Source organism: Dryobates pubescens, chromosome 15 (genome assembly GCF_014839835.1).
Source record: "Dryobates pubescens isolate bDryPub1 chromosome 15, bDryPub1.pri, whole genome shotgun sequence".
NCBI classification, from domain to species: Eukaryota; Metazoa; Chordata; class Aves; order Piciformes; family Picidae; genus Dryobates; species Dryobates pubescens.
The window spans coordinates 16,118,950-16,263,128 of NC_071626.1; the positions used below are offsets into that span (position 1 = coordinate 16,118,950).

Below are 144,179 nucleotides of genomic sequence, written 5' to 3' on the forward strand. Positions count from 1 at the left end.
CAGGGCCAGCGTTGGCAACAAGGCTACACACAGCTGCAGCCTTCATACTCAGGACAGCCGTGAAGACTGTTGCTTTTGCTTGTGTAGGAGAAAGACAAACTCAAGCAGCAACAGGTTCTTTGCAGCAGAGTGCAGCAGGGCTTTGGCAGAGCAGACAGAAGGGAAAACAAGCACAGATTTGCCATCTGGATCTGATATTGAGAAAAAAGTATCAAAGAATCAGCACCATGTTTAGTACACTTTTTTTTTGCATAAAAAATTGATTATGCAAACCTATGCTGATCACATCACACCATTGATGAACTTCCTTGGGGAAGGCTTCAGCTTCTAGTTTTATTATTTGGAGCTTCCATTGATGACAGAAGCAACTCCAGTGAAGGAAAAAGGACCAGGCCAGTAGCAAGTCCTTAATCCCATTCATGAATGGCTTCTTTGTCAATTCAGCACAGGTGTTTGACTGCATCCTAGTTTTTGGGGGTTTATTTTTTAGGCACAGCTTAACTGCTGTCATTAAATAATTGCAATAACATTCTTGCATGTTTGCTCTGAATTACTCCCAGCTGATGTTGACCTTTCTAAAAAATATGAGCTTAGATTTTTAATTCCAGTAGCTCTTGACTATAACAGGACATTGTGATCATTCACTGAACTTAGGGAGCCCATGACAAGTTCTAGCAGTGCTGGGGAGCAGACAGAAAGCTCTTTGGTGGAAAAAGGATCGGAATTCATCCTTCCTTCCATTAACATAAAATGTCATGAGTTAGTAGGTGATGTGCACTGACAACACTGTGCACCTCTCCTTTTTTGTTTCTCCTGGCAATAGACATTCTCCTGGCTCCTTTCCCAGTCCAAGCTGTTCAGCTTGAGACAGTTCCAAACCACAAAATTGGATCCAATTCAAATTTCCTAAAGACTGGGATAGGGTTTTAGTCTCATGTCTTGTTAGAATGTTGCTTCTCATAAAAAATAATTTATTTCAGATATCTAGAGTATACAAAATGTTGCTGGCAAATCCACATACGACATTATTTCAATGACTTTTCTTTCTTGTATTTGTTGGTTCTGTTTTATTTTGTTTTTAAGTCTAGCCCAGACTCCCAAGAAGAACTGATATGTAACTCCACTCTTACTTGCCCTCTCTGACTTTCAGCTTCATTTATGGCTTTCTTTCCTTCAGAGCCTTGGAAACTCCCAGCCACATGATTTTTAACAGGATTGCTTCTAAGACAGATCTTCTCTCCTTACCATCCCATCTCTCTAGGAAATCTTCCCTCTACTCTTCCTAATGGCAAGTTCTGCCTGGATACTAGGTTACTTTAAAAATCCAAACCGCACAGAAACCAGCTGCAGCTGTATTTTCCTCCTTGCACTTATACAGTGATGTGGAGGAGGGACAATATGAGATCCATGCTTACAGTGCAAGGGAGCCAATTAAGGTTCCCAGAGAATGGATAAAGGTGTGTTACTAATCGCCTTGGGCAGGTATGCCTAGAGCAAGCACCAGCAGATGAAAGGAAGAAGTTATGGTATGATTTAAAGCTAGTCCCTGGAGGTTTTAGATCACAAGTCCAAAACCCTGACTGACAAGTTTTTATTGTTTTTATTATTTTCCAGAAAGAAAAAGTAGGTGACCTTATTTCAGCTCCCAAAACTTTTCACAAGCCACACCAGATTGTGTAAGAAAGTTTTACCCTGTTCCACACTGGTGGCGTCATCTGTTTTCTGCACCTGGATCTAGTTGGTACTAGGCTGCGTTGTGGATGAATTGCACAGGCTGGGGTTTTTTGTCTCTGTCCTTTAAACCACATCGTTTTAAGAAGTAGCCCACAGTATTTTTTTTGGCTGGAGTTTGCCAGACTGTCTTGAGATTTCAGTCTTGCCAGATATTGTCATCATGATCAGTGAAACTTTTCACTGACTTCCCTGAGTAAAGAAAGCAAGCTCAGAGTTCATGCGTTTCTAAAGACTGCATGTCACATAGGATTTGTGCTGAAAAAAATCTATGCTGGATTTACGTGTTACATGGACAATTTTATAAGCTTTGTGCTGTTTAGTGCTGTTCTATACCATTCTCCAGACTTTCTCAGACATCATAGATGATAATATTTTCTTTATGTTCTCTTATCAAGGCAAGCACTCCCTGCCAAATTTCTTGCCTCTTCATTAGACCTTTTTCCACTGGATCTATGTTTCTTCCACATGTTGCTTCTTTGAGCCATGTCTAGCTACAGATTAGAGGACAGAAAAAGGCTGTAAATCAATGTTACAATTGTTCTCCTATGCAGCCCTAAGATGATGAAAGTGTGCTCCCTCTTTGTCTTATCACACTGGTGAAAGTGAGTGCTCTGACGTTTCCCTTTCCATTTCCATAGCTTTTGTTAGAGGCTGAGGTTTAACCAGGAGCCGGCATCTCACACATGACTGAGATCTGAACACCTTTGAGGGAACCATTGAAGAAAGATGTTGGTGGAGCAACTGACAAAAAGCTACAAGAGGTATTGCTCTGAAACACATGTTGTAAAACTCTGAGAAATAAAGACTTCAACAGGGAAACTCTGTGACCAGACCCTTAGGAAAGTCAGTGACACCAACCATCCTTTAAAACCAGGTCAATCCCATTATAGTTCCTCATTCATTCCTTTTCCATGCTTCCTGAATGCTCAGATCAGCTTAACTTAAATAAAAATAAATGCATTCTGCTGTGCCTTTGATACCACATACTCTGGAAGGAGAGAAGTGTCATAAAAGTCTTCTTGTTGATGACAAGAATCAGGATGCCTGAACCCCAATAGCCAGTCCAGAACAGAAGCAAGACAGCTTGGTCAATTTCTCAACTTCAGATTTAATCCAATTTCATCAAAAAGCCTTTTTCAGCCTACTGAAAGGCCTGTTACTGGGAAATGGAAGGGCAAAAAACCCACTTTGGGGGTGTCCTCTCATCAAAACGATCAGTGATTTGGATTCTGGTTAGCAAATCTCTAACACATAATAGAAGCAATATTCACAGAATCACAGAATCACCAAGGTTGGAAGAGACCTCAAAGATCATCAAGTCCAACCTGTCACCCAAGACCTCATGCGTACTAGACCATGGCACCAAGTGCCACATCCAATCCCCTCTTGAACACCTCCAGGGACGGTGACTCCACCACCTCCCTGGGCAGCACATTCCTATGGCTAACAGCTCTCTCAGTGAAGAACTTTCTCCTCACCTCAAGCCTAAACTTCCCCTGGTGCAGCTTGAGACTGTGTCCTCTTGTTCTTGTTCTGGTTGCCTGGGAGATGAGACCAACCCCCTCCTGGCTACAACCACCCTTCAGGTAGTTGTAGACAGCAATAGGGTTTCCCCTGAGCCTCCTCTTGCCCAGGCAAAACAATCCCAGCTCCCTCAGCCTCTCCTCGTAGGGCTTGTGCTCAAGGCCTCTCAGCAGCCTCATTGCAAGAAGCTGAGCCATCTTCTCTTGTAGCTGGCAGTGTTTTGAGGATTTTCAACTAGGTGATATCCAAGCATCTGTAGTCTTAATTTTCCTACTGTTACAAGAAGGCTCTAGCACACTAGAATTTACTGAATTTTAAAAGGTGATGATTACACCATCTCAGAGGCTGTTCTAGGCTTCAGTTCTTGTGTGAGTTCAGCAATTTCTGAGGAATCAAGAGTGAAATGATGCCTACGTGATGTATCTGCTCAAACCTCCCTGAGATGAAAGAATAGGCCAAGTGTATAAGATACTCAATACCATTTTAACACTTTTTTCTTTAACTAATGCGACCATACATAAAGCATGTTGTTTAAAGAATATGGTCACATTTAAAGGCCTTTCTGAGGCTTTCTTGGCTTCAGCTCTTATGTGCACTTTTTTTAGATTTAAGAAACAGATGATAATGATAACAACAACCATATCAATTATTATTATTAATATTATTATTACTATTATTTCCCTGGTATTTATTAACTTAACTTGCTGTTCCTCTCACCAAAAATGAGACAAGCAGTGCTTAAAAAATATTTTGTTCACACAGAGATGATACTGTGTCTTCTTCTTACCCTAACACATCCCTGAGCAAGTGTCCTGACCTTCTAAATGTTCCTTCATGTTTTCACATGCATAGTTCCCCGATTCCAGTTGCAAGGCCAATGTGCTGTATGTTCAGTCTGCAGGATCAAAGTCTTGAAACCGTCACGAGTTCTGTGACAAATGCAAAAGTGTCAAAACTGTTTACATGACTTCAGGCTGAACTTTCCAAGTTATTTGGATATATAAACATGTAGAGGAGAACATTCTATTGGTTTGAAACAAGAATCCATTTTTTTTTAAAGGTCCAAATTTGCAAAAGGATGCTGGCATGTAAAAGGAAACATGTGTGCCTAAGTCCAAATCTTATGGCCTGATCATCTGCTACTTGTTTGAAGAAGCTCCAACAGAGTTTCCTGAGAAGTAGATGTTAATTTGCACAGTGCACAGTAGATTTAGTCAGTTCTTCCTTTTGAAAAGGAACTATTGCTATTTGCTAGCAATAACTGAACTTGCCCAGGACTAGAGAAAGACAGCAAACATTATTTCCCCACTGAGTTAAAGGAGGAAAAGTGAATTCACCAAGAAAAAAAATTATTTCCTTCCTAAAAGAGTGGGTAAAGTAACCCTTTGGATTACTTTATAGAGGAATAACGACTTCATCAAGTTTTTCTTAGGATCAGTATGAAGGTATAAGCACACAGCTAGAAGAGTTGAGGCTCCAGCTCCTTTTCTTTCTGCCACTTTTAACAGGTTAAAATAATGATGCTCAGCCCCCTGCTTTTGGCTGTGTGACCTACTCTGGGTGATCCTGCTCTGGCAGGGGGATTGGAGTGGATGATCTTTCAAAGACCCTTCCAAACTTCTAACGTTCTGTGATTCTGCAATATATCCATTCTTCGTTGTCCTGATCTCAGTAGGCAGAGAGTGAGAAACACCTGTCTTGGAGAGCCCATGTCTTTCACACTATTTACAGACCTACACAGATTCAGTAATGAGCAGCTGTAACATTGAGGGAAAGCTGGGCATTTTTTGGGTAATTGTTGGTGAGGTGTTGTAAAGAAAGGAGCAGGTGTTCATTATCACTCTGTGTTCACAAGGCAGGCTGCTGAGAAATGTGTGTGGGTTGGGTTGGTTTGTTTTTAAGAGGAAGCAGATGTAAGTCCAAATATAAATTTCCAGCCTAATCCATGTCTGACAGAGAGGTTTCAGGCTCCTGGCCTGGCTGATTGCCTGGCTAGATGAAACCTCGGGGCTACTCCTGTTCCCAAGAGAAGCAGGGGGAGCCACCCTATGTGCTGCCCTGGCAGGGTGGAGCTGCTGTCCTGCATGGATGACAGCACAGTAATTGGCACCAAGAATTGCAGCTTTGGAATGGGAATTTCTTGGGATGGGATCCTTGGGGGCAGCACATTGAATCTTGTTAAGGCTGCTTCTTGAGGAGCAGAGCAAGCAAAGCTTTGCTGTCCTGCTGCAGTTTAAACCAGTCATTGCATGCTTCGGGTGGGACAGATGCTTTTGTAATCACGTGAAAAAACAAGCAGCAGGAAGGGAAAATGTGACAGAGCATAATCCTCTGTTAAGAAGCTTGCAATTGAAATACAAGCACATTGTTTCAGGATTTAAAGAGATTAGCACAGTGCAACACGGACCTTGGACTGGCTAACTTGCCTTCCCAGCTCACCCTTCCTAGCCATTATCTCACTCAACTGACTACGTGTGGAGGGCAGGCAGGAGGCACCACAATTTTCTCTTGCTCTCTGTCAAGTCTGTGCATTGCAGTCCTTGTATTTGCAGCTGCAGTTATCTCAGCAGGTCCAGCATGGGCTGAGCAATCCATTTCTCTTCCCTCCAACAGCACAGAGAGATTTTCAGCAGGCAAATGGCTTCCCCAGACCAAAATGTTCTGAAGGAATCCCTTAAAACTAGTCAGTTTATATGCTTAGCTGATGACCAAGGACTTGCAATTTCCTGCTTTTTGGAGACTTCAGCTCCTTCAGGCTACCTCTGGTTCACAACAGATCATTGCATATCCTGTGCCCTCCCCACTTTCTCAACAAAACTCTTCATCCCCATGGCCTTTCAGTACTGATTTCAGTAATGGCAGAGCAAATTCTCACAGTGGTTTAATGCCTGAAAATAGGCTGTCATCCTGCAATTATCCACACACATACCTTCTGTCAAGTTGCTGAGAGAGAACTTTTCCACAGCGTCATATTTTTCCAATCTATGCCTTTTTCATCCTCTATTAAGGCAGAACAGCGTATTCACACTGAAGGACTTCAGTCTCTTATAACTTTATCAACCAAAGCTGATGCACAGTATTAAAAATTGTCACACTTGAGTTACTCCATAGTGACTCCACATCTACCATGGTAAAAGTACACATATTTGCTTTCATAGATCAGAGAATGGTAGGGGTTGGAAGGGACCTCTGGAGATTATCAAGTCCAAGCCCCCTGTCAAGGCAGGATCACCTAGGGCGGGTCACACAGGAACACATTCAGACAGGTCATGAAAGTTTCTAGAGATGGAGACTCCTCAGCCTCTCTGGGCAGCCTGTTCCAGTGAAGGCTGTGTTGGATGGAGATTTGAGCAAGCTGATCTAGAGTAGAATAGAATAGAATAGAATAGAATAGAATAGAATAGAATAGAATAGAATAGAATAGAATAGAATAAACCAGGTTGGAAGAAACCTTCAAGATCATCGTGTCCAACCTATCATCCAACACCACCTAATCAACTAAACCATGCAACCAAGCATCCTGTCAAGCCTTGTCCTGAACACCCCCAGCAACGGCAACCCCACCACCTCCTTGGGCAGCCCATTCCAATGGGCAATCACTCTCTCTGTGTAAAACTTCCTCCTAACCTAGCAGGTGTCCGTGCCCTTGACAGTGGGGTTGGAACTAAATGATATTTAAGATCCCTTCTAGCCCAAATCATTCTATGATTCTATGTATAAGGAAAAATAAATCTTTTATTTATGGTCTTCATATATGTTTGTTTTTTTTTTTTTTTTCCTGTTATATTTTGACTTAACAAAAGGCTTTTAAAATTACCAGTAAACCATGCCCATGAGATGTACCTGCTGGGAGCAGAAACAGACCTGGAAGGCAAATGAATCTTAAAAGACGGAAAAGAAGGGTAGTATTTTACACAACTAGCCAGTGAATCAAAACAGATTTTTTCATTCTACCACATCAAGTATGAAAACTGTGTCCAGTTCTGGGCCCCTCAGTTTAGGAAAGATGTTGACTTGCTGGAATGTGTCCAGAGAAGGGCAACAAAGTTGGTCAGGGGTTTGGAACACAAGCCCTACAAGGAGAGGCTGAGGGAGCTGGGGTTGCTTAGCCTGGAGAAGAGGAAGCTCAGGGGAGACCTTATTGCTCTCTACAACTACCTGAAGGGAGGTTGTAGACAGGCTGGGGCTGGTCTCTTCTCCCAGGCAACCAGCACCAGAACAAGAGGACACAATCTCAAGCTGCACCAGGGGAGGTGCAGGCTGAATGTTAGGAAGAAATTCTGCACAGATAAAGTGATTGGCCATTGGAATGGGCTGCCTGGGGAGGTGGTGGAGTCACCATCACTGGAGGTGTTTAGGAGGAGACTTGCTAGGGTGCTTGGTTGCATGGTTTAGTTGATTAGGTGGTGTTGGATGATAGGTTGGACGCAATGATCTCGAAGGTCTCTTCCAACCTGGCTTATTCTATTCTATTCTAAAACAGCAGGCCTGTGGCTGGGTAGCTGGTTTCTATGAACTAACAGAAAAGAGGGAGACACAGATAAGGTGTTGTTAGTGAAAGACAAATAGTGGCTTCTCTCTCACAGGAATGACATTTTCAGATTATTTGCCATACTGTATCTGTGTTTTGCTCTAAATTTGTTTTTGAGTTTTTGTCATCAACATTTCCCACTAAGGTGCCTCTTTGAGACAGCATTGTCTAGGGACTTGAATCACTTACCAAAAAAGCAATTAGAGGCTTACAGGCTAAAATCACAGAATTGTCAGGGTTGGAAGGGATATTTCAACCCCTCTGTCATGGGCAGGGACTAGATCAGGTTGCCCAGAGCCACATCCAGCCTGGCCTTAAAAACTTCCAGGGATGGGGCTTCCACCACCTTCCTGGGCAACCTGTTCTAGTGTCTCAACACCCTCATGGGGAAGAACTTCTTCCTAATGTCTAATCTAAATCTCCTCTCCTCTAGCCTGGATCCATTCCCCCCAGTCCTACCACTATCCAACACCCTAAAAAGTCCCTCTCCAGATTTCTTGTAGGCCCCCTTCAGATATTGGAAGGCCACAATAAGGTCTCCTCTCAGCCTTCTCTGAACAACTGCATATCTCTCAGTCTGTCCTCATAGGAGAGGTGCTCCAACATTATCATCACTGTGGCCCTACTCTGGACACGTTCCATCATGTCCATATCTTTCTTGTAATAGGGGTTCCAGAACTGGACACAGTAGTCCAGGTGGATAAAATAAGAGTGGATATGAAGATAAAGTTACACTCAAGGCTTAAACTGATTGAATGACTTCTTACCACTGAAATGGGAAGCTCTCCTTTCACTTCCCCTGCCTCCTAAGGTGCAATCCCATCTCAGCTGCATACTCCCAAGCCCATGCCACATCAGGGAACGCCACCTGGTGACACAGAGGACCAAAGATCTCATCTGGCTTAGGAAAGGGTCCAGCAGATGCCAGAAGTGGCAATAAGAAAAGAAGCAAGGCCATTTACTTGGAAGCAGAAGTGGTAGGAATTGATCCTTCCCCCACCACCATTTCAGCCTCAAGTGAACTATTGAACTGACAAAGCTATTCATACTACAGAACTTATATTCAGGGCTGTGATGCAAGAAACACTTAATCCTGCTGCGATTCAATATTCAAATGAAAACAAGCAAGCAAGCCCTCTGATTTAAAAAGAAATAAATCACTTTAATTCCAGGTTATGAACCGTGGCAGTGATGGAAACATTCTCTTTGTTTCCGTATTTATGATGCTTCTTTTACATCACTGTAAAAGAAACATTAAGCTATCAACATGACAGCCATGTGGCAGGCAACAAAAATAATCTTGGAACACAGAAAGACTACAGGGAAAAAAATGGCCTCACATGAAAATGACTACTACATCCCAGATTTCTCTCCAATTCTGTGGCACCTGATACACCCCTTAAGAGGGTCCACTCTTCATGCTTTATCATAACTGTGGTGGGTTGGAAGGCAGATCCTCCCTTGCCTCCCACCAGGGCAAAAAACCAACGAGACTCAGACAAACAGATTGCTTGCTGTCAGCCCATGTTTCAGAAGCTACATTTCCCATGTTTCAAAAGGTTTCCTCTCAGGCATATAATATGAATTATTAACTCTTCAGGTTGTATATTGATAAAAGGGACATTCCACACACAGGAAATATTTATCTAGGAGATGCAATCATTTGTTCTTCTTTGTGTCCATCTGATTCCCCTATAATATGAAAGTATGTGCAATCTAAATGTTTACCAACCATCAAAGCCAGAAAAATGGATGTGTAACCTGGCAGTCTAAGTTTGGTCTATTCTCACCCTTCACCTAAAATATTAAGTTGTAGAAGCATGGAAAAAAAATCAAAGAGACCTTGAGAGATCGTCTAGTCCAATCTCTTGACAAAAATAAGGATACACTCCAAAGCCTTGTCTAGTTAATTGTTAAATATCACCACAGGTGTAGATTCCCCAGCTTTTCTGGGTACCTCTTCCAGGACTGAATATTCCTTGATGTAATTCATATTCATGGCTGCTTTGGGGGAACACTCATTTCAGTTTCTGTAGATCATCGTTTAGGTTCCTTTTCTGCAAGCTAAATAAGCCCAGTTCCCTCAGCCTTTCCTCATCTCCTGTCCTTGGGCCCTTTGAATTTCCTCTGGATACTCTCCAGTTTGCTGCTTTCTTCTGTATTTACATGCCCTGAAATTTGGCACACATTAGATGTGTCCCCACAGGTACTGAGAAAGAAATTACCACTTCCATCTACTTGCTGGATACTCTTCTGCTAATGCAGGCCAATAAACAGTTCAGTGTTTTCTGTTTCATGTCTTTCTTTCACATCATCTACATTGAAGATTTCCCATTTGTGTTGAAAGCTGGTACTTCAGGCTTTTCTTATACTGCCTTGAAGACTACAGAAATGGTGTGAATTAGTTTTGCTTTATTTTCACCTTGAGAGAAGCTGAATTCTCAGGAGAACATTAGGGGGAGGCATTAAACATGCTGTTGTAGATGTTGTAAAAGGGAAAAACAAAAAGCACCTTGGAAGAGAAGTGAGGTCATATGTGGTTTGAGAGGTGTCATTTGATCCAAACCAATATTTTCCTTTAGGATGCTGGCCAATCATGCTGTTCCATGCAGGGGCCAGTGTGCCTCTGGATCCTGACACAAGCCCCCTTGCTGAGAGATCAAAGAACATAACAAGACCCTATGTTAAAATTTCTCTTAACCCATTCTTTGGCCTGTAAGTGTTCTTTTCTCTACTAAGAACATCATCAAAATGCCAGTACTCACCAGGAAGAATGAACTAACAAATGGAAAGTTTAATATGAGGCTCGATTTTCAGCCAGCATAACAAAAGCTCTTACCAGAACAATGTCTCCTTTTCCTGGCTCAGATCTCATTTATTACACAGGCAGGTTTACTGCTTCTTACAAAGTTTTTCGTAGTCTCAAAGGAGTAATAATGCAATTTCACGATGACCCTTACAATGTAGTTCAATACTGGAGCATCTGCTCAACTGACACATAAAAGAATTAATCCTTGTCATCCTCTTACCTACCAGTATGCCACCTTTTCCATGCTCTAGCATATCTGCAAATCTTCATGCTGAGACAGGTTTCCATAGTGGTCATAACTCCACTATGTGACTGTATTTATGCTGTCGTGCTTGATCTTGATCACAAGATGACCATTCCACCACCTTGGCAGGTAACCTCAATACAGTTTATCTATATTAAATGCATCTTAGTCACTGAGATTAGATTGCTATTAAGTCTTCTTAGCAAATTTTTAGCTTTCAGTTAAACTTTTAACTTTTTATTTACTGGATTGCCTCTCCTATGAGGACAGACTGAGGTAGCTGGAGCTGTTCAAGTCTAGAGAAGAGAAGGCTCCGAGGAGACCTAACTGCAGCTTTCCAGGATCTGAAGGGGGCCTACAAGAAAGCTATTGAGGGACTTTTTAGGGTGTCAGGTAATGATAGGACTAGGGGGAATGGAAAGAAAATAGAAATGGGTAGATTTGGATTGGATGTTAGGAAGAAGTTCTTCACCATGAGGGTGGTGAGACACTGGAACAGGTTGCCCAGGGAGGTGGTGGAAGCCCCATGCCTGAAGGTTTTTAAGGCCAGGCAGGATGTGACCTGATCTAGTTTGAATGGTCCCTGTTCATGGCAGGGGGGTTGGAACCAGATGATCCTTAAGGTCCCTTCCAACCCTAACAATTCTATGATTCTATGAAAGCACAAATTACATTACCACAGAAATTACCAGAAATGATCTCTTTGCTTAAGTGGTGTTGGCAATTGCAATGCAATGAACAAAAGGAAAATGTAGGCTTTTTGTGTGTATGATGCCCAGTTATAAGAGCAGTTAATCAACTGATGAGATTAAACATAAGGCATTACAAGTTAACAGTGCATGTGGAAGGGAGAAAAGCACCAAGTACAGTTTCTGTGGTATTGAGTTTATTCTTTCACTCTGCTGGTGTCAAGGGTATCTCGCCTGTGCCCGTTTGTTCATATGACTGTGCTTAGCATTGTGGTGTTCTCTTTACCCTTTCCTTTCAAATTAATGCCCATAGAGCTATGTAAGTTCCAGGTAAGCAGTGATTTTCCTCATTTTCAGAAAGGCTGAATTTTTTTTTGGTGGTAACATCTATTTGGCACATATATCCCAGTACATGTATACCCCAGGTGGCTTGTATACCCCAGCTGCATCAGCTGAAATGGGCCATGGTTTGACTCCTGGGTGTGCAATTCTGTGTAAGCCTACTACAGGTGTCAGCATCGTTCATCAGCACCTGTGGTCTTAACTCCATATCTCTTACAGAGGGGTGATCTAGAGTGCTTTCCCAGCTGTTTGAAGGAAGAGTAGTCTGGCCTTTGTGGGAATTGGAGCAGAATGTGAACTTCTGGGAAAAGGCTTGAGGGGTTGCAGAGGTCCTTCTCATCTAACTTGGCCTGTCCCCTCAGAGTAAAAAGTGGGGATGCCAGCCCAAGCCCAGGCAGATCCTAACGTGTGGCCTCCAGGCATAGAAATCCACTAATCCAGGTCAGAGGCTGCTCCATATAGGAGCCTGCTTTGACTGTGGAGAGAAGATTCAGGCTACAAGCTAAATAAATCACATTTTTCCTTTCCCTGTCACAGTGATGAAAACTAATTTTAAATGTGCTCATTATGAGTCTGACAAAGAGCCCATTGGGCGTCTTCTTAATTACCTCAATAGCCCTGGGTGGGGTTTTGGACACTTTGGTTACCTTTTGCTGCCAACGGGGTCAGCCATTTCCTTTGTGGTGATGTGTGTCTCCACAGCACAGTGAGGCAGCACTGGAAAGGCATTGGCACGTACATCTTCTCTGCCTCTCCTGGAATTCAGTAACGCCTCAGCAGACTGTTTAGCAAGCCACAGGGAACCACAGAGAGTAGGCACTTGTGGATATTATAATTAGGAGTAAACTAATGAGACCATTAGGACAAAGAGGGAGGCAAATGAAACTACCACAGGTAAAGTGTTCAAAGCCACAAACTTGGCATACAGTGCTTGATTCTCAGCTCTCTGCTCCTGCCATTCCTCTTACCCTGGAAGCTGAAACCAGGAGGAAACAAAATTCTGGATCACTATAGGAGAAGACTATGGAGCAAGGCGATAGAAAAAACTAAAAACAGGAGGAAGAGCAACCTTAGCTGCTAGAGTGAATGTAAATCCTTCCCACTTTGTGGCTGCTAGCATGTCGCCACACTGGGGGAAGCAGTCTCTACTTCACCATCCAAGTGCCCTACCACAAAGTTCCTCTCCATTCAGCTATCCATAAAGACCTACCAGTTCTCCTGCAAATATTCATCTGTGGTTGAAAGTGAACTGAAATATGTACAGGCCCCTTGCCTGAGAAGATGTTTTAAGACCAAGCCAAGCTTATTAGGAGAAAATTAGAATAACAGAGCTATTATCTCCCTGAGATACATGCTTGAACCCATTAATCTGCTATGGTTCTCTCTGCTTTCTAACTGAAGACAGCAGGACACACAGATCCTCAGAGGGAGGGGGTGGGGAAAATAAAAGAGGTTATTGTCACAGAGGCAGTAACCTGCAAAAACTGCAAAGCAGCCTTCATCTTTTTCCATTTTTATCCAATGTTTCAGAAACTTACCTCAGCTGTTGATGTTTTCCATTAGGATTACTGTCAAAATAAAAATTAGAAAAGGAAGATAGTGGCTGAAAGGGAGAGAGAGGGAGAAGGGATCAACCATCTTTATATTATCATTTCCAAAAGGATTATGTTAAATTCCTTTTTAATTTTTTTTTTTTCATCTACCATTAACATTTAATCTCACTTTGATATTTACCAGCATCTGCTTCAGCATAATCTGGCTCCTTCCCTTATTTTCCTATTTTGACTAAAATGTGGCATAGCCGTTAGATCCAGTTCTGAAAGGTACAGGGTTTGATGTTCTTTTAGCTTTTCCCTCAGTTAAGCTAGCAATGGCCAGCATTATGTGAGGAGACAGAGAGACCTTACAGAAGGGGAATGTGTGTAATTATGGAACCTGCCACTTACCTGTTTCTGTTGTTTCAGTTTTATGGTCAAGAAGTTATACAAGTTACATAATTGCTTTAATAACTATATAGACTTTACATTCAGTAGCATCTCAGTCTGTCACTGGAGCATAGAGATTGCCTCAAGAGGACTGACTGTGCATGGACATTTTTCCCTACTCTTTTTTCAAGTGTTGTATGCCCCTAAATAACCTGCTAGCACATACAGCACAGTGCCATTGTTATCACTGTGGTTGTGCCAAGCTGTTTTCAGATAAAATTTGCAGCTTCTGCTTTCCCTATCCATCCACCCCTTGGCTAGCACAAGGTGTAACACCTGTCCTGAAGGGCAACCACCTTCAGGCCTGTGAGGTCAAGCAGTTTCCACCTGTACCATCATTTCCAGCAAAATGGCCAGGAAGGGAGACCACTTACAGGCCCAGATTTGACTGGAGGCTGCAGGAGTAAATGAGGACATTGGCCAGAGCAGAGGAAACTGTTCTCATCCCCCAACAGTGTCTTCCCTGAGTGTCTAGGAGAGATGGGAACATCCACAGCCCAATAAGCTTCTCTGTAAATCAGTCCCTGTAATAATTAGTGGAAACATCATGCTGGGAATGTCCAATATCTTGAGGCTGTACAGCTCCTGAGTCATGCTGTCATTGAATCTTCAGATCACTGTGCTAAGATAGATTTCCTGTATTTGTTGTGGTTTTGGGTTTTTGGTTTGTTTTGGTTTTGTTTGGAGTTGGTTTGTGTTTGTTTGTTTCTTTTCTCATCTCATGCTCTGCAGTTGGACTGAAACTTTTGCTTCCATACTATAACTGCACATGTATTTGTTAAGATGTTACCTCTTCTACATTTCTTCTCCTGTGTTCTTTTCTCTCTTACTCTCTGTCTCACAGCACTGCTCCTGAGGGGTTATTCATTTTTCTCCTGCTGTACCTCTGAATGCTCTCCTGACCACTTATTACTACATGAGAGCACTATAAGAGCTTTCCAGCCTCTGCTACATCAGTTAATCTCACCATACTGGTAGTGTTGCATAGATGTCCTACTGTGAGTTGCTACAAGTGGGGACCTAGTATGGGTCTGATGTGGTATTGCTGAACTCCCATGATAGCTTTCTCTGATGGCACCTAGATTCTGTAGCCTGTATCCCAGATGTATTTTTCTTCCCTGCACTCTGAATAACAATAGCAATGCACTGTCTTGATGCTGCAGTCTTCCAGGCAGATCCACATTGTTAGAGACATAAATTCTGCCTGATGAAACCTAATATCTGAAATGTCACACAGTTGTCTGAACACAGATGTGTGACAGAGAGACAGACAGATAGGCATTTTGTTTTGCATTAGGCATTTGCCTGCTTCTCCAAAGAGGATATTCATAAAACCTGTATCTGTAGATAAAAACACTTTCTGTGGAACCTAACATAATGATTTGGCTCCAAGAGAAGCCAAATGGAAACATTTCTTCTTCTATTTGCATAATCCTTTTGAGCTTTGTAAGCTTACCTAAAAGAAGTACTAAATCCAAGCCATTCTTGGTTTGGATTTCAGTACCCAAACCCCACTAAATGAGGTTTATTAAGTCTAGTTCTGGTATTATATATCCTGTTACAGGGGCACAATTAATGCTGAGTGGAAACCAATTTTCCTGCTCTGCAAAATTTTTTCCATTGTAAAAAATGTTCTGTCTATGTTAAGACAAATCCAACACCATTCAGAGATAAGTTGATATTCACTCCTCTTCTTTTGCTGAAGTGCTTTTGCTTTGTATAAGTAAACATCCATTAAGAAGAGTGAGGAAGGTGTTAACTGCAGCTATGACGTGCTCATGGGATGTGGAGGAGCCAAGCTGGGATCCCTGCCTCAGTTAATATTGATTTACTTGAAGGAAATTAAGTGCTTACAAAAGAGGATCCTGAAGAACTTTCCCCTCACATAGACAATACACAGATAAGATTCCTGTCTCAGATGTGGGAGTTACTTGAATCCAAGTTTTCTATAGCTTGCAACAATGCACAGTAAGATTTCCTTCATCCACTGGGGACTGGGTACTCTCTCAAGCTTGACGAGCAGTACCCTCTGCAGTTTATTTTCTTCCAAAAGGAAGGAAAAGTTTCTTTCCAGAATTGGCATACAGACCTTCCCTTTCCTCAGAAAATTTCAGTTTCATTTCACTGATATTTTCCAGGAAGAAACATCTCATACAGTTCCCTACCACCTTTAGATTACCTGATTCTCATTGATTTTAATCCTTAGAAAAAGGAGTCAGTACTTCCTTCCTCTCCTCTTCAGTACAGCCATCATTATTTGTAAACACTTCTATCATTTTAGCCACTGGTTATGTACAAGAAATTAGGTCAGCCTGGCCTCCATTACAGTTTTTAATGTTATGTACAACAGAAGCAGTTGGGAACAGCAGCAATGGTTCAGCTGCACTGGACTAAAGAAACCTAGCAACAGGGAATTGTTCAGTGTACAGGTACTAGCTAGGTCTCTCTCAGAGTGGCCCACTGCTAGAGACTTGGCGTAAGTTGAGCTAATCAGACTGTTCTTTTGGTCTCTTGGTGCTTGATAGCACAGCCCAGGGTGCAAGGAACAGTTGAAACAGCTTCTGACAAATGACAAGTGCAAACAGAGGTAAGATCACTGCAGTGCAAGACTACCTTGCTGTACAGCCATAAAAGACATCTCTCCCTCTCATTGGTGGAGATGCTCTAAGCAGTCCACTCTCTCTCTCTCCATAATCATAGACACACACATGCATATGCACTTATATGTATAGCTTTTCAAGGAACAGAAGTTGGTGAGAATTTGCTGTTTTTTCCATTACGTATGCTTGTAAGCTTTCGTGCCAAGGTAAAGAAGGCAGAAAGTAAGAGCAAACCACCACAACTTCAGAGAGAAACCAGTCCATACCCTTCACAGCAATGAGAAAGATAACTTGGTTGTGTTGTCACCTGTGCACAGTACCACACACAATCAGGAAGTCTTGACAGATAATGAGAGCACTACACTAGTAATTTTGGTGGTTTATGGGTGCTGGGCATGGGAGAGGCAGGCTGTTCTGGAACGTATCAGAAAAAAAGTAGCAGGAGGCAGCACCACAAGCTAGAGTTTCCCCCGAGGCAGCATGTCTGACACAATTGGCAGCTCATTTTGCCTGCCTTTGGATGTGAGCTGCTTCTGAATGCTTCCCTTGTGCTAGGGCTGGTACTGAGTTAAATGTAGGCCTGCTGCCAATGATTACAATTCCCATTAGCTGGAATATACATTAACTGCGGTGCTTGTGCACCTTTCCAGCAAGGGAATAGCCTGCTGTATTCATCCTTTTTTTTTCCTCTGGAGGAGAAGGAACTCTTGTTCTGCGTCTATTGTTCACTCACACGATCTGTTTGTTTGGGTTTCTTTTGTTTTGTAGGAAATTGACGCTACTGAAAACAGTTTTATAAAGGCCCTTGGGCCAGTTTCATCACCACACTCTAGCATTTGAAATTGTCAAGCAATGTGGCCCTGGGCAGCCACAGCTTGCTGAGGATGAGGACACACCCCAGCAACAGGCAGCTCATAAAGCCCAGCAGGCTTCTGAATACAGAATACAGAATTAACCAGGTTGGAAAAGACCTTTGAGATCATCGAGTCCAACCTATCACACAACACCATCTAATCAACTAAACCATGGCACTAAGAGCCTCATCCAGTCTCTTCTTGAACACTTCCAGTGATGGTGACTCCACCACCTCCCTGGGCAGCCCATTCCAATAACTCTTTCTGTGAAGAATTTCTTCCTAACATCCAGCCTAAACCTCCCCTGGCACAGCTTGAGCCTGTGTCCTCTTGTTCTGTTGATGGTTGCCTGGGAGAAGAGACCAACCCCCATCTGGCTACAACCTCCCTTCAGGTAGTTGTAGACAGCAATTAGGTCTCCCCTGAGCCTCCTCTTCTCCAGGCTAAGCAGCCCCAGCTCCCTCAGCCTCTCCTCACAGGGCTTGTGCTCCAAAACCCTCACCAACTTTGTTGCCCTTCTCTGGATACATTCCAGCAAGTCAACATCTTTCCTAAACTGAGGGGCTCAGAACTGGACACAGGACCCAAGGTGTGGCCTAACCAGTGCTGAGTACAGGGGCACAATGACTTCCCTGCTCCTGCTGGCCGCACTATTCCTGATCCAGGCCAGGATGCCATTAGCCTTCTTGGCCACCTGGGCACACTGCTGGCTCATGTTCAGGCTACTATCAACCAGTACCCTCAGGTCCCTTTCTGCCTGGCCACTCTCCAGCCACTCTGACCCCAGCCTGTAGTTGTAGATCCCTGTCTGCCTCTGCCCCACCATGCCTATACACACAAAGTGAGAAAACATGCTGTAAGTATTAGCAGAGAGAGAGGAATCACAGATGGGAAGAAAGTCTCTTGAAAGCTGCAGTGGTTTTAAGCAGCTTGTGAATCCAAGTCATTACCCATGGTTTGCACTCACCTTTGTTCCTTTATCCTTGAATGAATCTGCCATCCTGGATAGATTTTAGCTATAGGCATAGATTGTTAAATCAATGAGCTGAAGATACAGTCTAGGACTTTAAGATGCTATTCATTTTACAATTCTGTATCAAGAAAAATCCTGATTCACAAATGAGAAAAGTGTGTCTTGCAAAATCATCTAACACTTCATGTGTTCAGGGTACTGATTGCTGCTGTAGTCAGTGCTGCAAGATTTAATTGCTTCTGACTTTCTTTTCCTTTCCAACCTGTGTGTTATGTTCTGTGGCTTCAGTAAAACCATGTGTCTCACCTCTTATCGTTACGATCAAGATTCTGCTTCACAAAAAGAAGCCAAGAAAAGGCCTAAAGAGAGGAGCTCGTATCTACTATTGCTCTTGGTTTTCCTCACTCCCTTTGACTACTCAAACAGGTGTCTTGATTTTTGGAAGAACTGGTCTTTTCACCCCCCCCCCCCCCCCCCCCAAGGCTGCTAAACAAATCAATGTGCTAAATGTATCTGTTGCTTATGTCATTTGTGAATGAATCAATACATGACTTGTTTGAATAACACAGTGAATAGTCATTGTGGCTTACTATAATCAGAGGCACAGTATGGAGGGGTGATTAGGCATATGAAGTACCCCAGGGCTTTGTCAGAGGTGAAGGCTCATGTGTGCTTACTATGACTGGCCAAAAGGCTTTACAGTCTGAAGAGATCAAAGGATGAGGAACAAGGGCAGCATTGTCTTCCCTTTTCCACCATAGGAATCTAAAAAAGGTTTACTCAAAGTTTGCCTTTTACATGAGGTCTGCATCATGCAAGAGAAATAAATGGATGAGTCCATGAATTTCTTTTGAAGACCTTTGCTACAGAGGTGTTCTCTTATTTGAAAACATTGCTGCTTCAGAAAATGATTCTGTCTCTGGAGGTCTAACAGCCAAGAATACTGGTAGCGTGTAAAAGTAAATCTTGCACCTGTGAAGGTCTGTGCATTCCCAGTACATCTGAGGTGTCAGGCGCTCATCAGGCATCCCATTTTTTGGGAAGATGTTTTGACTTTCTCTATTCTCCCTACCCAAAGACTGGTTTAAGGCTCCTATTTAGGCAGCTAGAAACTAGCAAGGTCTTATTTTGCAGCAGAAAGACAACTACTTTGTTATTTTCCAGCATAAAAAAGCTTGATAGGGTGGGGAATGCCCATTTTGCAGAAGGGAATGTTCAGTCTACACACTCGTATGTCTTAAGGTTCAGACCTCACTTTGCTGGACAATTTCCTTCCATGATTTCAAAAAAACTGATAAATCTAGGGTTATACTGTAAACTAAAGCATAAAATCTCTAGAAAGCTCTGATCTGGCTGTTCTGGGTAATGACTTGTGGTAATAAGCTTATGATTAGAATTTAGCATTGCTCTCTGCTCCAGAGATGGCATCAGTTATTCCTGCATTTATACTGTCAAGCTCTGTTTTGGTCTTGTTTTGGATTTAACACTTCATGGCTATATTTACTGCAGAGATTTTTTTTTCTGCTGTTACAAGGATTTATTCATAAAACTCCCCTTCTGAATATTCACTGCTCTCATTATTGACTTTCTAGTCTGAAAGGCAGGAAATTCTTTGTATAGCTGACCCTCCTTTACGATATTAGCAGTGATTTGTCACAGAAAATTCCTGTCTGCTTCATTTGAGACCTCATCCTACAGTAGCACTGTTAACAGCATTTTCTGTTGCTTAACTGCAAGTCATGGCCTTGGTGTTTGTATTGGCTTCATTCCACTAGAGCTTACACTTGTGGCCAATAGGTTTTTAAAAAGAGCAGAACTGATGAAATCCTTGAAAACTGAAATTTTCCAGAAGGGGTGTGTTGCATTACCCAACAAGGGCTACATGCTTATAAGCCTGTATAAATCAGCACACATTCTTTAAGGTAGGTGTAGATCCAATGGTTTATATCAGCCATTGCCCTAACAACCACAAAGAAAACTAAGGCTTTATTTTCTAAGCAAGAGAAAAAAGTCAGACTCCCATCAGGGTCTTTCCCATGCTCAATTCTACTGACTACTGTATTTCCATGCTCCTTCCTCTGTGGCTTGGTGTGAGTAGCACCACCCTGACTGATGCTTAAGGAACTGAACAATCGACCCCATCCTCCTCCCCCCTTGATATTGCCTTGAAAATATTAGGGAAAAAGAAAAAAGGTAGCATCCTTAATTTTTATGTAGTGCAACACATGTTTGACCAGAGCAATGTTACTTGTAGGAGAGAGCCTGGCTCTGTATTGCTGGGCTTTACTGTGAGCATGCTTAGCTTCGCTCTGAACTGTATTCACAGCCCCAGTTTTGGTATCCAGGCTATCAGTGCAGTTGCCTGGGGAAAAAGCCTAATGTCTGAGACTGATTCACATAATCCAGGCTGAAACACAGAGACTATCTGAACTAGTCCAGAGGAAATACCAAGGAGAAAGGAGCATATTAAATTTTGTGCCTCTTTGGAGCTTAAACCTAGTGAGAGTTATTTGTTTCTTCTCAGATTTTTGTTGTAAACATGAATCTTCTCCTGACTAAACATACCTAAAACAGAAGCAGGGTCTCTTCTTAGCTAATTAGTTAGGGTACTCATCTAGGATCCAAGAATCTGGATTCAAATATCTCTTCTTCCTGAGGCAACTTGAACTTTTTATATGAGCCTGGTTTAATAATAAAATATCAATGGAATGTATCCTGCTTCCAAATAAAAAAGACAGCTAGGTAGTAAGATCATCTGCATCTCATATGTGAGGTCTGTGACCGTGACAAAAGAGTCAACCTTGCATTCCTTCTCTCTGCCACAACAAATATTTACTTGCATCCCATAGATAGTAACAGATTCAGCAACAGAGCTGAAGAGCACCATCCAAGAAGATTCTGTAATTCAGGTCTTAGAGTCATGTCTTATGGTATGTATTCATATCTTCTTAGGCAGAGGAAGGTACTGAGCCAGGACACCTTATAAAACAGGCAACTTTTCAAACCATCAAGTCACAAAGGAAAATATGTGCTCCATCTGCTTCCTGGTTATGTGGAGGAAAAAAAAGAAATGTGAAATATGGAACTTGAGAAGGGACATTTTCTGTCATGTATTTTTGTAAATATTAAGGCAATCCTCAATATTTTGTTTGAAATATAAATTAGGATGTGAGCATCTCAGTGTGTTCAAGGTAGATGCAGAGATACAAGCATTTCAGGAGCCTCACAGAGGAATCTTAGGCATATAAGGAACTGAGATAACTGCAAAGCTGCATGGGCAGAATTTAAATTTTGATTACTTAAATGTAGATCTGTCAAGCATTAGCTCAGCCTCCAAGTTCTGTTGTGAATGTGAGCACAGGCAGCTAGATCAAGGTAGAATGGATGTTCTGAGACGGAAGAATGACAAAAAGATTCTCCATACCCACTTCAACTTACCATTGCACTGTATAACTGCGCAAAGTTCATCCTGGCTGCTGATGCTTTGAGTCTCAGTGAAATTCTGCCATTCAAATTGTTGCTGCAGGAAGCTGCAGCCCCAGCTGAGGGGCCAGCAATGGATAATGAGGTCCAAATGCCAGTGGCCCAGGAGCTTGTGTACAGCTGGCTGGTTGTTCTTTTCTCTGTGCTCCTAGTCATGAGGGTACTTCTTGACCTCTTGTGGAAACTACCTTCTCTTTTTGGTTGATGGCACTGGTGCTGTATGAGCAGTTGCACTGCTGGATGGGGGCCTTATACTTTGGATAAAACCATGGATAAGCCCTTGGCTTATAGCCCTGTCTCTACCATTGATACTTTTAATGTGTAACTACTTTGTGTGTATGTCTTCATGCATCCATCTCTGTGATGGGAAGGAGACCAGTGTCTGTGTCATGCATCTGTAGTGTTCCATTGTGTTCACATCCTAGCAGTGGATGCTGTACAGATCTATGGAGTAGGGCAGATATATGCTTGCAGAACAGAATTTCTGGTTCAGAGGAACTTCATCCTCACATACATTCTATTTTCAAACTAAGCCAGAGCCAAAAAAAAATAAATCACTCTGTTTGACAGAAGATTTGCAAGAGACTCTTACAGACAGGCTGGAAACCTGCGCTAAGTTTGGAGAAACTCCTCAAAGAAAATTCTGAGTTGACATCATGAGCTGATATTCCCCAGTAAAAAGAGATTGTTTTTCTCTTGGAAGACTCACAGACTACTGATCTTGGATCATCCATTGTCATGTTTCCTCTTCTATTCTCTTTTAGATCATAATTTATTTCATACAAAGAACTACTGAAGAGAACAGAGGCATCTCACCTGAAATACTGGTCACTTTGGAGCATCCCCTGGGAAATAAAGGTTTTCTACACTCCCAGCCTGATTAAGCTGTCCTTTCACCATGACAACATCTATGGTGAGAAGGTAGAACATCTTTGGAATACCACTAGTAGCTCTCTGCTCTCACTGTGCACGGGCTGCAAAAAAAAAAAAAGGCAGCTGGCAACTTCCCTGCCCTATTTCCAGGTTCCTTTGAAAGTCTGTGTGGGAGTAGCAGGGTCTACACACACTCTGACAGCATCAGAATGGAAAAACTGCTCCCTTGGTTACTAGTCATATTGCTGAGACTTCCATAAATGTCCATTTTATTCCCCCAGACAGCCTGACAGAGGCAGCAGTCAGTCACACCTTTCCTGTGCCTGAAAAGTCTCACCAGTACGTGGAGTACTGGAGGACATGCAGCTCTAATGCCTATATGAGAACTGGTAAAACATATTTACCATATCATAACTGTGGCAGTGTCTAGCACTACACTATTTTAAGACCTGAAAATTGACCAGCTGGCAGACCAGAGCAGCTCTTCTGTTTCTTGGTTTAGGTAGCATGGTACCTTCTACTGGACACATTGTCAAAATGATTTCTTCACCATAAAGCTCCTCTGCTTGGTACTTCCAAAACAATCTATGAGGTTTAACATTTAAAAGTAGTAAGCATTTCTACCCTGCCTCACTACTCATTATACTTGCAGTGATTCAAACCCCCATTACAGGCAAAAATTGCCTTGAGCTGAAACTGATCAACTATCTAATAAAATATAGTCATGAGATGAATTGAGGTTGTATAGCAGAAATGCCTTGAGCATGCTTAAAAGATTTACTTCCTAGCTTCATCTGGGGGGTGTTTTAATAGGGAGGATATGAGTGTCTGTGTATGCACATGGGAGAGAAGATCCCCAGTTATAAGGGGGAAAAGGGGCATTTACACTTCTTGAGAAGATGCTACAGGGAAAGTATGCTTTATTTTACATAGAACTGTTATATTTACAGCTGTATTTCCTGTAAGAAAACAGATGTGAGTGCATCATTCATGGTTGCAACTTTGAATCTGCACCACTGTTGTGGTACACAGAGAGAAGCAGTCAAAGTTGGAATGTCTGGATACTGCCCAGTGGGAACCACAGGCAGGGAATGGTGGTATTTAAGCTTGGGTAAGGAAAAAGATGCTGGATAGGGCTCTGTAGGCAGACATAGATTAAGGAGAAATAAATAATAACTTTAAAAAATAACATACACTATAGCTTCAGAGCAACCTCTCCAGGATCTGAAATAGAAGAAATCAGGAATCATTTCATGCCCTCATATCCCTTTGACCTATACACCAGTCTTATCTTTTCTGTCTCTAGCTGATGCTCCTCTGTTGTACCTAGTGTGCTTGCTCCAGAGGCTGGAGATGGAGGGCAACATTTAGTGAAGCACATTCTGCTCTGCTTTTCTAGGTTGGATATGTAAACCAGTCACAACAAACAAGCAGGGAAAATGTCCTGTTGCTTGCAGGCAGGATGTAGATCTATCCTTCAGGGATCTTTCTGTAAAATAGTTCTGACACTGGTTTAGAGGGAAATGGAACCTGTCTGGCCCCCTTAACCCTCTCTTATCAGTTCCCATTTCTTTAATGCAAACAATGAAGAACCTCAGAAGAACCTCCACTACTGAAAACTGTTCTTTTGCTACCTACCCCACCAGATTTTAAATTTTCTTGTAAATTTCTTTCATTTCTTAAACCTGCAATGTGAATCCTAAGTGCAGCTTCTCCCTTGTCTGCCTGTCTTTGAAACATCTTGTTCACAGACTGCTAACATTAAGACAGTCATGCCAGAGCAGATAGACTGATGCAGTTCAGTTAATGAAGCCATCTATACTTTGTTCACTTGCTAGAGGGCTTTCACTAAGATAACTTACAAAATGAAACTGTACTTCCTCTAGCCCTCCCTACTGGTTGAAGTCTTTCCACTAGGAATTATATCTCAATGTTTTATCCTCAGCAGATGCAAGTTGCACCTTCTTGATGCGAATCATCTTGATACACATCATCTCAAAACTGGCCATGCGAATGACTGGATCCACCACTTTCACAATGAGAACAACTCATTCTCTCCTAAATAACTTGCCTGAGAGAGGTATGAATAGTCAACCTTTTGTGGCATCTCCTTCTCTCTCCCTCTCTCTAGGGAGTGTAATACTAGTTGACTCTAGCTCTATAATTTCCAAACAAGACCCATGAGTGACTCCACTCATAGCGTTAACCTTGCATTCAGACTCATCCCTAATATGCTATGGTAACAGGAAGAGTAAATAGTGAGAGAGCTGGTTAGCCACCCTTTGCTTGAATTACACCTTTTGTCACATTCTTGGCATGCAAAACACTGTCTTACATTCATGTGCTGTTCATGTGGGAGTAACCTGAGGCAGTCTGAGCATGGGAAAATCTGTACATGTAGGAAAAGAAGTGGAGTCGCCTTAAGCAAGACAACCTTATTTGACCCTCCTCTTTCCTTCACAGTTGGTGTTACTTGAAGCTGGAACAGAGAAGAATGGGGGAAGTGAGGTTAAGGACAGATGTTGGCATGAAGCATACAGGAGCTGAACAGGTTTTCTCCATGCCTTCCTGCCAGTGCTCATTAATTCTGAGCCACAGTGTCCTTTGTCATTCCAGCTCATGGTCCTTTCCCTTAATTCTTCTATTTATATCTTCTGAGATGAAGCCTCCTTTCTTATGTGCCAGTTTTGCAACAGAGTACATGCATGAATGTCTGCAGATTTGATACTGGCTTACACTCCACAATAAAAGAATTAGACTCACCACTTCAAGGCATCAGAGTACTCCCTATCCCTCGATTTTCCTAAATACTCCTTGTGTTCCTACTTCTTGTCAGTCTGTTCCAACACAGCAAATGCTGATTTCAGTGTTATATTCCCATAGTGCTACAGACTTGGGGGAAACTGGCTGGAAAACTGTCCCTCAGAAAAGGACCTGGGTATGCTCATTGACTGCAGTCTGAGCATAAGCCAGCAATGTACCCAGATGGCCAAGACCAACAGGACCAACTGGCTTGTATCAGGAGTAATGTAGCCAGTAGGAGCAGGGAAGTGATCGTGCCCCTGTATGCAGCACTGCTGAGGCTACACCTTGAATACTGTGTTCAGTTTTGGGCCACTCACTACAGGAGAGATATTGAGTTGCCAGAGAATGTCCAGAGAAGGGCAATGAAGCTGGTAAAGGGTCTGGAGAATAGGCCTTATGAGGAGTAATTAAGGGAGCTGGGATTGTTTAGTCTGGAGAAGTTGAGGTGAGATCTTATTGCTGTCTACAACTATCTGAAAAGAGGTCATAGTAAGGTAGATGTTAGTCTTCACTCCCTAGCAGCAAGTAATAGAACAAGAGTGTCATTGAGTTGAATCTGTTGACGATATTCAATACTATGCTACCATCATGACAGCTGCAGGATGAACAAGCTGGTTGAAGCTTTTAACATGAGAGGCTTCCTGTTCCAGATGCTGTTTCTGGTTTCCAGGTTTTGGGTGTTGGTCTTTTCCTCTGGGCTGGCTTTGGTATAGGGAACCATTTCATTGTTGTTTTCTGTGCTTTTCTGCAACTAGACTAAGGTAATTGTACATTGTACTATCTCATTATATTCCTTATCTCAACCCAGAGGTGGTTTTGTGTTACTTTTTACTCCCATGTGTGGGGGCTTGTGAGAATGGGCTGTGCTAACCCAGGACAAAGAGGAAATGGCCCAAAGTTGCACTAGGGGAGGTTTAGGTTGGATATTAGGAAAAAGTTCTATATTGAAAGAGTGGTCAGGCATTGGAACAAGCTGCCTAGAGAGGTTGGTGGAGTCACCATCCCTGGAGGTGTTCAAAAACCATGTAGACTTTGGGACATGGTTTAATGGCCATGGTTCTGTCAGGTTGCTGGTTGGATTCAATGATCTTAGAGGGCTTTTCCAACTGAAACAATTCTATGATTCTAGTGGTCCCCAGCCCTGTCCTGCTGCTGCCGCTGAAGCTATATTGAGGACAGTACATACCTACACCTTCCTCTATTCTGGGTCACTCTGCAATAAATGCTTCTAGTGTTGTCTTTCCTGGAGCCAGTGACAGCAAGAAAATGTCTAGCAGTAATCTTTTTGTTCAGCGTCATCACCTCTGTACATTCAGCCTGGCTAGTGCTGACTGTCCTCAGAATGGCTTGGTGTCTCCCATAGCATTGCTGAACATAGATAGTTAAGGATTTGGACCTTCCTGCTCTTTGGGCAGCCAAGCAGAGAAAAAAGTCCAGGACCTGTCATGCAGAACTGAAGTGCAGTATTATATGCTCTTAATAAAGGAGTGATTGTATGAATCACAGTAGCAAAACTTTCTTACAGAGCACATGCCCCACTCCCTGACTTAAGTGTCCAAGGGCAGCTGTACATCATTCCAGAGGAGCTTTTACCTTATACAGGGGTTAGCATAAAGCCCACTGATTTACAGAGGAGTAGCTACAGGGCTAGGATTCAGGAGTGCCCTTTAATGAAGTTACTTGTGTGTCCTCATTGGACAAAAATAAATTCCAACTGGCCCATTTTACAAATGAAACTCAGCTACAAAAATGTAACGATATTTATTCACACAGCTGCCAGCAAACTCACATGCACCATGAGTCATTCCAGATGTGGATAAAAACAAAGTCTGTCTTGAAAGTAAGTTTCCTGATCCCGAGGAGACTTGGTTTGGGAGAGGAGCTGCACACTGACTTCAGCTGTGTTCAGAAGAACAGACAGGTTCTCCTTGCAAAGGGGGAGGGGGAGAGGAAGAGCCATTCATTTATTCCTGAAAAGAAAAGAGATAGGAAATTGAAAAGCTAATATACAGATAGACATATTTTAAAGAGAAGGATGCTTTGGAAGATTTTGCTGCTGCTGATGTTCTATTACAGTACTTATGCCACTGCGACCCACAGATGGAGCAGAGGTAAGATTTAAACATGAGAAGCTATTTAAAAGAAAACTTTTGAGTATGTATATTTGGCCTGAAATTCTGTTCCATTATACATATATGTATACAATTTGTCCCTCCTAACTCTGGAATTCTTTTTCTCCATTAAGTAGGAAGTCAGCTGAGTAATTATAGAGACTAATAGAAAAATATACATACATAAGTGCATAAAAGTAAAATTCTATATATTCCACAAAATACATTTCTTTTAAATATATCTATAAAAATAAATATACCAAGAAACAGAACTACCTTCTTTTCTTTTTTTTTTTTTCACCTTTTTGTTTTGTTTTGTCCTTTTCTCCTGCATTAACAAAACTGCACATCATGAAATCTTAATGCAAAATCCTTTGCAGTCACAGGTGGCATAACCTTCTGCTCCACCAGGCAGATACCTGCTAACAGCAAACATGACTGCTTGGATTGTGCAAGGTGCCTAGGAATGCCTGTGACCTTACTCTGACAGACTAGCACATACAACATGTGCAAGTAATAAGCTTGATAACACCTCTGGTGTTACCAGGCTTCTGCCAATATGACAGTATATAGTTGTGACACTTATTGAAGTGAGAGTAACATATGAAATCGTTGAGGACTGATGAATTGCATAGGGTGTGCTTGCTTAAAAGTTAGTGATGTGAGGTCTTTTCCCTTTTTTTGTTTTATCTTCTCCTCCGGTACTTGGCATGGGTTTGGTAGCTGCTGAAAGTGGAAAAAGGAAACACCTCCCAAAAGATTTCTTTGGTTCTGATATTGAAATTCACAAATATTTAAAGGAACCAGAGCCTGTTAAAAACATCAAGCTTTCTTATGCTCCCTCCCCACCTCAATCACCTGTGTCTTTTTCATTAGAGCCAGTTCCTTTCTATCTGCTGTTTGGGTTTGGGTTTGATATTTTAAGGGAGGTAATGGCTGAACAAACTAACAGAGCTATGCAATTCTGCTAAGGTTGTATGAATGCTAAGTTGTTCCATGCAGTTAGTGGGAACTCACTGACAGGACATTGACCTAGGACTCAGAATGGCAGGTTCTTTCCCCAGCTTTTCCATCAGCCTCTTGGATGATATAGGATGAGTCATTATACCTAGATCTGCTTTTATTGTGAATTAGAGGTCATGACAACTACGGTCATAAAACCACTTAATTCTCTAGATAAGAATTTGTCTTTCCAGGGATGACACACAAAAACGTGAGGAAAGCAGAACTAAATCTGTATATATGATAAAAACCCACTCTGCCTTTTGAAGGAATGAGGTCAGCTTGAGTACGAAACAGAGAAATAGCAAAAAGAAAGAGGTTCATCAACATGGAATAATCACTATGCAATTTAAGGGCATTCTTTGCTTTTGCTAACATGTTTATTTTAACTAGACAAGACCTTTAAAGGAATCCATGCAACTATTAAAGTCCAATTTTAATCACCTTGAATATTTAAAGGAAAATATCGTAACTCTTTTGTGTCTTTTGGGAAAGCAGATTGCTTTCAATCTGGAAGCTCTAGAGCTTGTTTTCAGAGGGAAGATAAGACTCATTCCCTCTTGTGATAAGGAGTTCAGTTCTCACAATTATTGCATACAGACAACTGCTGGGGAGGAAACCAGATTTCTTGCCCATGGATGCTGGGACTATTCAGCTCCAAATGTTTTAGAGGCATAAGACCTTCACCAACAGCTATTTCAGACGACCTCCTTAGACTATCTATTTGTTAGCCCAACCAATCCCATCACAATCTGCACTATCTAGAGGGCCAAAGCACTCTCTTCATTTTTGAACTGCTTAGAAACCTAAGAGAAGATTTAAGTACCAAGGCATGACACACCCTTCTGCACACTCTCTTCTATCCTCCCTCTAGAAATGACAACTGACTCTTCTCTGGGTTAAAACTCTCTCATTTAAGTATTATCCAACTCCTGATTTGAGTTTTGCAATAGAAAAACAATAGCAGATCAGCATCTGGTCTGATGGAAATGAAAGACAGATCTGCATATCATCTCCATGTTGAGCAGTAGTCCAGATTGTTTACAAAACAGTAGGCCAAAGGGCCCTGCTTTAATTACCAGCAGTTGTTTGCAAGAGAAATGAGCAGTCAATGTTGGATAAAACCAGGTTTAGGTTTTACCATTTTTTCACTAGGGAACACTGGGGCAGTCTTGGATGCCAGGCTCTTGTAACCAAGTATTTTAAGCTTTGGCTCAAAAAAAAAAATCAGACATGTGGAAATATGAACACACTTGTGCTGACTAGGGAGTGGGAACTCCAGACTGACACCTCCCTTTTCTTTTGCTTTTACAAGCATCCTTTAATGGGGGAGGGGGAAGGGGGAAATAATAATTAAAACAAAACAAAAAAAAAAAAGGCATTTCTGACAGGAAAACTGAGCACCTGAGCACCTTTTAATTTGCCTTAAAGATGTCTCACAGTCCTCAACCTGTCTAGATCCAGCTGTGGGCATTTGTCCAGAAGTCACAGGCAAAATCTTGGTCCCTAGGGTGGAAATGTTCAGAATAATAAAGAAAGATCCTCAGTAGTGACAAAATAATTTGCTTGCCATCATCTCAGGTCTCTGTGAGCCTCTTGTAGACTTAGCTGTATGGTAATATTCTCTCAGATTTCATGAATAGAATAGAATAGGCCAGACCATGTTGGAAGAGACCTCCAAGATCATCATGTCCAACCTATCATCCAACACCACCCAACCAACTAAACCATGTAATCAAGCACCCTGTCAAGTCTCCTCCTGAACACCTCCAGTGATGGTGACTCCACCACCTCCCTGGGCAGCCCATTCCAATGGGCAATCACTCTGTGTAAAACTTCCTTCTAACCTCCAGCCTAAACCTCCCCTGGCGCAGCCTGAGACTGTGTCCTCTTGTTCTTGTACTGGTTGCCTGGGAGAAGAGACCAACCTCTGCCTGTCTACAACCCCCCCTTCAGGTAGTTGTAGACAGCAACAAGGTCACCCCTGAGTCTCCTCCAGGCTAAGCAACCCCAGCTCCCTCAGTCTCTCCTCATAGGGCTTTTGTTCAAAGCCCCTCACCAACTTTGTTGCCCTTCTCTGGACACACTCCAGCAAGTCAACATCCTTCCTAAACTGTGGAGCCCAGAACTGGACACAGTACTCGAAGTGCAGCCTAACCAGTGCAGTGTACGAGGGCAGCATCTGTTTAGGGGGGAAAGGTAATATTAAGTCTCTACTAAGTGATGTTTCTTATTTGATGGTAGAGGTGAAGTCATGCTCATTTCTGAAGGTCTCAAATATGAATTCCAGATATTTCTGCTGGATAAACCAAGGAATAAATCTTGTTATTTGACCAAAAAGAAAACAACAACAAAACAAAAGCAAAACCAAAAGCAAGCAAACACACACACACAAAACCACTAAATCCCCATGCAGATGTGGAAACTGGAGAGCGTCACTGCTTGCCACCCTGGTTGCTTTCATCAAAGTCCTCTGATGAGCAGCAAGACAGTGGAAAGCAGAAGTTAGCTTCAGATCTACATTACAAGACTTGTCTGTGCCCTGAGCAGAAACCCCAAGGCAATCCTTATTAGTATGTTTCATCTCAGCTGGCTATAGTTTATTTGCTGTAAGGACTTCCCAATTCAAATAAATGGCACACAAACAGTAGATTGTTGTGTGGTTGCCCAGGGAGCGAAGATGCACTATAATTTCTTGTGGTTGTGGTTTCTTGGACAGTAGGGAAGGAGCCGAAATTATAAGTACACCCCTCAGTAGAGGCTGGAAAGGAAAGGTTGAAAGACATAAAATAAGATGGCAAAACTCTCTCATCATTGAGGAAAGGGTATGTTTGCTATATTAGCCATGCCTTTGGGGAATGGCTGTGCTGTAACTTCCAGACCTCAAAAAGAGTATTGCAGTTACATCCAGATTGCTCTGGTGCAGATGCATTATTTTGTACCCAGTCTCTAGTGCTCAGTGAAACTCAAGTAACTGTTCCATAACACCAGGGAAACAGTTTGGTCTTCTTAGAGGCTTTCTGCAGAAGGTGTTACTTGGAAGAACATAAGGCCCATGCTCCTTGATTTCCTCACAAGATTGCAAACTTCTAGTAATTTCTCTGGTGTTGTGGCAACTGAGTTTATGAGTTTGATGGAGCAGCTGCTACATAAGCAACTTTTGCAGGTTGTTGCTGGTTGTGGGCTTAACCAGAGTAGGCTGGCAGCTTTCCAGTGCCAGGAAAGGGAGGAATATGTAGAAGAGAAGAGACTGGCTGTTGCTAGAAAGCCCACCAGTCTTTTTCTAAGGAAGAACTGTGTAGCATATTCTATATTCATATCTGCTACATACCTGGTTGCTGGTGGGCTTGCCATGTGGGCAAAGGATGAGTGACTGTCCCCACACCTTTTGACCTTATTTACCTCTCTTCCTCTCACCTCACATTGCATTCTTGTAGCCAGGCAATCCCTTCTCAAGCAGCTTATGGGATTTTACCACTGACAGTAACACTTGTTTGACATTTTCGGCTTGGACAGTATGAGTGAAAACAGCATGTCCTGAATATAGCATCCAATTACAAAACAAATGGTCAAACACATACACACATACATACTCAGTGGGCCTTAATACTAGGTTAAGGTCTTGGCTTATTTGGGACACAACAAGGTTTCCAAAGGCCTGGTGCAAGGGTAAAAAGAAATTACACCAGCTGGACCATCTACAAGAACTCCTGAAAGTGCAGCTTCAATTTAATTTCCTTTAATTTCCATAAAGCCATTGTTACCCAATTCTTAAAATATGTAGTGGATATAAAACAATGAAAGTTATGAAACATTATGAAACAGAGCCAGCTCTGTCTAAGCCTGGCTGTGTAAAGAATGTTTCCTCTTATAGAGAAAATGCAATATTTCCCTTTTCTCTGGCTCCCATGTGATCATTTGGAAAACTGCCTCAACTGCACAAAATTTCTTGCTTAGTGGACCCATTTTGGTGCCCTCACTCATGCTGCAAAAGGCTTGATTGTTCTGCTGCAGAGGTTTTTCCCACCTGTCCTGCACCTGTTTCATAAACCTGTACCAGTTCCTGGGAATGCAGGTTTATAGGCTGGAGTCTTCTGGCCTGGCGGTTATTTTCCTGATGTAAGTTATTACTGCACCAAGTATCATAACTGTACATGTAAAGAGAGGGAGGCACTGCCTGAGGGGAAGTATGAGATTGAAATTCAGATGAATTAGCTTTGCAGATGGGTGACCTGAACAAGACAATTTATATATAATCCATGCATTTACTTCCTTAATACCTTGGCAAGGAGCTGTGTAAGAGATTTGTATAAATGTATGTTCTAGACCTAAAACCAGATGCTTAAGAAACAAATTGTTCTACACTGTAAAGAGTAGGAAGGGGGCATTCAAAGCATATTTTGTGCCCTTTAACAAATTAAAAGAGAACAAAGACAAAAATAGTTTTCCACACCTGCTTGAAAATATATCTGCATGACACAGTGGTGTATGGAGCAGAGATCAGACACAGCACCAAGGCAAGATGCCAGCCTTGTGCATCACAAGATAGCGCAAGGACTCTAGCTGGTGTCTCTTCAAGGTCATAGCCATGTGCATGGCATGTGCCCAAGGAAATAAGTTCTGCCTTTCAACAGGTATCACCTGGTTGGACCCAGTACCATACTAAGAGAGTCGTATTGCTTCTGGCTCTGACATCTCTGCCCTGTGCTTTGCTGTGTGGTACAGACAGGCCCTCCCATTCTTTGTGGCAGATCTTTTAAGGCATCCACTGCAGAGGCAGTCTGAAACTATTACACAAAGAGCTATTGCAGGGAGAGCACTGAAGAAAGGGTTGAAAAGAGATTAGTTACCTGGGAAAGCTTCTTGGTGTTGTAAAAGCTAGCTACAGTATAAAAGTCTCTGAATGGATTTAGCCTGTGGAGGATGAATATCCAGTAGGGCTGCAACTGTAATCAAAATCCTTTCCAGCATGTCCTGATTTCCCATTTGCCCTCTTAGGGGCAGACTTAATTAATTTAACCTGCATGGAAGGTGATCCATGAATCAGAATTCACAGTGGATACCTGAAACTGAAAGGCATAAAAGTGAAGCTTAAAAATATCAAAGTTTCTCTTGATAATCTCTTCTAGGGCAATGACACTAAACCACATTGAGATCAGAGGGAGTACAGATTATAGAATCTTTTGCATTTTAGTTTAGATCACAGATGGATATTGTACTCTATGAAAGCAGTTCAGCTGTCAGTAAGGAAGAATCTAAGTGCTTCTGAGGCTCTTTTCTCCACAGGAAGCATCAAAAAATGGCTAAAGCTTAAAGCTCATAGAGTCATAAAGTGGTTGACAGAATCCAAAGCAAAGAGAAAGCAGCTAAACAATTTTGAGGAAATCTAGGTAAGCAGCAAGAGGAAGACACATGATGTAAATCTGTTTTCCCTTTGATATGTGCTAGACTAAGTGAGAACTATGAGCGGAAAGTGGCGCAAATAGAATCTTCTCAGCGATCCTAGTTCCACCCCAGTTCTGAGGACTGGCAAGTCAGTAAGACAATAGCTGCCACTTGGGTTGCTTTAGGCTTTTTAGGAATCCTGGATACTGTGGTGTCTCATTTACTTGCTGCAGTCCCAGATTTTCTCAAAGGCCCTCATGTCCCAACCAATGTCTGTCTCAGAAGCAACTCCTGCCATTCAAATCACTCTTTACCTTTTCATAGCTCCCTTTGTCTAGCCTTTAACAGCCACCTCACAGCTCCTCATGCATGCTGTTCAGCTAATGTTCTCTTCCATAGGCAAAGCAACTCTATTACCAGTGAAATAACTCATGTCCACGTGCAATGACTGTAGAGTACTCTCTGAGTCCCCTCCTGAATACCTTACACTTGACCGCTGGACACAGAGATCCCACGGCTACCTCACATTATGCAAATAAACAGAGTAAAAAAACACCCTTTCTCCAAAGAACTGTCAGTGTAATTAAAGAGAGGAAACATTCCTCCTCACTGTGGTGAGTGAAATAATTAAATCACTTCCCCAGATCTCATCAGGATGACTGTATGCAACCAGTCCTGCATGTTGTTAATAGTGGTGATATTTTATTTATTCTGTTTCTGAAGCATAAAGTGGTTTTCTTGGGGTAGATCATGCCAGATTCAGGAAGAACATAATGACTTTTCAGGCAGAAAGAAATCCCGTCAGAAATACTGAATAGTACAATGTCATTGAAAGTCAGCAGGTCTTAATGAACATCATCAGGCTGCAGAGGCTCTGATTGTTCAAACAGTGACAGGCAAAATGTAAATTACTCCACTGCATGAAGGAGCAATTAACTTTGCATGCAGTGTCTGTGCTTGAGTTGAAGGCAGGGCAGGACCCATAGGGCCAGCTTAGGCTGTTGGAGATGAGTACTGGTGCTTGTCTGTGTGCACAGCTTGCACCCACTTTGAAACAGGGCGCTCTCTGTGCACTCTGCTGAAGGGAGCCGAGTTCATCTAAGATCCCAATAAACTGGCTGGGTACACAGACACAGCTGCAGCAAGGAGCTGTGTTAGTGTCTTGGTCAAACCTGTCTACTCCTTGCTTTAAAAGTACTGAAATGTGCAAAAACACACCAACAAAGCCAACAACTGTTTTGTCACTCTCAGGAGTAAGGCCACAATCTCTGTCATGAGCTCAAATTTGGTTTCCTGAAGTAACCCTGACTGTTAAAATCTTCCCAGCCCAAATGTGTTATTTGTTCTTTAAAGTGCTTTTCAGCAAAATGGCACTGGCATGGGTGAAGCTCATGTAGGTCATGGATAGCTGATGGTGGGAAACTGTTAGGGAAATGTATCAAAGGTCATGGGGGGAAAAGAAAAAGGTAACCTAAGGATGAGCTGCAAACACCTTTGAGGAAACACATAGGCAAAAATCCCTGAAGTGATCTATAGAGCCTTCTATAGAATTTTCTCTCCCACTGGAAGGAGAGAAAGCAGAGAAAGGGATCCCATGTGCCTCTGCTGTCCCGGTCTCTCTCATTACGCTGAAGTCCTGTATGTTGGCAGCTTTCCGATTTATCCACCATAACATGCTTGCTAATATAGAGACATTAAACTACCTGATTGCACCACAAGCCACGAAGCTCCCTTGCCCACTCAGAGACTAACTCTTAGCCAACAACTCTTTTAATCCTCTCTGAGATTCTGCAGGCTGCAGCAGTCGTCTTGCTGTCATAGTGTTTGAGGCAGGGCGAGCTCAGTGCTGGCTTGAGACAAAGAAGAATGCAAGTAGGAGAGAAAAATGGAGTTAAACAGGATCCACTATTCCCAGTTCCCACAAACATTCCTTTCCCCTGGTGAAAGCATATGCGGGGCCACTCCTGGCCCAGTTTACTGGTTAGGTTTGGCAGCTGCCTGGTTTCCCTAGGATCGGCAAGCATATCACTTGTCCTCTAGAAATTCCTCCCCAGCCGCAGGGAAACAGGTCACCAGCCAGGAGCCAGGCTCCAAACTCATTGAGTGTCTCTCTACTCAGGAGAAGCCAAGTGAGTAGCTGAAAAAAGCTTGCTGAGAAAGGGAAAAATAAGAGACAAAACAGGGTAGTAGAAGGATGCTGCTGCACTGCAGTCTTATTTTGAAGACCCAAATGCACAAGGCTTTCTGTGATAAATGTATGGCACTCCACCCTGTTGGATGGCACTTGGAAAGTAAAATACTTTGGTTAGGCTTTGGCACTAGACTAGATGTGGCTATATGCTGTGAGCCAAAACATCAGGATTTCATCATCTCCATCTATTTGGCAGGTGGTAGCATACCTCTAACGGAACCAATGCTTCTAATTTATTCTCTGTCTTGGACAGAGAACAGACTTTCCAGTCTGGAAGGGCTTATTTAAGTCACAGAGAGGGAAACATGAGATGCAAAGGCAAGAGGCAGAGATGCTGAGAAAGAACAGATAAAAAAATGGAGGTAAATGCCAAATGGAAGGAAGTAGTATGAATGACAGGAAAAGATGAAAAGGAAGGAAAAGTGTGGAGAGAGAGAAAATGTGATAAATGTGGATGGGTAATATTAGGGTACCATTCACCCCCTTGCCAGCATGGCATGCATCCCCATTTGAACTCATCCTTCAGAAGATGTCCATCTGTCACAGCTGGTCTTCATCTTATCTGTCTGCTTCTCAGACTCATGGGACAGCTGCATATCTTTGGAGCCATTTCCTCACTTAAGCAGGACTCATGTTTGCTTCTGGTCCCCACCAGTGTCTCGACACAGAAGGATATTGAGACAGCCTGGGCAATTCACCACCAATCCAGCACAAAACTCAGTTGCCCCTACTGAATCAGCAATAGATTGAGATCTCTACCCATCTCATTGGGCTTGGGTTGTGGTTCCACCCCCACCCCCACCCCACCCTGCCTTTGAGCTTTCTAAACTGTGTGGCTATGAAAAAAAGACTCTTTCCACTGCCCAGCAAACAGCCCATTTTATTCCATGGAAGTTGCAAGAAACTTGCTCTTTTATAGGGCAATGGGGATTACACCATTTCCTATTAATACCAGTCATGCTTTCCCATTAACACCAGTTACAGTAGCACTGCCACAGATGCACAAGCCCCTGTTTACTCCTGCCAGTCCCTAGAAGGATGGATCAAGTTCTGCAGCCCTCAGTTTCCTCCCTGGTTTTCATAATGTTCACAGCCATGATATTACATTGTTGTTTCACACAGAATCATAAAATGTTTTAGGTTGGAAGGGACCTTAAAGATCATCAAGTTTCAATCCCTCCCTTCCAAGGGTATGGGTCACCTCCCTCAACCTGCTTGCCATGTTCTTTTAATGGAGTTGGCTCTCTGGGTTGTCAGTGCACATTGCTGGCTCATGCCAAGTTTCTCATCAACCAGCACTCCCAAGTCATGCTGCTCAGGACTGCCCTCTATCCATTCTCCTCCCAACCTGTCATTGTGCTTGGGATTGCCCAGACACAGCTACAGGACTCTGCACTTGGCTGTATTAAACCTCATGAGGTTGGTGTTGACTCACCTCTCATGTCTATCAGATGTCTCTGGATGACATCTCTTCCCTCCTGCATATTGACCTCACCACGCAGCTTGGTGTCATCAGCAAACCCACTGAGGGTGCACTTCATCCTACTGTCCCTGTCTAGATCTAAAGAAACACAAAGTATCTGCTTATTGAATTCACGTATTAAACACAGATTTCTTGTCTGAGGGAACTGTTTATGTCTTAAGCCCCCTCCTAAAATAAAAGACAATTCAGGCATGCCCTGGTTTTGTTTACTGCAATTATTCATACATTCATTGACACTGAATGAACTCCATTTCCAGTTAAACACTACTTGTAGACATCCTAATATAGTACAGATTGTGTTAAGTGAAAACATCCATTTGTCATAGTTGCAGCCACTTCTGGTTTTCTGGATTGCTGTGCCAGTTTGGCAGAAGGTTTTGGATAGTAATAAGTCTAATGATGAAAACATATAGACTGCTGCTTTTGTTGCTTTCTACCACAAAGCCTTTTTAATAAACAGAGCTCAAAGGGCCTGACTTACCTTGATGTGTACTTAGCAGATTTACAGCTCAGCTGGGTCCTCACAAAAATAGAAGGATAAAGAAGTACCCAAAGATTTTTCCACACTAGGGTGTCCCAGAACTGGAATCAGATACAACCAACATAAATCAGATACAGTAAAGCCCAGAGAGACTCAAGTGGCAAAGGACAGTGTGTGATGGCTGTATCTGGCTCTTCAGCAAAAGGAGGATGATGACATGGCCCGGCCACACAAGGTGTCTGGGAGAAGCCAGAGTGAAATAAATGGGCAGCACAGCATCTGAACTCAGCTCAGAGGATTCCAGGGTTGATGAATGGACTACAGATGCCAGGTTCCATTATCAGCCATCAAGAACAGCCAAAACCTGCATTCTGGCCCAGGCTTTTTAGCTGTGTTATCTAACCTTCCCTCTTTCCTATAGCAGGTTGCTGTCTCTCACTGTGCCTCATCTTTCTAAAGTCAACCCTGCTGCACAGAGGAAACACAGCAGCCTTTTGGCTGAGATCCAGAAAGTGTTGCATGCTGTGGATAGAGGGAATCCTCCAGGGATGCACAGATCTGAGAGGGAAATTGAGATGTTTAGGAGTGGGACTGCCAGAAATGGGTCAGATACAGCAACATGGCAAGACAAGCCCCTAGCTGTGTGATTTCCAGCTTGTATTTATCCTGTTCACATCAAGGTAATGCTGTGGGCTCCAGCTACTGAAGAGGTTTGTCTTTAGAGAATCTGCCTGACAAATAGCTAAGTGTTAGGGAGACCATAAGAAGTTGTATTTCCCTGGAAAGGCACTCCTTTTCTAGCCAGAAATTTTATTTAGCAAGCAGGCTGTTGGACATTTGCAGGAGATCTCTGGATGGCCTTCAAACACTGAATGACTAACTGCATGTGCTACAGACCATCAATCCAGCATGCACCCGATTATGTCAACCTTAATCTCCATGCATACTGTTAACATCCATTATGGTCTGGTGGTGTGAAGTCCAAAGCTGAACATGTGCACATATATCCCCTAAACAAACATACAGGGACTCTTAAACAAAATATCACCATCAAGGTAAAGACCTCAGTTTCTACTTGCACAGATTTGTCAGTGAGGTAAATGTAACCAATGCTTCATGTCTGAAATACTTTATACCCCTCTCTCCTTTCTGTTTACATTATCAAAGTGCATATCCTGTCCAGCTGACTTTTCAGGCCTGTCAGTGATGTCCCCCAGGAGCTTTTTGCTCCTGGCTGAATTCATGGTGCCAGACAAGACAAACTGTTACAGAAGTAAACATATCTTCTCTGAGATCTCTGTATATGAACACTGCTGAGCCTGAAGTATAAATAGGGGGACAAGTAGTCCCTGTCCTATTTTGTGGCCATGCTGAATATCAGTTTACCCCTACAAATAACTAGTTTATTGCATTAGTGTGCTTCAGTGTCTCAGACAGTAATGACCTCTCACTTATAGGCAACTTTGACTGGCTGCCCACAGAGCAGTATCATGAGTCTGGTGATGCTAGCTCAGGTCACCTGAGGACCTCATTCATAGTGTTCAGCTGCCTTGCAACTTGCACTACTCAAGAACCTGCCAAGGCTTTCAGTATTTAATGATGAATCTAGTTGTACATCATTCTCTGCTTTATTTCAGCAGATCTGAATGATCTAGGAACAGTTAGATTTCAGAGCATGAAATAACAAGGAACAGCTTGTAAAATGGAAATCCCCTGTGTAGGATTGTGGAATGGGGAATGCAGCTATAAAAATACACCATTTTGAATTCATCCTTCAAATTTCTTTGCTAGGTTTCCAGCAATATCACACAGATTGACTGCCCAGGGTGGTGGTGGAGCCTCCATCACTGGAGGTCTTTAAGAAAAGGTTAGATGTGGCACTTGCTGGCATGGTTTAGCTGACATCATGGTGTTGGGTCATAGGCTAGACTTGATCTCTGAGGTCTTTTCCAGCCTCCATAATTCTGTGATTGTCTTGCCTCTCCACTGCAAACATTGAAATCCACCCATTCTATTTTCGGATCATTATATTTTAGTTTTATGGGGGTTTAATACTATTTTCATGCAAATGCAGAAATTACTATAATGGAGCCCAGACATTCATGCAGCTGTGAACAGAATAGATGCCTTCTCATGGGGACCCTCACTCACTGATCCAGAAGAGACATGTGGTTCCCCTGTCACTACCTGGGGGATACAGCACAACTTTTCACTCTTTGTGTTCTGCTTAGATGGCAAAACAGCTCTGCTAGTCCAGTCAAGAAATATACATGAATCCATCTTCAGCTCTGAGTTACTTTCTTAGGTTTCTTGTCTTAGTCATCACTGCTAGAAATCATACAATGCTTTGAAAGGGCATTGAATCCAAAAATAACTTACCTCACAGAAAGCATCCAGTATCTCCTTGCTTTTTGCATTAGACAAGGCTGATTTACAGTTTCTCTATCCAGCACATATTCATGTAATTAAGAAAGCCAGCTGCAGGTGTATTGACATTTGGAGCTCAATGAGCAGCTGGAAAGGCAGCTGGAGTTTCTCAGTTTTTGAAAAACAAATGAAACTCCAGAACATAAAAAGCAGTAAACTGGGATTTATGTATTCTCCTCCTAATAATTTATTTCAGGTCAGGTGGAGTGTTGAAGGAATGATGAAAACAGTACTGGTTCTTTCTAATCCGAGTGAGAATAATTGTCTATACAGCATTTAATCCTCCTCAGCTTGGAGGTGTGATATTAATACTCAGAGAGTCTGAGGAATGGCTTCTTGTTACACGTGTAGGTGAGCAGTCAATAAAAGAACAAAATGATAGTTTGTTGTCAGTTCTATAATAGTTCCTAGATCCACCACCAAACACTTGAATTTACTTGTTAGTTGAAGCTACCCACAGGTGGCTTTAGTGAATAATTCCCATGTCTCCATCACTACTTCTCTTTTTCTTCACCTCAGCTAGCAGCTCCCTGGCCTCAGTGGTACAGTTCCCATAGGGATATTTCATCACAGGACAACTCAGTTGGGAAATAACAAGAAACATTCATTATCTCTCTCAATCTGCAGATCACATGGTAATAGAGTTTGAAGTCAGAATGCCTATGTGATTTTTCGTATGTGACCACCTGCACAGAATTTCATGCAGTGTCCCTTTTAACCAATCCAATGCATTACATTTCAATAAAACATGCTTCATGAAAAGGCAGACAGTGAAATAGGAATCTGCTAAGTCTCTTGGAATAGGACATTTCCATTCTCCCAAATAAAAAGGTAAAGTAATTTCCAGGACAGCCCCTAATCTGTTTGGATAAAGCACATGATATTGTTCCCACTCCCTGAACTGACATTTTATGGGACTACTCAAGGACAATAGTTCATACTTCGACTCAACAATCTGAGTTGCCATTTGTGATAGTGAAATTAAATTCATGCTACACCCTGCTAGTCCTTTGATTCCTTTCTCATCAAGTCCTGGAATAAATTTTAAATAACCTTTGTGTCAGTTGAACTTACTCTCAAAATAAAACAGAGGAAGAAGTTTTTAGCAGCTGGTGCTCCGATTCTCACCTTGAGCAGGATCAAGCACTACACCAATTGAGGACAGCATCCACAGAAAGGACCTAATTAGCTCTGCTGTTAGATCAAGTGCTTGTAGGCATGAGGAAGGACTTCTCTTCTTCCTAACCAGGGCTGATGTCCATCCTTAAGTCATATGAGAACAAATGACATAAAAGCAGTTGGACTACACTTGTACTGAGAGTTCCTCACACATAGGAGTGCTTCTGGTGTAGCAGCTGCAATGTAGAGTGAGACAGTTAAGATCTATTGCTCTTTCTTTTGTTTGCTTTTTCCTTTCATTCATGACCAGACATATCCCTGACTCGGCTCACTGTGTGGCCACAAAAAGCACTGTTGGCACAAATGGAAGGAGGGAGAGTCTGATGTGGGGGCAGACACACAGGACTGCCTCTTGCAGCTGCAGCTGTGATTAGGTCAGCCTCAGCATAATGCTAGCCACTCAATCACTTTTGCCTTGCAGGAAGCCAAGGAAGCCTGACTGAAAAAGAAAGTACTACAAAATGTAAAAAGAACATTTTCAGCTACTGGATGCCTTTCCTCTGTGTTCAGTGTTTTAGCTCTGTGCAAATAGATATTTGGGCTGCCTAGGGAGGTGGTGGAGTCACCATCCCTGGAGATGTTCAGAAAAGGATTGGACAGGGCACTTGAAGCCATGGTTTAGTTAGTCATAAGGTGTTACGTATTCAGTTGGACTTGATGATCTCTGAGGTCTTTCCCAATCTGGTTGATTCTATGATTATGTTTTGATTTCTATGTATAGTGAAAAAAAAAATTTAATATGCTCTTAAAGATGCTGACTTGGTCTAGTGGAAGGTGTCCCTGAATGTAGCAAGGGGGTTGGAACTAGATCATAGAGTCACAGACTCATAGAACCTCCAGGGTTGGAAATGGCCTCTAAAGGTCATCTTGCTTAACACCCCTGCCTCCCCCCACACCACCTTTCATCTTCCCAAGGCAGCTCCTAATCCCTCTAACAGCATCCTCTATCCTGCCTAAACAGCTCCTGCTCCACCACCACCACTTTTGCACCCATCCCAGAGCCAGAGGCAAGACCCTCAACCAGCCAAGATACCACACAGTGGAGCTCAGCCCCAGTAAGGAGGCCCAGCTAGCACCTATGGATAATATTGGAGTAGTCATCAATCATTGCCCTACCTAACCGGGGGGCCACCAGGCCCCCCGGCCTTTGTTGTCACCACCACCATCACCCAGTGTGCACCAGGGGCACTCACCAGAGACGAGAGGAGGATCCTCCAGCCCAGATGGGCTCAGCTTGGGCTTCTGCCTTTCCTGGAGGGGATTAAATAGGGGAGTGGGTGGGGAGGGCCAAGTGGCCACACCTGGGGTGGGAGGAGACTCCAACAGAGCCCAGGTGCTGTGGGATTTGAGGGCAAAAAGGGGTAGAAAAGGAGCAGACTGGGAAGCCATTGTTGTTGAGAAAGAATGGCTATTATAATAATATTCAAATAGGAATTATTGACTTTTAGTGATTGCTAGAGGCTTAATATGACTACTTTCAGGATGTTCCACTACTCTGGGATATTAAATAATTTATTGACAAACCCAAACATGATTTTCATGGGCCGGTATTAAGTTCAATAAACAAAAGAAACCCGCACACCTTCTGCTAAGATAATTGTATAGCATTACCATCTCAGTAAACTCTTTATCTCAGCCCAGAGGGCTTTTTAGGGGGTGGTTTTCCCACCTATCTGTGTGTGGGGGAGGGGGCTTGCTTCTGAGAGCAGGCTGTGTGAAGCCAGGACACTGCTGGGCTGAGGAGGAGCCAATGGGTTTAGCTGGCAGAGTTGAACTCTCCTACAGCTAAACAGGAGCAGTCCATGACACAATGAACCATGTGGTCTCTCCTGTGTGAGTATGGACACAATATGAATATGAGATAGAAACCCCTTGTTCTACAGGCACAAGTGCATGAGCTACAAAGAACAGTAAAGAGAGAGTTCTTCCAGAAGGCAAGCTGCCCTGGTCTACCATGAGCCATTCTCTGGTCCTAGTACACGGGCAGTAGATCCAAATTTGAGTAGGGGAAGATCTGGACAAGGCACTTAGTAATTGGTCATTGGAATGGGCTGCCCAGGGAGGTGGTGGAGTCACTGTCCCTGAAGGTGTTAAAAAAAAGATTGGATGTGCTACTTGAAGCCATGGTTTAGCTGTCAAGAGGTGTTAGGTATTAGGTAATAGGTTGGACTTGATGATCTCTCAGGTCTTTTCCAACCTGGTTGATTCTGTGACTCTATGGGAGGTAGTAGAGGGCTCAAGCCTACCCCTTTAGCCTCTGTGATGCTCATACAAAAAGAACAGAGAACTGGAGAGAGTGATTTGGTTGTAAAGATCTTTCCTTTCAGAGCTTTCCTTTTCTTTGCTTCTCAGAGCAAAAAAATTACATGATGCATAGAGCTCCTGGATCTGCTGCCCCTCTGTCTCTACCTGCAAAGCAGAGCTTTGATTTCCATTACTCTTGCTGCATTGTTCAACAGGGGAATTATCCACTTCAGTGTGCTCCTAGGATCCTTCATTACAGCTCAGCAGCAAAACATCAACACCTGGCTGGTATTTCTTCCTTCCTTCCTTCCTTCTCTGTACTTTCCTGGGAGAAATAGATTAGATCATTATTATATCCCATCATCTCTTCATTTTTAAGAAACATTTTCAGAAGTGTTCAATTAAGGTTGCTTATTGTCTTCCTCCCCATAAGGGTTGCTGTGAGCAGCAGAGATAGGGAAGGAGAGGTGATCCTGCAACGAAGCCAGGGGTAAAAAGCACTGGTTCATTTCCCATCTCTGCTTGAAATTTTCTGTTACCAAAATTGCTTGTTGCCTCTGTGTTAGACCTATGGAAGAGGATTCATGTTTCTTTCCTTTATTGCTGCCCTTCACTCATATAGTGTTCATCATAGCCTATCCCCAGTTCTTGGTAATATGGCAGGAAAGTGAAGGATAGCAATATATTTCGCCACTTCTTTCCTTCCATTTCCCTTTGTGCATTTTTTTTCTCTCCACGCTTTCTGCAGCAACTTTACTCCAGCACATTAATGGACACTTTTAGCTGACTGCATCTTGTTTTGTGAGCATAAACAATTTCAGGAGGGGGACCTCTCCCCCTCCTTATAACCAAAGGAAGAATAAATAACAGCATACACTGCTCTGGATGGGAAAAGGTGAAAACACTGCACGATGGAAATTCCGTCTGAGGAAATAAATTCTCCGATCATTTTAGTTGGCTGCTGTTACTCATATCTTCCACATCATTTTACTTCAATCATGAAAGAGAAAATACCCTCCACTTCTCACAAATGCAGGCTCAGATGCACCATTTCCTTCCCTGGAAATATCTGTTTCTGTAAACTTAAGGGGGTTTTGGTCTTCCTAATACACTTTTACATTCCATTACTCATGCCAAGTAGCTAGAAAGGCTATCACCACTGTAGGTTTCCTATATAAACTCTATTGCATCCTAATCTTAATGCATCTCAAGACATTTGTGAAGCACAGAAGTGCAGGTTGGAGTGGGGAATAGAATAGAATAGAATAGAATAGAATAGAATAGAATAGAATAGAATAGAATAGAATAGAATAGAATAGAATAGAATAGAATTAACCAGGTTGGAAGAGACCTTCAAGATCATCGTGTCCAACCTATCATCCAACACTACCCAACCAACTAAACCATGCAACCAAGCATCCTGTCAAGCCTTGCCCTAAACACCCCCAGCGACGGCGACCCCACCACCTCCTCAGGCAGCCCATTCCAGTGGGCAATCACTCTCTCTGTGTAAAACTTCCTCCTAACCTCCAGCCTAAACCTCCCCTGACACAGCCTGAGACTGGTGCCCTCTTGTTCTGGTACTGGTTGCCTGGGAGAAGAGACCAACCTCCGCCTCACTACAGTATGTTTCAAGACATGATGTGAGAATATGTGTGTTTCTTAAAAAAGAAGATAAATAAGTAAAAAGTAACATTGAAAAGGCTAATCAGGTGACAAAGCAAAGAACTGAATACAATTTGTTATTCTGAGTGGTTTTGAATGATTTTTTGTCTCTAAAAACAATAGAATAGAATAGAATAGAATAGAATAGAATAGAATAGAATAGAATAGAATAGAATAGAATAGAATTAACCAGGTTGGAAGAGACCTTTGAGATCATTGAGTCCAAACTATCATCCAACACTATCTAATCAACTAAACCATAGCACCAAGCACCCCATCTAGTCTCTTCCTAAACATCAACAAGAATACATAGAATACATAGAATACATAGAATAAACCAGGTTGGAAGAGACCTTCAAGATCATCGCGTCCAACCCATCAACCAATCCAACACCGCCCAAGCAACTAACCCACAGCACCAAGTACCCCGTCAAGTCTTCTCCTAAAAACCTCCAGTGATGGCGATGGTGACTCCACCACCTCCCTGGGCAGCACATTCCAATGGCCAGTCACTCTTTCTGTGAAGAATTTCTTCCTGACATCCAGCCTAAACCTCCCCTGGCACAGCTTGCGACTGTGTCCTCTTGTTCTGGTGCTGGTTGCCTGGGAGAAGAGACCAGCCCCAACCTGGCTACAACCTCCCTTCATGTAGTTGTAGACAGCAATAAGGTCTGCTTCCAGCTTTTGCAGGGATATTTACTGTCCACATACTTATTGAAGATAATTAGACTTTCAGGATGGACTTCTTTACTATTTATGTCTAAAGAAGAAGAAAAAAATGTCTATTCTTACTTTTAGCCAGCAACAAGCAGGAACAAAGAGAGATTATTGTAACTATTAACTTTAGTCTCACTATCTAAGTAAGCAAGGATATAGAGCTGAAAATAAAATGAAGCAAACTGTCTTGTAGTTGCTTTCAAAGATCTGCTAGTTCATGTTGGTGTGTCATTAAATGTCTTCTCCATCTCACTGCTATTTTGTTCAAAGTGGGGTTGGGATTTAATCTCCAATAATAGGAGATTAAATTTGGAATGCAATGCACTGTTGTCATGGGAGCTACTTCTGTGAGTAACTGCAGTTCCAGATACAAGTTTCAGAAGGTAGTCTATAGCACTGTTGTGTATTTCCCTTGTCCTTCTGGGGTGTGTGTGTATTGCCCTTATTTTATTTCTCTTATTCTTCCTCTTGCTTCCCACTCTTTCCATTTCTCCTGTGCTAGGGCAAAGTGTTCAATCAGTTCTAATATAGCAGTTTTGGTACTGTAAAGCAAAAATCAGAAGGCATAGAGGAGCTAATCCAGAACACGTTCCGTTCCAGGACGTGGTCAACCAGAACTCAGGTTCTGCTTTGCCAGTTGATTGCAGGCCCATGGCAGTATAAAATACCTTGTAGATGGTAAACACATATTATTCTGGAGATGAGACAAGTGCAGGAGAAGAAGTAAGGAAAGATGGGATTTCTAAGTATAAAACCTGTTCATCACTTATTAGCACTGCACGTTTGTGACTGATGATACTGCTTTCACTGCCCACCATGCACCTCTTATAGATCAACACCTCTTCATTCTGGAGGAAGAAATGCTTCTGGCACCAAGATCTGCTTCAGCACAAAACAGGTAGCAGCTCAGGGCAGCAAAATATTTAGTGACTTTGACTGCATCATGGTAAAGACAAGTATTTCACAGTTAGCCTGGAGCAGTAAATTTGGGATAGTAAATTGTTACTCCATCAGTGGAGAAACTCAACATAGGGACCCACAAAAAAAGTCATCTGACAGAAATAAAATTCTTACTTGTGTAAAATATATACTTCTGGACTGATTGCAAAGCTTCATGAAGAGGGTGATCAAAGAGGAACATGAACCACAAAACCTTTATCAAGGGCATGCAGACTTTGACACTCATGCCCTTTTCTCTTCAATGCATGGTCAATGAAAAATGTAGAAATGTGAACTGGAAAGCAAAATTTCTACACCCTCACCAGTGAATGTGTGGCTAATGAGGTCCAAAAAATTATGACAAAGTGCTTAAGAAAGATGAAAGGATCTTTAAAATAATCTGGCAGCACTCTTAAGACTCTCTGAAGAAGGAATTCTGAAGAGGATGAGCCTGGTAGTACACAGATAAATGACAGATTATTTTTTTTTCCTGTAAGGATAATCAAAACCTTATTTTTCCTACCTCATCTCTGTTGATCTTAACTTTTTTGTTACGTAACTGTTCAGCCCTTAGGACATACATTGGAGACGTCTTGATGCATTTGTGAGAGAAGTAAAACTGATAAATCTATAGGAGTTTCTGCACTGACTTCAGAAATCACTGGGTTGGGCTTTCTCTGTCAATATTGATTAGGGAACTCTGCTCCTCAGACATTCATAGCCACAACCATGGAAATTAATCAGCTGCAACATCAACATAAAATGCCACACATTGCTTTGCATCTTCCTATGAAACAATTGCTTGATAGCTTTACAGGAAATTCCTTTAGGGCAGAGAATAGTAAAGAGATGGCAAGTTACAGTAGTATTCCTCTGCTGTTCTTTGATATTGCCCAGACAAATCTTGTCAGGAAGAGAAGTAAATGCAGGAAGACATCAAATCAGCAGAAAAGTTTCAAGTGGAATTTGCAGTCACTAAATGCATAATCTTTCTGCAAATCTTTCTGTGTCTCAGCTTTTATGCTTAACTTACATGCATGAGTCAGTGTAATGAAAATCAGAAAGCATTTGCTCTGAATGCTCACACAATCTCAGAGGAGCTCAAATTCACTGAAAAGACTGTAGAGGGAGTGACCGTGTGCAGGAAGATAGAGAAAGAGAAGGACTGAAATAAAATGTGAATCAGGAAAATCAGATCACCGTAACAAATATAAATGAGCTCTGAAGGAATTTCTCAGTAGAGCCTCTAAAAAGTGCAACAAAGTTTGATACCTTTTGGGACCAGGATAATGAGATCAGAGAGTCAGCGCTAGCCTGGGCTCTACAGAGGACAGCATGTTTCTGATGTGCCTACAAAGGCCTTTATTCACAATATAGCAGTTCAGGCCCTTGTCCTTTTGAATCTCCTGACCTCATCCATGTTATCCTGGGAACAGTTGGGTAGGAAAACTCAGCTTGTTTCTGAGGTGTTACCTGCAATCCAGCAAGAGGGTCAGTACTAAATGGCATTCATTTTTCTTTGAGTCCTTCACTCATTCTTTTCTTGGTGAGTGGTGATGGGCTGAATCTGATGACTTCTTGCTCAGCTCCATGGTGGGAAACTGCACTTGGCCCAAAAGTTACAAGTCATTAGTGTGATGACACTAAGCATGACAGCACTGAAGCAAAATGCCACCAACACCTTTTCCATGGATCAGGAAGTGTTTTGGGATGTAAACCATCTGCATATGTAGAGCTACTCTGTACTTTTGAAGCTGTTTCCACTGAAAGGGCATCTAAAAGTGATAAAAATGAATCATCATCATTATGGACTGGATTTTTGCCAGCTGCTTAGCAATTAGAGTTTTAATTGCCCAGTAATAAAAGTTTTAATTACTCAGCAATTAGTTCTTGAAGTTTCAAATACTTCACATGCACTCAATTGCATTCTCAAATTGCTAAGAGCAAAAGATGGGATAGCTACAATGTGTCTCATCAAAGCTCTGAGCAAAATGGATGAATATCAGTGGTGGAGCCTCAGAAGAAAATGTTTATAAACCCAGCTGTCAGCAGTCAGCCAAACACTCTCACAGAGCAGAACCTGCAGGCAGCTTGTGACCTTTCCCAAATTCACTACCTCCATGGCTGGGCCAGACAAGATGTGGTATCATGCTAGGGAAAGGGTCCTGCAGAGACTGAGTTCTTTCAGCATCTTTAATCTTTCACTTGGTGCAATCATTCCTTCAGGCTTTTAGTATCACAAACCCTGCAAATACCATTCAGTTGGTGAAACAAGTTTCAATCTAAATTCACATGGATCCAATAGAAGCACTTTACTCTTCAGATGCTTATCAAAATGCCTGAAATAGAATCATAGAATCAATAAGGTTGGAAAAGACCTCAAAGATCATTAAGTCCAATCTGTAACCCAAGACTTCATGACTACTAAACCATGGCGCCAAGTGCCACATCCAATCCCCTCTTGAGTACCTCCAGGGACAATGACTCTACCACCTCCCTGGGCAGCACATTCCAAAGGCTAACAACTCTCTCTGTGAAGACCTTTCTCCTCACCTCGAGCCTAAGCCTCCCCTGGTGCAGCTTGAGACCCCTGCAGGATGCATTTACAATTTGTAGTATCAAGGTGCAGTAAGTTTGTTGCAATTCAGCAAAGTAGTTTACCCATACTGTATTCCTTAGGCAATTCAAGGCCAAAAAATTAAGTGCATGTGAAGTATCTGAAACTTCAAGCACTAATTGCTGGGTCAAGCATGAATTGCTTCATAGCCAGCATTATCACAATTAATTTTCCCTATGATAGATAGTAAAGGTCCTAATTAACACAATCTCTGAGGGTCTGGCTTCTTTCTCCTTGCATTACTAGAACTTAAATATTATTAACAGGTCAAACTTTAATAAAGTCAACAGTTGGCAAGAGCCCAGGAAATAGGAATGTATTTAGGCTACAGAGTCCAGAAGGAACTGCATATTTGTGATCTGCTTGGGTAATCAAAGAGACAAACTGTCTGAGGAACCATGTATTTGGGGATTAATCATTACAGTTGTTCCAGCTTGTTTTGCATGCTCAGCAGAGGGAGCTTTAAATGATGTTCAGGTTTTCTACAGGCAGCACCCAAAATCCAAGAATTTTGTCAAACCAAGAAAAAATCAACCTAGTAAAAATATCTAAGGGGAAAAAAAATCTGTTAGAGAGTAGGTGGGATTAAACTTTTGGGAAATTCGAAGTAAATTGCACGTTCTAGTAAACGTTACTCATAACTGTAGGACTCTAAATTTTGGAGGGGAATCATAATGTCTTTCAAAAGATGATTTGGTTTGTTTTGGTTTGTTTTTCCTTTTTTAACTTGTGCTTACATTTATCTATTGGTTAATGACAATTAAAGTTGAGAAGCAAAGTTTATGAGGAAATGCGTCAATACTCACACAAGCCCAACAAATCTAAGCTATGGTTACCTAAACAACAACATCTAAATAATATACACATAATATTAGACAAAACAGGGTTTCCCCCTTCTGTTCTGAAAGGGAGCTGCACCTTTCAATAGTACCTAGCTTCCCAGTTAGTAAGTTAGCTGGCAACTCAAGGCATTTTGGTGGTCTGCAAAGTAGCAGCAGATGTTTTCTATACTCTGAACAGTATGTCATTGATTCCACAAATAATCTACCTCACTGTAATGCTGAGTTCAAGGATTATACATTTGCTTTCTGTCTCATTTCCCTGAGATAATATCTGTGTTGCACTTCCCAGTGGTGAATAAATATCTGATCACAGCAGGCTGTTGGTTTTTTCTAGCTATAGCACTGTAAAGTATCAAAGTCATAATACATCATCATTGAATGGAGGTGTCTTGTCTAATCTTGCAACAAGCTTGATGAATACATAGAGGTTATCTCCAAAGGGCAAGACACTCCTTCCAGACTTACATGCTAGGGACAGATGAGGTGATCTGCTTTCTGGAGGAGATGTCTCCATCAGGTGAGGAAAGACCAACTTTTAGACAGCTGAAGGCAGGAGGTAGGTTCTTGGAAGTATGACTGTAGGATAATGACCTGAAGAAAGCAGGCTTTGTTGAGGGGGTCAGTTTTGATTTTTGTTTGCAGAGTCAGGAGTAGAACATGTATTTCAGGAAATGTTGATGTTGCAGTTATTGCTGTTCCTTATAGCATAGCTGCAACTCAGAGTCCCAGGCTTAGAAAATAAACCACTCTGTGTTAGCCACTCTGCAGATACAGGGCAAATAGCTAACCTACATCCCTAGTATAATATAGTCAAAAGAGTTCATGTTTATTTACAGTGAGAAGCCATACTGTATGGCTTCTTTGCCATGGACAGTACTTTGGTTGAATTTACTATTAAAAGATGCTTCCTCTTTTCAGTGTTTGCTACCCTGTGGAACTTCTCTTTTCTCATTTTTTTTTTCCAGCTATGCTTTTCCCAGCTGCTCAGCGATTGAAGAGGTCCTCAGCTGCCTTCCTTAACCCAGTGCTACAAAACTCGTTGGAAGATGTGATCCTGCTTTACGAGGTTCTGTATATGGGAGAAGATGATACCTTAAGGGCTAACCAAGACTGGGGTTAATATCCATATTGGGCTATCCATTATCTGTCTTCATGCTACTTGTACCAGCAGCATACTCACTGCTGGCTATGTAATAGCTCACCACAAGGGGGGGGAACAGACATATGTATGACAAACTTGACCCTCTCAGCAATTAAGCAGGCAGAAGTTGTCTGCAGTAACTCACCTGTGGGTTCTAGCTCACTGACAAGCAAAGTGAAAACTAGAGCTTTTTACTGAAAGCAACTTTCTTCCAGAATAGTTACACATTAAGAATACAATGCATTTAAAGTCTTCAGTCTGAGTTTCAGCCTCAAATTATTTGTTCAAATCATTAAAGCCATAACTATCAGTCATTGCAAAGTAACCCTGGGGGTGTGACTGATTCACTTCAAAATGATTCAGGTCCCCTCTTTCACAGCAGTGGAGACTACAACTGCCTGCAACTTGGAACAGTGTCACACAGTTATCAAAGGAAAAGTGGCCCACCTGAAGTAGGCACATGGGTTAAATCTAGCTATACCACATCTTGAGAAACTGGGGCTGGATGTCCAAACAGGAGAAATGGGCTGGAAGCCGTTGCTGAGCTAGGCTACCACTGCTATCCATGGGAGTGTAAACGGCCTTTCCCAGCTGTGCTGCTGTCTCCACCTCTAATCCCCATGCCTATTTTGCATAATAGACTACCTACTTTTTCCTTTTCCTCTCTCCTTGCCCCATAGCCTGTCTCTAACGTCCTCAGATCGGTAACACAAGAGTACAACATTCACACAGGCACTTTCTGGTTTGCCCCATTTCGAGCCAGTGCAATGAGAATTATGTCTCCATTTGATCAAATGTAAGGACCTAAGGGCATGTTCTAATTCACATTTGCTCTGCCTAGAGTCTCTTGGAGAAGATAAATATCTCTGTGTGTTCTGATTTTGTACCAGTTTCTACTAGCTGAGCTTGACATTGACAAAGGTCAGAGGATCTCCATCAAAGATGAAGAGCTCGCTTCACTGCGGAAGGCTGCTGAGTTTGACACCATCTGCAACGACATTATCCCCAAGAGCATCACAGAGATCCGCAGGCTGAGCAGTAGGCTGTCTTCATACCCAAGGGTCCTCAAGAAAGAAGATTTTGAAAGGACAGTACTGACTATGGTCTACACTGCCTACAGGGCTGCTCAGTCCCAGGGCCATCAGAAAGACATTTGGGCTGAATCCTTCGTTAATCTTTACAAAGCCCTGAAGCACGACTTGATGTTCCCATACAACAAAGAGCCATCATAGTGGAAGATGATGCAATAGCAACTCAGCCAGCTCTTCTGATTGATATGGGACACATGTAGCAGTCCAACACTTCTTTTCTGTAAAGTTTAATAACCTGCTTCATGAAAGATTATTTGTTTTCTAGCTCCCTCTTGTGGAATTCACTTTATAGTTCCATGTTGAATGGAGGAAAATGTTAATCTTCAGACCTTGGAATACAATTTTTGTGCTGCCTTAGAGGCACATTCTCTAACATGCAAAGAAGGGAGGCCGGTGTACACCCCAGACAGACATGCCCCTGTTTTGTCCCATGTGTTTCCCATAAGCAATGCATAAGTGTACTATGCTTATGCTCATGTACCTATGGGTATGTGCTGGAGAATGCTGCTCTTGTAGATGGAGAAAGAAGCTCATAATTTGTCTGCTCTGTAAAAGAATATTATAAAGACATGCAAAGGAAAAAGTATAATAACTGTCAGCCTTCAAAAATTATGCCACATATTATTCATTCAAAGTATTCTTGCAAATAAGCACTGTCTGATTCACTTCATTTTGCTGAGCCAGTTTTTCATTGCAATAACATTTGCAGGAGACAAAGGGTATTGTGGACACTATCAGCCTGTGAACAATGCCTGTGAACATACTCCCTGCTTCCCAGAGCTGCCCTCCTAAACAGTCTGCAATGACTCTCATTATTTTCACATTTGCTCCTTCTCCTCCTTGTTTTTTTGAAGGGAACATGGATTTGTCCCCAGAAAAATCAAAGGCAAGACAAAGGCCCTGTTTAATGGCCTTGGACATAGGCCATCTAAAACCCTGATTCAGAATCCCCCTGAGGCAAGGGAGGAAGGTGCATTAAAACATACCTGGTGCTGAATTTAGCAGTGTGGCTCATTTTTGATCGTTGATTATAAATTCACATGCATATGGCTATGTATGTGTGCATGTATAAGTATTTTCACATGTGTGTATGCACACAAGTTCTGAGTAAATTGTTCAGTCATGAAACCACTTAGCAGAAAAGGCCCTTCACCAATACAAGGGTGGAAATCATTAATTTGGGAGCAGTAGAAAATCAGTATTTGTTGTATAGGAAAATTTGTTTGTAGAAATAGCACAACCATTTATTACAAACTGCAAACACTCATGGAGAGAAAAGGGAAAGAAAAAGGAGATCTATCTTTCTAGACAGATGACTAGCAATAAAAAAAGCCCCAAGTTTTCTAAAGCAAATCCCATAGTTTTTGTGAACAAGTTATACAAATTTTGTTTCTCTGTTTTTATTAGAGGTTCTTCTACTTCTAGAGCACAGGGAAACAGCTGAACATTTATTTAATCCTTATTACATACCAGCAATCTCAATCTCTGTGTTTGCATGATATCTTAAGGAGACAGGCTCAAATCACAAATCCCTGTGGCTAGAAAGGAGAACTGAGGATTCTAGCCTTAGTTCTCAATCCTGTTTAACTGTGTTTGCATCAGTTGAGCAAAACTCTTCTGTGTCCCTTAACAGGGATACTACAAGGACTGGAGCTGAAAAAAATCCATCCAGCATTACCTCATTGCAGCAAGCAGCAAATAGTATCGGCAGTAAGAGCAGGCAATCACCCATGGGAATGTGAAACCATAGCAGCCTAATGGGCATGCTGGCAATGGCATAAGCAGCAGGGCAAAGAACTTATAAAAGAGATTCTCAGGGCTGTTTCTCCCAGCAGTTTCTGTACATATGTGCAGGTGCAATTTTATACCTGAAGATCATTGTTGGCCACCTTCAAAGTCTGTCTGGCATATGGCAAAGTAAACTGAAAATCCCAACCACAAAGCTGTGATCCACAAGTACCTCCATCTCCCTTGCTTGCACACACAGCTCAGCACCCGCAAAGCAGCCTTGCGCTGCAGTCCACATGCCCTTTAAGCCTTGAGCATTAACAGTGATATTCTGTTTGTGTTTTCTTCTTGCATCACACTTTATAAACACTTGAAGGGAAAACACCACAGAGTGCATTCCTGCCTTTTCAGCTCTGGTGCTTGGGTTCTTGAAGCACCCCTTTCTGGAAAAGCCTGAAACCAGGGTAATTCATAAATCCCTTACAGAGTCCCAGTCTGCAAAGGTTCCAGGAAAAGCCACCATGGCAAGTATTAATTGCTAACAGTTACTATCCAGAGAAATACCTCCCAGTCACTTTCCTCACCCCTCACACAGTAGGACTGTCCAGCAGTCAGAGTTCAGAAAGTATTCTATGGAAAAGAATTACAGATAATATTGAAAATCCAATCATTCCCTATGGTATACACACCTTACTGTACTTTACAAACTGGTAACTAGAATACTTATCTCCTCAACAGAAAATAAAGTTTTTCTGAGTTTGTTTCCCTCTTTTGGACTGCCCAGGTTAATTTAACAGAGACTATTAATACAATAATAAAAATATTCTACATAAAGCTAATTGGGTTTGCATTGTTTTGATTTCAACAGCAGATTGACTGTTTGGCAGCTTGCAGCTTAAATAATTGGATAGAATAGAATAGAATAGAATAGAATAGAATAGAATAGAATAGAATAGAATAGAATAGAATAGAATAGAATAACCAGGTTGGAAAAGACCTTTGAGATCATGGAGTCCAACCTATCATCCAACACCATCTAATCAACTAAACCATGGTACCAAGCACCCCATCCAGTCTCTTCCTAAACACCTCCAGTGATGGTGACTCCACCACCTCCCCAGGCAGTCCATTCCAATGGCAAATCACTCTTTCTGTGAAGAACTTCTTCCTAACATTCAGCCTCCCTTGGTGCAGCTTGAGACTGAGTCCTCTTGTTCTGGTGCTGGTTGCCTGGGAGAAGAGACCAACCCCCACCTGGCTACAACCTTCCTTCAGGTAGTTGTAGACAGCAATAAGGTCTCCCCTGAGCCTCCTCTTCTCCAGGCTAAGCAAGCCCAGCTCCCTCAGCCTCTCCTCACAGGGCTTGTGCTCCAAACCCCTCACCAGCTTTGTTGCCCTTCTCTGGACACCTTCCAGCAACTCAACATCTTTCCCAAACTGAGTGTTATCTCAGACTATCAAATTCTTCATGGGAGCAAGTATGTGGGGCAGAAGAGGGAACAGCCATCCCTTCCCTCTGAGAGGCAGGAAAAGGAACAAGGGTGCCACCTTTCTCCAGAATTCAAGTGGGAAGGCACATTGTGCCTCAGGCCAGCTCTTTTGGCTTAGGACAACTTCCCTCCCTCATTGTTGCTTAAGATGTGGGTGTGGGTTGCTTGCTCCATAGCTTAGATTGCATCTCATCACTTTGGATTTTCATGCTTATAGACAGTCCCTCTCTCACAGGGTAAAGAGCCGTTGCCTCTACATGGCATCTTTTACCCACCATTTGAGCTTATAGATCATTTCTTAATTTTTCTTGAGTATTTTTGACTTTCTTTTTTTAGTCTCTCTGAAAGAAAGGACAATACAGCTATAAATTCCCTGGCTGTACTGGCCAGCCCAAGATCTTCATATTAGCTGTATTTTTGCTTTCAGAACTAATTGCTAGATTTGCCTGAAGAGCCTCAAGATACACTTGCTTGATGAAAGTTTGAAGGCATGGAAACTTTACACAGTGGTAGATACAATTAATTGTTTCAGGACATTGAGACACTTGCACATGTCCAGAGAAGGGCAACAGAGGCTGGTGAGAGGCCTTGAGCACAAGCCCTACGACGAGAGGCTGAGGGAGCTGGGGTTGCTTAGCCTGGAGAAGAGGAGGCTCAGGGGAGACCTTATTGCTCTCTGCAACTACCTGAAGGGAGGTTGTAGCCAGGTGGGGGCTGGTCTCTTCTCCCAGGCAACCAGCATCAGAACAAGAGGACACAGTCTCAAGCTGCACCAGGGGAGGTTTAGGCTGGATGTTAGGAAGAAGTTCTTTACAGAAAGAGAGATTGGCCATTGGAATGGGCTGCCCAGGGAGGTGGTGGAGTCACCATCCCTGGAGGTGTTCAAGAGGGGATTGGACGTGGCAGTTGGTGCCATGGTTTAGTCATGAGGTCTGTGGTGACAGGTGGGACTTGATGATCTTTGAGGTCTTTTCCAACTTTGGTGATTCTGTGATTCTGTGTGATTCTGTGATGAAACCCCTGCAGTTCTCTAGGACTCATGTCACAGAGGCATCACAGTTAGGTATGGGGAGCTCAGTGCCTGTATGAATACCAAACTGTGGGGAGATGATAGGCAAGCAATGTTTGGGAGCATGAGATATCCCAGGTTGTATGGCTTCCTGTGAGGCACAGGGCACATGAATGTCTGTGCATGAAACCATTCAGTCCTAATCTCCAATATTTTCAGCCCAACAAAAAGCATTATGAACAGCAGAGGTGAAGAAACATTTTTTCCAGTAGAAGACTGGCGTAAGAATCTGAAAATTTCTCAGTTTGAGTCTGAACCCTGCAATTACTGAGGGCACATGGAGCTCTTGCTTTATGAATAAGTGGCATTCAGGGATCAGGATAGAAGAACATGAAAGACAAAAGATACTGTCCAGAAAACAATGATTATTTCTTTATCAGCAGCACTTGGACCTTGAAACAATAACAAACTGTTCAGGAATTTACAAAAGGTCTTTTTGTACATTTGTGTGAAAGTCAGAGATAGGAAGCTGTTGATTTTCAGAAGTTCTGACTGGGTTTTGGATAATGGGAGGAGCAAACACTACCTTCCACAGTCCTTATTGGTGAATTAGAGTTATGTGAAGCTTTTTAACAAGTTTTTGTCTTGAGACCAAGTATAATCTGTGCTGGAATTGCTGCCCTGTGAATTCCAAGCTCAGGGCAAAAGTAGGGTAAAGGTAGTCACAAAGTAGAAGCTGAAACTATAGCAAAGAGTCAAAATCTTGAGGAGCTGCAGGCAGTTTAATTTTATTCACTTTTATTTTCTTTAAAGAAAGAATCCCTGCCAGTTCATTTCTGTCCACTGAACAACAGACTTTTTGTTTTAATAAATTTCCTGCAGAAAAGAAGCCTGTATTTGAGCCATTCTGATTATCAAACAGAAGGAAAAGAAGTAGCCTGAAAAACCCCTCATTCAGTTAATGAAAACAGGAATTATATCTCTGGATGATGGAAGGAAAAAACATTGCAGAACGTGGGGATAAGAATGGAACACAGCTGCACCTGTGATAATGAATTAGAAAGATAAATTGGCAAAAGATCACTATGCTCCAACCTGCAAACCTCTGCATGTCACGGTGTGATAATAATTTGGATGTGCTGGTGAGCCCTACTTAGACTGAATGTCTTTTTAATTCAAAAAGTCATTAAGGTTGCTTTGGAAAACAAGAGACTGAAGAGCAAACGAAGTAAGAAAACTATTTTAGGTGAGGATAGGAAATGAGGCAGTAAGAGACCTTTCAGGGAAAGCCGGGTGAAGGAAAACGTGGAGCGGAAGCTGGAAAATCTGAGGAACTGGAGAAGAAACCCACAAGAAAGTAAAAGGGTATGGCAGTGATGAAGGATATTCTCCGATCCAGAAACCTCTTGCTCGTTGTTCTCATTCCGCTTCTGCTACTTCCTCTGCCACTTTTGTACCCCAGCAGCGTAAGTACTTTTTAATTTTCTTTTTAACATGACTCCTGAGTGCAGCAGGTAGTCATGCTGGATAAGTCTGCACTGTGCAAAAAGGAAAGATAAAGACCTAAATAAATATTGCTTTTAGAAAAATCAAGGACTCCAATTTGGGAAGGTCACTGAGAAGTCATCACAGTAACAGCTAGTGTTAACTTGAGCCATGTGACAAGCAGAGCTGAAGAACAGTGTGAAGTTTATAAAGCATTACTTTAAAGCAGAAATAGTACATCTTTCCTTTCTCTGCAATAATGAGTGTGTGTGTGTGGAAAGGGGAAGAGAACAAACATGTCCATAGAATTTTTTTTAAGGAGAAGTCTTTAAAAGGAATACTTCTAGAGGCTTCAGTTTTCAGTAATGAGTATGCATAGAGGGACTTTCAATTTAATGTGGGTTTATAGACTAGCAGTTGAAGTGAGGTGAGAGCTACAGCTTGGGTGTAGGACTATACACGGACTCTAAAGCAGATGTAGGTACCTCTACTCAAACATTGCAGCTCTGGCAGTGGCTGTTAAGTGACGGCTTAGATACCTATGCAACTGAAGTACAAAGGAGGGAACAATATGTGCTTAGCACACAGACCAGGGAATGGGAATGAATGCAGCTTAATTCCTGACGCTGTTTTGAAGCCACTGTTTTGAAGTACCCTTGCCCATGTGGTTAACTCCTCTATAAACACGTATCTGCAGCTGAAAATATTGCTGCATTCCAGAGATTATGATCAACTTATCAAAACTGGCAATATATTGAAAATTCTGCAGCTAATGCTTCCATAGTTCTAGACATAAATCTGTCCAAATGGTGCAGCAATATCCATTCCTTCCTCTATGCTGCTAAAGGTTATTTCTTCTTTCTAGTATCAGAGAATTTATGGATATTACTGCTTCATCAAATAGAAATGCAAAGGATTAGAAATTGTACAGCAGTTTTCAAGAACAAAACCGTAGTATTTTCAATGTCTCTCTCAGTTGCCCTCTTGCAGTATTTTCCCATCTCTTGCTTCTCTCTTGAGTAACAGACAATTATTCTCTTTTTCAGAGAACAGAAAGGCTTACCATTTCACAGAGGCTTGGTTTTTAAAAAGGGTTTCATTTCCCCCAGTGTTACTGGAAGGGCAGTATAAGAAGAGATACTCCCTGACATGCCCATATGGGACTGTAACTGCACAACGCTCTGTGGTGACTGATAACCCCAAGGAACATGAGATTTATTGTGCTCAAATTCACCACTCATGTTTGCTCCCTACTGGGTTCAGAAACACAAAATGCAATAAGGAAACCCTTTAATAACCAAGGGTATTATAATAGCATCATACAGGTGTTGAAACAGAAGTTCACTGATATCATTGCTGCAAGTACTTCTATTATACAGTACGAGCTACACTATACTCCACACCTCATGGTACAGCTTTACTATAAAGTGATATGAAAAGTCATCAGATAATGTTTTATATCCTTTTCATTTATATACATGAATCACCACAGATGGTAAAACAGAGCTGTGAAACTGACCCAGAGTTGAAAAAATGTTTATAATGTTATTAAGAATACATCTACATCAAATAAACTCACAGCTGACAATACACTATTCAAGTGGTTTAGTGTAGCAATTATTTTGTTACAACTATGATTACTTCTTGAATTTGTTGTCTGATGACTTACTTATATTTTCATTTATCAGACAATTATATTAGTTTTCTGCCTTTCCTGCAGAGATCAAAATTACCAGATGGTTTACATTTGCATTTCTGCAGGGAATCAGCTTGCAGCTTCTTTGATGATATCAGCACAACACTGGAAATGTCAAAGGAGCATTACATGTGTAGTGGCAAGAGCGATCAAAGGGAGCACGAGGACTCAGCACTGTTTGTAGATATAGCTTATGGAAATAACGTTCACAGCTTCTTCTCTATTATTTCATGACAAGAAAAGGTTGAGTAAAAAATAAACATGAGAAAATTTGCTTGAATTCTTCTTGCCTTTTAAAAGTTTATACCCAAACTAGGACTTGTAGGGTATGCTTGGGACACACTCAAGTGTCTTTCACATCATGACAAATACAGAAAAACACATTGTGTGCTTTACACACCATGGGTCTTTTTCATTCTCTCTTTATTCCTCTCATTGTTAACAGCAACATGTGAGAATCATCTTTTTTCTTTTCTTTTTTCTTTTCTTTTCTTTTTTCTTTTCTTTTCTTTTTTCTTTTCCTTTTCTTTTCTTTTTTTCTTTTCTTTTCCTTTTCTTTTCTTTTCTTTTCTTTTCTTTTCTTTTCTTTTCTTTTCTTTTCTTTTCTCTTTTCTTTTCTTTTCTTTTCTTTTCTTTTCTTTTCTTTTCTTTTCTTTTCTTTTCTTTTCTTTTCTTTTCTTTTCTTTTCTTTTCTTTTCTTTTCTTTTCTTTTCTTTTTTTCTTTTTTTCTCCCACTTTTTTTCCCATAAAGCTATCAGTGATAGCATAAATCATGACACATGAATTTATTCACTTGTGAACAGGATCTCCTATGACCACTGATCCTGTGACCACACTGAACCCAATCGAGGACACATGGCTGACACCTCACAAGCCAGCAGGAGTTGCTGTACATGACCTGCAGCATCGGGTGACACTGACACTGACATAAGAAATCAGCAGAATGGGCCCTAAAACACAGAACATGTTCTGAACAGCCACAAATGGCAGACACTTGTTCACCTTCGGTTTTATTTACATAAGCTGAAGGGAGGAAATTGTAGTGTGATCCTATCAGCTGAAAGACAGTAGTACAGTCGTCCAGAAGGCAAACAACTACTTCTTTGCACAGCTTAATTGTGTGCCCTCTTGCAAACTATGCAATATACATCTTTAAGCTGGCAAATCTCTAACACAGAGTTTATTCTTTTTATTTTTCAAAATCACTTTAAGATCCTCAGATGTTTTATTTAGAAAAGCTTCATGTATGACCCTTATTATTTTTAGCCATGACTTCCTTTCATCTCTTCTTTTCCCCTGTGAAGCTGACTGAAGATGGATGTTAGTGCCTTCAATCATTGTATGTCTTCCCGTTCCCTGCTTCAAGCTCTAAGATGGCCTTAACAGCCACTTTCAGCTGCACAACCAGCAGTGAAAAGGATGAAACAGTTAAAAGCCACAACTTTAGTCCAGTACTTAGTAGTTTTGGAAACATTAATTAAATATATAAATTCAGTTCAAATAAATAGAAGAGATTAATATGGTTTCTCTTGGAAATGAGCAGATTTAAAGTACAGAAAATAAAGTCAGTTCCCAGACAAGCTGATTAAGCTTTTAGTGGAGATTATCAAACTTGGCTTTCCTAGCTGTCTACCCAGTTTCATACCATTAAAAAAATGTGCTTTATTTCACTTTTGTTTCTAAACTGATTACAGCCTACTGTATAGGAAATAGACTAAGTGCCCATCACAGTTAAGTTTTGCTAGAGATGAAACTTCGCGCTATCCTATTACGTTTCCACCAGACTACTTTATTGCAATACACAGAGGAGCAACAGAAAACAACAGTCTGTGTTCAAAGAAAATAAAGAGAAGTATATTTTTGGAGTGAGAAAATAATTTGGAATCAGGTTAGGATGAAATTCATTTTCTGAACGTTGTCAAAACATAGCTCTTGGATCTTACATCTTCTCTGCTTTAAAATCAAAATCAATTCTGGTTCATTAAAAAGCATTTTTCTCCTCAGACAACTGCTTGTTGTCTCATAGAGCCCATGAAAACATAGTCATTTGCTAGTAGAATCTAATGAGTTAAAAAAAAAATGTGATGAATAGTAGGTCACAAAAATGACCCTATGCACTGTTCTCTGTGGAATATTAATCGTGAGGTTTAATGCAGTCAGAGGTTACTGAGCAGCAAGATGGCTAATGTTTATGAGCCAGTCTATCAGCTCCATAACTCTCATCTGAACTATTTCAATGTTCCTAGTAGGGATTGCTAAGTATCTAATGCTTGTCATCTCACTTCTTAAATTGTTTCAAATTTTAACTCAAAATTATGTGGGGTTTTTTGTTTGTTTGTTTGTTATTGAGTGGTCACCTGAAGTTGTTACAAACTCAACATCAGTCTTTGGAGTTCCAAACAGCGTAGCAATTCTGTTTCATAAAATGAATGCTTCATAATCCATGAATATGAAAAACCATCTCTGATCCTATCCATTCTAAATTGACCACCTCTAGACACACAGAATCACAGAATGTTAGGGGTTGTAAGGGACCTCCAGAGATCATCGAGTCCAACCCCTATGCCACAGCAGGATCACCTAGACTAGGTCACACAGGAATGTGTCCAAGCTAGTTTTGAATGTCTCCAGAGAAGGAGAATCCACAACCTCTCTGGGCATCCCATTCCAGTGTTTTGTCACCCTCAAAGTGAAAAGGTTTTTCCTTATGTTCACATGGAACCATCTATGCTCCGGCTTACATCCATTATACCTTGTCTTATCCTTGGACATCATTGAGAAGAGTCTGGCTCTGTCATCCTGACACTCACTCTTCACATATTTATAAACATGAATGAGGTCACCCCTCAGTCTCCTCCAAGCTAAAGAGACCCAGCTCCCTCAGCCTTTCATCATAAGGCAGATGTTCCACTCCCTTCATTATCTTTGTGTCTCTTTCAAGTAGTTCTTTGCCCTTCTTGATTGGAGGTGTCCAGAACTGTCCAGGACACAATATCCCACATGTGGCCTCACTAGGGCAGAATAGAGGGGGAGGAGAACTTCTCTTGACCTACTAACCACTCCCTGTCTAATACACCCCAAGATACCATTTGGCCAAAAGGGCACATTGCTGGCTCCTGGTTATCCTTCTATTCACCAGGACCCCCAAGGCTCTCTCCTCTATGATGCTCTGAGTCCCCAGCCTATACTGGTCCATGGGGTTATTCTTTCTCAGGTTCCCAGGTGCAAGACACTACACCTGCCCTTGTTGTACATCATTAAATTTCTCCCCATCCAACTCTCCAGCCTGTCTAGGTCCTGTTGGATGGCAGCAGGTGTGTCAGTCTCTCCTCCCAGTTTTGTGTCATCACCAAACCTGCTGACAATGCACTCTGTTCTCTCATCCAGGTCATTGATAAATATATTGATTCATTGCATTGAATTCAAATCCCTATATACTCTTACTTTAGACTTTACCACCTCATTCACAAAAGTGGGAAAAAAATATATAAGGCTAGCACAAGCTTTTTGATTTGCACAAGTACCTGTGGGAATTTCTTGTGTGGCTTCTTATGCTGCTTAATTTGGGAGTCATCCAGTCAGGGAAAAAAATCAATGAACTTGTATTGTAACACTAAAACAACATCTATGAACAGTAAATTTTCTATACAATAACAATTGTGAGATGTGAGCCTATATGGCTCAGTAAGATGACATGAAATATCCAGTGAATGATGAAGAAGAATGGATAGATTTATGGCTGGTGTAAATCAGGGCAGACCTACTAGCAAAAATATTTCCCTGAGGGCAATTTCTGTAATTATTAACAAGAAATATGCCTCAATTTTTTTCTATAGGTAGTGATAGGACTAGGGGGAATGGAATGAAGCTGGAGGTGGGGAGATTCAGACTGGACATGAGGAAGAAGTTCTTCACCGTGAGAGTGGTGAAGCCCTGGAATGGGTTGTCCAGGGAGGTGGTTGAGGCCCCATCCCTGGAGGTGTTTAAGCCCAGGCTGGATGAGGCTCTGGCCAGCCTGATCTAGTGTGGGGTGTCCCTGCCCATGGCAGGGGGGTTGGAACTAGATGATCCTTGTGGTCCCTTCCAACCTTGGCTGATTCTATGATTCTATAGGTTTCTATGCATAACTGAACCTAAGGAGAACCCAGTTGAAAGCCATAAATAAATACCACCTAGCTAAAACCCAAAAACCTGTAGAACTTCCTTGGATTAATTGCATTTTCCTGTAAAAATACCCAGCAGATAGCACCTTTCTCCATCATATATCATCTCTCCATGAACCCTCAGCAAGACATTGTCATGGCTTGCCCTACCAGAACCCTGGACAGCAGCAAACTGGTTTGATTAACTGCATTAATCCACTGCCTCTAAGTCCTTCAGGTCTGTGGTCTTCTTCCAAGGGTCTACAGGAATTAAAAGCAAATAAAATCCACTAACAGAAATCCTAAGTGTGCACAAAGTATTTCCCCAAAGAGCTGCGATGTAGCTTTATGCATGCTATGGTAAATGACGTTATCTTCTGATCCTGAAAACCACAAGACCTTGTTCTTGTCCAATATTGGAAACAAAGTTGTGTGGAAATAACAGTTCCACAGGCCTGGTCAGAGGAGTCATGGTTTGAATGCTTGGTAAATCTTAGATTATAGAAGTCAAACAAATCTGTAAAAGAAGTTTGAATCATTATTTTGCTGATAAATATATTTCTCTCAATATTTTACCCTACTTTATGTGCAAAACCTTTCATTTGCATCTTCTTTTCTAACTGGTCATATGACAGCTTAAATTTCACACCCAAACAGCTGCACCTTAGGAGGTCCTCCTGCAGCCCTTGTTGATTTTTTTAAAGTCCATGCACCCGCAGTCTGATGAGTCCTAAGAATGCATTCAGAAGGCTTTTGCCAGCGGGTGGTTGGGTGGTTACACATAACCTCTGTGCTTTCTCCCTACAGGAAGCCTCATGTGCCTACGTGCTGATTGTGACAGCTGTATACTGGGTCTCTGAAGCAGTACCTCTTGGTGCAGCAGCCTTAGTTCCTGCTTTCCTATACCCATTTTTTGGAGTCATGAAGTCCAGTGAGGTCAGACATATATGTATATTTTTTTTTTTATAATTTACTATTCTTACTTTCAGGCAATTATTTGAATAAAACTAATCTTACTAGGGTAACAAGACTAAGAGGTATGGGAGAAAGAAGTATAGGTCTTGTAATGTGTAACCTGGGCTGTTGAGTTCTTTCTTTTACCAAAGACAGATATACAAAAGGCCAAGAAGACTGTCCATCCTGTCAGCCACTGCATCACCAACAATTCCCCAAACCAGGTGCATTAAAGTATCTCACCTTTCCCTTCCTTCTGAAGTGTGCAAACAGCAGCTGTGACGAACTGCAAAGTTTCCTCCAATTATATTTATTAAAGGTGCTGTATAAGGCAATAGGCTACATATTCTAAACCCAATTACCATTGCAATGAAGGGCAATGAAGCTGGTGAAGGCTCTGGAGAACAAATTATGAGGAGCAGCTGAGGAACTGGAATTGCTTCAGTCTGGCAAAGAGGAGGCTGAGAGGAAACCTCATAGCTCTCTGCAACTAACTGAAAGATTTTAGTGAAGTGGGTGCTGGTTTCTTCCCCATGGTATCAATTAGATACAATTAGAGGAAATGGTATAAAGTTTCATCAGGGGAGATGATGATCCAATCAGGGAGATTGGATATTAGGTAAAATTTCTTCACTGAAAGAATGGTCAGGCATTGGAATAGGCTGCCCAGGGAGGTGGTGGAATGATCGCACTGTAGGCGCACTTTGGGACATGGTTTAATGTCCATAGTGGTGTTAGGCTGACAGCTGGCCTTGAAGGTCTTTTCCAACTGAAATCACTCTATCATTCTATTGCTTACTGCATAAGACTAGATAATTTTGTTATTCAGGTGAATGACTAGTCCTTATCCAAGATGTAATTTAGTGCTGCTTTGTAGCCATGAGTTCTAAGGCAAAGGCCTTAGAACTGTGGCCCCACAAAAATTCTCTGTGATCAGTTCTGAATTTCCTTACTTGAGATTTTTGTGAGTGTTAGGTTTTTTTCATGATATGCCAAGAATTTATTGTACTACAACTTTTGTCTTTTTGCCTGCTTTTGGTTGTTTTTTTTTTTTTCCCTCTCTCTCTTTTTAGGAGTGAGAGGGCATCACACTTCATTTAAAAGGAATAGGAAATTAGACAAGAGCATAGAAGTACATAAAGCTACCATAAAACTTCTGAGTTTCTAGCACAATCTAGCACTGGAAATACTCATAAATGGATGGAATCAAGCATGAAACAAGTGGTTTATGTCCTGCCTTATTCCTCCCAGTGGTATAACAACTGTGTAATATAATCAGATACATTTCCATGCCACCACAGTTAAATATTTTCAACTTTTTTTTTTCCTAACATAAAAGCAAAGTAGTTACACATTTTCATTACAGAATTCTGGAGAATATTAGAGAAGCAAAATTTAAGGGCAGTGTAATATCAAATTAAATGGCAGAGAGACTATTGCAGAGAATGTTTTATTTGCTTTAGAGACAGAAATAAAATCCTTTATTTTGAACTAAATAACTCTGATGACGCTGCAGTATTTCCAGTCTGCTGTTCTTTAATGCCAAGGAAACCCAGGGCTCCTGGGTTTAAGCTGCAAATAACTCACAGCAACATAGAAGTTGCTGTGCATTGTGTACGTGTATGTGTATGTTAACAAGACTATTTATATTCACTTATTTCTCCAATGTGACTGTGAAAGGCATAAAGGAAAACAACAGATTCTTTGTGGCTTGATGGATTCCTTTCATTCAGTTCAAGATCTTTTCTTAACAAGGTGGCAGGAAAATGAAGAAAGTTAATGAGAAAGAAACTAGTGGAAGAAAGCCAAAAAAGCAATATTTAAAGGTTTTGGAAACCCAGCTATGATGGCCAAGTCTATTTAGGTCACCACAGGGATTTTTTAAATAAATATAATGAAATACTTAATTTGATGCAGCCTTCACAAAATAACATGACTGGGATTCCTGTGCTTTTTTGTAGAACATCAGTATAACTGAGGACAATGGGAAGAATACAGCTTTTACTAATTTTAAGTTGTTGGTTGGTTGTTTTCTTTTCTTTCTTTTTTTTTCCAAATGCTGGCACCTACATTTGGGCCTCAACATTTGGTTAGAGGAATAGTTCTGAACTAAAGATATGATGCATTTTGGAAAAGTATTCCAGTAACAGCCTGGGAAGGACTGCATCAGAACTAAATGAAAAATATAGATACATACCAAGCATCTGTCTGTAACTTCTATTTTCTCCCATTTTGTTTGTTTCCACAGAAAAGATTGTCTGTGTGTGCCTCTGTGTGTGTGTGTGTATGAATGTTTTGGTTTGTTTCATGTGTTGTTTTTGTAGTCTCTTCACAGAACATCTTTTCACATCTTAGCAAGCTCTACCTCTAAGGATGTTACTTTGAAGGCCCATGTGTGCCCTCTGATTTTTTCCTGTGACAGCTGATAATCTGTGCTCATTCTCTTTAATTTAAAGTTCTCTTATTTGAAACTTTTGTCCTATTTTCCTTTTACGATGGACATGGATTTCCATAGTGAAAAGTTCTGGCAGAGGGTTTGTGGATCACCACAGTTATATCCCAGCTTTTCTTTATTGAATTCAGAGAGTATGTTCCAAAGGACCTTTTTCTGAAGCTGTAGGTTCTAGGGATACCACATTTTGCCCAGCAGGTGAACAAGACATAAGAAATACAAACAGGATAGATAAAGACATCTCTAGAATAAGCTGCCTTCAGTGCAGAGGTTTGTGGCTGTTTCAATCTGGGCCTAGCTGAGCGTGATTCATTTCAGGCAGTGAACATCCTGCTCAAAGAAAATTTCTCTTGATATCTTCAAAGCTATGAAATCCACTAACAAGTGGGTACAGAGCCTTGCTATTTGTAAACACAGCATGTACAAGATTAAAGAGAACATTTTCACTTATGAATTCTTCATTTTCTCCAGCTCGATGTCATTCTTTCTCTAGGGAGAAAAATATCTTCAATACCGTATTTCTTCTCATATAGTATGCTCTCTGCAGAGAGTAGGTACTGCTTTTTTAACTGGTTGTTTCCCCCTTAATGCAGGTGGCTGCTGAATATTTCAAGAACACAACCTTGCTCCTCATGGGCGTGATTTGTGTGGCAGCATCTGTAGAAAAGTGGAATCTCCACAAGAGAATTGCCCTGCGCATGGTCATGATGGCTGGGGCAAAGCCAGGCATGTGAGTGAACCTTTGACTCTGAGGTAGTTGGAAAGAGTGCATAACAACTCTGCCTTTGCCATCCATAGGAAAAAGACCTCATGTCGTTATAAGTTCACTAATGAAAATATTAGCTAAGGAGGCCTTTGATAATTCTGAAAGTGCTTCAAGAAGATTTCCCTGTGTCACACTCCAGGTTGCTTCTTTGCTTTATGTGTTGCACCACCGTGCTCTCCATGTGGCTTTCCAACACATCCACCACAGCCATGGTAATGCCAATTGTGGAGGCAGTGCTCCAGGAGCTAGTGAATGCTGAGGAGGAGCATGAGGTCATCAATACTGCAGCCAGCACCATTATTGAAGAAAACGAGTCAATAGGTATTTGTCAATATTGGTCTTTCTTTTCCAATTTGTTTATCAATGGCCAGACTCACTGATAAACATAATTTAAACTCTATTGAGCCAGAGCTGCCTGACTTGTACAGCAAAGATGCTGGTCTGTGCTTTTTCTGTTTGTATCCTTATATTTCTTTACAAAAATGAAAGAAAGTTTCAAGATGTGATGGGAGACCTGAAATTGGGAAACTATTGTTGAATTAGAATATGTACTTAAGTTTGTGTGTCATAAACTCTTAGATCATAGGATTTTACAGGATTGGAAGAAAACCTCTGAGAAGAAAGTCAAAGAATGTAGAAGAGGCCCTGAAGTGTGCTCTGTGACAATTCCACACTTGCTCATTCTACCCCTGCCCTTCCAGGCTGCCCAGGTCAGAGCAGCTGCCATACAAAATATTGTACATACCTCTAAGGGTCCCATAAGTAAATAAGATGATTCTTTTCTTTCAGCTCATTGATTCCAGGCTCAAAATGGTGTCATCTAACTTTGTTATATGTAGGTATGATAGTCTTTTAATTGCCAGGGAGATGCGATCAAGAATGCAACACAATAAAATGTTGCATAAAGGGTCACAGAGTACATGAGAGGGTTTAGACATTTTGTGCAGTAGCTTCTCCCTTACCCCATAGGCTGCTTTCTCTTCCTTTGTTGCAGGTCTCAATGAAAAGCATGGCCAACCTTCACTGGAGCTTATCTTCATCAATGAGGAGTAAGAATGAACCCAGTACATCAGGACTGGAGAGTTGAGCCTTACACAGGTTGCAATGAGATAAACCCAGGAATAGAGCCAGGAAGGGCATGCAGAAGCTTACAAGTGAATGTTTCAAATGTGACTGACAAGGAAGGCTCATATGAGAAAAGGGATTAATGTAGTGGTCTGGGTCTCACTAAAGCTTCCTGGTATTCATTTATTTTTTAACATTATGGCCATTTTAGAGAGAAGAAAAATGCTTCTTAGTTTGAAAGATCTTCTTTAGAAGCGTGTGTTTGTGCTGTATAAGATAGTGCTGTCAACAGATTTTTATTTCTGTTCCCCTAAAAGGAACAGTGATGGAAAGGATCCAAGTACAGTATGGAGTGCCCACAGGACATACCCAGAAGGAAGACACTTACAGAGGAATCCTGGGGAAAGTCTGAACTTTCAAGAGCATTCAAGAAAGAGATGAGAGTGGGGAGATGAAGGAAGGGGGAACCAACAAAAGACAATCCTCTGCCCCAAACCCCTAAAATATAGACAAAGCTCTTCAGAAATTTGAAAAAACTAACAGTTTCCAGATTTCTATCTGGAGTAACGTCTACTAAGGTGGAAAAGGCAAATCAAGGAATGGATAAATTTCTTTGTTAAATTATCAAATTTAAGAGCAGATCAAGATAGATAGGACAGTACACAAAGTTATTGTCCTAAAACTATATTATAGGCTAAATCATGAGAAGCATCTTCCTACAAGGTGTGAGAATAAATTGCACATTCTGTACTTGAGCTCCTTCTATGTTGTTCACAAGTGTTCAAAACAGCTTCTTCTTACACTTTAAAAAGTTTACTTTAAAACAATCATTATTGTTCAAACAGCACAGTTGATAACTTTAGGTTAACTTGCAAGATCTAAGTAGTTTTCTCATTAGTCTGGTGACTAATAGGTTGTCCAAGAGTCCCTGTGCTATCTCTATCTCAGTCATATTTTCTGTGCTGTACAGAATCAAGTTTACAGCTTGGCACTGTGCCATAAATCCCTTTAATCCCTATTGAAAAGTATGTGTGGGATAGTTCATAAAAGAACTATTATTAAAATAGCATCACTTGAAAAAAGAGCTTGAAATTTAGTGAGAAAAGAAAAATACACATCTTCTGGAATTAAATCTGTTTTCCATGTCAAAGTAAAAGTTCAGTGGGTTGTCTGCATGGTCCATGTGCTACACGGGGGATTTTAGTGAAGGCTTTCATGGGGTACAGGTAGGTGCTCAAAAACAGCATTGAGGAGGTTTGCAAAGAACAAAGAATTATCCAGTGAGTAATTCCACTGTGAATGGAGTCCATTCCTAGAAAGTGGCATATGCTACCTAGAATACATATTCTTTCTTGCCTGGAGCTGGACATTCACAGGTAGCGTTAGGGCTGTGAAACATAATGATGACTCCTGTGTGATGATCGAATGACTCCTGTGTGATGGTCTAATGACTCCTAATGATGACCACCTCTTATGTGGTGATACTAACAAACACTTCACCATTCAGCAGGCACTAGTTCTCCCACAGATGTTGCCCCTCCTACCCATGATGTGTACATTTTTGAGGGAGCTGAGTGAACAGGCATTTTAAAAGTATATTTTCCTTTCTTTGTTTTTAGTGCTACTACTACTGACTTCAGCTCCTTGATGCACTCCAAGGTATTGTCATAGGTAGTATCTTCTCAGCAACACTGTCTTCTAATGAAGGAACCATCAGAGCAGAGTCCATGCAGCTCTACAACAAACTGCTCTTTCCTTTATTTCAAACAAGTAGTGGCTGCTGGCAGAGATTATGTATTGGAAGAATTTCCTGCTTTGTGTTTAACCTATCATCCTGCTTACACAAATTAGGTCAGGACATACTAGATCTGAAGTATTTGTTGTACTTATGGCTGAAGATCCTGAGATCCAGTCAGTAAACTAACAAAAGTTTCCAGCAAGTTCAGATACCATCTTTTATTGTCCAGGTATTGGTAGTTCCTGCAGCTGGGACACCTCAGTTGTTGGAACAACATACACATGCTACAAAGTCATAGCCTCTACTAAGCTATTAGTTAGATTTTCCTACAAAGCTGAGGAAGAAGAACTAAACTTCTTATAAACTGACATTTAAGATCACTTTAATATAAAATCAGGTTGGTTTGGTGCTTTTAATTATTTTTTTTTCTTTTTTTTTACAGTGTAAAGTTTACAGCTGAAATGTTAGTGTTGGGGTTTTTTGTTGTGGTGGTGGTGGTGTTTTTTCCAAAAGCCCTCTGCCCATGAACTTTACAAAGCATCATAAATTCTAAGTGCCTCTAGAAATAGAAAGGTTAATACAAAGATATTTGCCTCCCTACAGAGTATGAATGGTGTGCACATGATAGCCAACCCTCTTGGAACCATGAATCCTAAGAGCAGTGGGCAGCATCTGCCTCAGGTGAGATGTTAGACCTGGGATGGGTGAGGGAAAAGACAGGCCTGATCATCACCTGCTCCCCACTATTTCTTATTTGTTCCTTGCAAGCTGTGTTAAATGGAACTGTTTTCCAACATATCACAGCAGCCCTGGCTTGGTCCTTTGCTAATTCTTGCCCTCTTTTAGACGTGTCCTGCATAGGTACAGTCAGAAGACTCTCCCACAATGGCTAGTACAATTCATTTAGATTTACATCCAGTAATTTGATCATGTTTCTCTTCTTACTTGGCTTTTCTACCCACTTTACCTGAATAAAGCATACTTTAAAACAAACCAACTCAAAAATAACAGTCCCTGACACAAAATCCTATTCAAAACTAAACTAGCAGCAGGCATAGACCATTTAACTGTTCAGCTAGTTTGGTAGGTAGTCTTAGTATCCACCTCCTTTCTGTCTCGACAAATACCTACCCTCAAAATCCTCCATTACATAAGTCCATTCCAGTATTTCTACTTCTCCTGACTGGATCCAAGAAGGGATTGTTGTTTGGATTTCAATTATGTAGTATGTTAATGGCATAAATTGATCTCCAGGGAATATTAGGATAAAATCAACACACAAATCTGCATTCACAGCTCAAAAAGAATCTGAAAGTATTTCTCAAAAAAAAAAAAAAGGCTAACGCACTGCTTCCTGATACTTAATTCCCTCTTATAACCATTTCCCATGCACATTCAGTGGTTATTTTGCAACTAATATACATACTTCACTTTTAGTCTACAGGGATTTTATCCAGAGTACCCTCAAGTTGATGATGAATTTATATCATGACTGATTTTACTCCATAAACCCAAAGTCAGATTAATAAATTTAACAAATCTGTCTGTCTGAACCACTTGCTGCCTGGTTTTCTGATGCTAAATTACATCCTTGGTTTGCATGTGAAGTGCCTTGAAACACTCTATCTTGTTTTCCAGTAAAGGGACATGATTTACCAATATGGAGACTTTCTTGTCACTGCAAGAAAGCTTATTTTGGAGCAATTTTTTTCTTAGAGCTTTTTCTGGTCCAATCTTTTTCATGCCCTTTCTAAGACTTCTAGGACTCCATTCTGTCTCACTCAAGAGGCCTTGAGCCAGTAAAAGTGCAAAAAGTCCACTAAGCATTTGTCTGGTAGTTGCTCATAATCCTCAAGGATTATGAATTCCTACTGCTGCAGAATTGGCATCTTGCCCCTGCAGACCACAAAGGCTTTTGGTATCACACTGAGATTCTAGTCAGAACTGGAGCTGGCCCAAACCATAGCTAGAAAGTTCATTTATTGTTTGTCCTAGATTTCTGCCACAGACCAGGCAATTTCTGGTCCCTGTATGGATTTCTAGTTCTGATTCCTGTTAATCTCTGTAAGTAAAAACTGCCTTTTGTAACACAACCCCCTTGTTTCACTGGAACCAGTATCACCATGGCATTAAATCTAGCTGGGCTGCTGTTCTAATAACTTGCTTTCATTCCCCTCACAGGCTCAGATACTGGTCCTGCCTCCTAAGCCCTCGGAACTGCACCTGAGCACTAAGTACCGGTATCAGACCAGACATGACCACATGGTTTGTAAATGCCTCTCACTGAGTATCTCCTATGCAGCAACCATTGGAGGACTGACAACCATCATAGGGACCTCCACTAGCCTCATATTCTTAGAGCACTTCAACAAGTAAGTGATATTATGGTTGTGTGAAAGAGGTGATTGGGTCATTCACATCTCTGCGGCTGTCTCTCTAAGTTATTCACTACCTCAGGGAATGCTTGTAAGACATCTCTCTGAAGACAATTGTGTTTCCTCCTCTAATGCTATTACTAATAGATAGTGGCTGAAAGGGGGAGCTCAAGTTAAAACACATCCATGCATTAATCTCATGTAAAATAAAAAATTGTCAGCATATGGCAACATTTAAATTTCTTCAGCAACTTCTTTTGATTTTTACAAACTTATAATCATGAAGGCAGCAGACACTCTGGAAGGATAAACACTAAAGCAAAGAAGATATGGCAGAGATGACAAAGAGAAGCATTCTCAGAAGAAATGTCATAAAACCAGCCTTAAATTGTTCTATGGATTCTTTGGAAGCAAGTTCTTATGGTTGCTGGGGCAGCCTCTAAACAACTGACAGACCTCTCCCTTTCCAAAGAGGAAAAGAAGGGGAATGAGAGAGAGAGATTTATGGTTTGGAAAAGAATAAAACTACTTTAACAAAAATTATGACAATGAAATTAAATATTTGCAAACATATACAAAACTAATATGGAACTCAACCCCCAATGGTAAATAATCACACACAACACTGATGCTGTGTCAGAATCCTCAGACAGCAGCAGACAGGAACCAAATTCAGGACGTGGGTTCTGGAACTGGATTCAGGAACCTGCAGATCAGGATCAATGGCAGAATGGACAAAGTCCTCCTTGGATGCCAGCCAATGGAAGAACAGAAAGCAAAGAAGAACTTGACCCTTGTGATCCCTCAGGTTTATAAAAGATATGATGTACATGGAATGGAATGATTCACTGGTCAGTTTAGGGTTGCCTGAACTGTTCACTTCTCCTTGCAGGCAAAGCCTTTTACTCTGCATCTCCAATGCAGTGCACAAAATTTAGCAGCGACCTTGCTCTGCAAGCCAATCCTTGGGACTAACTATAAACACCAAGTGTAACCACTGCTATAAGCAGACATTGTCTGTGAACACCTGCTATTAACTTCAGGAAGTGCAGTCACTTAGAAGAGACTGAGCTGACAAGAAACACCACTGATCAGAATCAGTTCTGTACTAACTCAAATTAGGACATGAACCTAGAGGCATCACTAGTGGTGCTTGTGCTACTCAACATGAATGGAAAAATAAATAAATTTTAAAAGGTGGCCTTACACTCTTGCTTGAGAAAAGATGCAAAGCAGCTCTCTGGTCAGTTAAGTATTTCCTTTGTCCTTTCCTTTGAGATCCCAGGGCTCTCAAAGACATCAACAGCTGAAGATGGGTGGTACTTCTCCTCATGCACAAATTTGTGTACAACCTTAAACCTGATTTTGATAATCTACAGCTGCCACTGCTGCAACGGTACCCTTCCTCTCTCTCTCTGAAATGGTGCTAGTGAAGATATCTAATTTCAAAAGCCATCCTGAACCCAAGGATTTGGATTTTACACAGTATCCAAAGATCTTGTTATGATAGTTCCATCAAATGTACATACGAAACTTTGTCTGATCTGAGCACACTGAGGTCATTATTTGTGCAGTCCACAATAAGACATAGAAAGAGATTCTGGGTGATTTAATTCCAAATCTAACACTAACAAGAGCAGTAACAAAAAACACAGGCAGAGCCAGAACTCCACTCCTGATAATTCCAAGGGTTATTGAAGCTGGCTAGACAACCTAGACCATCTGATTCTAAAGAGTGAATTTCTACAGGGTTTGTTTTGGTCAGGGGCTGTCAATGACTGACATTCTTTGGCAATTGTTATCACTCTGCACATGTCAGGTAGATGCTGCAAATACACAATGATGCAATTTTTCTATCATGCCATGACAGATGTGTGTGCATCTATGGTGTCTGTCCTTTTACTGCTCTAACTTACTGTGTATCCTTTTTTTCCTTTACAGCCACTATCCAAACGCTGAAGTGGTGAATTTTGGAACTTGGTTTTTATTCAGTTTCCCCATCTCCCTCATCATGTTGGTCCTAACTTGGTTCTGGATGCATTGGCTGTTCTTGGGTTGCAAGTGAGTGCAGATTTTTCAAGAGGCATGGATTGTGAAAGCCAGGTGGCTATGACTTCTCTAGAACATGCCTCATAAAGATGTTCCCAGTTGCAAATGGTGAAAACTTCCTTCCTTGTTCCTTCTTCTTGCCAGAACAATTGCTGGAGGAAATCTTATTGCTTAGCTGTGTTGTATAGACAGCAGTGTACAGTATTGCTGCTTGTGTGTGAAGTGCCTTGGTATTTCTGGTGAAAGTCCTTACTATGCAGTCAACCAGTGTTGGTTTGTTGTTGTTGTTGCTGGGGTTTAGTTTGGTTTAGTTTTTTTTTTCTTTTACCTTTCATGACCATGAGGATCTCATAGTGGAACAAAAATCTTGTTAGAAGTTCTTTTGGAAAAGTACAACTTAAAAGATGAACAGAAAAATAACTGTTACTTTTCAGACCTTCCCCTCGCTCAACGTAATCAGTGTATGACTAGTTAAAGGTAAATAGATTCCATATATATTTCTCTTTAAAGCTGGAATCACTCACTGCCTAAGAGATGAATAGCCTTTGATACCAGTAAGTCCCTTAGCCCTCCAAAAAGAAGAGAACCCAGTCTCCTAGTTCATTTGTACTACATATTCCTTTTGCAGAGGCACTCCACAAAGTTAATGGAAATTGACTAAATGTGTGCATTTAGAGTGGATCAGTTAACCTGCATTAAATCGTGGTGCAGGCACATTTGCTCAGAATTAAAGTGGCCTTAATTTGATTTAGTTTACTTTTGAAAGTAAGATGAACTGACATCACTAATTTATTTCACCTAAGACAATAAATAAAATTTTAATGACTTTTGCTTGCTGCTGACCTTGACTAGATTTGAAGAGGTAATTTAGAGGTGAACAGCGCCATATCCTTCTCTCAGTCAGTCTCCTGAGCCCTGAAGTTCCAAATTAAAAGACTAAAATAAGTCCTTTTTTTTTTAATCTTGAGAGCAACAGGCCCTAACATGACCCTCAATTACTCTCTTTTTAAACAAATAAATATAATTCAAATTCCACACTGCATCCAAGACCTCATGCTGATTAATGTTGCTCTAAATAATACCAGACTGAAACATTATTGACTTTTTGAGAAGCAGAGGTTGATTCCAAGCCTCCTTAATCTCTGCCTCCTGTTTACTGCAGTTCATTAAAGAACATACTATGTTTGGAGCTTGGCTACAATTTTCTTACTTCATAACCACCCAAAGACTAGAAACACTTTGAATATGTTGAAACAGCTGCCCAATGCCTGTGCATAAATGTTTAATGAATTCCAATAATGTTCATGTTTTTTACCTTAGAAGCCCAGTGTCATCCATCTGTTTTACTTGGTCCAGTTGGAACAAAGTGTCAGACTTGCTTTTAAGACTCTAGACTAAGTCCAAAGGGAAGGATAATGGACTCACCAAAGTATCCTTGTCAGCAAAGCAGAGCTAAGGGTAGAATTGTTACTGTAGAACTGCCTATTACAAACCATAGAACTCTTCTCTTCCAGCAGCTGTGTTGAAGAGAGTTTGCAAGTATCTTAATTTCCATTAGGAAAGTCCAGACTTTGTTACAGTATGAAAGTAATCTGAGATATGGATTTGATGGGTGGACTGTTCAGAGGATAAGGCATTCACTGGATGGTCACATCCAGAGGGTAGTACTCAATGGTTTGAAGTCCAGATGGAGACCAGTGACAAGTGGTGTCCCTCAGGAGTCCGTACTGGGACCTACACTGTTTAATATTTTTATCAATGACACAGACAGTAGGATCAAGTGCACCATCAGCAAGTTGGCAGATGACACCAAGCTGAGTGGTGCTGTCAATACACCAGAGGGATGGGATGTCACCCAGAGGGACTTGGACAAGCTGCAGAGGTGGGCCCAGGTGAACCTTATGAGGTTCAACAAAGGCAGGCAGGTTCTGCACCTGGCAAGTGTAGGGTTATGCACCTGGGTCGACACAATCCTCACAATAGTACAGACTGAGGTGAGAGCAGCCCTGTGGAAAAGGACTTGGGGGTGCTCATGGACAAGAGGCTGGACATGAGCAGGCAGTGTGTGCTTGCAGCCCAGAAGGCCAATCACATCCTGGGCTGCATCAAGTGTGGCCAGCAGATCCAGAGAGGTGATTCTGCCACTTTGCTCTGGTGAGATCTCACTTGGAGTACTGTGTCCAGCTCTGGAGCCCTCAGTACAGGAAGGACATGGACTTGATGGAGCAGGTCCAGAGAAGGGCCACAAAAATGATCAGGGGGTTGAAGCACCTGTGCTATGAATACAGGCTGAGGGAGCAGGGCTTGCTCAGATTGGAAAAGAGGGGGCTCTGGGGAGACCTAATAGCAGTCTTTCAGTAAGTGAAGGGGGCAGACAAGAAGGAAGGAGAGAGACAGTTTACAAAGGCCTGTAGTGACAGGACAAGGGGCAATGGCTTAAAACTAGAGATTTAGATTGGATATTAGGAAGAAGTTTTTTACCATGAGGTTAGCGGAACAGTAGAATAGGTTGCCCAGGAAGGTGTTTGGGGTGCCTGATATATAAAGTGAGGTTTGACAGGGCTCTGGAGGATGAGCTTAGTTGAGCTAGTTGAGCTTACTGCAGAGGGGGTTGGACTAGATGACCTTTGGAGGTTACTTCCAACTCAGACCGTTCTATGATTGTATAATTCTATGACTTCACCTAATTTTCACACCAATGCATAGCAGGTATAAATGTATTCAGTTAGGAAACGTGCCTGTGCTCAAATGTCTCTGGCAGCAGTACAGGCATTTTTCAGCTGGACAAAACACTAGGGTAATTGCCTTGGCCTCTGTGGCAGAGACAATTTGATGCTACACTGATTGTACTTTGTTTAACAATGGATGGTATTAGCAGAAGCAGACAGGTTGTGAAAGCTACTGGGCTCCTCAACACAACTTTCCCCTGTTACTTACAATGAATCTGGAATATTCAGGTCAAACTTGGGCTCAGTAGTCAGTCTGGGCTCCATATGTGCTGGATACCCCTGATCCAACTGGAAAGCATACAGTTGCCCCATTTGGAAAAAAAAAAAAAAAAAAAAAAAGGATCTACTGATAACTGGCCTCTGTCACAGCCTCTCCACATGATGACAGAAATTAGCCATGCCCTTTGGAGGTTTCTGGCACCAGAAAAATCTGGCCACCACCAGCCATCTGAGGAAGCCTCAGTTTGGGATGGTTTCAGGGATACCAGTTAGTATTAGTCAGAACACCATAGGGACCTTCCCACTATGTCTGTGATGGATTCTTAGAAGAATCTGGAAACTAGACCATGCAAAGACCACACACAGTAACTTCCTTTCACATTGCCACGAGGCCTTGCCCCAGTCAAATCCCACAACAGCCCCTGGCAAGTGGAATTTTCAGTTTATGTCATTGTTATTTTTAAATTACTTTTTTTTTTAATTTCTTTTTTCCCCTCTTGATGCCTTTGTTTAATTTTACTGTGCAATCTACCTCAGTTTTAAAGAGACCTGTTCCATGAGCAAGAAGAAGAAGACCAAACGGGAAGAAATGTCAGAGAGAAGAATCCAAGAAGAATATAAGAAACTGGGAACTGTTAGGTAAAACACACTTGCCTTCGTCAGGAATTTGCCTTTCTAGGCAGGGTAAATAAACCTTGATGTGTTTTCCCATGCCATGAGATGTCCAGCCCTCTCAGTTGACCACAATCTTTATCTACAGTGGCAAGCAATGTCTCCTGAAAAGGTTATTTTGCCAGATTCATATTTTTTTCCAAGAGATGATACCTCATGGGGTCCATTCTTCCCAATATATTCAGGTGTCGTCCAGCTAAAATGTTGACAGATCAACTTGCTGAGTATGATGAACTCGGAATCTAGACTGTTGTCTAGACTATGCCTAAATATGAAACCAGACATAGTTTAGAGCTATCCTAAATTACATCTCAGTATCCTCAAGTCACCTTATATTTTTTTCCCATGTGTTTAAAGTATCTGTGCTAATTGACAGCGTCATTTGCTCCTACGCTTTTTAAACTTCAAAAAAGGCAATAGAAAGTGTTTACAGTGGAACAGCAATATGAACTTCACCTTCTAAACACATTTAATCAGATAAGCATGCAAACAAAAACCCAAGCATTTATAAATATTTTCCTTCAGGTCTTGCCCAGGAATGATCAAATTGCAAATGCAGAAGGATATTTTTAGCCTATTTTTAAATAGGTTTAGGTCGCTCTCAGCTGGGAGCCAAATGCAGAATTCTTTAATCCAATCTCTCTTTCCATTTTCTGTGGTTTAGATCATTTTTCTGGAATCAGTTTCTACTTTCTTCTGGACCTTGCTCTTGGGTTTTTGAGACAGCCCTTGGGTTTAACTCCTAGCTTTTTAATATTTTTTTCTTCTTCTTCTTTTCCTTTTAGCTATCCTGAGATGGTGACTGGATTTTTCTTCATCCTGATGGCCTTGCTTTGGTTTACTCGTGAGCCTGGATTTGTACCAGGATGGTCATCCTTTTTTGAGAAGTAAGTGAAATTCCCTCAACAACTGCACAGGAATATGGCCTTGCTTCTACTGACTTCCTGCAGTAATTTTTGTCTTTAGAATATCAAGGTGGTGAAAATGGAAGTCTTTCTTCAAAAATTGGGATTTTGCCATTTAAACTGCATCTGTTCACACACTGACCGATGGCATTCTTTCTCAGTAGGCAGAGTGAATTAAACAGCAGAAGTAAAATAAACATATTAAAAATAGGAGGATTTGATTCTGAAGTTAAAACATTTTAGCACATTCATAGAGAAGCTGTCACTTGGGCCACAATGCAAATAAAAGTTATCATTTTTTAACATTTTATTTTGAAATAATAACTTGGGGCAAAAATTGCATATTTCTTAAGATCATTTTTTAATCCAGAAAATGTCCTTTTCAATTAAATATGACACAGAAGCAAATAATTTCTCTTTTATTTTAAGTAATGTTGAAACATTAAAACATTAAAAGTAACCACAACAGACAATGCATATAAAAGAATAAGTGATTTGTCCAGAGAAGGGCAACAAGGCTGAGGAGAGGCTTTGAGCAAAATGCCTATGGTGTGGCTCAGTTGGTAGCACATAAGACCCTTAATGGGAAGCTTGTGAGTTCAAGCCTGCAGTGGGCACTACTGTCCTCCCTACTCTAGTCATGAGGTCTGTGGTGACAGGTTGGATTCGATGATCTTTGAGGTCTCTTCCAACCTTAGTGATACTGAGTACTAAAAGCCCTACAGGGAAAGGCTGAGGGAGCTGGGATTGTTTAGCCTGGAGGAGGCTCAGGGGAGACCTCATTGCTGTCTTCAACTACATGAAGGGGGGTTGTAGCCAGGAGGGTGTTGATCTCTTCTCTCTACCAACCAGCACCAGAACAAGAGGACACAGTCTCAAGCTGCACCAGGGGAGGTTGAGGCTTGAGGTGAGGAGAAAGCTCTTCACTGAGAGAGTTGTTCGCCATTGGAATGGGCTGCCCAGGGAGGTGGTGGAGTCACCGTCCCTGGAGGGGTTCAAGAGGGGATTGGATGTGGCACTTGGTGCCATGGTTTAGTCATGAGGTCTGTGGTGACAGGTTGGACTTGATGATCTTTGAGGTCTCTTCCAACCTTGGTGATACTGTGATGCTGTGAACTTACATATTCTTCTTGTTTCCATTGTATCCTCATTTCGACAGAAAAATAATTTCTAATACTAGATTTAGCACTCCTCAAAATACTTCTTCAGAATAATTTTTAAACATTTAATTTAAAATCAGTCTACAGCTCCTTTCTAAAGGTTCTCTGGGGTTTGGCTTTCTCCCCAGAACATGTTCACTCTTTCCTGCTTTTTGCAAATACACTATTTCCCTGTGCCTCTGAGTTAAAGGATTTGTAAACCAAAAGGGATTTCGTTTTCACTGGAATGCTAAAAATTACTGAGCAGTGACTGAATCTGGCTACAGGAGTCAGTTTAATAAATGGGGAAAAAACCCTCCAATTTGTATCTTTGATATGCAGGCATATTTTTTTAGATAGCTGCTAGTAAGATTTCAGAAGTAGAAATATGACTTCACCTGCAACAATTTGCCTGGAGCCATGTACTTTGTTTGGACATGTAATTGTTAGTGTGTTTTTATGATAACCTACTGTTTCTTCCCTAGGAAAGGCTACCGAACTGATGCCACCGTTTCTGTGTTTCTTGGGTTTCTCCTTTTCCTGATTCCAGCACAAAAGCCATGTTTTGGAAAAAGGGAAAAAGGTGAGGAGGATGCAGCAAGATCTGGCACATTTTCCAGTGCTTTCCATGATATTTTTCTGTTCTTTGTAAAATGTTCCAAGAGGACAGTTTAATTGTGGAAAGTCAGGTTTCGGTTTCTTCTCTGATACCAGCCCTTCCTACATCAAATCCCCTTTTTAGTTGCTTTAATGAGGTCTGCGGTGACAAGTTGGACTTGATGATCTTTGAGGTCTCTTCCAACCTTGGTGATTCTGTAATTCATATTGTCTTCCCAGGAGATGAAAAAGAGAAGTTGTGTCTCAGACCACCATCTCTTCTGTGTTAAGACAGTTATCAAAACTTAGGACTGGTTTATTAGGAAAGGTTCAGATGGAGAGATACAGAAAACAAGAATGTGTATGTTTTCAAAATTGGCTGCAGATAAGCTCTAATAAACAATTTGGTCAGGCCATGGAGTAGAAATAATTTTTAATGTCATAAAATAAATATAAAAGAGGTCAGTAAATGTCAGATGAAGTTCCAATTTTGCATAATTCTTCCCTCATAGTCTTCCTGACAATCACTATTTCACATTCACCTTTAGGTAGCATGCAGTGGTATTGATCATTTTTCTGTGCAAAGCTTTCAGCAGTTCCATATGAAAACAGAATTTCCTGCATAAAGTCTTATGTAAAGATTACAAATGTATCTAGATGTATATAATGCAGCTTTTAGGAAAAAAGACACTCTCTAACTCCGACTTCAAGAAAATACCCATGCATCTAAAAAAATAATGTCCTTGGGTAAAAAGTAGGGCATTATTCCACTTTACCATGTCCTGCTGGAGAGAGAAAATACCCTTCTTTGAGAAACCAATCCCATTGTACCTCTGACCTTGTAGTCTACAAATGATTTACACATGCATGTATGTAACAGAGAATAGGATAGAATAGGATAGAATAGGATAGAATGCAATGCAATGCAATGCAATGCAATGCAATGCAATGCAATGCAATGCAGTGCAGTGCAGTGCAGTGCAGTGCAGTGCAGTGCAGTGCAGTGCAATGCAATGCAATGCAATGCACCGCACCGCACCGCACCATGTTGGAAGCGACCTTCAAGATCATCGTGTCCAACCTATCATCCAACACCACCTAATCAATTAAACCATGCAACCAAGCACCCCATCAAGTCTCCTCCTGAACACCTCCAGTGATGGTGACTCCACCACCTCCTCAGGCAGCCCATTCCAATGGGCAATCACTCTCTCTGTGTAGAACTTCCTCCTAACCTCCAGCCTAAACCTCCCCTGGTGCAGCCTGAGACTGTGTCCTCTTGTTCTTGTACTGGTTGCCTGGGAGAAGAGACCAACCCCCACCTGGCTACAACCTCCCTTAAGGTAGTTGTAGAGAGCAATAAGGTCACCCCTGAGTCTCCTCTTGTCCAGGCTAAGCAACCTCAGCTCCCTCAGTCTCTCCTCATAGGGCTTGTGTTCCAAGCCCCTCACCAACTTTGTTGCCCTTCTCTGGACATGTTCCAGCAAGTCAACATCTTTCCTAAACCTAAACTGAGGGGCTCAGAACTGGACACAGTACTCGAGGCAGCCTAACCAGTGCAGTGTACAGGGGCAGAATGACCTCACTGCTCCTGCTGGACACACACTTTTCCTGATACAGGCCAGTATGCACAGTCCCTCAAAGGGCTATACAATGAAACACAGGGGTTGGTAACTATTCACATCAACAGAGTGACCAAAGGGAAGTCAGGACATTTGAAATACTTATGCTGCATTTTCAGAGGCCGAGCTAACCAGAGAAATAGTCTACATACTTCTTCACCTCTCTCACAGAGAGTTCTCCAGATAAGTTATGTGCATAGTTCATGATTCCTACTAGTGTGAAAAACGTGAAGATCTGTGTCAAAAGGCTGAGGTAACACTGGCCATACAATTGCTTTTTTGATGTAGGAGATGGTCAAAAGTCAACGGACATTAACACGCTGGAACCCATCATTACCTGGAAGGACTTCCAGAAGACCATGCCCTGGGAGATTGTAGTGTTGGTTGGAGGAGGTTATGCCTTAGCAGCTGGATGCAAGGTACAGACTTAGATTCCTCTTTCTTAAAACAATTATAAGCTTGGACACTTATCCCTTTGTATGCTTGCCAGTTTGGATTTTTAATGTGGCTACTCCCTGCACTCAGTGGATAGCGATCTAGCTAACAAAAAGATGGTTAAGGGCTCAAGTCAATTGTGTAAGTGCCTGACATTTCTAAATATTCCTTCCAGGCTGGTAGACATGACACAAGATCTGAGGGAGACCTTACACTTTTTTCAACTAGCAGCTAACCAGAGGGGCAACATCTGAGCTGCCACTGAAGGCTCCTTTCTGGGCAACTGAGTCAAGCTCCTAGCACTAACTGGATAAATCATACTCTAGGCTACATCTGCACCCAGCATATTCCATGAATACACAACTAGCTCTCCTATAAACTCCTATATGTAGACAACTAAATCTGTGCATTTTAATCTCAAAACTAATTCTATCCAGACTGTGTAATCTTTCATCACCAATGTGCAATACCTCAGTCTACATGCTGAAGAAGGAGAGATCAGCCTTGGTGCCTTCTTAGTGTTATTAACTGCCAAATGTATCTCTTTGTTCCTAGGGGCAGGTATGTATTAGGCACAGCAGTGAAATACAGTTTACGGAACAAAATGAAACACAGAAAGCATTGACCTAAACTTTGTTTATTTTCTGGTGGGATTCTCTGATGCCAACTGCCCCAAAGAGAAGAATCTGTTTTACAAACATGCAAACTATTTAGTTATTCTTGTGCTTCTGTCCTTTCCTCAGACCTCTGGCCTCTCTACATGGATCGGACGCCAAATGCTCTCCCTGAGCAGTCTTCCCTACTGGGCTGTAACCCTGCTGGCCTGTATTTTGGTGTCCCTGGTAACAGAGTTTGTTAGTAATCCAGCAACCATAACCATTTTTCTGCCTATTTTATGCAGCATGGTAAGTGAAAACAGTGATATTTTTAGCCTGTCATTCTATAATGGACTAGCAGTTACAGGAAAAAAATATCTTATCTTCTTTTATATGATGTGAAGCACAATGCAGGTCATGTCTCCCTACTATAATAAATTTATGTGATTCTCCCAAAGTACAGTATGCCAACAGCTCTGAGGTAACATGAATGTACAATCACACTAAAATAAGCAATTGTGTCTGCATGGTTTATGAGCTCAAATTTACCTGTGTTCCATGCAGAAAGAGACTCTCTTAAAGAAAAAATTTAGAGCAGCACTGTACTTTCAGCAGTCTCTCTTTTTTGACTATAAAAGTAACCTGGAGCCACTTCTCTTTCCAAAATGAAGCTAGCCTTGTGATACCTTTCCCTTTGATTATAAAACTAGGTCATAGCAATGTAAATAAAAAGGCCAAATTTCACAACCACTGAAGGCTGCAGTGAAAGAACAATTATTTGGACTATCATAAATAATACTGCATCATTACTTCTTGCCATGTGAGTCTGGACCACAACCAACTGGTTTTGTTAACCACCATTCAGGAGGACTTTACATGCTAGTCTCAGTATCTTCAGCAACTTAAAGTTCTTCAGGTCAATCTATTGTGACTTCTTTTGGACAAAGACTGAAGCAGCAGTCAGTGTTAAGATCTGGAAGACACAACACAGAGGGACACAGGAGCAAAGGCTGCCTAGTGGTAGCAATCTCTACCCTCCACCCTCCTCTCAAAAGAAACCCCTAGAGTATGACCAGCTCCACATTATAGCACTACTCTTATTCAAAACAAGCAAAGAAAAAAAGACTTCCACACTTAAAATGAGAAATTAAGGAGGTGAGATTCACAGAATCTTATCTTCATATAAAGCAGAGAGGTTCCTTTCATCCTAATTGTGAGCAGTGGCTTTTATTGTTTATTTCTCTTTCCAGTCAGAAACCCTGCTTATCAATCCTTTATACACCCTGATTCCTGTCACCATGTGTATCTCATTTGCGGTGATGCTGCCAGTGGGTAACCCTCCAAATGCCATTGTCTTCAGTTATGGGCACTGCCAGATTAAAGATATGGTGAGTCTTGAGATCAGACACATCCTCCCATGCTTCATGCAACTTCAATACCTTGTTCCCATGTCCTGCAGCCAATAATAATAATGATTATATTGGTGGTAATTTAAAGTCTTATCTTTATCTGCACTGATGTAATGTGACTGAGCTATTAGTTTAAAAACATCCACACATCTGCTGCAGGATAGGCATATATGTCATCTTTGTTTTTATGAAGGCAATAGTCCAAAGAAGTATTAAAAATATACAATCCTTTGCTTTGATCTGTTAAGAAAAACAACTGAGAGCATGAGAAATTAGATATATGACATGGCTCCACGGGAATTCATGCAGTTATCACCCTGCTACGTGTGGTACAACTCCCCATTCTGATTATCTGATTGAGAATTTCAACCAAGAAGCTCAGCAGTTTTCTAATGACCTGCATCAGCCTGACCTTTGACTATCACTCCTGAACACTCCCACAGTGTACACTGTGATACATAATGCCGTGGGGTTTTGGGGCTCTAGAAATCAGTGTACAGAACTTTTCACACTATATATGTGTCAGTATAAATGCATAGATGCATGCTACTTTTCCATGGTAACTGCTTTTGATCAAGTTGTCATTGATTGTGTTCTGATGCATTTTGTTTTTGTAGGTGAAAGCTGGCCTGGGTGTAAACCTGATTGGCTTAGCTGTTGTCACGGTGGCAATCAACACCTGGGGAATTAGACTCTTCCAGCTGAATACTTTTCCAGAATGGGCAGCAGTCAGCAACATCACTAGCCAAACATAATCTCTAATGAAAACATTAAAAAAAGAAGGACAAATTAAAAAAAAAAGTGCAAGACCAAAGCAAGTTGGGACAAAGTATTACACTTATATTTCACATATGAAAGAAAAGAGAAAATTTGTATATAGATAGAACTAGGATCCATAGCAAAACCATGAAGAAAATCCACAAGGACGTCTTCTGCACAAGCTTGTCAGTTCTGAAAATCAGTGTGAGTTAAAAGGAGAGAGAAGCTTTGCTGTATTGTTGCTTTCCCTGTGATACTATAACTGAAAAAGAAAATAATAAATTGTCCATATTCTTTGCCTGTGGCTTTTTTACACCCTAGAACAGTAATGTAGGACTTGTACAATGGGGGATATAGGACTCCAGTGACAGAAGACAAGTATACACACACTGCTGAACTCAGAAGTAGGATATTCAGTTGTATCATTGACTTCTATAGAGAATGAAGGATAAATCTTACTCCCAGATCCAGAGTTTCATAAGCCTGCTTCTTTTAACAGCAAGTAACTATTTTTCTTTTGAGGTGACTCATCATGGTGTGGCAAGAAACCACTTTCCCACCTAACCCATATGGCCTGGACAGAAATACAGCCACCAAACACCAGCTACAGCACTTCAAAGGGATAACAGAAAACACCGAACACTTAGGAAGGATTGTTTTTTTTGTCCTCACAGCCCTGGTACAAAGCATCTAATATTTCAATACTTCCAGTTTCTGCTTTGGGAGGAAGAGCTTCAGAAACATAGAAAGTTTTTTTCAATACCTTCTTTCCTTACCATCGTTCTGCAGTGGTAGCTGTTTCAGCGTCGGAAGCTGTGACCAGCAAAAGCTTACCAGGCCAACAGACATGTTGCTCTCCTCTATCTTTGGCTGCTCTTTAGATAGCCACACAGTTACAACTCCAAGGACAGAGAAAGTACAATCTCATCCACGATGGCACTCAGTGCCACTCCATGAGTAAGAAGGGAGAGGGCTGAAGTGGAGTGGTGCTGGTGTATCTCCTCATTGTGCACATTCACTTGGGTATTACACCCACCTGCTCTCCAGTAGCCCAGAGATCAGGAACTTCAAACAGAGGAAATGGTGACATAGAGCAGCTAACTACCAGACCAAAAGGCCAATCTCTTTATTATCTGCAAAGTGAATACCCCAATTTTCTTACTAGATCTCTCTGATACTCAGTAAACCTCTTATGGTATTATGTACCTGTTTTTAATGATTTCTTCAATGATAGTATATTTAAGATGTACAGTAGGGTGGTTGGGTATCATGTAATCACACTCTCTCTATATACTTTTAATTACTTTTTATGCTTTGCACTTATACTCTGGGCTCACTAGATGTTAGTGTGAATGTCTATTCTGCAAACATAAAATGTCAATAAAATAAATTATTCACTGCTGCATATTCTGGTTCTCTATGCAAATATAACTAGGATACATTTCATCTCATAACCTAGCAAGCCCTTAGGGAAGTAGTGTTTGTTTACTGCCTCAGAATCACACAGAATGATAGGGGTTGGAGATCATCTAGTCCAACACCTCCCACCAGAGCAGGGTCACCTACAGCAGGTTGCACAGGACAGCATTCAGGTGGTCTTTGAATGACTTCATAGATGGAGATTCTAACACCTCTCTGGGCAGCCTTTTCCAGTGTCCCAGCACCCTCAACATAAAGAAGTTCCTCCTGCTGTTTAGATGGAACTTCCTGTGTTCAAGTTTCTGCTGAACAAGTCTCACTTTTTGAAGTCTTCTCATCTCAGTTCTTGTTTCTCCTATGAAGCTGGAGGTGGGGAGATTCAGACTGGACGTGAGGAAGAAGTTCTTCACCGTGAGAGTGGTGAAGCCCTGGAATGGGTTGTCCAGGGAGGTGGTTGAGGCCCCATCCCTGGAGTGTTTAAGACCAGGCTGGATGAGGCTCTGGCCAGCCTGATCTAGTGTGGGGTGTCCCTGCCCATGGCAGGGGGGTTAGAACTAGCTGATCCTTGTGGTCCCTTCCAACCCTGACTGATTCTATGATCCTCCTGTTCTGCTACGCCCCAGCATACAAACTACTCCTATTCTCTGGGATCCAGATGCTCTACACTACTCTAGCTCCACCTCCCTGAGTGTGGCTCCTGCTGGGCACAGCCCACCACAGTGCTCAAAGCAGAGCTGCCCCAGCTTCCATCCTTGCACAGACTCTAGTGCCCCAGCAAGCTGCATACAGTAACAAAGGTCCTGTCCCTACACACAAGCAGCAGTCCCGAGTTACTTGTAACATTTTTCCCCTTGCCAAGAAACTTTGTGGCTTGCTTTATTCCCAAAGCTCCAGCTGCTTTGTGCCTTTCACTGTGCACTCATCCTCTAATCCTTTTCACTTCACACTTCATCCCCCATCATCTTCAAATTGCCTAGCTGCTCAGCAACAAAACACTCTCACCCTCCTAATACTTATTTGTCAGCTCAGCTCCCATCAGGCCTTGCTATCCCACACCTCTCTTAAGGGGTATGAACACAGGATTCTCATTTGCAAGAGAGACAAACAGCTGGCATGCCAGTCAGTTTTAGGAGATGTAGGATTACTCACAAACAGAGCAGCCACCAAAACTCTTCAGTAATAACACTTAAAGCTAGGCAAATGAAAATTGCTTGGTGCTGTGTTAGCAGCACATCTTAAGCAATACTTATTCAGTAACATTTTCTTCAGTCTCTGATGCAGTTTGTGTCTTATGAAATTTGGAGTAATGTGCAGTGGACTCTGGCCCTCCCTCGTGGTGCTCTCAGCATGCTTCCATGTTCACAGCTGCTGGCATTTGTCATTGCAATGTCCCACTAGGCATCAGCAAGAAAGCAGTGTTTGATTTGCTGTTTACAGGGATAGAGTATTTAATTTTTTCCACATATACTAAAGACTAAAGCCAGAGTTGACCTTGGCAGTAATATATATATTCTAAAGGTAATTTATGAAATTCAGTTTATTTGTCAAGAAAATAAATTTGGCTGTGATTGATGCATGTTTCAGGTAAAAAAAAAAAACACCAAATATCCTAAACATCTACTTTATCTCAAAGTCATTAAAAATGACCTTGGCTTGGGACTTCATAAAGCAAATCTTAGCATATACCACTGAAAAGTGCAACAAATAGAGTGAAGTATCTCTTTCTTGCACCTCTGAGGAAAACAAACAAACAAAACCAACACAAACCAAAACAAACAAAAAACTTTACTGGTAACATGCACTCCAATAGCCACCATAACTTCCTAATATTCAGAAGAATTCTGCATTATATACAACAAATATTGACTTTTACATACAAACACCAGTTGACAATCATGTTTCTGCAAACACAGATATAACCTGGTTTTATGAAAGCCTTCTTCTGAAAAATTCCAGCTTCTTCCTTTGCAACATTACAGTTTCACCAGTAATCTAAGGGCCACCTGCAATCTGAGTTGATGTTAGTCTGGGCCTTTCAAAGCACATTTCAGGATGCTTGGCACGTATAACAAATGTCTCCAAGAAAGCATGCAGAGATGAGTCGTAACAACTGTTGGTGCACACAGTTGCCAGCACCACAGGACAAGAGAGAACCACAATGGAAAAATTCTGCCTTAACAAAGGCAATAAATATTTTGAATGATATCACAACTCCCCACAGTAACACTCTGAGAAATGTCCTGTGCTGCCAGCTCAGCACTATGTTACTTTATTCATCAGAAATCACTGTAAAGAGTGATTCTCTGCATTACCAGGAATCTTTACCCGACTTCATTAAACAAGTTTACAATATAGATGATGCTACCTAACAAGTTTCTGATGTAGATGATGCTATCTACCATAATAACTTAAAACACAAGGGTTGGCTTCATTAAACTTTGGCCTGTCCTTGAATGTATCACCTGTTTTTACAGCAGGCAGATGGAGGTACTAGTGTCTTAACTGAATCAAGTCAGAAAAGCCAACTCCAGGACACTGTGTGCCCTAATGGCCCTAGCCAGCCTCACTTGCAACTCCCACCCATATCTCCTTCCTTAGGTCCCAGGAATACCACATAAGCACACATCTGAAGCTCCATGTTTATGTCCGCATTTGGCCTTGTTTCTTAGACGATGCCAAGCCTATGCTGTAGCCTCATCTCAAATCAGCTCTCTGGTCTCATCCCATCTCCTTTTGCTCAACAAATTTCTTGGAATAGACCTTAGGCCTGGTTCACCCCTTTACTGTATTTGGGGCTGACATTGCCAGCCACTGTTACTGTCCGTGTGCAGATCTTTAGGGCTGTGCCTCACTGGTGAGAACACTGACTGGACTGGGATCACTCTGGCTCTCAGTTTTGCATCAGGAAGGGCCCCTATAGGCACTAAAACTGCAAAAGAAATCTAAATAAATGCTAAGGAAGCTGGCTGATGTCATCATGAGGCTACACTCCATTGCCTTTGAAAGGTTATGGTGACCCAGGGAAGCCTCTGAGGACTGGAATAAAGCAAATGTCACTCATCTTTGAAGTGGAAGATTTGGGGAACTACATGGTGGTCGGTCATGCTTCAGTCCTTGGGAAGGTGATGGAGTAAGTCCTCCTGGAAGTTGTTTTCAAACTCACTGATAGGACTTCCCCATTTTGCAGGAAAAAAAAGTATTTGATTATTGACTTGATAAAAACTCAAATCTATTCAAATTACTGCAGTATTTTCTCCCAAATTTACAGCAGCAATTGTTTAAAACTGTGGTTTCCAAATTCACACCTTGCTTTCCATGCAAACAGAAGATAGTGCTACAGTATCTCAACACACCGAGGCTTTTAATGGCAGCAATGGGAGTAGAGAAACATATCAGACAAGCAATAAGGGGGAGAGCTAATAAATGGTCCCAACACTAAGGAAATACATGATAGTCAAGTGAATCAAATGCAAAAGCTGAAGACCATGCACAAGGAGAAATACTGTGCTCTAGTCCAAGAGGCAAAAAAAAAAAAGCACACTTAAAACAATTGCACGAACCGGACCATTAAGTGCGTAAAGTGGATGGTTTAGTTTCACAAGGCAACTGCTGACTGCATGCCTGGATTACATTTTCCCATCACTCCAGAGGCATCCTCAGCCTCATCAACCAAGCCAAAAGGGAGAAGAAACAACAGCAGGAGAAAATGAATTTGAAACATAGGTTGAATCACAGAATTGTCTCGGTTGGAAGAGACCTCTAAGATCATCAAGTCCAACCTTCAACCTAAGACCACCACAGTTATTAAACCATGTCCTGAAGTGCCATGTCTACACATTTCTTGAACAGCTCCAAGGACAGTGACAGAATCTTGAAGTTGATATTTTTGACATTAGCCATGTCCGTGCAAAGTCTGCACTGTTGGAAGTGATCACTTAACAATGGAAAAAGCAGGAGCTCTCACATTCTCCTCAGATTCATAGTTTGACTAACTTTCCCATCTTGAATGAGTATCTTAAGGGCAGTGAAGTGTAGCTGCTCACAACAAATGACAAGAAACCCTGAAAGCCACTTCTTGATGCATTTAATTTCTCTCGCAGTGTTCTAAGAACTAAGGTATTACAAAGTGTGAGGGACGCTTAGTTACAGGACAAACAGGACTCCAGTTGGATCAGGTAAAAATGGGGTACAAAATATTAGGAAAAGTAATAACAAAAAATACAAATGATCTTATTATGCAGTCACATATCAACTGCAAATCCAAATTCTGAAACCCCTGAAAAGCAGTCCCAGGAAAAGTTCATGATTGCTCTTTCAAAAGAAGGGCATTCCAGTTCTAGGAGACTAAAAATGGAGAAACTTCCCATGCCAACTCTCTGCTTGGCCTTTGTTGCCTGAAAAGTAAACTGCATCCTTCATGCATGCACAGAGGTGACCTGGGTAACACCACCCTCTTAGGACTTGTCACTGGGAGGTTTCTTCTTAGCTTCCACATCCTTCTTAAAATCTTCAAGCTTCTTTGCAATGTTAGGAATCTTTAAAGACAAAACCAAAAACAACACACCACACAAATTAAGAAAACATCCAGAGCTACATAAGCCTCAGCAAGAAACACAACAGCATTCTTTGAAGTTTAAACTGGTTTCTAGAAGGTGCTTGCTTCCAGGGTCTGTTACCTTGCACAGAGTTTATCCTCCAGTATCAAGCAAATGGCAGACAAAAGTACCTCACATAAGGCTTCAGGAAATATTTTAGATAGTTAAGACTGTAAGTCAGCCAGTGGTGATGGGAACAGAAGGAAGAATAAAAAGAGAAATTTTTAGGGAATTTAGTAACACCAGCCTCACTTCCTCACTGAAAGGGGACAAACTGCCAAGAATAAGCTGATTCAAACACTGATGCACAGACTTTAATAATTACATTTGCAGGGAAAATCAGATTGCATAGTACTGGTCACGAACAACATGAAAAGAGATGTTCAAGAGCAGCAAGTATGTTCAAGAAACTCAGAAAGAAATACTTCTCCTGGTCCACCTTGTGGGAGCCAAAATTCCCCAATGAGGAATTCTGGTGCACTGCAAATTGCCAACCTTTTGCAGTTTCACACTTGAATAAGAATTCTATTTACTGCTTGTGAGATTCAAAACTTCAGTTTTCTCTTGCAAATAAAAGCATTTTGATAAAGTAACTGAAAAAACCCCATCAACTTTAATGGGCAAAAGACAGATTACTTCATAACACTAGCTAAAATTGGGAATTAACATTGGGTTTTCCAAGCCAACAGATTAAAACGAAAGTAAAGCAAAGTTCCCACTGGTAGTTGTGAAAAAAACTGAGCTATTACTTCATACGTAACCCTGGCCACAGAGCAGATGTTACCCCAAACAGATTGCGGTGCTCTCATTGTATGGTTTGAGGCTGACAACCTCAGGTAATATCAGGTAACATCATAAATGCCTATCTTACTTTCCCTTTTGAAGTTAAGCTCTGTTTGAGCAAATAAAATTAAGAGACTAGCCTGTAACATGACTGACATTTAAACTAAGCCAAGAGAACTGCTGTCAGTAGAACTCTCCATTTAACTGAGCACACGTGCTTACAGCTGCAGAATTAGGATCTCATTATGACAATTTTAACTTAGATATCATCTAAAACAAATGACCTTTAATACCAGCAATAAAATTATTACATTCATCCTGCAAGTCAGTGTTACATTCCCAGGGAACCATTCCCTGGAAATCAAAAGCACAAGTCCCCCTCTTGTGGCAACATTTTGTTAGTGCTGCCAGAAAAGAACTATACCATGCTTACAATACATGCTGGTATGCTCAAATATGTCCTTATGACTTTAATAGACTGTAAAAATATTATTGGAAAGAAAAAACAGCCTTTTGTTAGTACTGAAGTGACTGGACAGGAAGCATCACACAAGCAGGGAGCAAAGAGCGAGAATCCTGCAAGCAAGAAAACTTCAATACCAAAGATTAAGAGGAAAGCAAAACAAATGTCAACAAGAATCTGAGCTTCAATAGATTTCTCTGCCCCCTGCAAGTAGGCTAATACAAACTGTGTAAGATGTTAAACTGACAAACTCCTCTAGCCTGTAACCAGCTACGTGGCACTGTTCTTGCAAGAGATTCTGCTGACTACAGAAATTAAAAGCTTGTCAGGAAGACTTAGCTCCAAATATTTCACTATTACAGTGAAAAATCTGTTTACTGTGATAACTGAGGAGAGTTCATTTTCCTTCTTTTCTCATAGTGAGAAAAGAAGGAAAGAGACTGCAAGATGATAAACTGAAGTAGGAGTGGGTGCTGAATTTTGGAAAAAAATAATGGCAAAAGCTATTTTCATTATTGGTACAGAAGACAAATTTCAGATGCTCCGAAAGATTTTTAAATAACAGAGTCAGGAATCCAGTATTTTACTGCCAGTACAATCCATGAGCAGCTGCTAAACCTTTTCTATTTCTCTTGTGTCTATGGAGATGCCTGCTTACCATACCTCCGCTCTAGGGTAGCCAGCACCAGTTAAGGCTCTAAGCATTGCTCCATCACAAAGATGATGTCAATGAAGTAGATGTTTTGGTTCCATTTTTATTCAAGTTCATGTATAATAAAAGATCTGAATTTTGTTTAAATTAAATAAAACAAACCATCAAAATAAAGACTAATTCACTTCTGAGGGAAAACAACTCAAGAGTACAAGGATACTCACATCATAGTTCTGAGCCACATACATCCCAACCACATTGCCAAGAGTAAAACCAAGCTGAAAAGGAAGAAAAGGAGAAAAGAACAGCATATTGATTAAAACAAAAGGAACATTGCAAATCAGATCACAGTTAAAAGTTTCAATCTCTACTTCACTTCTCACCTTTCTTACAGAAAGGTGTCATTTTACCCATCTTTCTCATCAGGAAAACTACACCATAATTTCCAAAATACAACACAGTTGTGTCTTCAATACACATCTTCAAGACTATTTGGATCAGACTGTGATCGTCTTTGTAAAGTCTTCTGTGCACTTTCCAGATCCGTTGACCCCAAGAGATTAGTTTTCAGCCAAATTAACTCTGAACTAGGGGCTCCTGCAAGGCAGGAAAGCATTGCTGGTTGGAAGTAGGGAATAATTTCCCATGACAGCTGTGCAAATTTGTAGTTGCTGAAGGGTGTCTAAGAAAATACACCCTGGAAGAAGAGTGAGAACACAACAGAAGCACACATCTGGCCCAGACAGTTCCCTATCTGAGGAACAATACTTCTGGAGTGAACAAAATACTTCTTTTCAAAGACAGGTGATAAGATTTTCATTCAGCAAGCTCCCAAGATCCTAGATCTTATTTTTATTGTTACACTTTGTAATAATATATCCCATAAGATGAAACTATTTTGGAAGGGGATGCTACTAATAGCCTGTTTTACTCAGTGTCAGTAGACAACTCCATATGACAGCTGAGGTCAGTTGTGTTATGGTCACTGCTGGAAAAATAAGTCTAATTTAAGAAAAATAAAACCACTGTCCACAATAACAACTTTGCAATCACAGACTGCACCTATTTTCCATGCCCAAAGCAGGACACAGCACAGCTCATCTTTTCAGTGATTCAGACTCCATAAGCACCACCAGGGAAAAGCTAGCTATAAAGAAGTAAAATTGGCTGAGAATTGCCAAATGAATGAAGTAACTATGAAGTTACTTCAGTATCTTCTCAAATGGAATTGTAGAATGGTTTGGGTTGGAAGGGACCTTAAAGATCATCTAGTTCAAACACCCTTGTCATGGGCAGGGACACCTCCTACCAGACCAGGTTGCTCAAGGTCATATCCAACATGGCTTTGAATGCTTAATGGGGCAGAGCCACCACAACTTCTCTGAACAACCTATTCCAGTGCCTCACCACCCTGATGGTGAAGAATTTCTTCATGTCTAATCTAAATCTAGATTCTCCCAGCCTGAAGCCATTAACCCCATCCTCTCACTATATGTCTTTGTAAAAAGTCCCTCTCCAGCTATCTCGTAGGCCCCCTTCAAATACTGGAAGGTAGTTACAAGGTGTCTCCAGAGCTTTCTCTTCTCCAGGATGAACAACCCAAACTCTCTCAGTCCATCCTCACAGAAGAGGTGCTCCACCTCTCTGATCATCTTTGTGGCCCTCTTCTGGACCCACTCAAACAGGTCTATGTCCTCCTTCTGCTGGAGACTCCAGATATGGACACAGTACTCCAGGTGGGGTCTCATGAGAACAGAGTAGAAGGAAAAAATCACCTCCACTGGCCTGCTGGACACACTTCTTTTGATGCAGCCCAGGACACAGTTGGTCCTCTGGACTCTATAGCAAGGAGGTTGAAGTAGATGATCTCCAGGGTCCCTTCCAATCTAAGCCGTTCTATGATTCTATGATCATTATAGCAACAGAGAATTTCTTGTACCTTTAGCAGTGCCTGAGAAGTCAGTTGAAAACACAAACCAGAACTGTTTATTATCAGTTTTCTAGGCTTTCACCCTAGAATGTTTCCAAAGATTGGGCAACTATCATATTCTGCTGTGTGATAAACCTTATTCAGTAGATAGTACTGAGACCTGTATTCCCTTTCAGTGTACTCCTTCACTGAAAAGTCTAGCATGGCATTCAAGAGCAGTCCACCCAAACACATTCACTTTCATAGTTGACAATTCAAGCAGAGGGGAAAAAACCAAAAGCACACCACTATTTAGACTTCAATACTGTAGAAAACAAAATACATAGCAAATTCAAATATGCATGTTAACTAAGGACAACAGGACTGATGAGAGTTAAGGGCTTCCTAATTCTACCCAGCATTTCAAGCTGTGTTTTAAACAAATGTTTATTTAAGCTTAACTCTAGACAGCAAAAGGCTTGTGAGATTATCCCTTTATCTCCCTAACACAGCCCTAACAAGGGGCAGCAAAACTCAAACACCCAATCTACACCCAGAGGGACAAAACCCAGAATTAGTGCATCTTGGTTTTTTTTTTTTCCCTCTAAATTTCAGGTGCTAATCTGGAAGTCATAATTACCAAGAGGTTTTTTATCTAGCAACAACAAAAAAATACAATTTCAGCAGGCAGTAGAGTGGATAAACACAGAAACTTTGAGAGTGGCTAAGCCTAATTACCTACACTGAGTGTTTCTATCAGAGCAGAAAGAGACTGGGAACAGCTACTGAAATGAGCGGTGCTTTGATAGTGGTTATTACAAAGCTGGAATTAGAAATCAACCTTATTTATTCATTTCATGAAAACACACTAGACTCTACCAATTTATTGCAGGCAATCTCTTCTTCCTCTGTATCAATACTCAGTATGCAATTGCTATTAGCCAGCTAAATCAATTTTTCCCCAACAAATGTTGAAAGACTATCACTTACTGGGGTATATATGAACACAACTAAAACCCTAGAGTATCCATCATATCACTAGAATGAAAAACAGGCTGTTTCCATGCTTTGCTACAACAGACATCAGCATCTTTTTGGTCTGGTAATTTATTTTCATACCTAGTAGTAAAAATGCCAGCATCAATCAAGCATTTAAAGAAGAGTGGCCACACATCTAATTTCAGACACCCAGAAGAATTTAAGGAAACATACAGAAAAGCAGAAATTAGCGTTAAGACGAAAAAGAAGTACAAAATCGTGCAGTCTATTTAATTCTGCTATTCCCAAAAATATTTAATGAAAGGCAGTAATAAAACATGGTATCTTGCCTTAATGTCTCTGTATAAAACCCCATGTCTTGTGCGATAGTTGTTAAGGGTGCATAAAATGGCAAGCACTGAAAACCCTCGCTCTTGGGAACGGAGGGAGGTGCATATGCCCGTAGAAGAAATTTGAGCATCACCGTGAGCAAGCAAAATCTGCTGAACCTCCCAGGCAAACTATGAGCACGACTTGTACAGAAAAACAAGACACGAACTTCATTCTCAGAGTTGCTTTTAAGGCACTGTTTCGAGGGAGGCGGCACAAACCCGGCCGTGCACGGGTTTGAAAACCAGAGCAAGGCGACTCAAAGAGCCAGGGTGAGTTTGCAGAAGCCGGAGAAGAGAAACCGCCCGAAGCCGCACGCACAAGGATGCTGCTCTGCCAGAACTGGAAAACTGGGGGCAGTTGACCCGCTGCAGCCACGGCCCTCACGGCCGTGCTCCCTCACGGCCACAGGAGCAAGTCACACTACAGGCCAGGCGCACCCGAGGCGCATAGCGGCAAGCGCAGGCTGAAAAGAGAAGTCGCCACCAACTCCTCCGGCCGGGGAACGCAGCAGGGGGAGACCGTCCACCCGAAGGGCCTCCCAAGTGCAGGGTGGTGCGAAAAGCGACCCCCACACCACAACCCTCCCTTCCTCTCCGAGAAGACCCAGGCCCTGCCGCCGCCGTCACCCCGGCCCGCCTCGCTCCGCCCCGCCCGCCGCGAAATGGCGCTGCCACCGCCCCGCGGAGCCTTACCAAGAACTGCAGCATGGCGCCCGCTTGCCTGCTTCTTTGCCTCAGTCCCTGCCGGCCAGCTGGGGAAGTCAAACTGGCGGCGGCAGCTTCTCTTCCGGGTGCTGGCCCGCCCTCACCACCGCCGCCGCCACTGGGAGGGCTGCGCCCGGCGCCGCCCGCCCGCGATGCCTTGGGTGGCTCCGCGGCCTGGGGGCGGCCAAGCCTGGATCTTGCCGCAGCGCTGGGAGGACAACGCTTGCGGAGGCTGGTTCCTGCGAATTTGCGCCGCTCTTTAACAGCGGCAAGAACGAGCCGGTCGGGTGGAGCCAAACTCTTTATAGGTGTGCATGATGGAAGGATGAGGACAAGATGAAATGAGATAACTGGGCTGGATTTAAGGACAGACCTTTGTTACTGCAGGCAGGCAGCGCAGTAACCTTTGGAGGTTTTGAAGACCTAGCTGTGTTACACTCAGAGCAAGGGATTCTGAGCTCAGAGCTGACCCTGGCCCGGGTAGGAGAATGGACTAGGAACTTCCTTGGGTCCTCTCCCACCTGAATCATCCTGTTCTTTTGCAAGGACATTCAAATAAACTGTACTACTTTTTTTTTTTTTTTCTTTTTTTTTTTTCCTTTCCCCTTCTGTTTTTATGAGCATGATTAGAAAAATGAGGAGTTGTTGTCCTTCGTTTAGGTTCTTTTAACGGGTACTCTGAATTAATTGAGACTTGGACAGTAATGTTTCAAAGGTACCTCCTGCTGAAAGTCATTGAGAGGTTGGAAACTTTATTGCAGTGTATTAGAATAGAATAGAATAAACCAGGTTGGAAGAGACCTTCGAGATCATCATGTCCAACCTACCATCCAACACCACCCAATCAACTAAACCATGCAACCAAGCATCCTGTCAAGCCTTGCCCTGAACACCCCCAGTGACAGCGACCCCACCACCTCCTCAGGCAGCCCACTCCAATGGGCAATCACTCTCTCTGTGTAAAACTTCCTCCTAACCTCCAGCCTAAACCTCCCCTGACGCAGCCTGAGACTGTGTCCTTTTTTTCTCTTTTCCACATACTATTTCAAACAACACAAAAAGAAGCAAACAACAAAAAAAACCACACAAACACCAGCCCCCCAACCAAGGAAAAAACCCCAAACCAAAAACAAACCCAAACAAAACGTGCTATTATGAAACTACTAGACAACTCTACTTTAAAACCAAGATAACTCAAACTAAGCCTCCTTTCCCAGAAAGGTCAAATGCTCCATCTAACAGAAACATGTAGCTTCCTGCCATTCTAGGACAGATACTTTGGCAAGGTAAAGAGGTATCTTCTACTCATTTTAGGAAACAAAGCATAGAAGGATTCCAAGTAACTTCTTTTTTTTTGATCCTGGTGATACTGTAGCAATGTGGCCTGCTTTTAATTTGCTTTGCTTTTATCATTCCCTGCTTGTCCTACCAGAGGATGACATACAAGTCATATTCCTTCTCAGACCAGAGGCTCAGTCTGTCTGGATCTTCTTTAAGTTAGCTCTTGCACCTTCTTTTGTAGCTAACAATTGTAGCCATACAGATTGGTGGAGGATAAGGATGGGATAAGGAGCAGCAGCCCAAGAGGGAGTGCATTGAGCTTGTGTGATACTGAGCTGACTGCAACTGGTTGACTACTCCAGAAAAACCTGGGCTCACTGAGACTGACAAATTATTTACAGCATCTTTGCTTTAGCTCATTCCACCTTGCCATCACATACATTTTAGAAAATGGAGTCTTTTGTGTGGAAGCAACAGATCTGAATCCAAAAGTGTGAGTATCTGCAAGTGTAAAGAAGAATGTGAAAGTCATGGAGTGCCAGCGAGATCCCAGGAGCTACTGCATGCATTCAGTCAAAAACAAAACTGAAATGCTGAGTATCGAGTACAGTGATTTCTTCAGTCACTTGCAAATGAAACATAGAGATAGTGTGATAATTTGGAAGAATATGTATGTGTTGTAAAAGCCCCAGTGATACCCATGCATGCAATAAATAACATCTTTGAAAACAGATTGTCTCTTATAATCAAGAGTCTTAAAGAGTAAGCTACTTCAGATGAGTAAGGTTGGAAAACTACTTTCTAACAAGTAAGGTATAATTTAAAATGCATTTGTTGGTGGCAGAGACTTTCTTAATATTATCTGCCTTCACCAAGTGCTCTACAAGTACAATCAAGCCCATCAGGTATGCAGAAATCTTGTTTGTCAGGTGCAACTGGCTTTTTCCTGCTATTCTCAATTGCTAAATCATGCTTGAAAATTCATTAATGGTGATTCAGTATTGGTTTTAACATGCATGTGCAGGTATATAAATAACCCCTTCCCTTAAAGGACATTATTTTATTTACTGTTTTTTTACAATAAGTATGATATTATATAAACATATCAGGATAAGACAGTTTTATGTATTAGGCCCACTAGAAAAAGAGGAGTGTTGTGCTATTATCTTATGAAGACTTCTTCTACCAAAGAAGAGCTTATACTTTTATTTATATCCACATAAATCCATGGGCCTGGACAGAATACAGTCATTAAGAGAAGTGACTGACATTATTGCAGGGCCACTGTCTATAATATTTGAAATGCCATGGAGATCAGAGAATATCCCTGATGACTGAAAGAAGGAAAATGTCACACATCTACAAGAAGGCCCCAGAAACTACAGACCCATTAGTCTTTCTTCAGTCCTCAAGTAAGTAATGGAATAAATTTTCCTATAAACTATTACAAACCAAATGAAGTAGGTGACTGGGAAAAGCCAGCTCAGATTTGCCAAACACAAATCATGCCTGACAAACCTGATCACTTCCTACAAAAAAATAACATTTTCTGTCAGCATGGGGAGAGCAGTGGACATTGTCTACCTGGACTTAAGCAAAGCATTTGATATGGCTTCCCACAGCCTTCTCCTGGACAAACTGGCAAGATATGGACTGGATGGCTGATCTGTGAGACAGATAAGAAACTGTCTCACAGGCTTCACTCAGAGGGTGGTGATAATTGTTTTTGTAGGAAAGGCTAAAAGAGTTTAGTCCTTTCTCCCTAGAGAAAGAAGTCTCAGGGTATTCCAGCAGTTAACAGGCAACTACAAAGAGGATGGAGTTTCCCTCTTCACATGGAGACACATGAAAAAGACAAGGGAAAATAGGTAGGAATTGCACCAGGAGAGATTTAATATCTATATGAGAATTTTTTTTTTTTACATTCAGATCAATGGGAAAACCTTCCCAAGAATGTGGCAGAGTCCCCATTGCATCATTCAAGATGCAGTTCAACATGGTACTAGATAATTTCATTTAGGCTCCTTCTGCCACAAAATACTGGACCAAATAATATTTTGAGGTCACTTCCAACCTTGGATGTTCTATGACCCTGTGATACTAAGAGTGATTTGTGTCCCATACATATAACTCATCCACATGAAGGCCCAGGAACCTACTTTCTTCACAAACTTTGGACCCAGTGAGCAGTCAGTAAATGTGCTATTGTCTGATCTGAAAGCAGCAACAATAAAAGGTTTGCTCTAAATACTTGTGTTGAAAGTGCTGGAGAGTCAATTTGGATAAAGCAGTAGCATTGATGACTTAGAATAGAATAGAATAGAATTAACCAGGTTGGAAAAGACCTTCAAGATCATCAAGTCCAACCTATCATCCAAGACTACCTAATCAACTAAACCAGGGCACCAAGCACCCCATCCAGTCTCTTCTTAAACAGCTCCAGTGATGGTGACTCCACATCCTCCCTGGGCAGCCCATTCCAATGGCCAATCTCTCTTTCTGTGAAGAACTTCTTCCTAACATTCAGACTAAACTTCCCCTGGCACAGCTTGAGAAAGTGTCCTCATGTTCTGTTGGTGGTTGCCTGGGAGAAGAGACCAACCCCCACCTGGCTACAACCTCCCTTCAGGTTGTTGTAGACAGCAACAAAGCGTCCTCTGAGCTTCCTCTTCTCCACGCTAAGCAACCCCAGCTCCCTCAGCCTCTCCTCATAGGGCTTGTGCTCCAAACCCTTCACCAGCTTTGTTGCCCTTCTCTGGGCATGTTCCAGCAAGTCAACATCTTTGCTAAACTCAGGGGCCCAGAACTGGACACAGGACTCAAGGTGTGGCCTAACCAGTGCTGAGCACAGGGGCAAAATGACTTCCCTGCTCTTGCTGGCCATGATGAGGATGTTAGCAAGGCAGCCTTAGTAATGAGGTTATAGTATTTTAGCATTCTAACTGATATCATGAGAGAAAATTGAAAAATGTTGGCCATAGAAGCCCTTTTTTAGATCTGTAAATTAAGTCACACAATATAAACGCTGATCCAAAAAAAGGTAGTATTCTTGTACCTTTACAGTAGCTAATACACAGCTATGAATGAAAGCCCTTAGGAGGCATAAATTTAAGTTTCCTTTTAATACCATTCCTCATTTCCAACATATAGCTGAAAAGGGGAGTGAAAAATCACATTTTCTTGAGTGAGAAATTCTGTAAAATAAACACCAGAGGGAGCCAGAATACCATGGATTAAACTTTCTGTTTACATTTTATTATCTTTAATACTTAGATTTTATTTTCAGTTCTGCCCATTTCCTTTTTGTTTGCCTTAGTGAAATATCTTTCATATAATCTGTGATGTGGTTGAACAGTTTCTGAGGACATATAAATATGCAGGATTTTTTTGTCGTGCTCTGGGGACATGCACCATTTTAATACAGAACAGATACAGAGTGTATTATACACATAATATGAAATAAGAAATCAGAATTGCAGGGCACCAACTTATCAAAAACCATTTTAGAACTTACCACCTTTAAATATACCAAACACAATTGCCCACATGAAAAAAACAACAAACACTAAATAGCCTTTCAGTTTGGATTTCTTCAAATCTTTTCTGGTGGAGGTGCAGTTCACTGTTAATTTTAACCTGTTGAAAATGTCCTTTTCAAAGTATCTTCCACTCTCTCCTCTTAGACATTGTATCCCAAAGATCCTCTGGAGTTCTCTGATCACTTGGCTACTATATTTCTCACAGAACAACAGCAAGCATCACTGACTCGCCACTGACACCACAAAACACAGACAATTGGCCTAGTTAAAACAAACCAAAAAAAAAATAAATAAAGTGTCAGTCCATCTACTTTATAAAAATTAGGGGCTTGGGGACAAGGAAGATGGTATTTAGATAAAATATGTTAAATTTTCCTTGTAATGTGTGTGAAAGTATTAAAAACCTCCCTTCTGTTAGGCTCGTACATGAGTCTGTCCAACTCCATGTTAACCATTTGTCAAGGATAGAGAAAGCAGCTTAGCTCTTCTTATCAGCCTTCAGCTAACTGCATGTTTGCTCTTCCTTGCTGTCCTAGTGGCAAGGGGATGTCACCAGAGCCACAGCTGGAACAGAGTGAACTCCAGAGCTCTCCCCTGCCCTACAAGTTCTCTTTTCCTGAAAATGGGAAATGTTAGGACATGAGGAGCTTATGAGACAGAAAAGGTAACCTACAGAAGATCTTGGAACAGTGGAGTTGAAGAGTAACATGACTCACAAGTTAGAGTTGAGGTGTCTGTCACAGTCCTGGGGTGACATAACAATGAAGGAGCCTGGTCTGGCTTCACTGAAAATCATTTCTGCATTTTCCAACAAAATAAGAATTTGGTCCTTATTCTTGTGGTGTGGTCTGATTTTGGGTGCCCTAATTCAATATATGAAGCTAAAAATCTGGACTTGCTCCTCTTTAGAGTAACCCCACATATTGCTTGACACAGAGAGAAACTCAGAGGGGCTTGAGAAATAACTTGAAAACCCAAAATAACCAGGTGAATTTTTCTTTATGTGCCAAATGACAATAATTATTAGATGTTCCTAAAACAAGCCAACTTTGTGAAATTAAAGAAAGACTTTGAATAAAACTAAAAATAACTTAGCTGTGCTTTTCTTTTTTTTCACTTGTGGATACAAGAAAATGCATTTCTTGACCATTTCAGCCATTCATTCCACCCACTCACTGCAACTTGAAAGGACATCTGCAAGCTGTGTCTATGAATTTATCTCATACCTTGGAATTGCATTGCCTAGTGATGTACAGAGCCTGCAGATAGTTCTAAATTGCATGCTTTATGTCTGACTACAAACCTCAGTGGCTCTGGTTTCCCCCATGTAAATGGCTCCACTTTCTTCTTTTCACTCCATTCCTTCAATACATATATATGTATAGACAACTTATATTTAAACTTGAACTGATATAGCTTTCACCTGTTTCACCAAAAGGTTAGCGAGGACAGTGGAGCAGTTGACCGAAGAGGCTATGCCATCTCCATCCTTAGACATACTCAAGACTGAATTGCAAAAAGCCCTAAGCAAAACTGAATTGCAAAGACTGAATTACAAAAAGCCCTGGCCTAAGCTCAGATCTGCTACTTGAAGACTAGAGATCTTTTAAGGTCACTTTTCCACTTGAGTTATCATAACCTATCCACTTATCTTATCCTAACCTACTCTGTTTTCTGCTTATATTCAATCATTAGTTTCTTCTTCCTTTTGATGAAGGAAAACAGATTTTTCAGTTTTACCAAGCCTTTCATTGAAAATCATGAAATGACCATCTACCTTGCCAGGCAAAGTACAAACCTGTCCAGTAAAAGTCCAGTGTATAAAGAAAAACCTCAAACCCAAAAGACTGATAATTTTGTATTTAGGCAGGGTAATGAAGTATCTTGAATGCAAGTGAGTCACAGTTTTAAGTTTTTACCCTGAAGCTACAAGATCCAGAAATGTTCTCTAAGCAACCCCTTCAGCTGAGATGTTCCCATGTTCACATGCCCCTGGGACAAGGAATTCAATAACACTGAAGGTTGAGTCAAGCAAGAAATGATTGAGCAGTGATACCTTTCAGCTCTCCCTTTTGGGCTATGTACTGACAAGGGCAGCAGTATGAGAAGGCCCTCTGTGGTTTACAGAGAGGCATAGCTGCAAAAAGTGCTAAGAGATGTGTAATGAATTCCTCTCTGTGCCAGACCTGCAGAGGGCATGAGTGCCAGTTGTGGATGTTTAGATGGCATTTTCAAGCTGTAGCTGTGCATGCAGCTGTAGGAGCTCCTAGTTCAGCTCCTCACTTTCTCGTTTAGAGACAATTGTCACAATCACATCAGATGTGAGACACTAGGAGAATAGCCTTATCACTCATAGGATGACAGCAATCACCAGCACACCAATTGTCTGAAATTGCTTTTCAGAGCAGCACTTTTTAAGAATTTGAGTCCCATCAAATGTGCAGAAAAATGAACAAAGATGTTATTTATAGCTAAGCTTGCTTGCTGCTGTTAGGGCCCTGAGTGCAGCAGCAGGCACTGCAGCCTCTACTGCCACCCCTGGGTTGTGAGAAAGAGCTAGGAGAAACCTCAGTGGGGGCCTCTGTGACTTGGATTTGAGGGTACATGGGCACTACAGTCCTCAGTTCTGTCCAAAGCAAGGCTGCAGCTGTCTTGGCTACTGTCACATCCTGGCTGTGTGGTCAGACAGATCTATGTTCCCCTAGAGCCTGCTGGACCACAGCCCTTAGTGCCTCGCAACATGCCCACACCCACTGTGCAGCCTACCCTGCTGCTCCTGGAGCACTAATTTATTCTAACTAGCTAGAGTGCAATTCCTTATTCCTATGAGAAAAAATTAAGGAATGATCTTGCCTGAGGAACCTTTGTGAAAGAAAAGTCAGTGCCTTCAGAGCAGCTATAAAAAAGAAGATAGATGTGATATCATTAAAAGACTATAATTAGAATGTGTCTGGAAGAACACCTGGGTAATAACTTGAGATTTAAGTATAGCTACATCTTCTGGGTGTGAATGGGGAGAGTGTTTATAGCACTGGATGAGTACTGCTTTGTCCAGTGAATACTCCTTGGTGTGATGTTCTTTGTCACAGATGGCTTTCTATCACAAAAGCAAACTCAAAAAAAGGCTTTGGAGGGGAAGTCGAGAATTCATCTTTCTCTTTAGTGCAGAAGAGCTGCATGTTATTATGGCAATGCTGAATGATGTGGCAATTTGGCATAAATCTGATAGGACTGGAAAGGACATTTCTTGTCCTCTCTCCTGTGGGATAGTTGAAAACCAGGTCCTACTTGAAAAAACAGCCTTTCCCCTGCTTACATTAGCTCTTCACATGGTTGAAAGGTTATTTCTGCCAGAAAGAAGCAGGCATCTGTAACAGGAACATGTCCTATGCAAGCACATACCATCTTTTGAGTGATGACAGGGGTTTATTGGTATTGCCATTGTTCCTGATGTTCTTAAACATGCTTTCTGCTGCTAAAGTGTTGGTGGCTACCATAAAACATCAGAGTGATATTAGCTGGGAGCTGTTGATAGGTAAGCCTTCTTTCACACGTGTTCAAGAGTCCTCCAAAGCTTCTAAAATGAAGGTTATAATGTCATCTATAAGTAAAATCCATATAAATGAAGCATCATATTGGAACTTCAGAGTGATGATCAGTAGATGGTGCTCTTTTCCTGAGAAAGAATGGAAGAAATGTTTTTTAAAATATAAAAAATACTATCAAACTCTATTAGGTAATAGTTATTAAAAATTAAGTTCCAAGCAAGTTTTCACTATACTTAATAACAGACAGAGAGTCACTGTTGTAAATGAGCCACTTTAATAACATTGGTTGAATAGTCTAATTATGGTGTTGCACTTTACCAAGCAGCTCTTCAAAAAGAATGAGATTATCTGTTCAGATTTTAATTAGCTCTCCCCTCTGTACCATAAGGTTGTTTGTTCTGCTTGTTATGTACCCAGAAAACCAACACCCCCCCCCCCCAAATAAATGGCAAATGTATGGTGTCCCTACTAAGAGTTTCTGAGACAGAATTTCTTATTAAATTAATCTGAATAAATATAGAGATCAGCTGTAGGCCAGTATATTTTACCAGCTGTTCCCCTACACTGGGAATGTCAAAATGAAGAGGGGTTTGTTTTTTAAAGTGCTGTCAAAGTAAATAAAAAAACCCTTGTCTTGGAAAGACTTTCAAGATTGCCCTGGGAGTGCACTGGGCATTTGGGGCAAATTTATAAAGAGAATAATGTTATGCCTTGTCCTCTGAAAGGTTACTGAAATAACTAAGATGATCTAGCTGACCCTCGCTTCTCTGTGGCAAGTGTTTCAAGAAACAGCAAGGCAAACTCAGGCATTCATAACCAGATATTAGTCACATTGTCATATATTTACCCTATGAAAACAACACACCATGTTTGAGTGTCATGTGAGATTTATATAATTTCATGCATCTTTTAGATGGTGTAGAATCTAAATATAGCATGCTCTGATGAGTCTGAGTGGGAAGCATTTTCTTTACCAAGGAAGCATTTTAAATATTTATTTTTTTTTACTCCAGTTAAAGCACTGATGTTGATATTTGACTTATGAATGGGAGAGGGATGAATATATTCAGGGGTTAATTGCTATGAGTATTTGATTCTGCCTTATTGTGGGAGGCTATACAAAAGTGTCTTAAGAGGTTTGTGACATTTTGTTTTACAGTGCATGCTGGTTCTTGCAAGTCCTTATGATAATGTTCCTGACCTCTGCAAACTACAGTAGGCCAGAACTAGCACAAATTTTCTGAACAGGGTATTCTTTTTTATCATAGAAGACAAATAATAGTGAAATGTGAGTGCTTCAACTTCACCTGAAACACTCTGTAAGGGTCATGGTCTTCAACAATTCATATAGTGAGATACGCTTTAGTCTGATTCTGCACAGCAATTCTTACGTATCAGTGCTTAGAACACAAGTGGGCATTCTGGCCAGGATTTTTGCTGATTTTGTACTGTTTGTTTCAGAAGATCATGATAGGTCCTGTTGTTTTCTAGGCAGGGGTCCCTTCAGAATTCTGTTTGCAAATGCTTTTTTTGCTGTTTTATTCCATGGAAGCAAAAGTTGTTCTTCAGATACAAACATCTGTGCTTCTCAAGAAGTGCCTTAATATATTGCTCATAGTTGCAAGTTCTTTTCCTATTAATTCATGTCTTGTTTCTTCTGTTTTAGAGTGAATATTAATAAACAATGTGATAGTTAATAAGCATGAGGATAGACTTGAATAACAGGTATCAAATGCATGCTCCTGTTGCCTTAGTAACAATTCATTCCCCACTGAGGATTTGACTTAAACCAACAGCCAATGTAAATTTAACCCTCAACTATTCAGCTACTTTTCTATTATAGTAAATGAAAACATTTCCTATAGCAAAGTAGTTAGCAAAAAAACCAACAAACCAAACATAAAATTATTTTCCCTTTCTGTCCCTTATTGACACCAGATAGACATTTGCACATATAACCCATTTAGGAATTATGTTGGGATTAACAATGGTGGCTACAAATACATGTCTTCAATTTTTTAGACTCTTTCTTCAGTGTAACCTTCAGTGTAGAAGACGAGAAAGCAAAAAGCAAAGACAGTCTTCATGTTACTGAGACAAAGCAACTCATGGATCTGCGCCAGGGGAGGTTCAGGCTGGATGTTAGAAAAAAGTTCTATACAGAAAGAGTGATTGCACATTGGAATGGGCTGCCTGGGGAGGTGGTGGAGTCGCCATCACTGGAGGTTTTTAGGAGAAGACTTGACGGGGTGCTTGGTGCCGTGGGTTAGTTGCTTGGGCGGTGTTGGATTGGTTGATGGGTTGGACGCAATGATCTTGAAGGTCTCTTCCAACCTGGTTTATTCTATGTATTCTATGTATATGTATTCTCCTTTTTGACATTTCCATACAGTGACTGTGGAACCAGGAACACTTTCCTGTTTATGCAGTAGCCTCTCCTCTCATTCTTCTCTCAGATAGATTTACAGGGGAAGAAAATCCCAGCATGTAAAACCAAAACTGGGCATGCCAGGTCTGGGATATGGAGAGATCAGGTTCCTGAGACTGCAGTAAACACCACAGAGCACACCAGCCTCTCAGTGCAGGCCCAGCCTAAGACAACTTAATGGTCCCTCTGCCCTCTCTCCTTACACAGGGTGCCCAGGCAATTATCCTTGCAGTCTATTCCAAAAGCTATTTCTAATTATTATGTTTCCCATCTGCTGAAGCATGAAGTGAATTAAGTCAAAGCTCAAAGTAATAAACAAAGAAAGAACCAAAGTGTTAACCTACAGCTGGAGCTGTTTCTGTACTTTAGGAATTTTTCATAGTACACTGTAAGGCGTATCTTAAAGATATAAAGGGAGAAAGGGAATTAAACTGCTCTCCCTTCATGTCATCTTGAACTAGAATCTAAAAGGCCTGCTATCAGATGAGCTCTACAGAAGTCAAATTTAGACTACAGGTTTGTGCTGGCATTGCTCAGGGGTATGAGGAGGTGTGATCCCTGAGCAACAGATCTATGCTAACAGAGAAACCCTGATAAGAAGCAATTATAGATAGAAAAGCCACACTTTTAATGTCACAGCTTGCATTGTATAAAGAGCATCTGCTGGAGCTGTATTACGAGTCATAGGAATTTGCATTAGTACATCCCAGAGTCAGTGAAGCCTCAATAGACACTGTCCTCTTATTTAAATTTTACCAGATTCATATCTTTTTATCCTGTCAGAATCTTGTTTTGATGTTCCAAAAGTTTAGTTTTCCTTCTGTCTGAAACACACAGAAGAGCACAGCTGCATCATGCTTCATAGCCCTGCTAAGGCAGTTTGTGTGCAGAAACATATAAAACAAATTCATTTTGAATGGTCCATTGAGTTGATGGCCTGGACCCCAGGCAGGAATACTTAAACAGTCTCCAGAGAGCCTTGAGACTTCTTTATAGGGTGAAGAGTGCCTGCTGAGAAAAACCAGTATGTAAACATGAAATGAAAACTTACATGACCACGAAGGAGCAAAATTGTACAAAGGGAAGAAGTACAGTTTCTGTGTACTGCATAATTAATATGCAGGCAGCATATTATCTATGATATGAATGCCTCAGGACAAACTAAATGATTTTCAGCCTCAAATAAAAAGGCCCATAGAAACAGCAGAAAAAGGAGTTAACTATGTGTGAATATCTTATTTGGAGAGATTATTTTGTTGCTCTTGTTCATAAATTATATTTGAATTTCATTGCAATTAGACATTTTTCTCCTATCATTATCTTCAATCCCTCAGGCCAATGATCCCAGACAGTTTTCTCTGTCTCCTTTACAACCCTTTCCTTTACTCCTTGGCACAGGTTAAAACTTAAAGCTCAGAAGCCCTGAGAAGAGCCTTTGCTGCAAAACTGAGGCTACAGATTAGGCAAAATAAGAACATTATTCTCTAGTATTTGAATATGTTTCTTCAAAGGAAGACAGTAAACTAGACATAATAATCAAGGTGCTGTTGCAATGCTTTCTTTACACAGGTGACAGTAATACTATGATGCTCTTCTCTTTGTGGTCCTTCATTTCTTTCTTCAAGCAGACCCATGAAATATTGTACTGAAAGTGGAGGCAGAAAAATACATTCTGAGGAACCCACATGGTTGCAGTCATGAGCTCTGCAGTCTAATAAAACTCTTCAACACATGCTTAAGTCTAAGGCATGAACTCAAGAGCTCATTGTGGTCAGGGGTCTCTTTCCAGTAGCCTTTGAGTTTACAAAGAGAGAAGCAGCAAGATTTGAATGTTTGGCTTTAGAAGCAGGGCTCTTGTGTCGTGGAAGTATCATGGATCAAGGTGCTGAAAGACTGTCAACATCTTGTATAATCAGGGACAGCTTAAGTAACAAGGATGCTGAAGGGATGCTACTCATCTGCAACCTGTGTTTTCACCTTCTTCTTTGCAGTAGTGACACCATCCATTTGATCCTGCAGTGACCTGGTTCAAAATTTAAACCAGGCAAAACCAAATGAGGCTTTTCTTCCAGGGCTAGTTGTCACTTGGTTTCAATCCCTGAACCATTTGGTTTTGTTTCCTGAACCAGTTCATAGGATCAGAAAGGCATGAGCATGCAGCCAGCCATGCCACACTAGAATGGCTTAAAACTATTGTAGAACTGCACTGTTAGATATAGTTGATCTCACCCTCGGAAAAACTAATCTATATCCTATTTGTTTGACTCTCTAGTAAAATAATGGGGTAGAAGGAGTGCAAAACCTACAAAATCTGCCTGATGAGTTCCTGCATGCCTCAGCTCCACAACCTGGTTTATTCTATGTATTCTATGTATTCTATTCTAACTGATTAGTGGTTATTAAAAGCCCTTCGTTTCTAGAAAAATTTAAATATTGAAAGGAAGGTCCATTTCATGCATGTGTTCTCATCTCACTTTGCATTTCATATCTTGCAACAAGAAGAAGTTATGCTGTTATTAGTTTCTTAGTAGCAGAATTTCAAAATGGTTTTATGTCTACAGACTGCACATCTGTTGGCTGTCAGGTATTACTCAGATTCCTTTTTGCTTTGAGAGAGTTCTATAGCAACATTTAAAAAAGATACCAAATAACTGTCCTGCAATAAGGCTTTTGATGAGCATGAAAATTATTAGGTCAGACAGGCAGATAGCTGTTCAGGGCCTGCTGGAGTAGGAGTGTGAAAAGCAATGGGTGAATAGGCTCTTAGATCCAAAGGGAGAGTGTCTCTCTTCTCTTTTCCCTCCTTTGTATTTCTGAGCCTCAGAGGAAGAAACACTAACAGCATGAAAGTTAGCAATATTGGAAATGTTCTGGAGACACCAATGCTGAAGGGTACAAATGCAGCCGACACGAATGCACTGAAAACTCCTGTTATTAATCCCCAAGTTCTTTTAGGCAATGTAACCTTCCTGTGTGCTCTGTGTGAGTGCTGTGACCTGATAAGCCTTCTAAATTGTAACACAATGCCAGTGGAATAAAAGATAAGTGCAGCGAACAGCAGCATGCTACTAGGAGGTAAACACAGTGACAGTGACACAGGCTTTTCTTTTGAAATCAAGCTCTTGGCTATTGTTTTAACTAACTCATACCAGTGAGAAATAGCTATAAACAATTTCCAGTCCATTAACACAAACTATTTTTTGTCAACAGATGTCAATACACTTCATGGGAAAGTCAGTATGATTGGCATCATTTTGCAAACGGGGAAACTGAGGCATGGAGAAGTAACAGAATTTTAGTCAAGGTCACTGATCTCTCTGACAGCACCAGAGTGAATACAATCCAGGTATCTGGAGACTGAATCTAACATTTTCAGACACACTATCTTATGTAAAGTATGTGTGTATTTGTACCTATAGATGCACACACATATATGCACAAATACATATACTATTCTAGAACTATTTGGAAATATAATTCCATAGTATTAACCACCTTGCCAGGAAGACACTGAGCACAACTTATCAGAAGGTTCAGAATAATCTTATATCTAATCACTTTCATCTTTGTAATCGATTAAAAGACACCTCTCTCTTGTGCCTTCCATCTCTTCTTTTTTTTTTTTTTTCAAGAGACTCTACTGATCTGACATTTATTGATCTGAACTTGTCTTCCAAATTACCAATTAGTTTATATGCTCCTAAATGGCTTTAACTGGGTTTCTGCCAGGATTCTGGATGAATCCTAAATAGGCTTCTTTTGATAAATGACTGTGCAACTTGTATAGCTCTTATAATAATAATTGATTCCTGCTCATCATGTGTTTGCAAAATACTTTAGCATAGTAAAACACAACACCAGCCTGGGGTACAGTGGCTACTTTTGTAAATGCTGTAACTTATCCTTTCAGTGAACTCATTTAAGCCAACTGAAGTTAGCCTGCCTAAAATTGTCCCAAGGGAACAATGAGATTTTTTTTGTTCTTTCAAATGTGTAATTCCATTGTCACAGACCCTGAAAATTAAAGTCATATTGGCTATTATAAAGAAATAATAACTTAGTAAGTATCAAGTGCAAGACACTGAGTTACTTTTTACCTTTGAGATGATCACGACTGTTCCAGTCATACAGGAACACAGGAATATATTCAAGAATAAAATAGTCGGTGGGGAGGTAATGAGAATGATACAATCATAGAATCTTTTTGTTGGAAAAGACCTTTAAGATCACTGGGTCCAACCATCAGTGTAACAACACCATGCCATGTCTACATGTTTTTGGAACACCTTCAGGGACTGTGACTTCACCACCTCCTTGGGCAGCCTATTTCAACGCCTCACCACTCTTTTAGTAAAGAAGCTTCCCTACTATTCAATCTAAACCTCCTGTGATGCAATTTGATGTCATTTCCTTTTATTCTATGACTTGATGCCAGGGAGAAGAGACCAACACCCACCTCACTACAATCTCTTTTCAAGTGGTTACAGAGAGCAGTAAGATCTCCCCTCAACTTCCTTTTCTCCAGACCAAACAATTTCAGTCCTTCAGTCATTCCTCATAGGACTTGTTCTCTGGACCCTTCACCAGCTTTGTTGCCCTTCTCTGCACATGCTTCAGCAACTTGATGTCTCTCCTATAGTGAGGGGCCCAAAACTGAGCACAACATTAGAGGTGTGGCTTCACCAGTGCTGAAAACAGGGGCATGATCACTTCCCTGCTCTTGCTGGTCACATTATTCCTCATACAGGCCAGGATGCTGTTGACCTTCTTGGCCACCTGAGCACACTGCTGGCTCGTGTGTAGCCAGCTGTCAACCAGCACCCCCAGGTCCTTTTCTGATGGGTAGCTTTCCAACCACTCTCCACCAGGCCTGTAGCGTTTCGTGGAGTTGTGACCCAAGAGCAGGACCCAGCACTTGACCTTGTTAAACCTCATACAATTGACCTTAGCCCATTGATTCAGCCTGTCCAGATCACAGAATCAGAGAATTGCAGTATATATGTGGTTGGGAGAGACTTCAAAGATCATCCAGTCCAACCTTCAACCCCATACTGCAAGGTCAACACCAGACCATGCCCCTAATCACCAGGTCCATGAGCCACTTGAACTCTTCCAGGGATAGTGACTCCACCACTGCTCTGAGCAGACCATTCCGATATTTGATAACCCTTCTTCAGTGAAGAAGAATTTCCTAATATCTAGCCTAAACCTGCCCTAGAACTGATTGTTAACTATTTCCTCTAGTCCTGTTGTTTGTTATCAAGGAGAAGAGGCTGGCTCCCTCCTCACTCCAACCTCCCTTTGGTATTTGTAGAGAGCAATAAGAACCTTATGCAGAGCTTCCCTACCTTCAAACAGATTAATGCTCCCACCCAGTTTAGTGTCCCTAAGCAGCAACTAAATGTCTCTATTCAGCCAGGCCAGCCTTCTTCCCCACCAACTCATCTTTTGGCACATAGGGACAACCTGTTCCTGCAACTTCAAGACTTTCTTCTTGAAGAATATTCAGCCTTCCTGTACTCCTTGGCCCTTCAAGGCTGCCTCCCAAGGGACTCTGTCAACTGATATCTGAAACAGGCCAAAGTCTGCCTGGAAGTCCGAGGGACCAGCTGTTTTGTGCCAGCACTGTAAACTTGCTTATTAATTGAGAGAGTAACAAATCAGATTTGTTTTGTGTTATTTTTCCTTTGTTACTTGTCAGGTACTTAATTTGTTGTGATGCTGTTGCAATCCTCTGTTATTTTGAGAGACAGAACTGATTAAAAATTTGCTAGAAGTTCTTCCAGTTCAAATCACTTTGTTATCCACTTTGTTTGCATAGTTGTTTATGATTTCATTAGAAATGGAAGTAATGGTTCAGTACTACTGTGAGAGTCTGTTGCAGTGTGAGTTCTCAGAATGCTTTTTCTTCCTGAGGAGATCACTCTTAATCTTCAAGGGACTTTTCTAGATGGCATGTTACAAAAAGATGGACTGAAATTAAATGCTCAGTGGATAAATTTGATCCTATCATCTACCGGGGATACTGCAAAGTCATACCATCAGAAACTCTCATTTGTAAAGCTACCATTGGGCTGTCAGAGGCAGACTGAGGACTTCCAGTCACATAAAGTCTTTAAGCTCCTGGCAGTGGAGGTGTTGAATGTGACATTCTTTCTTTTGCAGCAGATGACAAAGTGAGTCTGGGGCAGGGTATGGATACAGACCTGGCAGTAAGAGGCTGAGCCTACTTGAAGCCACTCAATTTGCCCTCTTTGGCAGCCTGTTTTGTTAAGGGATCTGCTATATTCTGACTCAGTTCATTGCAGTTTTCCTGTCTGTGCTCTCGAGACACAACCAACCTCTTCCTTTCTATTCAGAAATGGTAACTTAGGCACACACTTGTCTGAATGGCTGCAATCTATCTCAATGGCTTTATTACCAGTGGACAGCATGAAAGAGTTTGCATATGTGTGACAAGTTTTTAATTCAGAAAACCCAGGAGAAAAGTACTAGCTCCAGAAAGAGAGATATGTGTATAGTGCCAGAAACTTAAATGGACAAAAATTTCCTTTCCCATCCATGCTGTCTTAGAATCTGATTAATAGCCTCTTCATTTTTCATTTCTCATTGCAACATATTGTATTGTTGCTCCCTGGCATCTACTTTTGGTTGACTCCAAAGCAGAAGGCAGACATGAAAAACTTGTTAACTGTAAGTGAAATTCTTCTCTTATTAGGAGAGCAGCAAGGTAGTCAAGAAAGCACTCCAGTAGCTAAAGCACCAAGGAACAAAAATATTCTACTTTTTCAAGCAAAGAGGAAGAGCTGCACTTCTGAGAACTGGAGAGGAGTGAAGCCTCTGTGTGGAACCTGTTCACAGCAGGAAAGATTCATAGATGCCTGTATCCTACAGAACTGGTTTTGTGAAATTAAATCATGGAATCATAGAATTGTTGTTATTGGAAAAGGCCTCTAAAATCATCAAGGTCAACACAATGTAAGTTGATATCTAGGAGACATTTATTACATTTATGAAATTATATTTATAAAACTCTGTGAAAGGTTAAAGTGAATCAATGGGTTAGGCCATCTGTTCCCCCCCATCCCACACACAGTGCAGGAGGGAGGGAAAAGTAATACACACACACACACACACACTCCCTCCATGTTGAGATAAAGAGAGTGAGATAAGAGTTTAATATAAAATAATCATAGTGCACAATTACCTTATCTTAGCCTACTTGCAGAAAGAGATAGCATAATCATACCACACTTACCTTAGCTTAGCCTAACTGCAGAAAAAGCACAATGAAATGCAGGAAAAAAAACCCATCATAAACCAGAAAACCAACTCCTACCCATATCACAGCAGTTCCTGAGGGGAAGAACCCATACCAAATAACTCTGGAAACCAAAAGCAGCAACCAGAACAGGAAATCTCTTATGTTACAATCTGGACTTCAAGATCTATGGGCCGCCCAGGGAGGTGGTGGAGTCACCATCACTGGAAGTGTTTAGAAAGAGACTGGATGAGGCATTCAGTGCCATGATTTAGTTGATGATGAGAAGATGTTGGGTGATAGGTTGGACTCGATGATCTCAAAGGTCTTTTCCAACCTGGTTAATTCTATATTCTATATTCTATATTCTATATTCTATATTCTATCTAGAATACTTTGCTCCAGCCAGCACTTTCATTTTGAAGCTGGCATGAGGCAGGATGGTTTTGAATAACAGAAGCAAACATTCAACTTAACCCATGACAAATTCTTTAAATATTTTCTTTCCCACTTTAGTGTTGCAGTTATTGTTTATGAACTTGGAAAATTAATTCTGTAACTCTCGCAGGATGAAGAGAAATGTGGAAATGGGGGTGCAGCTACAAAGCTGCTTCTCATTTGCTGGTAATTCTGAATTGCCCCCAGGAATTATAATAATGCAAAGGACATCTCAGGCTTGGAGAAGCAGAGAATATAAAGACATTATTTCCCATCTATGCAGTAATATATGTTTATCAAGCCCTTAGATGTGACATCTACCAGATTTCACTGTGGCCAAACTTTTTCCATGCAATGTTTCATTTGTTCTTATGAACAATCCCAGTATTTGTTGAGGCTCCTGTGTGTCCAGCTAAGTGCACACATGCTTGCTTGCCTCCTGCTAATAATAATTCATGTATAAAACACGTGCTGCCAATAAATGGATAAAACCAGCTACAGCCAAGGTCCTTGACCACAGAAAACATCTCCTCATTACAACTGGCTGAAGTCCTAAACAATTTCATTCATTACAAGTCTCACGGGTGCAGGCAAACCCTAATTTCATTCTATCAGCCTTTGTTGATGCACTCAGAACAGGTGCTGTGGAGTAGTAGGTATCTTGCACTTTTCATTTAGAATTGTTCTTCATTCTGTTTTTCCTCCAGGTTTTTTTTTAGGATGAAGTTAAAAGGCACATTTAAATCAACTGGGCTGGTGTTGTCAAGCTCATGCACTGAGTTCCCATGAGGGTAAAAAAAAATCCAACAAAACTTTCTACTGAAAAGTGAAAAACAAAACTCTCTGCTCCAATTATCAAAAATCTATGGGGAGGATGGAAGTAAAGGGCTGAGTAGAAGTAATGGAGTAGAAAAGAACCAGTTTAATTATTTATATTTCAGTCAGTGTATCTGACATCTTGCACCCCAGGGGCCTCACTGTCAATAAAAATATACCACTAGATACTATTAAAGAAGCCATACAGCAGCATTTCCTCTTTCATAGGGTACAGAAAAATATGTTCAATTATGTGTCAGAATTATACAGTCATAGAAAATTGGGCTGGAAGGGACCCCAGTTAATCATCAGGATCATGTTGACATCTCATACCTTAAATATACCTGGCAGACGTCTGTAAAACCTCAAGCAGTGGACACCCGTGGCTTCTTTGGAGTACCTGTTCACTGTCCATAGCATTAATCCCGTGTGAGAAAGCACACACTTTTACATGTCTCTATCTTGATCTACCAAAACCAGATAGAAGCTACTGTAGACCACTGGAGTTAGTTCTGTCAGTTTCTTTTCTTTCTATATAATATTAGCCTGGTCATATATGCATACTGACAGCTGTTGCCAAGCAAGTGCCAAAGAATAAGATATTTTCTCAAATGTTTGTCTCAAATAGGTCGAGATTCTGCCCATTAACAAGTATGGGTGCAAAAAGGATGAACAGAAAATGAAGCTGAAAGAGGAGCAAACACAATACCTATGATATAATAGTGTGGCCTTGAACTGACAGCATAAATTCTGCCAATTTTCCTCTGAGTTGCATGGCAGGAATAATAAGAAGTGATGGCAAGTGGTATGAGAGTGAATATAGTTGATCAAGTGTGACAGACCATGAAGCTTTTATGCACAGTCAATCAGAAATTTGGTTAAATGCTCCTCAGTAGAGGAGTTGCCATTATGTGCTTTTACCAGCAGGACAGGGACAAGTGGTAGGTCTGTCATAAGAGGACATGGCTTCAGAGGTACCCTGAGAAATTTGTTTTCAAACCCAATCAGAAATACATGGAATTGAGGGGGTTTGGTTGGTTTGGGTTGTTTGGTTTGTCTGTTTGGAGGTTTTTGTTGGTTTTGATTTTGGTTTTGGTTTTGTTGTATTGTTTGTGGGGTGGTTTTTTTTTTTTGGTATTTGTTGGTTTGGTTTGGTTGGTTGGGTTTTGGTTTTAATTTTGTTCATTACCTATGAAGCACCCTGCCAAGCAGTGGTACCTACTTCATATGATTTCATCGGGTGCCCAGAGAGTTTTAGTTGTTCACTGAATGAATCCAGACACTGTCCTTTTTATGCTTGTCTTCATATCATCTGGAAGTCTTTACTGAAACTGAATTTCTCTGCTATTCAAGAGGGAATTCACAAACAATATTGTGTTCTTGGCTCTTGAAAATGTATCTGCTGCATATTTTTAGCACAAATTTTCTTTCACCCCCCAAAAAAGTTTAAAACATTTTACTGCCAAATAATTAGGATAAATATATGTTAGATTTTTAGCAGAAAATTAACCTATTTGTGCTTTAAATGTTGTTGGCTTTACAGAGAACTGATCTCTTTTCATAATACTGTGAAAACCTACCATTTTGTGTAATAGAAAATTCAGGCACAACTGGTAAAATAATTAAGAATTCCATTTCTGGGTATTGTGCAGCAGGAAACAAGAAACTCCAATGAGTTTGTCTGCTTGACTGAATAGATACTTTTTAAAATTACATTGGCTTCTATGAGCACAGAATCACATCCAGATCCAGTGCCCTTCCAAATGCAATCTCTTCTCAGCAAACATGCCCCGTGATGAAGACCCATCTCATATCAAAACCATCAGGCAAGTCACAGCACATCCCTAGTATCGTGTTAAGGGCTCTGTTTTGTTCTCTTTGTTTGTGCAAAATTTCCAGGAGAGCAGGAGCATGTTGGGTTTGAGTGCTTTCTGCTTACACAGTAGGTAGGTTTGCTGAGGAAAGGAAAGGGATTAAGCCCGCTGTGCGTTCTGCTCTGTACTGGAGGAAAGCAATGGCTTTGGCTGTGCCCTTGTGCACCACCTCCTCACTTCTGCCCCCATGCCTTACAGGCCATGTGCAGCCAGATTTATTATGTAGTGAGGCTCATTACCCAGAAGAGTGACCCTAACACCATATAAAGGAATAATTGGTAGAATCAGCAGGTTACAGGATGGAGAATGTCCCCCTTCCTTTTAAGCAACATCTATGGATCTCACTTCATCCTCATTCATCAGGAAAACATCTCCCCTCCTCATTCAATCTACTGTTAGGCACACTATGCTGATCAGGAGGAGTTTGGCCTCCTTAAGGGACAGAAAACAGACAGACAATTGCCCATTCTCAAATCAATCTTTCTCTGTCAGAGGGTTCAGGATGCAGTCTGAGGCAGACTGGAAATGCAGGAGGATTATTTTTTACAGCAGGTTCTCTGAGGTAATATATTTAACTATTTATTATATTAGGCTTTATTTATAAAGAAACATGCTGGCTATATCTGTAAATATTTTAAATACTTCATCTGGTAGTAGGTGTGGAAAGGGAATCCAAACAGTGATTCTAGGCATTTTCCTTGCTGTTCCTTCTGACATCTCAGTTCAGAGCAGTTGGTAACATAGCGACAGGCTGCAGCGCTTCATGATCATCACAATCTGGTACAGTTTTAATATAGTACCTGGCATTTCAGTCAGACAGAGAGCTTCATCCTTAAGCTGGCAGGAACTTTATGCCTTGCACTCAAGAACATCACTTTGCTGAGTATATGGACCAGGCAGGGTACACACTGTGTTTATCTAAATACATCAAAGCATGGCACTCAGTAGAAAGGCAAAAATACATAAATACAAATGGAAAATTGCAAGCAAGAACCAAACCATCCTTTGCAATCTGGCAAAACCATTTCTTTTTTACACAGGGATCACTCAAGTATCTTATTTGAAAGGAGAAAATCCAGAGCTCACCTGCATGTTGGTAGCAGATCTAAGGTACACACTTGGACGGGCACTTGCATTGCAGTTAGGTTGTAGGGAAGATGCTGATACTGAAAGTTACAGAGTGATGCAGTGTTCTAGTTTGGGCTAGAACAGAACCAATTCTCTGCTCAGTGATTCTACTTATCTGCTTGGTCTTTTCTAAGTAACTGCACTTTCTGAAGGTAATTGTATAGTTTTGCAAACAGTGCCTATTTCTAGTGATAACATTTGATGTTTATAGTTACAACTACTAGTTGTTGCTGCCTGAGGAGGACTCTGTCCTTCTGCCTTTGACCCCAATCCATGCATTCCTGAGTCCTGTTCCTGGATCCAGCTTCTGAATCCATTTCCCATCTGCGGCTGAGTCCGATCTGGGACTTCTTCAGTGCCATCCATGCAGCATCAGTGGTGATGGAGACATAATTGCCATGGAGAGATGGGGGAGTGTGGAGTTAATTTGATAGTGGTTTTGTATATTTTTATATATATTTAATGATTTTAATTTCCAACCCATAAGCCTGTATCCCTTATTCTCTTTCTCTTCCTCTTTGAGAAGTAAGAGAGGTTAATAGAGAGCATCTGTCATTTGCCTAGTGGCTGGACAGCCCTAATCCTTGATATTCAGCTACAGGGACACAAGCTGCAACTGTGCTAATGAGGCAGGAGGCACAGGCAGAAGTGTAATTTTGGGATTGCAGTGCAGAGAAAAATAGCTTGGTAAAGTCTGGTTGAAAGGTAGTATCTCCACACCTAATTAATTTCCTTAAGTGTATTAGAGATGACTGGTTTCAGGCCTGTCTTTGTGTGGCTCATCTGTTCCATTCCAGTTTGCACTGCATACTTGCCCTAAGGGAACCAGAAATCAGAAAGGCTAACTAAATAGCAGAAAGAGGGAAATGTAATAATATATAATGTTTGTTTGAATCTCTGCATCTTAAAATCTCTCAACATTATCAAAACTTTAATAAAATCAGACACTGAATGTAGATGCTACTAACGTTAATTTTCCAGATGGGTAAACTGAAGCACAAGCCATGGACAAGTGTTCAGCAGTGTATCTCCCAGGAGGTCCAGGAAAAGTGTGTATTATGTGGACAAGATGCTGTTCCACATACACAAAGGTAATAGGGTTTGGCTCCATGTATATAACAATTTCTAGATCAAAAAGGCCTGCCTTTGTTGGATTCTGCTTCCCCACTTTAACACTACCGACACGTCTGATGTTTCCTGTTACAGTCAGTGGAGATTTTGGTCCAGGGTACCAGCATGGCTGAAAAGTCTGGCCTTTTCCTGTTGGTAAGCAGATGGGCAGCCATCTTTACCCCAGAAGTAGCTACACAGGAGTAATGTGTAAAATCCTCGTTGTGGTGATGCCCTCTGTGGTAACTAGCTTGAAAGGCTAGTTAGATTTTTGTTAATATTTCATCATAAATGATGTCTTGAAAGAAACAAGTCTTTGATCAAAGTCAAAAATCACCTCATTTGCTTTAACAGAGGTAGAAGAAGAAGAAGATGGTAGATCAGCACTCTGATTTATCTTGGATGGAACATTTTCCCTCGAATAATTCATGTACTACAACATGCATAATCTTTCTTTTATTAAGGCTACACTGTTTGCTTTAGTGCTAGGTTTAAAATGCTGCATAGGGTAACTCGAGGGGTTCTGTGAACTGAACGGTTGACAACATTTTTCTCCTTTATAATTCACTTAAACCTGAGGCTAATTGTGAGAATAAAAACCTGTAGCCTTTAAGTTATACTGGCACATGATGTTTACAGCAGTGAAAAAATACAAGTCATTCTTTTTTTTTTCTTATCAAGAAGAATCATGTAAAACATGATCCTGATCTGATTTGTGTGCAGTAGTCCACAACAGTCATTTAGGGGAAACTTTTTAAAAGTGCCCTGGTAAATTAGGAACATTTATCTTAATTTTTTAAAACCCTCCAGGACTCGTGAGAGCATTGTTTTCAATGCAGATCAGAGAGTCTTGGACTCATAAGTCATTAAAGCCTTTTGGAAAACAATTATTAAATTGTCAGGAGCCAGTGTTTCAACTCTCTGTTGAAATTCAGTGGGTTTAAAATGCATTAAACTTTCTTAATACCAAAACAACTTTCCCTCAGTCAGTCTTTCAGACTATTGAGTGGGTAGTATACAGAATTCTATGTTATGCCAACCTAATTTGAATTTATTTCAGCTTTTATTACCTTTAGGGGGGGGGGGGGGGAGGAAGGCAATTGAATTGTTACTCGCTGTTAAAAAAGTCTGTCACATGCAGCAAAGCTACCCTACCCTCTCTGAGTGTATCTCCACTACTGCACAAGACTGCATCTATCTTCAAATAAGGTAATAGAGGTAAGCAGCTTGTGCACTGAGGGTTTAGTCAAATCTTTTTACAATAGAGTTATTCTGTAGGCTTACCAGTGCCATTGAGAACTCATGTAAATTCTTCAAAATAGCCCAAGAGTTAGGTAGGGAGTTAATCCCATATCCTTCCTCCATCCAGTCTTGATTTTGGAGCAGAAAACAATGAAAACTTGGATTCTGGAGGGACAATACCTAGCTAAACAATCATCTTTTCAAAGCCTAAACTGAGGGCTTCATGAAGAGATGATAAATCCCCAGAAAACCCCTGTTGTAGTCTAACAAGATAATCGATTACAGCTTTAGAGAGTCACTGTTTTTGAAACTCAATTTAAGCAATAGCTGTAATGGAAATTGACCTTTTTTACTGTCCTTAGGAAATACTCCCAGTTGCAGGTATGTTGATGTTTATCTTGCCAGCATCCTGACTGATCACTGGAGCACATTTAAGCACGTAACACAGACCAAGGCCAAGTAGTACTTGGAAGGTTAAAGCTTGCTTTTAGGATAGCACAGTAGTTTTACTGACTGAGGGAACAGTAAGTTTTATCAAATCCGTGACATCATGCTGATCTTGTTGCTAAGGAGGGTCAAAGAAAAGTGATGGAGTAACAAGATACTGAGGAAACTTGCTGACCAAACATTAATTGGTCCAACATACCTCTTGCCTAGTGGAGTCTAAGAAGGACAGTGATAATGTACCTGAGAATCATTGTAGCACTGCTTCCAGATGTATAGAACGTGCTTCTCATGGTGATTGGAAGTCACCAGTGTGTTGATGGTCTGATAAAAATGGCAATCAGCTAGGAAACATGCACTAGTTACCAGACAGCAGGCAAATGAAGAGCCACTGAATTTATAGTTCAGATTTGCTGAAACTGCAAGACAGCTTGAGTCTGCTGTGCAAAACATGCTCCTATCATTTGTACCATTGCATAACAGAAGTTGGTTGGCAAATATCATCAGAGAATATGAAACAAACACTCAGTACTTAAGAAGCTGAGTAGCTTCAGTGCAAAAGCTGCTTTCCACAATTTTGTTGGTTTTTGGTACGAGGAAAAAAGGATCCTTCACCATTATTGCACTAAACTGAGGAATGCTTTGCTGGGACCACTCTAGACTTTGAACCTCATTTTGTAACAGCTGTTTCCCACAAGAAGAGCATGCTGAGGCAATCTGGATCTAAAAATAATGCTGGTCCTGGTGGGAGGAAAAAATGAGATCTGAATGAAAAATTTGGTTTAATACCTTATACTGATGTCTCACCTTAAGAGATTTCTGACAGTACTTCTTCCACAGTTCTCTAAAACAGTACTTCCATTATATTACAAATAACTGAATGGAAGAAACAATTGCCTATATTTTTTTTTTCCTGAGGCAGCAGTTTCTCCTTCTGAAGTCCTTATAATGAATTGCTATTCTCTCACCTTCTCCCAAATCAATTTGTTCATAATTGCTACTTTTAAAAAGAACATGTTTGAAGATGTCAATTTTCAACTTCTACTCCAAGTCTTTAAAGTAGAGAGATGAAACAAATGAGCACAAGCTCAAAAGCTCGCTCTGTCACTTTTTACCTTTTTTTTTCTTCTACAAAAACAAGAGCTAAACTAACAGGCCAATGCTCCATGATGCTCTAAAACTTTGCAAAAACAACCAGGAATTTCTCATCAGGAAACTGCCTAACTGTGAAATATTATACAGCTTCATTAAGAAAAATAAAATAAAGAATGTCTGCCTAAATCCAAACACTGGTAATTTGCATTCTATGGGGCAAAATGGAAGGAAAAGATCTGTGCATCTCATAATTCATTAGCTGAGAAAATACAGCGTGTCAGTTAAAGGAAAAGAAACTGCTGTAGGTAATCTGGAGCACATTGCTGAGTCCATCATTGATGCACAGCACTGAGCAAGGAACTTGATTGCTTTGTAGTCCAGTTTATAGAACTGTTTAAAAGATGTATTGAATTCTACCTCGCAAGAGACTGTTAATCCTTGTTATATAAGATACCAGGATAGGACCAGCCACTAGGGGGATTTCAAAGTGGAATTGGTATCCCTCATGCTTAGGTGATACTTAAGCAAATCCCCAAATTTTGGTCTATGAAAAAGTGCTGAGCAGTCCCAATTTATGGTAGCTCACAAAATAGATAAAGACAGTATCACAGTATAACTAAGGTTGGAAGAGACCCCAAGGATCATCAAGTCCAACCTGTCCAACCAGTGAAGCACTGAAGCCCACACAATCATTTCATGTTCAACTCAGTGGCTAGTATAGCACTACAAAGAATTGCATCTTAAAAGGCAAGGTTAGATGAAGATAGGTATAAAGATGATAAAGATAAAAAAGACATAACTTTCAAACTCCCTTGTTTGGCTCTTCAAACTACGTAGTGAGCACTAAGCAAATGCCATATTATCCAAATTAGAAGTAATGAATATCACTCTTCTTCCTCCTGACTGTATTGCTGAGATATTCCTAAATTTGTTCCAGGACATTGATATTAGGAGTCTTGGATGTAAAGCAGGCATTTTGATAATGTATCTGAATTAATTTGCTGGGGGGAGAAGGGGGGGAGGGGGAGGGGAAGGAAAACAAAAAAAGAAAGAGATGGTATTTAAAATGTTTTCTTCTATATATAACTGAAACAAAGTATACTGGATTACATTCATCATTGCTGCTAATTCTAACCTAAGTAAAGCCAATGGTTAAACTAAATACTCTTCTTTTGGGGTAAACTGAAGGAGCCATTAAACATTGGGGTAGCTAGGGGTAGATACATCTTCACTCTAATGGGAGGCACTGAACAGTGATGCCATATGACTCAGGTCAACACATGCCAGAGCAGCTGCCACTAATAGGTCCAAGGAGCCCAAACCCAGCCAGCCCCATGTAAATCTGCATTTGGTGGTTCAGCTGCTGTAGTGTTGGCCACTGACAGAAGTACTGGGAAGCATAAGGCTGAGCAGAAGGTGAACAATATAGATGAGTGGGTTCTTGGAAGTCTGGCTGCCAGGACTGGCACTAGGGTATAAATAATTTATGGAAGGTTGTGTGCATATTTGTAGCAAAAAATGAGAGCAGCAAGTGTCAGCAACACTTTGAGAAAAAGCCAAAATCCCTTATTTAATTTTTCAAAACCAGAGTTTTCTTTTGAAAAGAAGAATTTTTTTCTGCCTGTTTGATGGAAAATTTGACTCAAGGCATGTTACAGGAGATCAGTAATAAATTCAGCTTTAACCAGTTTCTCCTTTATCAGTATTTGCATCTCAGAGTTTTAAAGCTTTGAAGATGTATCTTGGTATAAGAGTTTTTTGCCCTTTCTGGGAGGACTCTTTTTTTTCTTTTTTTTAAACTGTATTATTGGATAGAGATTATGTTAATGTTTATATGATTAATAGAGAAGCTGATATTTTTTTCCTTGGCAGTTGTTTAGAAACTTAGCAATGAAGTAAAGCTTCAGGAGAAAATGAAGCAAGTCACACTATATTCAAAACACTTTGAAGAATAAACCTAAGACTGTCATGAACTTTTTTGCTTTTCAAAAGTTCAGAATTTGTGCTCACTTCAAATTCAGACTGTCTGTTAAATTCAGGCTACCACCTCTTAAAATGTTCCCACTACAAAGGGTCTAAGACTAATTCTCTCATGATTAATATACGGAGCAAGCATGATGTTTGAATCACCGTTGAGGTTTGTACTGTTTCCTGTTACAGCTCTCACTGAGAGGGCTAAGGGCAGAAAATGTGTGCAGATCTTCAATGACAGGAAGAAAACCAAACAGTTATACACTGAAAACATGTAATACAAAACATAAAGAAAAATAGGCCTTGCCTCTTTCAAGGAAGTTTTTCTGTGTATGAGCTCCTGTATAGTGCTCCAAAATACTGGATGAGGAATGAAACTAAAAAAGCTATGTCCTGTTACTGCATGTCTTAGGCTTCCTTTGTATCCCTTTAATTTCTTTTCTGACCTTCTTGTGTGCATTTTTTTTTCTTGGAATATCATTATTAGTATTTTATGCTGAAGTCTGTTCTGCAAAATAAACCCATTTTCATATTAGTACATTTGATTCCCTTCTATTAGAACAAAAACTTATGTTCTCATATTATTTAACAGTCAGCTAGTTTTGTGGCAACACTTATGATTATTCCCCTCAGATATTTAACTGTTCTCCCCCAGAAAGAAACAAAACTAATTTCTTAAGCATTTTATCAAAAATTCTATAGCCCCTCTATCACCTGGATCAGCTTTGGTACTTCTTCATATGTATAAGGCTGCTGCAAGTATCTTACTTTATTAATGATGTGTTTGCTTTCATTTTTTTTCTCTTTTCCTTCCTTCAGGGTCAACAATGAATAATTTGTATATGATGTCATGGTACTGCCAGTACCAATATAGCAGTTTCAATTTTTCAGAACCCCACTATTTTTTATGGATAAGTGCAGTCAACAGTATGCATTTGGATGAAGGTTCAAGAAATAAATTTATATGAATATGTTAACGAAAGAGCCAATATCAGATGAAATAACTAAGTGTAGAAAAGAGATGAAACTCGGACGTTTTAAACCAGTCACAGACTTTGCAGCTTCCTCAGGTAATGTACTGCTGGGTTCAATCTCCTTGCTGATTAAACCAGTGTAGAAAAGGGAAACAATTGTACTGCATCCCATACAGGGGCATATAGGAGGGAGCTGCTTTGACTGCAAAATGAAAATGCAGCAGAGGGGAACCTGATTCCAACAGATGTTCTTCAAAGTACCTGAATCTGTCAGCAGGTCACCTACAGTTCAGTTGGCAAAACATTTTCAGAGGTTGCTTTAAATGTGAGAATTATTATTTGAAAATGGGTTTGTCATACATTGTAGAAAGAGTCAGAGCACAGCAGTGTTATCAAGAGAATGGCTGATGATCTTTCTGAACTCCTTATCAACTTAATTGCACCTTCTTGATCATTTAACAATCATGCTCAGGTCCCACACTGTCCAATGGCATGGAATAAGGGGTGGAGATTGTATTGGGTTTTGCTGGGATAATTTTCTTTATAGCAGCTCATGTAATGCCATGGTTTGGATTTGTGACAAACCAATGTTGGTAATGTAACCAGTGTTAATAAGCAGGGCTTACACAGCATTGAGACCTCTGTTTCTCACACAGAGCTGGTAGCAAGTGGGCTGGAGATGGACAATAAATTGGGAGGGGATACAGCTGGGATGGCTGAAGAAATATTTAGAGCAAACTCACACAATTAGTAAGAATTGCTACAATTATTTACTAAGGCATGTATCTAAATTTTCAAATAGATCTTTGTACCTGAAGACAGAGCATTTTAAGCCAATTTTTAAGAGAGGTTTCAGAAAAATACATCTGCATAAATCTGATTTCTGCAGTAGGGAAAATTGTGGACTATAGCAAAACAGGAATAGTTTCCTTTGTGTTAAGTGCAAAACATTGTGAAAAAATCAACATTCTTGTCATGTGTCACAGATCTGTTCAATCATTTGGAGTAGTCAAAAAGAAGGGGATAAATAGGTCCTGGTAAATACAGCATTACTATTTCAATTCAATTATTGAATTTCTGAAAAGCTATTGCAAAGATGAATAAATGATTCATCACTGGTATTTTCACTCAAGAATATTTTCTACAGCTTGTGCTATTCCACGCATTCATAACATCTGAATGAAGGGGAAATTAGTGAGGTGATAAAATTTGCTGCTGACACAGGATTAGTCACGGTAGTGAAAATTAAAGCTGCCTAAAGTTTTACTGGATGGCCTGTGACACTGAGTTACCAAATGATGAGGAATGAAGTTCAGAGTTAACAAAAACAAAGTAATACACGTGCACAGAAAAATATAAATGTATAAATACCCACAGAAGCCTAAATTTAGGGAAAGAAAACACTGTGATCAAATGCTTGGAAAATAGCATAGTGTTAGTATGAAAAATGTTAGAATTCCATATACTGATTACTTGGCGTAGTTACTCAAGAAGTATAAAGCAGACATAAAAAGTGCAGAGGTGGACAACATGTATGAGGAGATATGCAGAGAGACTAAAGAGATTTTTAGCTTAGAAAGAAAGAAACAGCTGAAAGGAGATATTACACTCAAAGCAGAAGAGCTGAAGGTGTTCTGATCTCTCTCCACAAAAACAAACAAACAAAAAAGAGAACTTATTTCTCTAGAACATGAAGGGAAAAATAAAGTACTAGCCTATTCAAAAGTTGGACAAATTCATCTAAATCCTGTAACTACTCATTCCCCCAAATTAGTTCCAGGAAGAACTACTCCTTCCTTGCTTTGATGCCCATATTCTTCACTGTGAGTATTCCAGCCACAGTCAGAAAGCTGTAAGAGAAGAAATGGCTCTGGCTCTCATTTCTATCCCCACCCATCCATGAATCCTTGTTTTGAGTTAGGAAATGTAATTCAGGGCAGCCTCCCTGTATCCCATATGTGAAGTATAGGGTGAATCTCAGTCCTGTCCTGTTGGTGTATGACAGTGCAGTGGATGGCTTAATGGAAATCTGGTAATGTCTTGCTGTAAGTTACTGATTTCTTGTTCATCTCTGCAGGACACTGTAAAAACCATGCCCTGAAAAACAAAACCGAACAAAATAAACCCCACCCCACCCAAAACTATTCTCCTCCAAAGTTATTTCCCATATTGCAACACCAATGAGAAATTTATTTTCTGCGTTGCATTAGCGGGACAGTGATACTTGGTACAGATGAGAAGTTTATCAATGCCAAAACCAAGGAATCATGGGGGAATAAATGTTTGTTTCTGATTTAAACTAGTCATTTTTAAGGGAAACAATTCTCTGGTTAAGAAATTGGAACACCTCTTCCAAAAGATTTCTACCGAGAATCCTGTTTTTTTCACAGTCTAGAACCTTTGGAGCCTTACAAAGATACTGAAAGGCTCAAATAATCCACCCCTGAATCTCATTTTTCTTTGTCACTTTTGTGCCTGTGGTCCTATCATGCTCCAGCTACTCATAATTAAACCTGTCAATCAGGCAAGTATCCTGACATGTTCTGACTGAGAGAAAATGGAGCATATATTGTGCTGCAGTGCTGCTAGTGTGGGAACTATGGACAACAAATTCAAGAAGTGGTTTTGTGAGAAGAGGAGGTAAAAGAGGTGCTGAACTGTAAAAAGGACTGGCTAATTAACAGGACTGGATAGAAGTGCAAACTACCTTTTACATGTTCAGTTTGAATTGGGGTCAATATAGCATTACCATTGTTTGTGCTAACTAAAATTGTCACTAAACATGTACAGAACTCCATCAGGAATATGGCCAAGTTTAACTGTATGGGGGTAGGGAGGACGAGGATGGGGGGTGTAGGAAAGGCTGAAAAAAGCTTGCCTTGCAGCTTCCAGTATCATTTTTTTCAGCACAGAGATAACAGCCTTCACTTTTTTCATTCTGGCATCTTTTCATTAGGGCTAAATTTGCTTTCTAAAATCAGGCTGTAACACCAAGAACATTGTCTTTGATTAGAGCAATTTTAAAGCTGAGCTCATTCTTAAGTACCATGCTGAATCAGTGCCCAAGTTTTCAGCTCCTATTCTTGGCCTGCAAAACTATCTAGAATTGCATTGTTACGTGTGGCAAACCAAACAGGTCTCTCAGGGAAGCATCTATTTCCAGGCTTGAACTTTCTGTCTTTCCCTTAAAAAAAGAAAACAACACCCCGCCCAAAAAAACCCAAAACCCCAAATGAACCAAGAACCATCTCCAACTGCATGCTACAAATTTATCTAAACAGTTGAATGGATTTTAAGCCCTAAATGTTATCTACTCTGATTTATCACTTCATCTGACTCACTGAATTTCATCCAGTCATTTCTGGTTTGAACCTAATAGCCTGTAAATGAAGTAGAACTTTTCTCCTGGGTAGACATGCAATCAAGGAAAACATTGATTTTAAATTTATAGTATATTGTTTTCAAAACCAGTTTTCTCTGTACATCTCTATTTAACAATCTGACAGCAAAGTATCTGGAAACACTCTCAGGATATCATAATGTCTGAAGAAGGAAATATTTTTTTTTTCACTCATCTAACAATAAGGAATGATGTAGAATGTTGTATTAGTGAAAAAAAACCCTCTAACTTTATATTCAGTTCTGTCTCCAAAATCCCCAGGGAAGCAACTTCATTATGTTCTTCCAGATCTACTTGAAACATCAAAATTAGAATAGAATAGAATAGACCAGGTTGGAAGAGACCTTCAAGATCATTGCATCCAACCTATCATCCACCACCACCTAATCAAATAAACCATGCAACCAAGCACCCCATCAAGTCTCTTCCTAAACACCGCCAATGATGGCAACTCCACCACCTCCCCAGGCAGCCCATTCCAATGGACAATCACTCTCTCTATGAAGAATTTCTTCCTAACATCCAACCTAAACCTCCCCTGGTGCAGCTTGAGACTGTGTCCTCTTGTTCTGGTGCTGGTTACATCATTATGTCTTAGGTGCAAGTGATAGGAGAATGCTGTTGTGTTGATACCTTTACCTTCATGAAATCTACAGTTTGAACTGTATTTCTTGGCATGAAAGGGATAGCTTTCTCACACAATTCACTAATTATTTTTGTGGAAGAACAGACAGATCCAAACCCAGGAATGGAACTAAAATTAAGTTCATTCCTAAAAGACTCCAGCTTCAGAAATGTTTGTGTTAAAGTGGATCCATGTGTCAATTTCCAGTGCTCTGTGGTAGAGGCCAACCTTCAATATGGCTCTTTTGCTGTCTCATGACACCCTGATGTTTCATTTAGGGTTTTATGCATTAAGTTTCCACGTTGTTATTTTTCTTCATAGATCCTCAAGTTGCTACGATTGTGCAGCTTTAGCTTCCTTATCTTGCATGACACTCCATGTCCTCACATCTCTTTCTCACAGTAAAACAATTTGCTCTGACATTTATCCCCAGGTTTTGTAGCTAGGATACACTGGAGCTAAGACTTGGGCACAGAGAGTTTCATCCCTTGGCAGAAGAATATAGGAAAAGGGTTATAGTTCACAGTGCCTTTATATTATCTATGTTTATGTACATTTAAGCAGAGATGAGCACAGTGGTTAATGTCACATGAATCATTGTTTCAAGGCACCTGTAGATGCAAGAAGATATTAAATTGATTGATCTAGGGTACATGTTACCAACCACCTTTAGTCCTACTTCCTCGTCTAATTCATTTTTTTTTAATACCTTTGTAGCTTGTGAGTTTTCCATTGAAACATTGGGAGTACAAGTAATAACTGGAGGCACATCCTCATTTTCTTTTTGTTGGCTCAGGGGTTGAACTTCCTGCTCTGCAGGGAATTTTGGATAACTCACTGTCAAGACAACTCTCAGCAGGATCAAGACCTTGCATGAAAACCTGTGTTTGCCACAATGAATGGTTTCAAAACAAAGCAGAAACTCACCAAACATTAGGTGGTATGTCAGGATGATATCAAATGCCAGAAAATTTCCATGGAAAAAGAGACTGAATGACAATTACTCTCTTCAGTGGAAATCTAAAGTTGTTTTTTTGCTTCACAACAGCTGGTTTGTTTCCTCTCTTTTTAATTATACTGAAATTATTGATGCAAATTAAAGGACAAACAAAAATAGAAAAACTTCATTCCTACTTCCTTCAGATAAAGCCATTTTGAGACTATCACCCTTGGAATTGCATGCACTTAAATGAACTTGTTACAGTAAACTGCTGCCCAGGGAAGTGGTGGAGTCACCGTCCCTGGAGGTGTTCAAGAGGAGATTGGACATGGCACTTGGTGCCATGGTCTAGTCGTGAGGTCTGTTGAGACAGGTTGGACTTGATGATCCTTGGGGTCTCTTCCAACCTTAGTTATACTGTGATACTGTGATAAGATCACTATGCAAAAGAAAATGTGTCAGCATCTTCCAAACAAAGAGTTTTGAAGATGCTGAATAGAGCCAAAAGAAGCCCCATGTCATAAATTATGTTGGCCAGTGATTTGGAACAAAGAGCAGGCTTAATCCTGTGAGAGTGCAATACCTTGTAGGCTGTACAAGTGCCTCACAGACAGAAATGATTAACACCATTTATAATATAAATGTCATATCTGTGTAAGAAGGTTCATTACTGGATAATACCTTATCTGAACTGAAAATTAAATTGTACAACTACAGCAGGACAATAGTTCTCTTGACAATGGAGCTACACAGAGGTTGAACTGAAACTAGTCTCTGCAAGGACATCTGGAGACCTCCAAAATGCACCAATATCCCATGCTCATAAACTCACTGCTCTGTAGAATTCACTGGTTAATATTTGTCTATGTGAGAAATTAATTTCTCTCATTCAAGTTGTGGCAGCTTTTTTCCATAGGTTGTTCCAGCAGGAAACCACTTGGCTTCAAAAATTCTGAGCTTTTTGCCCACTAGGGCTGCCAGAGGATTCACAAACACTCATAGAGGGATGCTGAACTAATATTAGATTTACCTGTAAAAGACAAGAGTGTCTGAGAAACTACTGTCTTTGGTCACTTCAGGCTCCTGAGAGAGCCTTGGAGGAGCTTTGTGAAGCTGGGCTGAATTTCTCACACTAAGCCCATAAGCCATATTCTACTAGCTGAAGCTTTTCCAATTTGTGGATGCCTTTGGGCATATTAAGAGGAATTTGAGAAGAGCTTAGAGAGAATTAGAAATCTCTATTCAGAAGCTAGCATCTTAGTTGCTGGTTATTATTCTGCACTGCTAGTTTTCCTAATGTCAATTTCAATTAGTTTTCTTTTTAAAAAAATATCATCTCAGTAACACATTGGTAGCAGGAATAATACTTGGAACAGTTTAGAGGCTACTAGCTCAATGAATCTAATTGCTGCAAACATCTATTCTAGTATTTGTACCTTTTTTTTTTTTTTAAACAACTTTTTGGTTGGTTGATTTGGTTTGTTTTAAATAAAAAGACAAACAACTAAAGGTGAGTGTTACTTTGTGCTGAGGAGAAGCCTTATCATCCACTACAGGATTTAAGGCTTCCTGCTAGTTAGTATTAAAGGCTGGAAATCTGCCAGGATGACACTGTTCTTAATTTTAAGTATGGTTTAATTTTGTTTGGTTTATATAATTTAGGAGTTGGAGCATAACAAAACAAGCAAGCCTTTAAAATGCCAGTGAGTTCAACTGAGATCACTCTGCAGTCCATAACCCTCTTCTTTTCACCCGCTAAAGTGACTGCCAGTATTCACATCTCTCCAAAGACACTTTGAGTTGGGTTATTTGTTCAGGGAAATAATGAAAAGTAAATGTTACACAAAATGAGTTATTAAAACTAAATTCCTTACCAAGGGCATATGTTTAAAATGGACTAATTTTCAGATGCTATCATTTTCCCCAGAACTCTTCAGGTTAAATTTAAGCATGGAATTCACGAGTCATGCGACTTTAAATTACTCCTGTATAGTCAATGCAAAGAGAGAAGCACCTGCAAGTCATTGATTCAGACCACCAAGTCCCTAAAAATCTGCACAGCTTTGAAGGGAACTTTTACTAAGCAGAATTTTTACTTAAACGTCTAAAATGACACTGAGGCTCAACCAAGCCTTAGGCAGTGACATAGGCTGTCCTATTTGATAGCATGACAACAGATTTTATAATTGCAAGATCACTTAAAATTGGGTAAGGAGGGGGGATCTTACCTTCACCAAAACTTTCATGGCCAGTGCAGCACAGGCCTAGCAGAAAGAATTGGTGGAGTAATACTTTTTTTCTTATGACTGAAGGTCGACATTGTCTGTTTCAACAAGTGTCCTATGTAGAACTAAAAGTCCAGTAAAGGAGTCAAAATTCAGACAGAGGACAAAGAACTCCAAAACGTGTGGGAGGACAGTTTCATGTCCTCCCTGGGCAACCTGTTCCAGAGTCTCACCATCCTTTTTTTTGAGATACACTGTAAAGTATCACAAAATGTGACATACTGTTTTTCCTTAAAAGTGGTTACTAATATCTGTCCTTTGCTTCCTGCCTACCATGGCAAATAAATGTGAATTTAAAGACAGCTGTGCTGGTTTGAGCTTCACCCAGAGTCTAAAAGCCCAAATGGTAACAGATTGAGATTCCTCCCTCTCCCTTGCCCAGTAAGGGAAGGTAAAAACCCAAAATCAAGTAGGGGAGAGGAGAGGTAAATTCATGAAAGAAATAGTCTGGAATCAGTTTGGAAGTAAAAGAGGTAACTCTTTAATAAAACATATATACATAGTAATGGTAGGGAGGGTTTACAAAGGTAAAGGATACAGATAAGTAAGAAAATACACAAAACCAAGCCCAGATGGCCTTCTATTCCCTGGATGTAAGTGGATTCAGTTCTTCAGAAAGGGTGGATGCAGCTTGGAAAGTAGGTCCCCACCGCCTGGTCAGTGCAGGAAGCAGCTGCAGCAGATGAGCTCTCTTGGGCAGGCAAAGCAAGGAAAGAGGGCAGTAAAGGATGTGCAATGGACCACCTTTGACCCAGGGGATCCCTCCTCCTGGAAGGGGGAAACCCAAGTCTTTTTCTGCCCACCTGGATCAAGGTTTCTTTTGTCCACCTGTGGTTTGGGTTCTTTCAGTCCCCATCGAGGATGGGTGCAACCCACCACAACAGCTAAGGGCTTCACTGTATTAGAAGAATCACTTGATTACTAGTATGAAAGAGTTAGAAGACTATAAGTTTGGGTTATTTTTCAAACATACAATATTTCTATGGCTTTTTTTTTTAGTTTCTTTTTATTGTTTTTCATTACTTTTTGGTGAGGTAATCAACAAATATGTAATAAGTACACTCTCTCTTGTGATATTAAATGTCAGCAGCAAATCAGCTTCAGAAACCTATTTTTCTGAAGGTGAAATTATAGACAAGGAAGAAAGTTTTCATATTTTAACTGAACACACAAATTTTTAAAAGGCTGAAAAACAAGGGGAATGAAAAGAAAATACAGAGTTTCAGAAATAGAATTTGAGTTGGCTTTTTCTTCTTCTAGAAGAAGAATCACAGAGGAGCTCAGCCCCAGTAAGGAGACCCAGCCAGCACCCATGGATGATATTGGAGTAGTCAACAATCAGTGCCCTACCTAACCGGGGGGCCACCAGGCCCCCCGGCCTTTGTTGTCACCACCACCATCACCCAGTGTGCACCACGGGCACTCACCAGAGATGAGAGGAGGATCCTCCAGCCCAGATGGGCTCAGCTTAGGGCTTCTGCCTTTCCTGGAGGGGATTAAATAGGGGAGTGGGTGGGGAGGGCCAAGTGGCCACACCTGGGGTAGGAGGAGACTCCAACAGAGCCCAGGTGCCCTGGGATATTAGGGGGAAAAGGGGGAAAATGGGGCAGGTGAGGGACTTTTAGGGTGTCAGGTAATGATAGGACTAGGGGGAATGGAAAAAAAAATAAAATGTGTAGATTCAGATTGGATGTTAGGAAGAAGTTCTTCCCCATGAGGGTGGTGAGACACTGGAACTGGTTGCCCGGGGAGGTGGTGGAAGCCTCATCCCTAGAAGTTTTTAAGGCCAGGCTTGATGTGGCTGTGAGCAACCTGATCTAGTGTGAGGTGTCCCTGCCCATTGCATAGTGGTTGGAACTGGATGATCCTTGAGGTCCCTTCCAACCCCAACAATTCTATGATTCTATGATTTTAAAAGAATTTTGCAGTTTAGGCTGGATGTTAGGAAGACATTCTTCACAGAAAGAGTAACTGGCCATTGGAATGGGCTGCCCAGAGAGGTGGTGGAGTCACCGTCCCTGGAAGTGTTTAAAATAACACTGGATGAGGCACTTGGTGCCATGATTTAGTTGAGTAGATGATGCTGGGTGATAGGTTGGACTTGATGATCTTGAAGGTCTTTTCCAACCTGGTTAACTCTGTGATTCTGTGGTATGTGAAGTGTCAGGCTGAAAAAGCAAAAATGAGGTAAATATAATCTTAGAGTCATTTTGTTATGCTGGGAATTAGTAAGGACTGGCATCACTCATGGACATAGTAAACATGTAGGCAAGAACTGTTAAATATTGCAAACTTCTTATAGAAATACCAGTCTCTAATTTCTAAGAAAATTATGGTTTAAACATCCTACAGCTTTTCTACCTCCTTGTATAACTGGTGATTTTTAGTGCTTTTTACTGCCAGAAGCTATGAAGAACTACCTGGGAAGTGTGAAGTCTCTAAATGTATTGACCGCAGTAACTTTATACCTTTACAGCACTTGTTTCTCTGAAAATATTAGCTTTCTCTGCCTGATCCACCAATTTTTTTCTTCTACAAATGGGCACTGGGCATCCAGAAGTTTTTTCTTACAGCTTGGCAGGTAGGAAAAAGTGGAATAAGCAGAAAATTAGCCTTTTGGGGTTTTTTCCTTCCATATCACCTGAAGAATCTGAAGGTGTACAAGTCCATGATGATATCCATCTATGGGTCCTGACAAGATGAAGTTGCTAAACCACTTTCCATCATATTTAAAAAGTCATGGCAGATTGCTGAAGTGTCCAGTGACTGGAAAAGGGGAAACATAACCTAAATTTTAAAAACTGGAAAATAAGAGGAAGACCCAGAGAACTACAGGCCAGTCAGTTTCACCACTGTGCCAAACAAGATTATGGAGCAGCTGCTCCTGTAAACTCTGCTAAGGCACATGAAAAATGAGGAGGTGATTGGTGGTAGCCAGCATGGCTTCACCAGGGGCAAATCATGTCTGACAAATTTGGTGGCCTTCTACAATGGGGTAACAGAATTCAGGGATGAGTGAAGAGCAGCCTGTGTTGTCCAAGTAGTCCTAAAGACCAACAGTATCAGAAGCTGCAACAAAAGAAACATGGCCAGCAGACTAAGGGAGCTGATTCTCCTCCTCTGCACCACTCTCAGGAGTTTTGATTTGTCTTTGCTGAAATTATTGAGGTACCTGTTGACCCATGTCTCCAGCCTGTGAATGCTCTTCAGAACAGCAGCCCTCCAGCATGTCAACACTCCCCCAACTCACTCTTGTTTGCCAGCCCATTGGATGAGTATTTGATCCTCTCAGTAGTTAATGAAGAATGTAAACAGTATCAATTCCATCGCAACCACCAGGTAGTGCTACTGGTACCCTGATTTGAACTTCTGACCATTAGCACTTCAGGTCAACAATCCAGCAATTTTCCACTCACCTATACTACTACCTATCCAAAACATATTTCTTCAACATGCAATATCATGCTGAGACTCTTACTGGAGTCAAGGTAAACAACATCTGCTGCTCTGTCTCTTTCTCCATAGAGCAAGTCATCTCTTCTCCTCATGGAAAACAAATCAAGTTGATCAGTTGTGCTTTCTGTTGCTGCATCCATCCTGGCTGTTTCCAGTCACCTTCTTGTCCTTTGCATGCCTGCAAATGGTTCCCACGTGGATCTGTTCTAATGCTCTAACTGAGGTTAGAGTCACCAACCTGTAGTTCCCCAGATTCTCCTTCTTGCTTTTACTTTTTCATGTTCAGAGTGAGAATAGATGCTCAGAGTCAGTTACACAATTTCCCTATTCCTTTCCACCCCCTCAGAGTTGAATCAAAGTGACTTTTCATTCAGCAGTCCTGTAACTTACAGTGAAAATAGCGTTAATTCCTATGGACCTGTGTGCATAGCAGTGGATCTGTGACATCCTGATAACAGAAAAGCCTAAAGCTATAAATAGCAGAGGGCTTATTTGGGATTTGGCCTCTGCATGTGTGCAATAATTCTAGTGAATCCTATTTCAGGTACTATTTTGGGGTCTCAACTAGCATCCTTAACTGTAGGATTGTTTGTGTTTTTTTTTCTTGTTTGTTTGTGGGCTGTTTGTTTGGTTGTTTGTTTTGTTTTAATCATATCCATTACTTGCTGGGTATGAGGAATATTTGGTTCAGATACAGCAAGATCCACATGCTTATAAGAATACTGCCTTAAATTTCCAGAAGTGTCTGTATACAAAATTAATTCCATGGTACCCTCTGAGTTTCAAAGCATTAGACATTTCAGTGAGCACAGTTGGTCCTATTACACACGTTTGCATGCACAGGTGATAATTTCATTCTGTGAAATATCTTGTTACAGAAGAGATCAATTAGGAAGACTCTGTCTGCTGCAAACTCAATTAGGACTAATCAGTTTTATCCTACTAATATCAGAAAGGAGTTTACTTGTGCTATGGAAGTAGAAGGGGAGAATCTCCTCCCTTCACCTGCTGGCTATATGTCTTTTGATGGAGTCCAGGATACAGTTGGCCATCTGGGCTGAGGGTGCACATTGTTGGTTCATATCCAAGTTTTCATCCATTGTTATCCCCAAGTCCTTCTCCACGGGGCTGCTCTCAATCCCTTCATTCCTCAGCCTGTATCGAGACCTGGGATTGCCCCAATCCATGCGCAGTACCCTGCACTTGGCCTTGTTTAACATCCTGAGGTTTAGATAGGTCCACTTCTCAGTCTCTGACTACTTCTTCTAGTTAGTCTAAAGAATATTTGATGCTCAAACAGAACCTTTTGCAGTTGTTGGTTCTCCATCAGTTTCCATGGAAATTGCTACTGATCTAGCCACAGCTGGTCATGATGTCCCAGTACTTGCTGAACCTGCCAGAGCAGCAGCTACTGCTTCTTTCTTCTATACACAGAGGATATTCCATTCGGCAGTGTCCACTCTGTCTTCCCTTTCTGTTGTGGGCAGGCTGGTCTCCAACTGTGGCACCATACCACTGGATAGAACTCCTTTTCCCCAGTATTTAGTGAGTAAACAAATTCCTTTCCCTTTCTGTGGGTAGGTGGCAAACTGGTGCAGAGAGTACTAAGATTTATCAAGAAGGTATCCTGATAAAATGTTCCTGACAAACTGTTCCTTTTCTTTCTCTTTATAAAGAGTCTCATCCCCTCTAGGTCACTGTGATTTTACAGGGAAGAAGGTTTCCTGTATTTGTATTCCAGCCACCTATGCAGATGAGTTCTTGAGAACAGTCTCTTAGCTGCCATATGAACAGGATAGGGCTTTCGTTGCAGTCAGTGTTTATATAGCTTCCAGCTAAACAGTGGAATTCTTTGAAATGCAACAAACAAAATGGGAACACAGGAGCAAAGGTGAAGCCAAAAAAACCCAACACACACAAATGAAAACATCTTTAAGGATCATAGAAGGGGCAGCACAATTTGTAATAATTACTTTGTATGAGAAATGGCAAAGCACACACACACAAAAAAACCCCACACTGTTACTGCAAATAAATAAAATGTTTCTCTGTGAAGGAAATTGCAGGGGTTTGCTGTCTAATGTCAGTGCAGGCTACTGAAAATACATTGATGCTTCATTTACATTTGGAGATCATGAAGTGCCAGGGTGCTTTTGTCTCTGTGATTCATCTTTGCAAAGAAGTGCTACTTCTGGCACTTTTACAGCTGAAATTATACTTTTCTGCAGTGAAAAATCTGAACTACAAATTATATTTGACCAGACTGATGCTTGTTACTTAGTGAAGCCAGGCAGCAAAAAAAAATAAATAAAAGGGGACCTGCCACAAACCAGGTTTGTATGTAAAAAGTCCTAGTCACACAGAATAGGAGAACGGTAGGGGTTGAAAGGAACTTCTGGACATAGTATCATAGTATCAGTCAGGGTTGGAAGGGACCACAAGGATCATCTAGTTCCAACCCCCCTGCCATGGGCAGGGACTCCCCATGCTAGATCAGGCTGGCCAGAGCCTCTTCCAGCCTGGTCTTAAACACCTCCAGGGATTAATCCAACCTCCTCACCAGATCAGGTTCCCCTAGAGAAGGCTGCAAGCACGATATCCAGGTGGGCACTGAATGACTCCAGAGGTGGAAACTCCACCACCTCTCTGGGCAGCCTCTTCCAGTGCTCCACCACACTCAACACATAGTTCCTCCTCACGTTTAGACAAAATTTCCTATGTTCAGGTTTGTGTCCATTACCTCTTGTCTTGTCATTGGGCACCACTGAAAAATGATTGGTCCCATCCCCCTGATACCCACCCTTTAAATGTTTATAAGCATTGGTAGGATCCCACCTAAGACTTCTCTTCTCCAGGCTAAAGAGCCCAAGTTCCTCAGCCTTTCTTCATAAGACAGGTATTCTAGTCATCTAATTATCTTTGTAGCCCTTTGTTGTATTCTCTCAAGCAGTTCCCTGTTCTTCGGAACCAGGGAGCCCCAAACTGGACACAGTATTCCAGAGGAGGCCACAACAGGTCAGAGTAGAGGGGTAGGAGAACCTCCCTGGTGGCCACACTCTTCTTGATGCATCCAGGGATGCCATTGGCCTTCTTGGCCACAATGACATATTGCTGGCTCGTGGTCATCTTGTTGTCCACCAGGACTCCCACATCATTTTCCACAGACCTGCTCTTCAGCTGGTCAACATCCAGCTTGCACTGGTACCCGGGGTGCAGTACCTAGCCTGTTCTTTAGGACCTTTCAAAGAAGATGGGAAGCAGTCCAGCAATGACTTCTGCCATCTCCCCCATCATTTGCAGATGCATCCCCTCAGGACTTATGGACTTGTGGATATCCCATTTATTTAACTGATCTCTAACTTGGTCCTCTTCAACCAAGGGAAAGTCTTCCTTCCTCTAGGCTTTTGGTGTTATCTCCAGTGTCAGGGACTCCTGAGGACTGATGTGAGCAGTAAAGACTGAAGCCGTGGTGGCATTCAGCAACTCCACTATCTCTGCGTCTGCTGTCACCATGGCACCCACCTCATTACACAACAGCCTGAAAAATAGTCTCATTCCTCTTGCAAAAGGCACTTGTGCAGAAAGGTAGACATTAGTGTTTCTTCATGATGAGAAATAAATGATATGTCTATGTACCTACTCCCTGTGAATTAGGGTGGATCCTGTGATGACAGTGTTCAACTGGACAGATGAGGTGAAAGAAAAATGATCTTTGTAATGTAATGTGTGATAATATGAGGACACTGAAGAACCCATTCCTGAATGCTGTTCCTCCTGAAAAAGCTGCTGCATTATTTTGTGGGGCAGGACATTTTTTGGAAATAACATAGTAGCATGTTCATGAAGATTCTCACTAGCCAGAAATGCTGCCTCTCTGTTTTAAGAGTATAAACTTTGCTTGGTTTTTGTTTTGTGGATTTTTTTGTTGTGGTTGGATGGTTGGTTTGGTTTTGTTGTTTGTTTGGGTTGGTTTTTTGGGGGGAGGGTGGAGTTTAGTTGTTTTTTATTTTTTTCAGCTGCTACAACTTGTCCATAAATATTTGGTTTGTTCATGAATAAAGATGAAAAGATCTGTTTGTCATCCCAAGTGTCCTGAATCCTAAAATCAAATTTAACTTGTTATATTACAACAGCTTACAGTTGCATGTTGTAAAGCGCACAGTTCGTGGTATCAGGACAATTACCTTCCACTAAAGAAGGCCTTCAAATATACCAAGATGGCAATGGGAACATCTGTGACAAAAGTTCAGAGTTTTAAGCCTGGATTCACTCCATTTAAGCCACTTAATTGAAGTGTCTAAATGTAGAGCCTCAGTACTCTGCATTCTCTGTAAAATCAGTGGAATGATAGAGACATTTCAGAGAGCACATCAGGCCTGGACTGGTATTTAAAGCTGTCTTTATTACTATTGAGAGAACTTAGCCTTACTAACTTCCCAACAGAAGGTTTTTGGGTAAATGTAATTGAGGCAGAGGGATTTGGCCTAATTATAAGAATAAAAATGCAAGGAATTGATAGACTTTGTCACTTTCACAAAGGAGTTCATATATTGGGAGGAATCTATGGGATTCTGTATACAACATAATACATTTGTCATCTCTGGAATAAAATCTGGTGTGCTGTGTACCAGCAGCTGGAAAGACAAACTGTAATGTACAGATCCATGTAACTCCCCAGTCTGGAAAGGATTGCAAGTTATTTGTGGTACTGAGACAGAATCAGTAGAGAGAATATGAGTATTAAGTATTCATGGAAAAAAGCCATTCGCAGTTGAAATGAACAGCAATCAATTTCTTGAGAGGTTGAAAACCTAAGCTAGCTGTCTTGTCAATGGCCTTTTATCCTATGGAACAGCTCTTTTAAATACAAAGAACAGACACGCAAATCACGAGTTCTTCAGATGTGATCTGTATAATATAGGTGTAGTCTTCTCATCTTCTTTGCAACTGTTAAACTGCTTTGGAAAACGGGAAAGAAGGAAAAAATAATTTGTTTTTCTGTTAACAATTGCTCACAGTTCATGCAGCTATAGTCATGGTAAATGATTCTGAAGAAAAACTCAATCCTTGCTATTAAAAATAGAAGATGACAAAGAAGTCTGTGGTATAGTATGTGGCATACTGTGGGAAAGCATGACAAAGACCATGTTTTTGTTGTCACTATTAGTATCACTGTTAATAAATAGGATATCTGTTAATAAATAGGATATATTGATATAATAATTAATTAATAAATATGATAATATGATGAAAATATTACCATGAAAGTATTATTAATAGATATGATATATATGAGAATGAGAGCAAAACATGGTTATTGGGATAGTGATGAAGATCTTAGCTTTTACTGTTAGCCAGCCAAGACTTCATTACTGATTGTATTCCTTCACTTTGAGCATCCATGCAAAGGGTATGAAATAGTAAACCAGCAGAAAA

General features: G+C 41.0%; 3 protein-coding genes across 3 annotated transcripts; 2 read left to right on the top strand and 1 right to left on the bottom strand.

Annotated features, from left to right (window-relative positions):
- The first annotated feature begins 27,310 nt into the window (after positions 1-27,310).
- On the top strand, positions 27,311-53,693 carry FAM180A (family with sequence similarity 180 member A). Its single transcript, XM_009903010.2, has 3 exons — positions 27,311-27,557; positions 51,695-51,795; positions 52,761-53,693. Exons 1-3 carry the CDS (start codon positions 27,482-27,484, stop codon positions 53,100-53,102), a joined length of 519 nt encoding a protein of 172 aa, XP_009901312.2. The 5' UTR covers positions 27,311-27,481; the 3' UTR covers positions 53,103-53,693.
- Positions 53,694-57,851: 4,158 nt separating this feature from the next.
- SLC13A4 (solute carrier family 13 member 4) lies at positions 57,852-87,023 on the top strand. The gene is made up of 16 exons (XM_009903009.2): positions 57,852-58,654; positions 65,319-65,447; positions 68,511-68,647; positions 68,823-69,004; positions 69,678-69,732; positions 71,368-71,407; positions 72,090-72,167; positions 73,668-73,858; positions 75,803-75,922; positions 79,396-79,497; positions 80,316-80,417; positions 82,060-82,157; positions 84,082-84,212; positions 84,972-85,133; positions 86,075-86,212; positions 86,851-87,023. Exons 1-16 carry the CDS (start codon positions 58,556-58,558, stop codon positions 86,986-86,988), a joined length of 1,902 nt encoding a protein of 633 aa, XP_009901311.1. The 5' UTR covers positions 57,852-58,555; the 3' UTR covers positions 86,989-87,023.
- Positions 87,024-90,969: 3,946 nt separating this feature from the next.
- STMP1 (short transmembrane mitochondrial protein 1) lies at positions 90,970-99,039 on the bottom strand. Its single transcript, XM_054167830.1, has 3 exons — positions 98,877-99,039; positions 95,129-95,182; positions 90,970-92,946 (listed from the first exon to the last, which is right to left on the bottom strand). Exons 1-3 carry the CDS (start codon positions 98,889-98,891, stop codon positions 92,866-92,868), a joined length of 150 nt encoding a protein of 49 aa, XP_054023805.1. The 5' UTR covers positions 98,892-99,039; the 3' UTR covers positions 90,970-92,865.
- Between the last annotated feature and the right edge of the window lie 45,140 nt (positions 99,040-144,179).

Coding starts and splice junctions, on each gene's coding strand:
- SLC13A4 (XM_009903009.2), top strand. CDS start 58,556: ATGGCAGTGATGAAGGATATTCTCCGATCCAGAAACCTCTTGCTCGTT. Junction 79,498..80,315: donor AAGAAACTGGGAACTGTTAG/GTAAAACACACT, acceptor TTTTCCTTTTAG/CTATCCTGAGATGGTGACTG. Junction 85,134..86,074: donor TGCCTATTTTATGCAGCATG/GTAAGTGAAAAC, acceptor TTCTCTTTCCAG/TCAGAAACCCTGCTTATCAA.
- FAM180A (XM_009903010.2), top strand. CDS start 27,482: ATGCTTTGGAAGATTTTGCTGCTGCTGATGTTCTATTACAGTACTTAT. Junction 27,558..51,694: donor GACCCACAGATGGAGCAGAG/GTAAGATTTAAA, acceptor TTTTTTTTCCAG/CTATGCTTTTCCCAGCTGCT. Junction 51,796..52,760: donor ATGTGATCCTGCTTTACGAG/GTTCTGTATATG, acceptor ATTTTGTACCAG/TTTCTACTAGCTGAGCTTGA.
- STMP1 (XM_054167830.1), bottom strand. Junction 92,947..95,128: donor ATGTGGCTCAGAACTATGAT/GTGAGTATCCTT, acceptor TTGTCTTTAAAG/ATTCCTAACATTGCAAAGAA.